At 37.4% G+C, this 125,650-nt stretch overlaps 6 protein-coding genes across 7 annotated transcripts; 2 read left to right on the top strand and 4 right to left on the bottom strand.

Annotated features, from left to right (window-relative positions):
* Positions 1-3,300: 3,300 nt before the first annotated feature.
* On the bottom strand, positions 3,301-15,064 carry LOC140170679 (vesicle transport through interaction with t-SNAREs homolog 1A-like). Of its 2 annotated transcripts, none has more exons than XM_072193924.1 (8): positions 14,964-15,064; positions 9,588-9,646; positions 8,326-8,436; positions 6,944-7,030; positions 6,329-6,413; positions 5,817-5,887; positions 4,703-4,760; positions 3,301-3,519 (listed from the first exon to the last, which is right to left on the bottom strand). In XM_072193924.1, exons 1-8 carry the CDS (start codon positions 15,058-15,060, stop codon positions 3,497-3,499), a joined length of 591 nt encoding a protein of 196 aa, XP_072050025.1. In that variant the 5' UTR covers positions 15,061-15,064; the 3' UTR covers positions 3,301-3,496. The 2 variants fall into 2 exon arrangements, with proteins under 2 accessions (XP_072050025.1, XP_072050024.1); XM_072193923.1 differs by having other exon boundaries at positions 3,304-3,519; positions 4,699-4,760.
* Positions 15,065-15,366: 302 nt separating this feature from the next.
* Positions 15,367-22,190, top strand: LOC140171896 (large ribosomal subunit protein eL34-like). Its single transcript, XM_072195238.1, has 5 exons — positions 15,367-15,415; positions 17,491-17,562; positions 19,829-19,922; positions 20,664-20,767; positions 21,944-22,190. The coding sequence occupies exons 2-5, from the start codon at positions 17,498-17,500 to the stop codon at positions 22,020-22,022; spliced, it is 342 nt and encodes a 113-aa protein (XP_072051339.1). The 5' UTR covers positions 15,367-15,415; positions 17,491-17,497; the 3' UTR covers positions 22,023-22,190.
* Positions 22,191-45,643: 23,453 nt separating this feature from the next.
* Positions 45,644-50,954, bottom strand: LOC140171897 (2'-5'-oligoadenylate synthase 1A-like). Its single transcript, XM_072195239.1, has 4 exons — positions 50,498-50,954; positions 49,061-49,361; positions 48,246-48,636; positions 45,644-48,057 (listed from the first exon to the last, which is right to left on the bottom strand). The coding sequence occupies exons 1-4, from the start codon at positions 50,789-50,791 to the stop codon at positions 47,904-47,906; spliced, it is 1,140 nt and encodes a 379-aa protein (XP_072051340.1). The 5' UTR covers positions 50,792-50,954; the 3' UTR covers positions 45,644-47,903.
* A 16,608-nt stretch (positions 50,955-67,562) lies between these two features.
* On the bottom strand, positions 67,563-78,087 carry LOC140171899 (uncharacterized). Its single transcript, XM_072195240.1, has 7 exons — positions 77,747-78,087; positions 74,871-75,351; positions 73,127-73,345; positions 72,572-72,700; positions 71,608-72,003; positions 70,788-70,910; positions 67,563-69,823 (listed from the first exon to the last, which is right to left on the bottom strand). The coding sequence occupies exons 3-7, from the start codon at positions 73,223-73,225 to the stop codon at positions 69,752-69,754; spliced, it is 819 nt and encodes a 272-aa protein (XP_072051341.1). The 5' UTR covers positions 73,226-73,345; positions 74,871-75,351; positions 77,747-78,087; the 3' UTR covers positions 67,563-69,751.
* Positions 78,088-83,300: 5,213 nt separating this feature from the next.
* On the bottom strand, positions 83,301-101,131 carry LOC140171900 (uncharacterized). Its single transcript, XM_072195241.1, has 11 exons — positions 100,958-101,131; positions 99,950-100,189; positions 97,201-97,819; positions 95,998-96,142; positions 94,984-95,217; positions 87,732-87,860; positions 86,592-86,951; positions 85,558-85,683; positions 85,276-85,377; positions 84,679-84,770; positions 83,301-83,536 (listed from the first exon to the last, which is right to left on the bottom strand). Exons 2-11 carry the CDS (start codon positions 100,083-100,085, stop codon positions 83,518-83,520), a joined length of 1,962 nt encoding a protein of 653 aa, XP_072051342.1. The 5' UTR covers positions 100,086-100,189; positions 100,958-101,131; the 3' UTR covers positions 83,301-83,517.
* Positions 101,132-104,910: 3,779 nt separating this feature from the next.
* On the top strand, positions 104,911-114,609 carry LOC140170681 (uncharacterized). The gene is made up of 4 exons (XM_072193925.1): positions 104,911-105,045; positions 107,006-107,188; positions 110,434-110,505; positions 112,436-114,609. Exons 2-4 carry the CDS (start codon positions 107,023-107,025, stop codon positions 112,567-112,569), a joined length of 372 nt encoding a protein of 123 aa, XP_072050026.1. The 5' UTR covers positions 104,911-105,045; positions 107,006-107,022; the 3' UTR covers positions 112,570-114,609.
* The last annotated feature ends 11,041 nt before the right edge of the window (positions 114,610-125,650 follow it).

A 125,650-nucleotide genomic window follows, 5' to 3' on the forward strand; every position in this document is an offset into this window, starting at 1 on the left:
ACACTTCCTTTAAAGGTCCCCTGAAGATGAAAACATTCGTTTGTAAAACTTTTCCAAATATTAAGTTTTTTCTTAATATCTCAAAAACAGTTTTGATGGAGTTGGGACTTCTTCCAATCAGGTATTCAATTATAAACAAACTCATACCATAAGTAAAGAAAATGTTCTTGAAACAAATCCAGTACTGGCATATAATGAAGCTATGACGTTTCAAGACCTACATGTCTGGTCTCTTGATCACGAATGATTCCAGAAGCACTGCTGGTATTTCTAGATGATGCAATGTTTCTAGATGTGCTTGGTATAATATGGTCATAGGCATGATGTTTCAAGAACATTTTCTTCACTGATCTACATGAACTACCCTGATGAATCTCTCCATAACACCTCATATAGAGGTTATCCACTATACTCATGTGTGACTTCTAACAAAAGGCACTGATTCCCGTAGTATTCCTCATTCAAACCAATTCAATACACGACCTTGGAGTTACCTGCATGACTTTGGCGGGCTATTTTGAAGCAAGCGTGGTTGCACATGCAGGTACTTCTTTTGAAAGTCCTAAACAAGGTATAGCAGTCGCTGATAGGATGTGCAACTTATAGAACACGGATAACCTCTATTATTCCTCGCAAATTGTGATGGATTTGCAATTTTGCAACTTACAAAGCGTCATAACTCTTTCACTTTGTAAAATGGGAGGAGGTTCACGTGGAAAAAATACACTCTACACATGCATGATCAAAAAATTCTAAGTTGTGGTCCTTCGTAAAAGGGGCGACTAATTTTTGTGATTCCTTTAAGAACTAGAAATATCTGTATATAAAATTGATCAATTTTGTTGAAAAAAAGTCTCTATATATATATTACCTGTGAACACTGATGTTTTTTACATATTATGCATTTATTATTTTTGGTATTAATTTTGTTTTCTTTCAATACATAAATTATTTTCATAATTACAATGGCATGGAATGAAACAGCAAATGCTTACATGAGTCTTGAGAAATGAAATCAAAATATGTATCCGGTAAACAGGCATGTCATTACGGGAACAACTCAAAAGATTGATGGCATTATTGGGCTATTCCAGTTGAAATCCATACACCCCCTATGAAAGACATGGCCTTAATCTCCCACACAGGGAGTGCGAATTTCAATGGGGTTACCTAAATGGGCGACTCCATTTGAAACCTACACCCTCTGTAAGGGAGTTTAACTTCATGTGTTCCATAGGGGGCGTATGGATTTCATCTGGAATGGCAGATTAACGAAACTTGTTTTGTTACGGAGGGAGGTGGATGATAATGTTGAATCTTGCATTTCTCCTATGCCTTTAAATAAAATTGATGTCATTTTGTCTCACCTCTGGTCTCCTTACAGATGGAGAGGGAGGGGGTCAGCTATGAAACTAGTTTATAGGAAGCCATTAACCTTTTGGGCTGTTCCCCAATTGGGCAATTCCAGTTGACATCCATACACCCCCTATGGAAGACATGACCTTAATCTCCCACACAGAGGGTGTAGATTGGAAATGAAATCACCCATTCAGGTAACCCCATTTGAAATTTACACCCCCTGTGTGGCAGATTAAGGTCATGTCTTTCATAGGGGGTGTATGGATTTCAACTGGAATAGCTCAAAAGGCCAGGGCAGAGATCCAGTAACTGCACTTGCTAAAAGTTTGCTTACCCAAGCACAAGCAAATGAATTACAATCCCGGTGCATGTTGTTTTTACCCTATTATGCGTAACTTGTTTACAAATTCGCACCATTTCCACCGGCGCCAGACTTGTTTTATAGCAGTTGTGATGTAGTCTCGTCCTCGTCTATTACCAACTCATTTTGATTTCAGAAACAATAATAAATACGCTGTTTGGTAAACACTTCAAGGCCGTTCTATGGGACGCACCAATCGTTTATACCAAGGTAACAATAACCATGTTGTAAACTAGACATTTCGCCATCTGCATCACACACTGTTGTATCTTAAAAGGCTGCCTTGTGTCATTTTTACCATCATTGTTGTATAGGGTGGTGCGTTTAAATGTACACTAGCTGGAAATTGCTTTGTCGCCCTCTGGCATTTGGCCTACGGATGTGTTTAGTCAAAGAAAGTTATTTTCTGCATCTTGAAGAGTTAAGCTTTCATTCCATACCAAACTCGACTAATTCTGAACGGATTTTCATAATTTTTTCGCTATCTTTGTGATTGGTGAGGAAAAAGCTCCTTCCGGCCTTAAATTTAAAGGGACAGAACGTAAACAAAGTCACATGATGGGAGGAAAGAGAGGGAAATCTGCCTCCGATGCTGGACTGGATCGTGTTGTTAAGCTTCACAGTGATGGCAATAGCTTGACAGAAGTGGCTAAGATAATGAATCGCAGCCGTAGTTTTGTCTGTAAGGCTTGGGCCAGGAGATTTCATCCAAAACCAAAGGACCGGAAGCGGAAGCGGAAAAGCGGACAATTCTCCCAAATTTGCTGGAAGGCGAGAGAGGATGGAAAAATAGATGCCAAAGAGTTATTGAAAACCAGGGAGGTGCCAGTTCCTAAGCAAATGTATAAATGTAAGCATACAAACATTTGACAATAACATTTAGAAGGTTTCCAATGGTGTAAAACACTGTTAATGCTTTGTTTACCAAAAAGTTTAATTGCTAGTGTACATTTAAACGCACCACCCTATATTTCATATTGTTATTTTAGATTTCAGCATGCTTCTCTCTTTTATAAATGGACAGGAGATTATAATATTGTGAATAACTAAAAATTAATATATCAAGTTAATTTTACAGTCATCACGATTAGATGAGAATAATTTTTTTTTAAATCACATAAGGCAGCCTTTTGAGATATGACAGTATGTGATGCAGACAACGATTATTGTTTAGAAATGAGTTTAGGTGGGTATGATTTGATTTGACTTTGACTTAATTTGTCAATGCCTTATTCCAGTTGAAATCCATACACCCCCTATTCAATACATGACTATAATCTTCCAATACTTGGGGTATGGATTTCAAATGGAATCACCCACTCAGGTAACCCCATTTGAAATTCACACTCCCTGTGTGGAAGATTCAAGTCATGTCTTCCATTGGGGATGTAAGGATTTCAACTGAAATAGCATAATAACTTACAAAGTTACAAATGCTTAAAAAGAGGAAGCCCTGCCAGAGCAGTTCTTCTGGGGTGAACCAAACCTGCCTGGTTATCAAATTAATTAGTGACAAGGAGATAACCTTGTCACTGATTAATTTGATAACCAGGCAGGTTTGGTTCACCTCAGCAGAACTGCTCTGACGGGCTTCCTCTTTAGACATGTTTATTTTCATCACATGGTTCGTTGTTACCCTGGTAACAATACACATATGTGACTGACATCCAATAGAACATGCCCCTTTATTTTACCTGCTTTAGTTCTATCTAGGCCTAGCAATGAAATACACAGTTAAAATTATAACAGTTAATATAACAAGACATATGAAGACCATCAGGACTCTGTTTTGAATGATCCTGTAATAAGAAAAAAAAGAGAGAGACCAACAAAATTGAAAAATGCAGTAAAAAACATACTTTTGCTATTTATCTGCGTACATTAAAGGAAGAATTAGAACTTTGTATTGAGGGCTTATGATCAGAACCAAGTATGCCTACTTCAGGCTAGAAAGGATGACTCCGGCAATCACAACATCATGCCTTATATGTTAGAAAAACACACTCAACACACGATATTCAAAATTCCTGCGCCGAAATTGTCTAGTGCAATTACGTCATGGTTACTTGTGCTCAATTGTTGTCAGCATTAATTCATTGTATTACTAGGACGTCATTGTGGATTAGGACGGTATTTTGAATATCGCGTGTTGAGAGACGGCTGTATTAATTCGTTTTTATGGTCAATACGCGTTTGTTTCAAAATGAAACCATGTGATTTGTGATTGATAATTAATTTTCTATCATATAAGGCATAATGTTGTGATTGCCGGAGACATCCTTTAAGTTCACAAGTTTACCAAGTATCATTTGTTTCTTTAACCTCTCAGGGTGTTTGGTGAGTCATTTTTGTGGCCTTTTATTTTCCCCCATTGTTTAGAATCATTAAATATACATTACACCATCTGGGCTACCTTTCAGTTAGGTACCACCAATAGCAAAATGACAGGAGAGGGTAAGTATCTAACCTGCTTCCAAATATTTTAACCCCCTGAGCTCTACCTGCCGATGTAACATTGCCTCTGATTGGTCAATTACATGATATCTTCACTTTAATCACCAATCAGAATGGAGCTTTGCAAATAATTCACCCCAATTTTTTGTGTGGTGAAATTATTCTAACAATGTTGCTGATTGGTCCAATTTATAATGAAAACTTCTTTTCGGCATGTGGTTCTCATGGGGTTAAAGAAAACTTGCACCAGAAAAGCAAAATATTACCCATTGTCTGTAATAAACGCTGCCCTCCAATTTTTCTGTGAAAAATTGACAAAAATGCAAACATTTCCATGCTATATCGTGTGAATAAGCTTAAAACTTGCATAAGTCATGTCAGTCTTGTAAGTGACGTTCGCTAAAGCAGAATCTACCAATATTTTGCATTGCTATAAATCTACATGAAAAAAAGCTGGATTCTCATTTTAAATATCTTTTACTTCAGAAAGGAGGATAATAGGGGAAATTATTAACAACTATTACCTACGCATCATTGCATTCAGTACCCGTGAACTCAGACCAAGATCTGCATCTGTTTCATGTAACTGAAAGAAAAAAATGACAAAATTAAAACAACTTTGAAAAGATCACAGAGAAAACAAAATTAACATTACATTATCATTTACGGTAAGTAGGATCTCTTTAGGGCAGACCATGGTATGCATAACACACTGCAGGTAAATTTGTTTCATCCTAAACCTGGCATTCTCCTATTAAAGCCATATTATAACATTTGCTGAGGAAGACGCCCTCGCTGAATTTTTAAAATTCCTTTTTTTTACACGATTAAATTGTACTTTATTAAAACAATATACCCTGCAAAAATCAAGACTCTAGGTGCTGTAGTTTTGTCAAAATCCGAGATTTTGAATAAAACGCAGGAACCAGCGCTTTATTATTACGATTGAATTATTAGTCGAATGCATACACGATGTTCATAACACACAGTACGTACACGGCGTGTGGGACGGTGATACACACAACAAAGGGTCGTACCACAACATGACCGAAGGAGTGGTACGTATTGGCATACATGTGCGCTGGTAGTAAATTCCAATTTTCTTTGCTTTGCCGTAGTTGTTGGGCTCAAAAATAAAAGGGGATATATCTGACTGTAAAAGCTAACATTTTATGGCAAAGAAATGCTAATCTATTTTGTTTGAAAATGTTATAATATGGCTTTAATTTGTCACTGAGGTATAAGTGTGCTAGTGTCATAGACCAGACAGGGAAATCCTCTTTTGCTCAAAGCACTACAGCATTCGTCTTTAACCATGAGCTTGTGGGTTTGAGTTTCGGGAAGGACTGAGTGAAGATAAAAGCTTAGTGACTACGAATGAAACAGGTTATTTCACTGAATATTTCCAATGATGTGGGCTGGGAGTCAAACTACATTCAGCTGGACAGGCTGTGACAAAAATGGTGGCACCGGTGGTCCCTGGTGATTCTAAACACCAGGTTGACCCGGTTTGGAACACTTGAGTCGATGATAGCCGTTTTTTACACTATTTTGCTCACCATGCGTTGCCAACCATAGTGTTACGCACGCACAGGCCAATTACGAGTCGGGAATCGTTTTATCAAATATCTTTTGTTCTTACCCTTGATCTTGATTTTGTTATTTTTTCTCTGTCCCTGTGAAGATTGTCCAAGATTTCTTGACCAAGTTCCTCTGTAAATAAAGTCAATAATATCTAATGTAAAATGTATACTACATATGCACTCACACGCTAAGTAGAAGATATTATTATCTGCAAATTATATTTAATGTATTGAATTGTTTTTACTCTCTAGTTATAACTCTATTTCAATTTCACAAAAAGTGCCTTCTTTTGACCTTATTAGATCAAATAGGGTCACATACATTAACCCTATGGGTTCTGCCAGCTAAATTATTAGCCTCTAATAACTTTTTTGATTGGATGCAAACATGGCTATAATCAAGTCTTCAGCCAATCAGAGATATGGTAAGAATAGACCAGTAAGGCTGAGTGGGAATATGTTTTAAATTGCCACGAGATCTAAAAGCTCTATATTGATTGGTTACTCAGATCATTATATCATGTACTTAACCAATTAGGGGCCATGTAAGAATGTAGATTTAATCACCAACCTGTTTCCACTGTCATCCTGTAGCCAGCCTCTAACCTCTTGCCCGACCTTTCCAGTCTTTCTGTGTTGTCAAGTAGCCTTGTTCTCTGCAAGAATAGTTAACAGCAATACATGCAATTGTCATAATTATTCAGGAGTTTGTTCTGGACATGCTGTAATGTTGGTAGATTCGCCAATTTCGTGCAAGGGAGTGGCTACATCATGGGAGGTATTTGTACTAGGGGTGTAAATTAACGGTTATTTGTCTCCCATGATGTAGCCCTTGATGTATATTTCATACATGTAGGAACAGTATGATGAATACTTTACAAGGGATGTTACAGCATCAAATAATCATTCATGACAGTCGAGTTTTAATACTTTGCCTGCAGGCCAGAGGGTTCAACATAAAAAGTCCAAAGTTTCGAGATAATTTATCAAAATTTCCACGGGTATCCTAAGAACCACTGAACCAATACTGTGCTTGTTTGTACTCATTTTAATGCATTTTTCATGGCGATTCCAAATATGGTCATGAAATTGTGCAATTCTGAAATTTTTGAACTTGTCGTCTGCAGTCGACACCCATGTCGGGAAAGTTAATAGACGGAGTGTTCACATTTATATACCAACCAACCTGATCTTCTGAGCCCCTGGCATCATCCATCCCTAAGAGTTCCTCTCTGGCACCATCTATATCACGAAATGCAATTTTGGCTTTCCTCTGAAAATGAAATAAACAAAAACAGTATGATGATGAAGTTGTACAGGTATAGCTAAGTATACAGTTTACTTAATATTACTATACATTTTATTGTTTTACATGTAATAGTACCGTTATATAGGGCACTAGCATCGATGGCAGCTTGGAACTGGCTTGTAACAAAGCTGCACGGTCTAGTATTAATGACACAAATATACCATGTAGAGGGATATTAAATAATACACTAATTAACTACACCTGTGTGTACAGATTTTTGTGATTACAAGCACAGTGACAATGATGTGATGACCCTTTCTCACTGTTCAAAAAATGATATGTTGAGAATATATATCATATGTGTCAGGCCAAATAAAACAATAATCATGTTTCACGTCCGCTCCCGCTTCCTATTTTTGAGGTTTCTTCAATTATATTTTTATTTTTTGAAATTCAGTCATAGAACTTTTCAAAAAAATATGTCTAGGAAGTTAAGCTACTTTCTATAGGCTTGTTAAAGCAATAATGTGTGATTTGCATAAAGAATAGATTCCTATTTAAATGTTTGTTTTCACTGATCACATTATCCTCTTTTAATTTCGAGCCAAACAAACGAGGTATAACGAAGAAAATTGCAATTTCATTCCAGCGCCTACAATGCATGTACTACGCTCGCTCGCCGATCGTAACATGTAATACTGCACGGAGCATCGCGCTCGACGTGTGTACACATAAGCTGACATAAACGGGAGATGTTAGCAAGTAGTCGATCGATGAACTATGAATAAATCCGGGTTGACCCGGTTTTAATATAAAAAGTTCAATTTTACTGTTATTAAAGCACTTCAGGCTTAGTCTTTTACGTGGTATTTTAGTACACCACTGGGCATTATAATTATGCAAAAAGTAGAAATCCGAGTAAAATTGAGGGCGTCGCTGTAAAACAAATCACACATTATGGCTTTAATATACAAGAAACACTTTTGGAAGGTTTTGTGATCAGAGAAAAATCAAGCACATGGAGCGGAAAGTACACCTTACATCAACAAGCCTTGGGATCTCCTTGTGTGTCAGCTTTATTTGTCTCAATATTTGAGAGCAAACAGGTCATACTCTCCTCTGACTAGCCTTAATATTACGACGTAGTATTTGGATTGCTGCGCTGACATTTTTATGCTGCGGCTCAACTTCTACTAATAATAATTTTATGTTGCGGCTCTATTTCTACTGCTAAATATTGTGATGTAAGCGCTTCAGAAATTTTCTGTCATATTTTTGCTTCTAAAAAGCTGTTTGAGCAGTGGTGATCCAATACCTACCAAATCTTTTTCTAGCCTGTTGAGTTCTGTTTGGTAGCTCTTTAACCTTGTTGTGTATTTCTGTCTGTCTTTGGCGGGAATGCTTCGGACCTCCAGGTCCATTTGCTCCAACTATTAAGAAAACATTTGACAGAATAAAAAATAAACATAGCACATGGAATAAGCCCAAATCGGCCAGGGCAGGGTAATCAAGGCAGAGAGAAAATCAAGGTCAACAGTTTTTAGAAGACCACTTCGGTGCACAAATGCCTTTTTTTTACCCTTTGCGCTTTCCACACATTTGTAAAAACCATGTCTTTATATTAATTGATATTCTAATGAGTGCACAGTAGCTAAACTTTCTATGCCGGGGGGGGGGGGGGGTGGCCTAGTAATTTTCTAAAAGTTGCTTTCATTTGTTTTGGTCTTTTGCTATTTATATTTCAAGTGTTTAAGCTATCAGCGGTTAGTGGCTATTGATGTCGGGAGACGGTACATCGTTTGTGTATCGATACTACCATTGAGTGTACCAACATGTCGGAAGTCTTTGAATTTTCCGACTATCGATAATTTCGACAGTCGATAACAGGCCTATATTCTATCAAACCGTAAGTAACAAGCTCTTTAGAATTTATATATGGGATGAGTGATATTTTTTTTAATCCCAAAAATGTTTCATAGCGTGGGTCGCTCGAGAGGTCTAGCTACAAATTTGCTCACAGATATCTTCGCATTTGAGACTAGAGTCCGAATCTTATCTATCGTTGAAGTGTGACAGCATATAAAGCAATAGAAGTTCGGAAGTAAACACAGGCAAATCACAACGAGTTATCCCAATCGAAGCTGTTGTTCAAATTGCACTTCAACTAAATTTTAGACTGTTTAAAAAAGCAACCTTTGCTCTAAAATATAAAATCGACTGAGCAAAATAACTTTAGTCAAAATTTAAACATCAAAAGAATATTGAACAAGCGTGATCATGTGTTGCAAAAAATGTCACCGCTGATCTACCGAAAAATGATTGCTCAAGTTCAGAGTTTTTTGGTAGATCAGCGGTGACATTTTTTGCAATGCATGTACAATGTTTATGCATGTTACTCTGAAGCAATCATTTTTCGGTGATCAGTGGTGTGACATTTTTTGCAATGCATGTAATATGCATGTTAAATATTCTGTTGATGTTTAAATTTTGATGAAAGTTATTTTGATTAGTCAACTATATTTTAGAGCAACGGTTGCCTATTTTGAAATGTATTTTTGAGTAAATTATGGGGTAACATTACCAATTCATGAGCTTCATCTATCTGTCTCTCTGCTGAACTTGTTTGGGATTGCTTCTCACCTGCGGGGAAAACAAAAACACATGTTGATTGTCTCGTTGCAAATAATTACTCAAATGGGCTGAAAAAAGGGTTTTTTTCTTTAAAATCAGAAAAGAGAGTATAAGAAAAGTAACAAGTTACAGAGCGAATGCCGAATAGGGTGCAACTACTAGTCTTATTACAAGACTGCCTTACCCCACCCCTACCCCTAAACGAGGACTGGACTCAAGTCTAGCAAGTTGCACCCTATTTGGAAATTGTACCCAAGTTAGTGAGTTACATGTATGTAGAAATGGGGCTTACACTAATTACAATTTACCTGATCAGTGCAAGCAACTCTGGAAGCAATGAAAATATTTATAATCAGGGGAATAACTATAATTAAGGGCTGGGGTATGAACGTTTGGACAGTATTTATTTTGGGACATTAGAGCACATCATACATATCGAATTGCATTCTGAATACGAAGAATGTCATTCTGATATCAAATAATTTTGGTTTTTGAAATTCGCAATTTAATACACATTTTATGGCAAATCATTAAAATTGATATTTTTGATATTTAACAGTACTCGGTAAACTTTATAAATCTGATGATTTATACTTAACGTGTATGTAGGTGGGATGAAATGCCGACGATCAATTGAAAATTTTGACCTTTCGTATTGAAGATATGGATTTTTTTCCCCAAAACACCAAAAAAAAATAGGTCTTTTGGAAAAAAATCTATATCTTCAATATGAAAGGTCAAAATTTTCAATTGACCGTCGGCTTTTCCTCCTGCTACATACACTTTAAGAATATATCATTAGATTTATATAATTTACTTCGAGGACTGTTATATATCAAAAATTTGAAAAATATCAAATTTTTATAATTTGTCATAAAATTTGTATTATATTGTGATTTTCAAAAATGAAAATTATTTGATATCAGAAAGACATGCTTCAGATTCAGAATACAATTCGATAGGTCTGAGGTGCTCTCATGTCCCACAAAATATACTATCGAAACGCAATAAACGCTCATTTTAGATCCCTTAAAGACAGAGATAAAAAGAATTGATCGCGTCTGACGTCATCTGTCAATCAAACTCGAGCACGGTTTGTTTACAAGTGTCATGATGATGACTTGCTGAACACGGATTTATAACCGGGCGCCTTATTGTTAATTTTGCACCTTTCGACATGCAAACCATCTCAAAAGTTATAGTAGGAAACTTTATAGTAGGAAACTTTCTTTGGTGAAGGTACCATGTCGACAATGCCTAGAAAAGCTGCTTTTTGCCTTGTAAAACTACGTAATTTTTCGCCATTTGCTGCTATTCCTTTTCTCCGATCAGCACCAGATAGATCGGTCTTCCTTTTACGGACTGATTAACCTGTGTAAACCAATCAAAGATCGTAATTGACAGTCACATCAGACGCGATAAATTCTTTTTATCTCTGTCTTTAATTATAGGAGTGTCCAGTTGTAGATTTATCTACATTTTTGTAGACTCACTCCCCAGTCCTATATACGCCGTACCTGTGTATATTAAGGACTGGCTCATACCATTTTGTCTATGGGAAATACGCATATTCGATGCTAGAGTGCTTTGCTATCGTTTTTCGGTCGGACAGCGGTGCAATTTTTTGCACCGTACCGGAGGTTATTTATTCAGTTAATGTTGAAATTTGGAGACTAAATTTTGCTGAGCCTGAACTTATGAAGACGTAGTTCACCACGTAAACTTGTATGGCTCAAAATTCGGACCGCTCGCCAATAAGTTTACTGACATAGTGTATTTCCAGGCGGTTGATGTTTTTTTCATACTCACATACAGTCCACAGGTGTTCCAGAGAAAGTCATTAATATATCCTGCTACTTCACAAAATAAAACGAATTCTCATTACGGAGAAATTTCAGTGAAAAATACGTGCCAATATGACTCTACGGCACTAGACCAATCGCCATTCTAACTTCCGGTTTTTGAGAGCAGTTTTGGGGCACTTTGACCTCTGACATATATCGGAAAAATTGACGTAATTATTATTAATTTTCTTAATATTGTCATAATGATGATCATTAAAAATACTAAATAATTAATTTATAGACCTTTTTCTCAGACGTCACCAATCAATCGATATTGGGGTCCAGCATTCGAGTCATCAGCACCCAAACGCGAATACCGCGCCGGCGCGAGCGGTTAACTTTGCGCCACGCTAGGCGTCCTGCGCGAATTGCCAGCTCGCAGTACGCGTTTAGTTCTTCACGGTGTAAAAAGTAAACAAAATTGTGAAACAAAACAAAGATTGAATTTTAAATAGCATCGCGGTTTTTCCGTATCTTTTGTATTTTATGGCATCAAAACTAACTAGACCAAAGGTAACTTGTATGCAGTTCCCGTAAACAATTATTTTATGGAAGCTAACGTGAAATATGACAAAAGAGAGGAGAAAATACGCAATATTTGGTGGTTTTACATCGTGGACACGTGAGAAACGCACGTGTTGTTTGTTTACATCTCAGACCCCAATATCGATTAGGTGACGTCATCAGAAAAAGGTCTATACAATACTAATATTTTTTATATTTGTTTTAATTATTGTAAAACATTTTAGATTATATTTTGTACGCATAAAAACCCAATATTTCTGAATTCAGGTCATCTACGTCCATGACGTCATTGATTGAGGTCAATTTCCATAATTCGACGAATGGACTTACATAGGATTACACAGAGAGATATTTTGCCAAAATTTGACCATTTCTATTTAGCTTGGCCCTACTTTGTCTGCGTTATATGAAAAAGGACAGCCTTAAGTAAGTAAATGTACAATGCTTTTGATGTTTTGATGTTTTGGGAGACTGGGAGGGATCAGAACAAAAAAATTATGGAGCCTATTCTTGACTGTGTAATATTCCTTCAACGAGTTTCCGTGCGGTAATAACCTTATACGATGGACAGATAGTATCAGTTTGTGAATGAGGACATCGTATAAGTTCCTTGTACTAACTAATGAAGACGTGTCAGACTTATGCCTGCCACTTCCACATACTTGTGCATAATACGGAAGGTCGATTTGTGCCCATAAATGTTTAGGCCTATGTTAAACTGTATGTTATACAAATTGTACAGCTATCATTTCTACCCTATGACGAACCGACATACCTGTAAATCAAATAGCCCACAAAAAACTGGTCATCGCTGGTATTTTTCATGAAGAAAAACAACACTTTTTACGCCGAACATGTCCAAAACACGCCAGCTGACGTACAAGCCTCCCCACGCATGTACATAAACAAGCCGTGTTCATTGTTTAATTGTCACCTGCAGCTGTTCGCAAGAAAACTTTCTGCATAAAATTACCTGGGGTCGTTATCAGGCCTGAGACACACTGGCACTAGTTTGAGGACAGTCACTATGAGTTAAATGTCGGCACATGCAGAAAATGCGTGATGGGTCGCCATTTTGTGACTCGTGCAAGCTAACACAAACAAATTATTGGACTTAATAATCTTTTCAAGTTTTAATAAAACGTGCATCTATCATGATAATATTACATTTTATTATTTTATTATTTGAATTACATTTGCTATGTCAATTTTGTGTCCATGTTAATTTTTATATGGATTTACCTGTGTTGATTTTAAACTGTTGTGAACGTGGAGCTACGCAAACTGGCAGGCGATTACCCACCATGCAATGCGAATACACGGAAACGATCCAGTTTAGGATGCATCGCAGTTCCTATTGTGTAAACCAGGCGTAAACCGCCCATCCAACCTGATCGTGTGCACAGGATTTGTGCTGGAGGCTAGTTAATGCGCACAACCAATGCGCAGAAGAAGACCTTGATACTAGGCGGAGCTTACGTTTCACAAGAATGATTGACAGCTGTGAGTAAGTGAAATTCTGTTCTGTGATTGGTACAAAAATATGGTTCTCGTATAAATGAATATATTATCCATGGCTTCAAAATTAGGAACTTTTTCTTCAACAGAGCCCTATATAGGACTCTATGGTCTCTACTCATCATACACGATCGTAGAAGATCTGGCTAGCTTATTTACGCTTGCCAATCAGGCTAGCTATTTGTACGGCGTGGCCTCTCATCCTTTATTATCTCTGGTCTTGTCACGCTGGTAGATTTGCCCATCTGTGATTACTGACCTGGATCTGACAGAAGATTGTGGAATTTACGATTTTCAGCAGCAGGATTTTATGAAACTGCCAATATTTGCAAGTATTCTGAAGGATCGGTAATAATTAAAATATTTTTCATGGTGTCGGTAGTGCAAGTTGAAGTTAGTGAATTTGTGGTTTTGTATGTTATGTGCAAGAGTGTTTTCAGGAAGCGTAAATAGGCAGGCCGTTATGCTAAACTCTCCATCTTATATGTAAGTTCGGCGACAAACTGGACACATCACACGGTAGTGTGATGTGTCCAGCCTGATATATGTCAGACTCAGACTCAGAGTGACAAGTCAGTGTGAGTGTAATTTTAGCAACATTATGATTTTTGATGCAATCGCCTGTCGTGATCGGATGTGTTTACTCCTTAACTTCCATTGCTTCACACGGTGTCATGCTTCAGCGAATCCGACTGGATATTTGGCTAGACTTCTCGAGCAAGCAAGGGCCTGCGCTAGCCCTAGAACTCTGGCCATAGTATCCGTTTTTACTTCCACTAGGGCCAGAGGCACTTACATTGAAAAATTTGTTGGAGATGCTTGAACGATCCAGTACAAAAAATCAATGCTTGATCGAACCAATACAAATGTGTGTCAGGTCACTAATTAACATGATAAAACCCACTTGAGAACACACAATCGCCAGTCATTTCTAAAGACTCATTTATACTCAATCGCTTTTGCAGAAATCTGAATCGCACGCATGATCAGTGTACTAAATCGCCGTCAGATTTGCCTGCTGAGCATGCGCATGAATCGCTGTTTTTCAAAAGCGACACGTAGGCCTATATTGACACCCTCTGTCGGTCAAGGATTCAGTCTGATGATGAGCAACCCGTGGGTATAAACACAGCTTTACACAATGACTAATTTACATAGGCACAAAAGACCGTGTTCATGTACCGTTACTCAGCCAAACATGGCAGAGTAGGTCCCGGATGACGGTACATGTTCCTATCTCCTCAACGTTATACCTTTCCAACAAGGAAAGAGATACGAAAGGCGAACGTCTAGCCTGCGCCTGGCAAAACCAAAACAAATGCCAAGTCTGCAGAATTCGGAACCTCGATTCTTGTTCGGAAAATCTGGTGGCCATGTATGGAAAAACAAGAGCACAAACAACAAATATCTTTATCTATAATTCATGAATATGTACTTACTGCCTGATAACTGAGGAATTTTGTTAATTTTGGTTGTTATTTCGGCAGAAATAGCCGCAAATTGGTGCTCGAATTCCTCCATCGCCGATCCTGCCATTTTTTTCTCCGAGCAATTCTAGAAACAGGATATCCCAAATGATGGCTAAATATTAACCAGAATCAAATTTAAACATTGATTAAAATTAAATTGTTATTTTCATACCACTTTACACCTCTATATAGTTCTTATGATTGAAAATATATGTAATAAATACCTTTATTGTGTAATATTTTAGGCCAATAATGTTTTCTTAAATCAAAATCAATTATTATTATAGTCTCGTATTAGCATCTACAAAGTGATGTAGTATCAGATTGACATTCAATGATCAGACTGGTGTGGGTGATCTTTGAATGTACATTCTGGTGCAGAGATTGTTTTCTGACCTTTTCTCCACGGGCCTGAATCACTGGTGAGTCGCGGATCCCAGTGAGGTTAAAATCTCTCCAAATCCGTCAAATTCACAATAATACATGGTTAATAAGATACATATTAGGGTAGAGTGTTGTATTCCCAACTAAAATCATGAAGATTGAATCACACATGAGTTCGTAAATGATGTAAATGATGCGATTTTGTACAGCATGTATGATGAACGAAACATTGCAATTTTATGCGTGATAAAAATTGATAAAAGCTTACAAGCTTACAAAATACCAAGAGACCACTTGCCGTGGTGTGTACATTAGCCAATTCTAAAAAAATCATTTGAGCCCTAATGTGAAGCTAAATATATAAAAGTTTTTAAGTTCATTGATCATCAATTTATTATATAATATTTTTATTTTCACTTTCTAGTATTTGCCAGCCAAGGCAATGCCAGCAGGCCTGGCCTGTTGGCCCATATATCATGTTCACATTGCATGATTGTGGGTTTAATTTATTTAAACTTGAAGGAGTATTTGTGATCTAGCATCCTCAAATACGACAAATTAATCTGCAAGAAATTTTTTGTACCGTACATAAACAATTACGACAATACTCTCGTAGGACTATGTCTATAGTATATCAATATATCTAATCAAATTCAAGTATTCATGAAGAAATAAAGACGATATAATCGGCAAAATTCCAGTACAAGATGTTTTTATGCAAACCGCACAGCAGTTCACCGCATAGCCATTGGAAATGTACAGTAGCCGCGATATAGCCTCAGTCCTCGTGTTCTAATTTTTTGCATTGCAAGTCTGCCGAAATCTGGAATTGCAAATGGGCTTATTGTGGAATGATTCAGTGGTGCGCCCTCTATTCTGTCAAATAAAAAAAAATTATATACAGGATTGCCAACGCCCAAAATTTCACAAGGGATTACAGCGCTTTGAGTCCTCTACGATCTGGAGAAAGGCGCTTTATAAATCCAAAATTTATAATTTTATTTATTATTATTTATTATGTCAAGAAAAATACAAGCTTTAATTTGAGCATCAACAAGGCCAGGGTACCGTAGGCAAGTTCACAAAATTTTCAAGTAGGATATTTCACATGGAAATTATTTTGTTTTAAAAAAAGGTGATTATTTAACTTAAAAAATGAGGGGTCAACCATGTCTGTAGGTCAAAAATTAGCGAAGTAATGGGCAAATGTCTGTTTTTAAAAAACTGCACTTTTCTGCGACCATCATTGACAAGCATGTAATGCATCATTTTTTACCATGATGATCCATTTTACACAAAGGCGATTTTATTTTATGAAATCTAACTTTCACTGCATGCTGACTTCTGTATCAAGGATAAAGTACCAGCACTTTTTAGACTACGTCGTTAAGTTTCTGGTCTCCAAATTTCAAATTTTTGTATTTCCCTATGGGGATTACACAGTTAAGCCATTGACTGTGAGCTACTGTGGTCGCAACTTTTTGGATTGAATGTCGCCCTCTGATAAGCAATGTGGACATGTCTAACAAGGGTACATGTAAAGGGGTTGTGAGTTGTGACGGAGGGGGTGCATGGCATGATGACTGACTTTCGGGGTACAAAATTTGATGAAAATAATCAAAAGTTTCCTGCAACCAGCATCTAGTGGAGGGATTTTCCACAGCCCTGGCTTTGCCTTTGGCTACACTGCACTGTACCAATCCATGAATCTCGAGAGAATTGGCTGAAAGTCAAAACATGTACTCATTCAAATTTTAATAATCGGTAATTTTAATTATAGTAAAATACCAAGGAACATTATTCTGTGGCGTGGTGGATATCATAACGCTACCAAAATGTGAAGGGTATTATGGATGCCCTGAGAAAATAGTTGTTTAGGGAAAGTCCAGGATGCAATTGCAAGAGCATGATTGAATTTCACTTTGGGATACAAATCCTGGTAAAAAATAAATCAGGAGATGTGCCATAAACTTCCAATTTAAACCAACATCACATTGGTTAGCTTCGATGGATTATAAACAATTCATTATTATGATCAATAATATTGGTCTTACAATGTGGTAGCTTTTCAAGTGTAACTTGTTCCAAACTTTTTTGTTACCCCTGTTTTCAGATCCAAGATGGTTCAGCGATTGCATTACAGGAGGCGTCACTCCTACAATACCAAGTCCAACAAAGTCAGGATGTAAGTTATAATAACTTTGGATTTAAGTGTGTCTTATTTTTACATGTTGGTTCATACAGAAAGCAGAAGTGCTAATATGATGTAGGCCTACAATTTATGTCTTGGGGCACTTGATTTGTCTTGTTGATTTTCATCATGATTCATGTTATAATTAGGGATAACCATCAAAATTTCATGTTGACCCTATTGCTACAAAATATTGTTTTCTGGGTAGCACTCATCAACAGAAGTATTTTGGTGGTTAAATGGTCAAAATCGGTCAAAAACTTTTCAATTATGAATTATCAAAGTTTCCCATTCTGACCGGTCATTGGAACGAAATAAAATGCAAGGTCCAAAAATAGCAATTGGGAGCAAAATTGGCATAAGCATATATTTACCTTTATATATTTCTTTATTTTAACATATTTGCAAACATGAAACAAGCATATTGTGAAAGTATCAAAGGGTTTCTTATGAAATGGCACTTAACTAGTCACTGGCATAACTTATTTTTTCAAACCGAGGCATTGAAATCATGCATTTAGAGGACATTTGCCAAAAATCATCCAAGATAGCCGATATGGCACAAAATCAAAATTGCACTAAGAAGGTGAACTTTTTTTTCACAACCAAGAATTTCAATGTTATTGGGTTTAATATGACCAATTAGTAGGTGTATGTAAACAAAATCTTTTGAAGTTTTGAAGGTCATTGACTCATTCACAACAATAGAGATTATCCACTTTACTCATCATGCTCATGTGTGACTTCTAACAAAAGGCGCTGGTTCCTGTAGTATTCCTCATTCAAACCAAAGATATTCAATACATTATGAGTATCTTTGTTCAAACCAATTCAATGCTTGACCTCGGAGTTACCAGCATGACTATTGCGGGCTATTTTGAAACAGTTATGGTTGCACATTCATGTGAAAGTCCTAAACAATGTATAGCCAGCAGCAAGTTGTAGATGGTATGGGCCTAAATATAACAAAACGTTTAGGGTTGAAATCAGGTGAAAAATACATCAAATGAGCACGAAACTCCACATTTATGTTCAGAAAGGTGTCTTCTTAGCATGATTCGAAAGGAGTATGGAAATTCCAAAGGGAAGCTGGTGATTTAATTTGTAACTCAAGATCTACTTGTTCAATATTTAAACCTTTTTACAGAGGGTATGACAGAGGTATTACTGGCAACTCTGCCAAATTTCAGCTCAGTAGGCCACGTTTTTCACCTGAAATTATTGACATGAATATTTTGTGCCATTCTTGAGCAGTGCTAAACTCCGCCACTGGCAATTAAGCGCACTGTGGCGATGGACCAATTTTGACTCGCACTTACAGAAAAACGAAATAAGTTACGTTGCTGTAATTTGCAAGATAGTTACAAAATATAATTGGCAGTAACTTCCCCAATTTTTACAGAAAAATATTGAAAATTAAAAGAATGAGATCAATTTAGAAATGTCTGTGCAAGCAGTGCACAGTTGAGCTCCCTTCATGTCTATGGGAGTGGTCTAATCAAGTTGATGGTTCATTGGTCATCCCTATTATAATTGTGACCATCCACCACAAAGTGGTAGTAAAGTCAGCTCCAGATCATTTTCTGTTTAATTGCAGATTTTGAAAAAATGCACTTTCAGCTTTAAAATGACACCTCAACCAGCTTTATCGGACATCTGGAAATGGTTCATCAAAGGTCAAATTCCTAATATATTTAACATAGAAATCCATTTACTGTTTTTGATTGTATCTCAAAATAAATCCATTTACTGTTTTTGATTGTATCTCAAAATGGAAAATGCCGACTTAACGACCAGTTTGTGGTGGATGGGCACAATTAGTACTTTTTAAAATGTTATGTTGTATGTGCTTACAATGTACCAGGTTCCTTAGTGCCGTACTATTACGCTGACTTTCGTATTCGGCGAGGAGGACGATTTCGACCTCCTGGTTTGTTTACAAACAGAGAGGTAGACAAAAGACCGTTCCACGTGTCCAAACACTCAAGTATCAGAAGGATGGTCCACAATAGCGTGATTCACGTAACATGAATAGGGATTAAAAAGCTGTCGCGTAGAACCATGTGCTTCTATTGTCCAATTTGCCATCAAGATTTCATATGGAAACAGTTCAGACCCAGGACAGGATCATGTCAGAAATTAATATATTGTTCTGGGTCTGATTATTCGACTACAGGTTCCTGTGTTTTTCCCCTCTCATTTCATCGTTTTAACACAGGTTGTAATTTTCTTTATTTTTTTTTTCTGGTTATTTTTGCAGTGTAAAGACCCCTGGTGGCAAGCTGGTCTATCATACCCACAAGAAGAAGCCCAAGGCATCAAGATGTGGTGATACTGGAGTCAAGCTTCAGGGTGTAAGTTTCTGAAACAAAAAAACAATTTAATAGATTGATGCCTCACAGGGTCAGAATTTCATCAAAATTCAGCAATTTAGTTCGCCCCAAAAATCAGGGATGAGATTTCCTACTTTTTGTTAATTCAAATTTCCACATTTTTGTTTATTTTTAGCCCGTTTTGGGACTTCATAGCCCAATTTGCGCACTTTTTCAGACTTTTCCTGCAAAGTCACTTCAGGCCACTGGCATCCCTCAAAAATCTTGTACATAACAAGAACATAACAGTTTGGTAAATCAAAGTTGAATCATGCAATATGTAATGTCTACACATTACACAGTAGATATTGTGAGAATCACTCAATTCATTGTATTCTATTCCAGCTTGTGGACTCCTTGTCACTTTTGCCTAGTAAACCATCTGGCATCATGCTTGGGAGTAATGTCTCTGGTTGGTCAGCGTTTACTGTCAGCTCCCCATATTTGTCATTCAGCCATTTTGCCATTTTTTATTTGACCATAGTAAAACACTGAAATTGACACATTGGTCAGACAAATCTGAGCATGTCACCAGACAATTTGTTTTCGGTGATGAAAGCGATGACCCAAGCCATCTGGAATGCGAGACGTTAAGTTCATGTTATGAATACGCCGGTAATGGCTTTAAAATTTGGCCTTGTTACAAATCCTCATTGCTTAAGACCATATTAGACATAAACCTTTGCGAAGTTTAACTTATAGGTTTGATTGTTCTCTCAACAGGTGTGGGCCGCTAGACCCAAGAAACTCATGTCAATGTCCAAGCCTAAAAAGACGGTGTCAAGAGCATATGGTGGTACACTCTGTGCAAAGGCTGTCAGACAAAGGTATAGTACCATTTACTTAATATTTCATATGGGTTTCAGGCTCAGAACTTTGGCAAGAATCCATTCTGGCAGAGATTCTCTACAACTTACTAGCATGAATATACAGAGATTCTGGCAGTTTTTTGAGCCTGTACGCTACGTAAATGGGGATATAATATAAATTGTATTTATAAATAAATTTGTATTTATAAATAAATAGCAAATTAGCTGATTCCCAGGATTTTGTTTAAAATATAAATTCCTGGACTTTTGAAGCTGTATCTGCATCCATTAGAGTGAGAATAATTACGATTCTCTCTCAGCGGTTCAGATTGTGCAATTCATCACCAGGAAATGCAAGAAGTGAAGATTAAATTTACACACCAAACTACTGACAATGTAATGTCAACTCTGCAAGCAGTTTTTTTATTGAGGAAACTCGATTTCTCCACACATGAGAGATGATGTTTGAATCCACGATTAATTGCTGCAGATTCCATATATGTTTTGTGTTTGACATCAGTTTCACGTCATGACCATGGAGATAATTTGCGCAACGTTTTGAATAACTGAATTAAATTGAAAGAATCCCTGATGAAAATTATGTTAGGTTGTACCCAACCGTCTCCGCTATGTTTGGACTTTGCGTATGGCTCGTGGAGAGTAAAATAGTATACCTCAGGATTATTTCATCATGCGCCTGGCCAGCCCTCGAATTAACCCACGGCACCCAAGGCATTTTGCCGTGGGTGCCCACCCCCACTGCCGTAATGCCCTTAAAATATGTCCTTTACCCAAGGCAGTCACTTGCCGTGCCCTCTAATGAAGTTGCCGTGGGTGCCCCAGCCCTGCCCCTTTATTTATATAATCATCTATCTATGTTTGTGTGTGTTTTCTTCCATTTTGAGAAATTGCCTTGGTGCCCTTCTCAAATTTTCAACAGTTGCCATGATGCCCTCTTGAAATATTACAAACTGCTGTGCTGCCTTGCCTTTTCAGTGAAAATCCAAGGCAATTATCAACTTGCCCTAAAAAGGTTGCCGTGCCCCTTCAGATCCTTAATTGAGGGCTGCGCCTGGCAGACTTAAAAACGTGCATGTTTGCGGTGTGTGAGTAATACTTATATGTTAACTTTGTAACTGTATTAAAAGCATATTTTCGTACTAATCATTCCTTTCTCTTCGTTTTCCTCCACAGGATTGTTCGTGCTTTTCTGATTGAAGAACAGAAGATCGTACAGAGAGTCCTCAGGGCACAACAACAGAGCAAGAAGTAGACTTTTGGCACAATCCATACAGAAATTTATACAGAGCAAAGACATTACAATAAATGACATCATGTATCCGATTCTGAAGTCAAACCAGGAACTCTAGGGACAAAGGGGGGATTGAAAAGCATCATTTATTCAAATAAATGTCAGCAATGCTTGGACTTGGAGGATAAATCATGTTTGTGATGGTTTTGTTTTGTTGTGTTTACTTTATATCTGGGCTTATTGACCAGTAACAAATATCAGTTGTTCATTATTGTTCCCAGAACAAATTCCCTAACAGGCAAATAGTTTTCAGAGGGGATGAAACAAGCACCGTTTGTATTTACAGTGAGCACAATAAATATGGTCACAGTTCATAAATCATGACCTTACAGCAAAAGTGAGGGTCGATATCAAAAAGCAAAGTGTCCATAATAACCACAAGGATGTTTTCTTTGATCATTTTGAGATATCAATGACTGCAAATAATGCAGAAATAACCAATGAAATATCATTGCCTTATGAGGAGAGTGAGAGCAATCACTCTCTATTGCTCTCCTTAAATCTGATATAGGAGTGATTTTTAGCTCTCCTTAGTTGACCATTCTCTCCTTACATTCTATTGTAAATGCTCTAAACAGCTCTCCTTAAAAGCTCCAGAAGAGCTATTTAATGCTCTCATGAAAATTCCAAAAGACAAGCCCTGAAATATGACACGAAAACATCTTTACAGATTCAAAATTGCACCAATATTGGTTTTGTGCACATTGACAGTAAACTTATTCAACATGTTCAATCATGGTGAGTGCCATGGACAATGGGACTTGGTAAATGTTGACGGAAAGTGAAAACTTGTGGTGTACAAACCAATAATGTTGCAAGTTCCGAATTGGTGCCTTCCATTGGTTTAAATGTTTTCAGTTTCATAACTTTGTTATTTCTTCATCATTTCCCGTCATTGTTATCTCAAATTAATATCCTTTATGTCATTATGGTCATCTTGATGTTCAAATTCAACCTTCACTTTGGCTATAATTAGCGGCCTTTTCAAGCATGGCTTACACAATAGTAGGTGCTGCGCTCAACTACGTGTACGCCATTCTATATCAATCCGTGATGTTATGAGTCCCGCCTGTTATGAGATGATTATAGTATAGAATTTTCTTATAATTGGCCCATTCCTGCCACATTTTGGCTCGGCTAATTCCAATCAGGCTGAAATTAGGGTAGTGGAAAACTAAAAGGGAGGATGATTGTTGTTTCACCTGAACTATGTTCAGAGGGAGCCTTAAATAATCACGATGATGTGTTGGGGTGCGTTTGTGAGTGAACATGTTATGTTGAGAACCATAAGTCACAAGTGCTTCAATAATTAATCTTATGGGCAGTGTTGCCAAAACTTTTCGGCGTCAAGGCGCGGCGCATTGACTCGCCAGGCCGCGGTAAAAGATTCTCAAGTAGCCCAATTTTTAAGCTTCCAAAAAGCGCCTAATACCAGATATTTGGGCGGATTTACCCGAATTTAGAACGCAAAACACCCAATTGGGCGGAAAAGCACTTGACTTTAATAATTTATGCATATCAAGTAAAATACCTTGTGAACAGATTATCTGGCGATTCGCATGGGGTACAGTGACGTAACTTGGTGGGGAGTAGGGCGGCCAGAGGTTTTCGACCTGATTAGATTTTTGGCGCAAAACCTGTTAAATCGCAAGGTCATTTTTGGGGTCATCTGGGTCAAATCGCCATAGATTGTTGCAGGTTCATGAAAGTTGGCGGGAACAACCACCGTAGCGAGACCAAAAATGTCAAGGTCAGTTTGGGGTCATATCGCCATAGATGTTGCAGGTTCATAAAGTTGGTGGGAACAATAACCACATGCACCGTAGCGAGACAAAAGATGTCAAGGTCAATTTGGGGTCATCCGGGGTTAAATCGTCATAGATTGTTGCAGGTTCATAAAATTTGGTGGGAACGACCACCATAGCAAGACAAAAAATGTCAAGGTCATTTTGGATAGCCATATGTGTACATCCATATCAAAAGGATGCACTTGTCGGCTGCTACATGTGTCTCATTTCACATAATAGCTAGGAATAAATACCAGACTCATTTCAAGTGCAGGTCACTACATATCATCCCCAAGTCACATGGTTTAGGAATACAAAGACCATTCCTTAACCATGTCACTTGGTGATGATTTGAAGAGACCTCCACTTGAATTGAGTCTGTTCTGTATTCCTAGCTATTACTAGTATGTGAAATTATCTATACTAGGCGGTTACCCGTGTTTGGCGGTTCTCGGCTGTCGCGATTACCTGGCTGATGATGACTGTACCCATTAAGTTTTATGCCCATAGGACAGTTTTTACTAATTTGACCTCAGATGACCCCTTGTGACCTCGAAATGACCTTCCAAAATTTGGCTCTAAATGTTGACTGTTCCCACCACGTTTCATGACCATACGACAGTTTTTAGTAATTTGACCGTGGATGACCCCAAAATGACCTGCAAACAATGTCGTTACAAAGAATACCAAGTTTCATGCCCATACGACATTTTTTACTATTTTGACCTCAGATGACCCCTGGGTGACCCCGGATGACCCCAAAATGACCGTCCAAAAATTTGACTCTAAAAGTTGACTACCCACCAAGTTTCATGCCCATACGACAATTTTTACTAATTTGACCTCAGATGACCCCTGGATGACCTCGGGTGATCTTGGCCCACTTACCGAAACAAACTTGTTCTGTCTGAGGTCCAGATGCATCCACCCACCAAGTTTGAGGAACGTGCGATCCCTAGTCTCCGAGAAAATAGGCGGAAAATAGTTGTTACTAATTTGACCTCAGATGACCCCTGGTTGACCTTGACCCACTAACCAATACAAACTTGTTCCGTCTTAGGTCAAGATGCACCTACCCACCAAGTTGCATGCCCATATGAGTTTTTACTAATTTGACCCCTAGATGACCTCTGGTGACCTTGACCCACTAACCAATACAAACTTGTTCTGTCCCGGGTCAAGACGCACCCACCCGTCAAGTTTGAGGAACGTGCGACCCCAGTCTCTGAGAAAAACAGTTTTTACTAATTTGACCCCTGGATGACCTCGGGTGACCTTGACCCACTAACCAATACAAACTTGGTCTGTGTGGGGTCAAGCTGCACCCACCCACCAAGTTTGAGGAACGTGCGACCCCTAGTCTCCGAGAAAATAGGCGGACAGACAGAGTCACAGACAGAGGCACAGACAGAGTCACAGACAGAGTCACAGACAGAGGCACAGACTACCAGTATTATTATACGCATCGTCTATCTGTCTATCTGTTTATCCGTCTGTCTATCTGTGTGTCTGTCCGCCTATTTCCTCGGAGACTAGGGGTCGCACGTTCCTCAAACTTGGTGGGTGGGTGCATGTTACCCCCTTACAGATCAAGTTTGTATTGGTTAGTGGGTCAAGGTCACCTGAGGTCATCCAGGGGTCAAATTAGTAAAAACTGTTTTTCTCAGAGAATGGGGGTCGCACGTTCCTCAAACTTGACGGGTGGGTGCGTCTTGACCCGGGACAGAACGAGTTTGTATTGGTTAGTGGGTCAAGGTCACCAGAGGTCATCTAGGGGTCAAATTAGTAAAAACTGTCATATGGGCATGCAACTTGGTGGGTAGGTGCATCTTGACCTAACTAGGGGTCGCACGTTCCTCAAACTTGGTGGGTGGGTGCATGTTACCCCCTTACAGATCAAGTTTGTATTGGTTAGTGGGTCAAGGTCTCCCGAGGTCATCCAGGGGTCAAATTAGTAAAAACTGTTTTTCACGGAGACTGGGGGTCGCACGTTCCTCAAACTTGACGGGTGGGTGCGTCTTGACCCGGGACAGAACGAGTTTGTATTGGTTAGTGGGTCAAGGTCACCAGAGGTCATCTAGGGGTCAAATTAGTAAAAACTGTCATATGGGCATGCAACTTGGTGGGTAGGTGCATCTTGACCTAAGACGGACCAAGTTTGTATTGGTTAGTGGGTCAAGGTCACCCAGGGGTCATCTGAGGTCAAATTAGTAACAACTGTTTTCCACCTATTTTCTCGGAGACTAGGGGTCGCACGTTCCTCAAACTTGGTGGGTGGGTGCATCTGGACCTCAGACAGAACAAGTTTGTTTCGGTAAGTGGGTCAAGGTAATCCAGGGGTCATATGAGGTCAAATTAGTCAAAACTGTCGTATGGGCATGAAACTTGGTGGGTACAGTCAACTTTTAGAGTCAAATTTTTGGACGGTCATTTTGGGGTCATCCGGGGTCACCCAGGGGTCATCTGAGGTCAAAATAGTAACAAATGTCGTATGGCCATGAAACTTGGTGGGTACAGTCAACTTTTAGAGTCAAATTTTTGACGGTAATTTTGGGGTCATCCAAGGTCAAATTACTAAAAACTGTCGTATGGGCATGAAACGTGGTGGGTACAGTCAACATTTAGAGCCAAATTTTGGAAGGTCATTTTGAGATCACAAGGGGTCATCTGAGGTCAAATTAGTAAAAACTGTCCTATGGGCATAAAACTTGGTGGGTAAAGTCACCATCAGCCAGGTAATCGCGACAGCCGAGAACCGCCAAATACGGGTAACCGCCTAGTAGATAATAATACGCATCGTCTATCTGTCTATCCGTCTGTGTGTCTGTCCGCCTATTTTCTCGGAGACTGGGGGTCGCGCGTTCCTCAAACTTGGTGGGTGGGTGCAGCTTGGTATGAGGACGAACGAGTTTATATTTTTTAAGGTCAAAGGTCAAGGCCGGGGTCAAGTTCAATTGAAGTCTAATTTCAAACACTTTCAATGGCAAATCTAGCCATGCCAATGTGTTGACCTTGGACTCTCAAACAAAAGTTTCCACGGTGACCTTTTCGTCAGACCTACGGTTAAGAGGTCAAAGGTCAAGAAAGGTAAACATTTCAAATTGCCCCTATAGAGCTCAAACTTGGTGGGTGGGTGGACCTTGGACAAACAAATAAAAGTTTCCATGGTGACCTTTTCGTCAGACCTACGGTTAAGAGGTCATAGGTCAAAAAAGGTAAAAATTTCAAATTGCCCCTATGAAGCTCAAACTTGCTGGGTGGGTGGACCTTGCACTAACAAATAAAAGTTTCCACAGTGACCTTTTCGTCAGACCTACGGTTAAGAGGTTATAGGTCAAGATAGGTAAAAACTTCAAATAGCCCCTATAGAGCTCAAACTTGGTGGGTGGGTGGACCTTGGACTAACAAACAAAAGTTCCACGGTGACCGTTTCTTCAGACCTACGGTTAATTAAGAGGTCATAGGTCAAAAAAGGTAAACATTTCGAATTGCCTCTATGGAGCTCAAACTTGGTGGATGGGTGGACCTTGGACTAACAAACAAAAGTTTCCACGGCGACCTTTTTGTCAGACCTACAGTTGAGAGGTCATAGGTCAAAAAACATAAAATTTCAAATTGCTCATGAAACGTGGGTGCAACTTTGGCCAAGGAAGCTCAGATTTGAGAGCGAAAGTCAGGTCAAATTGCAAAAAGCTGCAATTGAGCTCATCTGTGAGGACAGTGATCCCAGCCAAAGGACATACCCTGATTTTAAGATCTGCAAAAGCCAGTAACCATGACAGCCGAGAACCGCGAAATACGGGTACCGCCTAGTTATGTATAATACACAATCCTTTTACACTTAAATCAAATTCTATGCCATAGGACTATTTATATTTATATTGCAGCCACAAATAGGGGCCTAGTCGCCAGTAGTTCATCAATGTGCTATCTACTACTGATAGCAAGTATTTCACGTGCTATCTACGAACTACTGCTGATAGCAAGTAGTTCATCAATGCGCTAGCTATATACTGTTGATAGCAAGTAGTTCATCAATGCGTTATCTACTGCTGATAGCAAGTAGTTCATCGATGTGCTATCTACTGCAGATAGCAAGTAATTAGTTCAATGTGCTATCTACTGCTGATAGCAAGTAGTTCATCGATGTGCTATAGACGCTGATAGCAAGAGTTCATCAATGTGCTATCTATTGCTGATAGCAAGTAGTTCATCAACGTGCTATGTACTGCTGATAGCAAGTAGTAGATCAATGTGCTATCTACTGATAGCAAGTAGTTCACATGCTATCTACCGCTGATAGCATGTAGTTCATCAATGCGCAATCTGCTGATAGCAAGTAGTTCATCAATGCGCAATCTACTGCTAATAGCAAGTAGTTCATCAATGCGCAATCTACTGCTGATAGCATGCAGTTCATCAATGCACAATCTACTGCTGATAGCAAGTAGTTCATCAATGTGTAATCTACTGCTGATAGCAAGTAGTTCATCAATGCGCAATCTACTGCTGATAGCAAGTAGTTCATCAATGCGCAATCTACTGCTGATAGCAAGTAGTTCATCAATGCGCTATCTACTGCTGATAGCAAGTAGTTCATCAATGCGCAATCTACTGCTGATAGCAAGTAGTTCATCAATGCGCAATCTACCGCAGATAGCATGTAGTTCATCAGTGCGCTATCTACTGCTGATAGCAAGTAGTTCATCAATGCGCTATCTACCGCTGATATAGCATGTAGAGGGCCCTTGTGTAAAGCAGTGCTGGACCACTGATCTTGGCTACCCTCTTTAAATATGTCTGAAATAAAATAAATGTAATTCATCAATGCGCTATCTACTGCTGATAGCAAGTAGTTCATCAATGCCATATTTAATGGCACTACTACTGCTAATAGCAAGTATTTCATCAATGCCCTATCTACTGAAGATAGCAAGTACTTCATGTGTTACTGTTAGGCCAAAAAAAGAAAGAAAGATGTTTGCTTGCCCACAACCGACCGACCCTAATTTTCGAAATCAGAAAAAAGGTTTTTTTTCTATATACTGTACAAAAGAATACCGACCCTATTTTTGGAAAAACTGTTTTTCTCGGAGACTGGGGGTTGCACGTTCCTCAAACTTGACGGGTGGGTGCGTCTTGACCCGAGACAGAACAGGTTTGTATTGGTTAGTGGGTCAAGGTCACCAGAGGTCATCTAGGGGTCATTTGAGGTCAAATTAGTAAAACTGTCATATGGGCATGCAACTTGGTGGGTGGGTGCATCTTGACCTAAGACGGAAAAGTTTGTTAGTGGGTCAAGGTCACCCAGGGGTCATCCGAGGCCAAATTAGTAAAAACTGACTGGGAGATTGGGGGTCTATCTATCTACTGCTGATAGCAAGTAGTTCATCAGTGCCATATCTACTGCTAATAGCAAGTATTTCATCAATGCCCTATCTACTAATGATAGCAAGTACTTCATCAATGTGTTGCTGTTATCTGCTGCTGATATCAACTAGTTCATCAATGTGCTGACTGCTGATATCAAGTAGTTCAACAATGTGCTATCTACTGCTGATAGCGAGTAGTTCATCAATGCGCTATCTACTGCTGATACCAAGTAATTCGTCAATGTGCTATCTACTGCTGATAGCAAGTAGTTCATCAATACCTATCCAATGCTGATAGAAAGTATTTCATCAACGTGATCAATGCCCTATGCTGATAGCATGTACTACTACATGTTGAAATTCCATTCATCAAGATAGTGTGTTTCTATTGAGGCCATTATCCGGAAAAAACCCGGCTAAGAGATTAATTGTACCCAATAGAAACTGACCTTCTCCGCTATTCTCCGGATAATAGCGGCGAGAGTTTTCCGGGGAAATTATCCTACTTTTGGTAGGATAATAGCGGAGAAATTATCCGGATAACGCCAATAGAAACTGATATCGTTCCGACAGAGTGCGCATGCAGGGGAGAAAGCGGAAATTATCACGATCAGGTGTGTGTTTATCATTTAATCAGCTATGTTTTGAAGTAGGCCTACAGCGTACAATTTTAACTCGAAAAAAATAGGCATAAGATTATTTAATATATCAGAAATAACGGCTGAAAATCCTACTTTCGCATGGACAACTGAAGGAATAAAAGTGATTGCAGAGTGGTTTTGATTGCGGTGGGGGGGTGGTGGGGTATACACCGTCGTACAGTGTATAGTCACGCCCCGACCTGAGCATGAAAATTAAATATATTACGGTACATATAAAGTTAAACTTTTCGATCGTACACGAAATATGCCCTTTCGCCGGCAAGTGTGATGATCGGGCCACGGCGGCTGGTATTTTCCGGATAACATCCCCCAATAGAAATTGACCGTTAGCCGTCATTCTCCGCTATTACCCGGTGAACAATTTCACTGGAAAAATTCCGGATACTTAATAGAAACACGCTATGTGTGGAGGGTTTCTCTTCAAGGAAATTTCCATGACCGTGCATTTATTTATTTATTTATTTGGAAGGGTTAAAGCTCATCTTCCAGGTCTCCTGCCATGTTTCAAGAGATTTTAGATCAGCTTGTAGAGAGTCCATGTCCCTTTCATCTGACACTGTAGAGTACACCAGGCAGTCGTCTGCGAAGAGTCTTACTTGGTTGCTTAACTTGTCCGGGAGGTCGTTTATATAGGTTAAAAACAACAACGGCCCAACACCGTCCCCTGTGGTACTCCAGAAAGGACCTCTTTGGGTGATGAAAAGTTGCCCTCGCACGCAACTCTCTGGATCCTATTTGTTATTTAATTTCTGATCCATTGATGAAGGTTGTTTCTAATCCCATAATGATGAAGCTTATTCAGAAGGCGTTCATGAGGAACCTTATCAAAGGCTTTGGAGAAGTCTAGAACTGCCATATGCATTGAATCCCCTTGTTCCAAAGCTCTTGCAATATCATCAACAGTTAAAATTAGTTGAATTTCAGTGGAGCGCTTAGACCTGAAGCCATGTCGTGAATCAACCAAAATATTATGCTGCTCCACGTGATCCATAACATGAGAATGTATAATATGCTCCAGAATCTTGCAGCTGACGCTTGTTAACGAAACAGGTCTATAATTTTCAGGCACGGCTTTGTCCCTCTTTTTAAAGATGCCACAAATGTTTGCCTCCCTCCATTGATGGGGGAGAGTCCCTTGATCAACAGAAGCTTGGAACAAGTCTGTAAATATCGGCGCAAGTTTCTCAGCAAACATTTTGAGAAACCATGGAGGTATCTCATCAGGCCCTGCTGCTTTATTCGGAGACAGTTCCTGGAGTTGCTTTAAAACCCCCTTTTCATGAATAATTAAATCCGGAATGTCTTGAATACTGCTACTGCTCGAAGGCTTTTCGGGGTGATATGCGAGTTAAAACAGCACAGATTAAATCGTAGATGGTTCCGATGTCTCGCGACTTTCCTTGCCGTCCTCTCAAAAGTTCTGACTGAATTTAGGCAATCCTTGCCATAAATTTGTCCAATACTCGAATGTAAGTTCATACGTGCTGGTGATAAACAATTTCAAGAAGTTTAAACTGACTTTCAGCACCAAAATTCACTAACCTTGAATTTTCGATGTGTGACACACATCTTCATCAGAAGAAGTCCTAAGATGTTGTGACTTGCCCATTTGTTGACCATTGGCGACTTTTGCCAATATTTCTGTTCGCAAAATCTGCGTTCTTTAGAAACCAGCCTTCGCTACTTTTATTTACCCTAAAAGGAGGGTTGGCGCTGCTCCAAAACTTCTGGCAAATCCGCTCGGCCATTAAACAAATAGGGTTAGCCAGCAGCCCACCACCCCCTATTCCTTTCACAATACCCAGGGCAACCAGACGCAGTTTGTTGCCTCGATCGAGGGAGTTGGGCCACTCCTGGGTCAGAATGTGTGCTGTGTTGTGGTCTGAATCGAAACTGTCTACCTACTTACCAGTTGATTTCCAAGGAGACACTTCTAAAGTGGGTTCTGTACAACAGCATGTCATATCATTTCATTTCATCTTACTTATGATGCAGAGCAGAGATGGGGTGGTACACACCGACATCGCCTGGCTAATAATTATTTGATGCAGCAGAGATACTAAAATAAATACACGGGATCGATACACGTGAATTGCTATGCACGATTTTGATATCAGACGAAAATCTTCGGATACCGGGGTGGAAAATGATGAATATCTGCCGTAAATGATTTTGTTTCAAGAAACCAGATGTGGTCTCATACACTTGAAAATACGTGTTGAACAGATATGATAGTCGTTAGTTTGCGCTTTGAGGAAAAGCCATGCGTCTTGAACTCAAAATCTGACCAAAATTCTAATTTTATATTGCGTTGGTCCTGTATGGACTACAGCGCGCAGGCTATATAGATGCACTCACTGCAGTCGAGGCAGTATGACCATTGACCGCAATGTCGTATACAAGCTTACTCACACAGCGAGAAATCAATTACCCCGGCTATTGTCAGTAGCCTTAGTCAGGTCACTTGGCTACTGCGTCTCATATTAAAGGTCGGAAGAAAATTGCCATGCGTGGCTGTGGATTCAACCTACCATGACGATTTCTACCATGAAGATATAGGGGCGATGACACTGTGCAGCATGTCATATCATTTCATTTCATCTTACTGATGATGCAGAGCAGAGATGGGGTGGTACATAGATGGATTAGACTTCAAACCTCTCTTGTGAATAGGGATGACAGATGCAGTCTTCCATTGTCTTGGGAAAATTCCCTTGAAGAAGCAAAGCTCAAACAGCAGGCTGAGTGGTATTGCAAGTTCTGCATGATAATTAAATTAAATATGCGCATGTACCTGGTTGCAGATTCCTAAGAAGCTTCCTAAAATCTTTGACCTTTTGATGTAGTGTAGACTTGACGCCGATCCTTCAGCACTGGTACATCAATTTAACTCTGGTGGACTTACCAAACATGGTGTTAATTAATGCTCTGCGTGCTAGCCATATGCTTCAACATAAAAAGTCATAAGTTTTGAGATATTTTCTCAAAATATCAAGAGCTATCTAAAGAACCACTGCACCAATACTAGGCTTGTTTGTACTCATTTTAATGCATTTTTCATGCTGATTCCAAATATGGTAATGAAAAATTACAATTCTGAAATTTTGAATTTTTTTTTTAATTTGTCGTCTGCAGTCGACACCCGCGTAGAGAGAGATAATTAACATATTGGACATTGGGCCCTTTGATGGTACTGTCTGGGCCCCCGTACAGGAAAAAGTTGTTGTGATTGGTATTTTTGTGCACCCTAAGGGAGTGTTCAGAAATACTTTGGTGGGGGGGCTGGTAAAAAGGGAGGGGGCCAAAAAAGTTTTGAACCTTAAAAGAGGGGGGACCAAAAAGTTTTAAGTGGTAGGAAAGGGGGGTCAAAAAGTTTGCCGCTTTAAAACCCAAAATTTTTTAAACTTTTAACATTGGGCAAGTTTGGGTTTTCAGTGCTTTTGTTTGAAAAAAATTATGGCACTTAGTCAGTGTACACATATTAATATAACATTAAAGATGATCAGCAACATGCAACATCTGGGTTGTTCTAAGAAATACTGGCACTTTTTATCATAGAATCTCTTCAAAGAACATGATTCTGTACCAATCTGATCAAAATACAACTAATTCAAGAAAATATTGCAAATAAATTGGATTTCTTTGCACGTAAACTGCACACTTCAGTTTACTATTTCTCATAGCAAAATTATTTTGTACACAGGCCCATGGGTAGATTTACCATAGGACAGCCTGGGTGGGCACAGGCCCAGGTGCCACAGTCTTTGGGGGCCAAAACTGATACCTGTGTACATTTGCGTGACCAAATTAATCTAATATTTGACCATTTTAGCTTTTTGCATAAATTAGTTCCAATTTTAACATCATTTGACCATTCAAGCTCCAATATGGCCAATTTTTTTGCGCGCATTTGTACTATCATAATAGCCACAGATCCAAATTATGCTGATGAAAATTTCCTTGTGCTTGTATTTCATGCGCAATTGTCCCAAACATTTGCCTCCCTCAATGACATGTGACCCAGATACCACACCACTCACTCACTGGAAACAACACTTAAGTTATTAGTATAATTAATGTTTGTTATACGATAATGGGGGGGGTCAAAAAGTTTTGTCTGTCAAAAGAGGGGGGGTCAAAAAGTTTAGCGGTCCATCGAGGGGGGGGTGTCAAAAAGTTTTCGGGCGAAAAATTTGAAGAAGACCAGCCCCCCTACCAAAGTATTAATGAACACTCCCTAAATGTATAATAAACACAGCCAAAATAAAAAGTCTCCACTAGTTCCATACCCATTTAATCAGAGTCTGATGAGTTTATGGCAAAGTAATTTATATAATAATTTTCTATACACTTTCCTTCGAAGTTGTGGGATAGGCTTTTACGACGAGAATTCATAACAATTAGTGGGTTTTTAGCGGGTTCGCCGTCGGACAAGTTTAGAACTGTCAAGCTTTCGTCAGGAGTAGCTCTGACTTCATCAGGACAAAGTACCTAAGAATGAGACATGTAGACCGCTCCTTGTCTACTGATGACTCTGAAAAGAGTCGTTCACTGAAGACTGCCCCTTGTCAACAGAGAACAAGCAGATCTCGCCTATCTGCTAATATAAAGGTTTTGGTGGCTCTGAAAAGAGCCGTTCACTGAAGACTGCCCCATTGTCTACAGAGAACAAGCAGATCTCGCCTATCTGCTAATATAAAGGTTTTGGTGGCTCTGAAAAGAGCCGTTCACTGAAGACTGCCCCTTGTCTACAGAGAACTAGCAGATCTCGCCTATCTGCTAAATTAAAGGTATATACTGTAATAGAAGTATACGGCTTACCAGGAACCGTTTGGCCACTCATGGACCGATTGATTGATTGTATGCACGATGAGCGTTTATATCACTTAATTGCGGACGTGGTACAGATTAGCGGCTCTGTGATTAGTTGTTTGAAAAATAGAGAGCGCCACATACGATGTGATAAGATTAGCGGCTCTGTGATTGGTTGTTTGAAAATAGAGAGCGCCACATACGACTGATGTCTTTGTCGTCATTTCTATTGATAGTAGAAGTTTCATTAACTCTGATTTCCAAAGCTTCACGCGTCAACCTCATCCCCAACTTGTGTGAGTGAGAAACTTGTGCCAGTTTTGTTGTTTCGTCCCACAGAGGTTCATGGCCTTCTTTGCAAGCATGTTCAGCTAATGCCGAGCCTTCTTCTTTCTTTTGTCTTGTGGCTCTTCGGTGTTCAGATATTCTGACCTTTAGTGGTCGTTTGGTTTGGCCTATGAATTGCTCACCACGACTGCAAGTGCAAGGTATAGAGTACACACATGGTGCACGATCCTTGGGCAGAGGATCTTTTGGGTGGTTTAGGATGTCTCTTAATTTGGCCGACCTAGAGTAGAATGTTTTGACCCCTGATCGGTTTAGAACCGACAGATCTTGTCTGATACACCTTTGATATATGACATGAAGGTAACGCCTTTGTGTTCATCGTCCACCAATTCTTCTGATCGTTCTCCTGTCTGTTTCTTGATTGCCTTGTGAATGAGGTTTGAGGGATAGCCATTCTTGTTCAACGCTTTTTCAATGTGTTTGAGTTCGTCTTTTCGATGTTCTTCATCACACAGAGTCAGTGCTCTGTGAACCAGTGTATTGACAACACTGTTCTTGGCAGACATATGGTGACTAGAGTTAAAATGAAGATATTGATCAGTATGAGTGGGTTTTCGGTATATGGCGAAACTCAAGCTAGTGTCTGATCTCTGCACTTTGACATCAAGGAAAGGTATGCCACCCGCCTCCTCAATCTCCATTGTGAACTGGATACACTTGTGTTGATTGTTGAGATGACTTAGGAATTTGACCAGTTCGTCTTTGCCATGTCGCCAGACGACGAATGTGTCATCAACAAATCTGAACCAAGCAACGGGTTTCAAAGGATACGTATCTAGTGCTTTGGTTTCAAAGTGTTCCATGAAGATATTCGATGTTATTGGGGAGAGGGGTGAACCCATTGCCTGACCCTCTTTTTGTTCATAGAATTTCCCTTGCCATTTAAAGTACGTAGATGTGAGGCATAACTTCATAAGTTCTACGATCTCATCGCTTGTCATGCGTGTTCTGTTTTTAAGTGTATCATCATCACGCAAGATATCTCCTATAATCTTACTAGCATCATCAATTGGTACATTAGTGAATAATGATACCACATCAAAACTGACCAATAAGTCACCTGGTTCTATGGGTATTTGCCCTGCCTTTTCAACAAAATGTTGCGAGTTCTTGATGTAGGAAATGCCTTTCCCTGATAAGGGTGTCAATATATCCGCTAGGTGTTTCGCTAAATTGTAGCATGGTGAATTGATTGAGCTGACAAGAGGTCTAAGTGGCATGTTTTCTTTGTGAATCTTCGGTAGACCATATATACGTGGAGACACAGTGTGCTTAGGTGTTAAATGTGATGCCTTTTTCTTATCAACCTTGTTCTGTTCCTTCAACTCAGAGATGGCCTTACCTATCTTGCGTTCAAGAGATAGGGTGGGATCTTTCTTCCTGACGTGATAAGTATCGCCTTCAGACAATAAGTTGTTCATTTTCTCTTGGTACTTATCTTTGTCCATAACAACGGTAGACCGCCCCTTGTCTGCTGGAAGGACAATTATGGAATCATCATTCTTGAGTGAATTCAACGCTTCTCTCTCTTCTCGAGATGGTTGAGGAACTTTGGCTTTCTTGAGAACCCTGAGAACATCACTTCGCACTAGGTTGGCTTCACCTTCACATAAGTCTTTTAAGCCGTGTTTGGTCGCCGCTATTAACTCTTTGACCGGAATGCTCGTTGGAGTTGGTGAGAAATTCATGCCTTTGCTTAAGATAGAATTTTCAGATTCACTAAGTTCCCTACTACTTTCATTGCGGACTGTATTTTGAGGAAAGTCACTATTATTTCGCCAATCCCGCCTTAGGATGTTGACCGGCAGGTTTTCTTGTTTTAGACGGGCAAATTTCTGAAGATGTTCTTGCTTAACACGTGAGTATATTATCGGCTGCTATCTTGGCCACACGTGATACAGTTTTAAAATCCATTTCATTCATATTATCTTTGAGCCAATTGTACGTTTGATTTATTTCATTGGATATACGTTGCATTTGCTGGCGATTTTCATTAATCGTGGCTCTGACGAGAGATAGACCAGCTTGTAGCATAATGCATTTTGCTTTATTAGACTTGACACCCGTTGTGGGCATTAGACCTTTGGGAACAATATCATTGTCTCTGCATCTTCGTACTAAGAGCAATTGATTGTGCAGTGTAGCATTCTTGCATAGTAGTTTCTTATATTTCTTGGAATATATCTTGCCGTCCTCCCCGTAGAGGTTAAACAAATTGTGGGATAGGCTTTTACGACGGGAATTCATAACAATTAGTGGGTTTTTAGCGGGTTCGCCGTCGGACAAGTTTAGAACTGTCAAGCTTTCGTCAGGAGTAGCTCTGACTTCATCAGGACAAAGTACGTGATACAATTCCCTATGTCATTTTAAAAATTGCACGAATTTCCAAACAACGGTCCTTATGGTCACGATTATTGAACTTTTGATATCAAAGTTGGTACCAACCTTTGAAGGAAAGTGTATAGAAAATTATTATATGGATTATTTTGCCATAAACTCACCATACTCTGATTAAAAGTCTTTATACTAATATTACCAGGTCGATCAAACCTTTTGTGTCTTCTGGGCTGAATAAATCTTCTGGACTCGCAGTATATTATGAATAGCTGACTTTTGTTAGGAACTGACCGGTTACCTATTGTTCATTTATTATCAAAAAGCTGGCCTTGACACAAAGCAAGTTATTTTTTAACTATTAGGCCAAAAAAAATGTTTGGTTGTACTACAACTGGTCCAAAAAGGTAAGATCGGTCGGTCGGATTTTTTTTTCATATGGCCTTTTTGTTGCAAAAGAGGCAAAGCAAGTTAACATGGTGTTTGGGTTTTTAAACACCTATGCAGTTGTACGGCAACATGAATGTATGTCTGAATTACGGCTGTCGATTTCCGTTTAATGTGGTAAACGGTAAAAAATCGGCCGTTTAAACGTAAAAAACAACAACAAGAAAACAGCTACCAATGCATACTAAGACCCCCTTTTGAGAACTCAAAAATTCCAGCCTCCCCCCTTTGGTCATGAAAATTATGGGTAACAGTGGCGTACCGTGGCCGCTCCTACCCCGGGGGCTAAGGAAATGTAAATTTTGCCGCCCCTTGCAGCAACAGCCCGAAAAGGTTGACCCAATTTTTTTCCAGCCAGGACGGCTCTCGAAAATCTAAAAAGTGGTGGTGGGGAGGTAGGAGGTAGAACATTTTTCACCGATTATTTTCAAGTTTAATTTTACAGGTGTTACACCGCCCTAATAACCCACACAGCTTAGAGCTGTCGCCCTGTTGACAGTCAAAAAGGTATACTTTCATTAATTTTCAATAATTTTTTGCCATTTTTCCTTCATAATTATTTTTGCCGCCCCTTAAGTCCCGCACTTTTTTCTTTTGTTACTCTTTATGCCGCCCCTTTATCTTCCGCCGCCCTTCTTTTTTACCGCCCCTACTTTTACCCCGGGGCTGGCGCCCCAAAGGCCCCCCCAAAAAAAACATACGCGCATGGGTAAACCCCATAGAAAAACATATAAACTCAATTTTCCCAGGTAAATTTGTGGTCATTTTTTCAGGCCCCCCTTAGGAGGGTCAAACATTTTCAGGCCCCCTTTTTTTGCATCAGGCCCCCCTAACAAGTGTTTGTGAACGGTCCCTAATTCAATGTGTCCTGGCTGTTTAACAGAAGCAAAAGTAATCAAAAATGTACAACTTTATCCAACTTAGAAAAAAATAGCATTTTTTTTAAGTTGCAGTATTTCTCCGGATTCCAACCTTGAGTAACAATTAATTTAGGGCTTATGACTTCTTCTTTTTTTTCTTCAATTTTTGTAAATAAAAAAAATTGGGTCGGCCTCAAACATCGGGTCGGTCGGTCAAGTACAACAATAATTGTACTCGTCAAGTTCTGAATGGTCACTTTACCCTCAACATGTCGGAGTTTTCTACCATTCAAAGCCGTAAATTTGTTCTCACGAAAGAGGAAGCTGCTTATTTTGCATCAAAGACCAATGAGGATATGAGGCAATATTATGACAGATTAGAACAGAAAAGAATGCGAAGACTTGAAGAGACTCCTGCTGAACGAGACAAGTATAATGTAAGCATATGTTTAGAGTCGTTAATGATTCAAGACCCAAAACAGCTTTTACCTAAATTCACTTCAGAATGCACAACAAAACACATTGTTTGCGTAAGTTAACAAAATCTGAATCTTTAACCCCAGAACTACTGAGCCATATTTTGTAACACGGACTACGAAGGGGTGGGTGGGGTTGTTGCACCCCCTTATTTTTCGTTATAAAAGTCACATACCGTTATACTTTATTTGATACCAAAGTATAGCTATGGGTCTGCTCTATCGAGTGATTCCAAATAAGTGCAAACATTCCCCATATAATGTCGCAATGACGTCATAATGTGAGCGCAGACATGCAAATTCTGAAATGAAAAATTTGGGCAAAAAAATAAGGTGACAGCATTATTGACAAAGTTGAAGCCCCATTGAAATACATATAGCTAATCTATAAACTGTCAGTAAATTCGTGTAAAATGTTTTATTTTGTCCTTCATACATGGCTGTTAGCACATCTATGACAATGACAAAGGAAACAAAATCTGAATTTTGATGATTTTTACGATTGTCCGGATGAGCAAATCACTGAAAGGTTCTGTAATTACGTAAATAGGTATACAGAATACAAAGTTTGGAATATGGCAAAGCCAAATCCGAAAAGTAAAAATAAATATTCACTGTAAATGAGACTTTAAATTAACATTTCGAAATCTGGATTAACATGGGAGGACAAATGGTGAACGGAACAGCCATTCCACTACCGCGTATACTAAAATAGCGGGGCCGTTGGCAAGCACAATGACATCACAGCTATTGTGGTTATGAATACTACTCCCTTCAAAATCTCTTTGATAATTTTATGTTATTTTGTTATTTTATTTAAATAATATATTACTTCTAAATTTAATACTACTGTATAATTGTTTGAAACGATATTATATTTGTTCACAATACATGACTTAAACTTATAAGATTATTGTGTTTTCTTTGATAAGAATTAAGATCAATTTCTAGAGTGGTCCGGGTAGCGACCTCCCGTGTTCGATGTACAAACTATTATAGTCCAGTACCCATGTGGTTCAGTATAGGTTTAATGTGCATCCCCCAGGACTCTACCAAACCAACATTTTTAGCTTCCTTTTATGGTCCTATAACACATTCAAGATACCAAAAATAATTCCTGGCTCTCCAGCCATATTCGAGATCAACGGTCAATACAGAGGTCAAATTTCAAAGTTGTTCAAATTTGGTTACGAAGCATATCAAATTATTCCTCTCATTTCACATTTCAAGGATTCAGAAAAGTATAGTTTGAGCCGCTTGCGAATTTCTTGGATTGTAAGTACACTTTTGTAGTGGACTCTTTATCTACTTGATCACCATGCTTCAATGAACATGCAATCACCTTTTGAAGTATGAGCATAATGATACATGGGCGTATTTTTACCATTATAAGCCACGTGACTTTGGCCAAAAATAAACTTTAAGAGCACATCAAAGTTTTTGGAACGTTTTCTATTTTTTTTTCAAAATACCTTTTTTAAATAAATAATTTTTTTTCAAAAAATACCACCAATACACCTGGCATTATGATCTTTATTTTTGCTAAAGTGATGACAAAATATTTTTTTCACTCGTTTTTGTCAATATCTTGAAAAATTGTCATAATTCTATGTCTCTTCTTTATGGAAATCAAAATTTTCTGCAGGCTATATTTTTTCAAAATTTTAACATTTCGACACAAATCTGACGTACCTTACAGTTTGCTTCCCATAACTTTGCAAAAATGTAGTTAGAAAAGACATAAATTCACTCCCCTTTCTCACCTAAACATTCATGTTTAACTTAAATCATTTGCATTTCAGGGCAAAGAACATCTAAGTTCACACGTATGTCCATATACTGTTGGTTGTCGTGCGTAATAGCCTTAACTACATCAAATCATGTCCCGCATGACACTCGAATTATAGACCTAGCAGCTGGTTCTGGATACGTAGGCATTGAAGTGAGTATAGTACAATTATAATAGTTGTGAATCATTTTCTCAAACATAGGCAAAACAAGAAGAGTCTTTAAAAAGATAGTTCGCTCCCACACAGTTTTAAATCCCCCCAATATTTTGACAGAGGGCTAGTCCATACAATAACCCCTCCCCTTCAATGTTGACGTCTGTATGTGGGTTTCTGACGTATGACCAAATTAACCTCATATTTGGCCATTTTAGCCTAAAAAGTGCCAATTTTTGCCCACTTCGCGCACATGTATTCAACTTTAGCATCATATCTTACCAGTTTAGCTTCAATATGCCAAAACTTTTCGCGGGCATTTATACCATTAAATTATTCTGTCGCCAAAAGGTACTGCATAATGTTTCCAAACTCATCCGCTCAATGTCAAAAAGGAATCTACCTCACATGACGCAACGTTCCCGGAAACACCGCTAGGTGGCAGCACACGACGAAAGCTTTGATGGAACACCTTAATTACTTTCATATGGAAAAACCAGGTAATGCTCTGAGATGCCCGAGATATCTATGATGTAGCCACAATTTTGACATTGTAGCGCATGGAATGCCTTAGAATGGTTTCAAAAGGGTTGGAAACGCTGATAAATATACGAAACAGCATAGATCTGGGCCAAAAAAGTGCATTTAATCGACAGATCTAATAGACCCGTGACGTCTGCGTGACGTCACGGGTCTATACATGTACAGTTAGCCGGGTATAGCCCCCTTCATCTCTAGTTCCGAAAATATCGATGCACTTGAGCCGATAGAGGCAATGATATCTATGCAGCCAGATGGTGTCTATGACAAAATATACACGGAGATCATAAGTGAAGAAAAGCAAACATCTATTGCAAGTGGTAAGGTCAACGGGAAAGGCCATTAAGGCTACGCAATGTTTAAACAAATTTTCCTCAGATTTGATGCATGTAGCCTCATTGACTCCCTGCCCTCGGTTCCGCCGCCGTTGAGAATAAATACGGTACTACTTTTTCATGTGTGGAACCCATTTCACCGATGAGTATTAAGGCTGAAAGAAAAACAGTTATAAAAAAAACTGAATTTATACTCCGTCGCTGAGCGACGAGCGATTGGTATTTTACCAATAATAATGAAGCTCGCAACGCAACAGAAGGAGTTCTATCTGATTGGCTACCAACCACTCGCTATCGCTCATCGATGTAGTATCAATTTTATGCCGAGTTTTGCATGGCGTATAGTGGGGTATCTGCCATAGACCCGTTGATATTGATACGTTAGATTTTTGATACCTACATCTCGACCTGGGTGGAAAACTATGAATAGGTATCCCGTTATTTTTGGTTTCTGTAAAAACCTATTGTAAGGAGGCTTGCAGTTGTATATGTGTGTTGACAGAATACGGTAAGCTTCTGGCTGTGCCTTGAAATCTCAGCCTGTGCCTTGATCTCAAAAACTGACAAAAAAAATCAAATTTTCTAGAGTTGGTAACGCAATAACGTAATATGCGCAGAACCTAAAAAATGAGTCTTCTAAGCTGATGCGGCGCATGCGTAGTATTTTTTAGTTTTGCTAGATTTACTTTGCATTTGTTTTGCTTAAAAGTACGTGCTTAGAATAAATAGCGCAATTGACTTAGTTTTGATTTTATTACTGTTTACTAATATGCACTGAATGCAAGTAAAGTAGTTCTATATACATCAGGAATTTACGCTTGAAATACGAAATTAATGAACGCCTTTTAAAATGCTAGAAACAGGCAAAATGCCATTTTGTTGTTGTAACGTAATTTCCTCATTCAAAGGAGCACCGTGTATTACATGCTGACACGTCTATGGTCGGCCGGAATCGTCATAACGTGGAGCTGCTACGCGTAGCTTGCTTTTTGCTTCGCGGAGCTAAATTAACCAATGGGTTTCTCATTTTTGAATATATTCAGTTCAGTTCATGAATAGTCAGCCCATAAAATAATCTGAAAAATACGCCTGATATCTACTGCAAGCTTAATTTTCCCTAACAATAGTAACCGAAATGGTAACCTGAGCCTGATTCCTTTTATTTGAAACCAATCCTCTTGCATTCCATGCAGTACCATTTTACACCTCTCCCACTGCAATATATATGCCTTGCATTTCATAATTCTTCTTTGATTACTATGCCAATGTTACAATTGTTTAAAAGAAGTAGGCTAAATCCAAACGGTTACATTTCAAGTTATTTCATCACATAACATCAAAGCTCCCATTGGGCGCCCTTTCCTTTTTAAAGGTTTTTTTTATTATATATGTATTTTCATTTACACTAAATAGGAAGTTACGACTGTGCAATCATAGGTGGGAGCGTTTACACCGGCCATATCGAAGTTGAAGCCTTTCCCGAGATCCTACGTATCATTAAACCAGGTAGGCCATTAAATTTATGATCAGAATTATGAGCTATGAATGATGATGAATTCAAATGAAGCAGGCCAAACTTACCTGTTACCGAGTACACTCAACACCAAACACGCAAACACACTGTTTAGGCTATTATACCAAACAACTTATTTATTAATTAGTGCAGTATGGCTGTCAATCAAGTCACATTACAAAATCATGCAGGAGTTAAACTTAAAATTACTGCGAACATTTCTTTTATGTGGCGGGAGTTTTAAAAACACGAGCCCTGAACAAAATATGATGCGCGCGCATACTACCAAACATTGACGTCAGAAGTCAACTCATCTATAAACTGCACATTTGTGTGCAAGCTGAGGGCGCTATTTACATACTTTTTAATTTTAAATTAGCCAAATAATTATATAATAATAATGTTCTAATGCCAGTATACAAGTGTCTACCCCTTCTAGAGATGCAATCAAGATTTACGATAAAGAGCGCCATCATTGTTCACTTTTTCTTTAAAATGATTACAGTTTACGTGCCATCAAACAACCATGAGCTATTATTGTTACCCCGGGATTGTTATTTCCCGAACAAATAGTAATTAACAATAACTTGTATAGTATAATTGCAACATTCTCTCGTTCATACAATACAGGCGGTAGCATTTTCTTGAATATCAGTGACAAATGGTACGACTACATGAACTTCGGAGCCAATTTCGACACCATGTTACAACACCAGATGAAAAAAGGCATAATAGAAAGTGTTGTAAAACAACGATGTGTGTACCTCTACAATTATGAAGATGGCAATATGTATATCATTAAAAAAGCGGAGTAACTAATACCCATCAAGCTCGCGTGGGTATATAGACCAATTGTCAGTCTTCAATGAGTCAGTCATTTATCTATTTGTTGTTATATGACTATCATTTAAGGGGCATATCTATTGCAAAAACAAGTTTGACTCCATCCGAAGAAAATACTTATTACATTACAAGTTGACACTCGTTGCAATCTTTTTATTAGTATTTCTCCTGAAAAAATACAAATTGTGTTGGTAAAATGCTGACTCGTACGGCCCTTTTCAGTGTTCGAAGCGAAATTGATTTCCAATGCAACAGACTGATGACGACATTATATGAATAGTAGTCTCCAACGCAGCCAGTTTGGTCATGCGTAACCAAACTGGTTACGGAGGAGACTATATGTTTCCAAACACAGATAACTCTTTTGATGTCCATTGATGTATGTAAAGCGTGACCTTCAACATGAAAAATTAGGAAGGCCACAAACGATTAGTTCCCAATACATTAGATGAACACAGTTCTGTGGGCCATGAAAATTGGTTATTTGCATAATACAATATTAAATCCTTTTCTAGCACGTTTGTGTAAAAGGTATGTCATGCTTAAATTCTGATACGGTGAAATTGATCTAAAATAATTTTAAAAAATATTTTTTTATTTTTTAGTCCAAGTATTTCTCATCAAGTTGATATACATAAGAATTTTAATATCACATTTTACTAATATATAACAAAGAAGCGGCCTGATTTTATCCATATGTTTAAAAACCATTAAATTTGTAATACTTGATTCAGAGGTTTTTTCTGATAAAAACAACAGTAAGGCCTAGTTCTGTGCAGTGACAGTGTTGGCAGTCCATTCTCTCAAAGCATCCAGGGTCTATGCTCAAAGCTGGTCATGTTCATAGCATGACATCATAGTTTCTAGGTCAAATATGTCTCGTTCGAAGGAACTCGCCGCTTACAGTTGGTTTTTGTGGAATATCAATTTTAAACGTCTTATTTTCACACAAAAAAGGAGTCATTTTCATTGTCCTCATAATATTAGCTTGCCAATGATATGATGTTGTCCGAGCAATATATGTGCCCTTTAAGGGTAGACTATACATGTAGGTGAGACAAGAATGGTTTTCACTACATATATACTATAAAAAGGTTAATTGGGAGTAGTAAGATATTTAATCTAAAAGTTATAAAGTCTAGATAGTCTATTAAGATGTTTAATCTATTTAATTATAAAAGTTAAAGTCTATTCTATTATTGACTATTCATATTCATATTACATATATCATGTATATAATCAAAATAATGTTAAGGTGAATTGTGATACAAAAAATTTGTGTTATTTTGATAAAGGTTAGTCTATTCTACTCGTACTCTTGACTTTACACTACACAAGCAATATGTACTATATACTGGAAATTGTGCTTTACTTTATTTACTCATTTCGCACATTGTTTGTACAAAATACATATCATAAAATGGCTAATACCCGAATTTACATACACCGTCGTTATAGATATGTCCGATCGAACTTACACCTTAATGCCAATGGAATTACCAAATTTGCTAGAATAGCAACGTTTGGGACATGAGAGCACATCAGACATATCAAATTGCATTCTGAATACGAGCAAAATGCTTAAGCCAAGCTTATATAAGCATGCTGGCCTATATGAAGAGGAAAAAAAAGAAACAAACAGTATTGAGGAAAAAGAGCAAGGAACATGATGCAGTCATGTCTACAGTAGAATTCAATTCGACCTTTGCAGGACTTAAACCCCATTAAAAGCTATTAAACCAAGACAACACTCATTGAAAACAGCTCAACTGATTAAATCATATCTTCTCTGGTTAAATACACACAACATATGTGTCTGCTTTAAACGTACAATAGAGCAATGAGCTGGGATTATACTTTCAGTTGGGTGAACGATTATAAAGCGAGCGCTAGAGAACAATTGTGTGTGGTCTTTGTTTACGAAATGAGACAATACGTGCTTATTGTTAACCAGCGTTCTTAAAAATGAGAAACATGGTGGTTTGCAGACTTAACACGGGTTGGAAATAATTTCTTCATATTTTTTGGTGTTATCTGTCGTTTACATATCCTTCCTAAAACACCAAAGTACGAGTATTTCCAAACATCTAAATTAGCTAAAAATTTAGGACATGTTACAAAACTATATTGTCTAGAATTTTAGAAGAGTACTTTTAATATTGGCCGGTTATTTTTCACACAGCGACGTTAACTAGGCAATGTACTATTACCTATAACATTAACTAAAACACCAAAGTACGAGTATTTCCAAACATCTAAATTAGCTAAAAATTTAGGATATGTTACAAAACTATATTTTCTAGAATTTTAGAAGAGTACTTTTAATATTAGCCGGTTATTTTTCACACAGCGACGTTAACTAGGCATATCCCCATACTTTTAACGTAGGCTATTTGTAGAGGTCACGCGTCAATGGGAAAGAGCACTGTGTATTTTGTATAGGAAAACGGACAGTAACTGCAGTATGAAGGAAAGGCCACTCCCAACAAATCAATTGTACATTTTGCTCTTAAGCTCTCTTATCCCTTGGGTCGAGAATTTAGAAATAAGAAATTGTGAATTCTTATTCCGTGCCCCGATAGTGTTCCTTCTTTTTTATATGTAATTTACTCAATTCGCACATAGTTTGTACAAAATACATATCATAAAATGGCTAATACCCGAATTTACATACACCGAATTAAAGACAGAGATAAAAAGAATTTATCGCGTCTGACGTCATCTGTCAATCAAATTCGAGCACGGTTTGTTTACAAGTGTCGTGATGATGACTTGCTGAACGCGGCGGTACAACCGGGCGCCTTATTGTTAATTTTGCACCTTCAAACATGCAAACCATCTCAAAAGTTAGGTCTTGATAGTAGGAAACTTTCTTTGGAGAAGGCACCATGTCAACAATGCCTAGAAAAGCTGCTTTTTGCCTTGTAAAAGTACGTAATTTTTCGACATTTGCTGCTATTCCTTTTCTCCGATCAGCACAGCTCAGCACCAGATAGATCGGTCTTCCTTTTACGCGCTATTAACCTGTGTAAACCAATCAAAGATCGTAATTGACAGTGACATCAGACGCGATAAATTCTATTTATCCCTAACTTTAATTAAGTGAATCGGCAAGTATTGCACAATATCTGGGAATTCCATGTACTACACGATGATCATGCAATAATCATTTTGGGTTCTCATAGTCCAAAGGGGTAAAGTTTGGTACTATTTTGGGTACATATATTTGTAGTTTTAGGACGCAAGCAATAGTTTCCTTAATTTACAGGTATACCTGAATCGCTAAGCATGATAAGCATTTTCGGAGAGCTGAGTGCCCCCCCGTCCAATAAAAGAAGCCGGCTGAAATGCTTCTGGCCTAGTCTATACATTCCTTATTTCAATGTATCAAACATTTATGCCATTGTTCTTTTTTTTTAATTTCGCATTGTAACACTTTTTTTGCTACAGCTTGCATTCCTTTCTTTGTCATAATCTGAATCTTAAGTGACATTCCCTATACCTAATTTAAAATAGTCTCTAGCCGGCTAATTGTATATTAATTCAAATTTCTCGTAGTCTCGTATCAGATTACAGTTCTGTTTTCCAATGTTTTTTAAGTCGAATATTTCGTAGTAGGCTAGAATTCAAAGTCTCCTGTGCGACTCTTGCTACATCAGGCCAAGTATCGTGGAAACGGGCGCATACATTGTTGAACGGATTAGCAGGGTCCAGAATGAAAGGCCTGGAGAGAGAGCAAAATCACAAAAATATATGTTTTTTGCAATATAATGTATTAGTTAAACTAGAATTTATTTTTGTTCTTAACGTGGGCAAAAAACACTCTAGTTTTTGTATTTCTGTTTATTTTTATATTTAAGAGCAAAATTCTATCTATTTTAAGCCATTTTTCGTATTATTCTATAGGCCTACCTTCGTTTTCGTGTTTCATCCATTCCGCCCATTGCAATATCAACCATTTCTTTAGTGTAGTTCTCGCGCCAATAATGGAATACCTCGTCGTTTCCAATTGTGTTGAGGACTTGCTTGAATCCCTCTAACAGATCAACTCGGTTGGGTTTTCCCATCTTTTCTTCCCATACATACACAGTTATAAGCTCCATGGAGTATGATGTTGGCAATGGTCCCTCCAGTGCAGTCCCCACGATGTTTGCATTCCAGTATTTGACAAGCCGAATCAACTCCTTGACTGGAGCAGGTTTTTGTTTCACGAAGTCTCTTTGCAGTTTTGCTAATCCAACTGAATAAAATTCGCGATCTTCAGGGAGCCTTCGTCTGAACATTGAATCGTAAATGCCCTTTCCTGTAAGAAACGAAAATTAACTTGGAAGATTTAAACGTACGCAAAATATCAGCCATGCGTACACCGCGTTACATTATTGGACCTCTCATTTTTCAGATTTTTCAGAAGGATGTGTCTTATACAAGGGATTGTGGGTTCGGCTGGATAGATGGGGTACCGTATGTGTTTTCTTAATTCCTATAAGATAGAGTGACTCAGGCTACGCCACTGCTCCTAAATGTTCTTCATTTTGAAGATTGCTATTAAATAAAGGTAATTTTGATTATGAGGTGTGTGGCCATGTGGGGTGTGTGGTTGTATGGAAGGGTGTATGGAGTGCGGTGAGTGGGGTTTGTAGGGGTGGGTGGGGTGGTGTGTACCCGCGGTAGGCTTACAATTAACGAATTAAAAAACAATGTGAACCACTATGTGGAAGACCATTTACCTTCCTCGGCCCAGTTATCTGCTGTTGCTAGCACGTCGACTTTAATCCTCTCTCCTGAAGCAAGCCGAATATTTACATTCACGAGAAACTGATTTGTGACTGTACTTATGACTTTCATTCCGTTTTTTCCAACACTTTTTACAGCTACTTCCATCTCTCCGATAACCCAGGCTAGCTGCTCTTTATACTTGTCCATATTTTTGACATTTTTCAGAAAAGGAAGATCTGGTGGATTCAGGATAACTATGACATCAATATCGGACACGCCATGCACCATGGTTCCTTTGGAAAGAGACCCACTCTGAAATATACGTAAATTCACGACATTTGGTAACAAACGTTATCAACCACAATTACATTAATGAACCGTATTTCATATTTCGGGTTAGCAAGGGATTTGATTCAATAATTAAATGCCCCAGATAAGATGTAAGGTAGTAAGGAGCCTTTAGCAACGTTTAATCCACAAATCAAGAATTGATTTATATATCAGTAACAGATCGGCAAATCAAATTGTCGGTGAATCAAATAATCGATTAATAAATCAATAAATTAATAAACGATCGATAAATCAATAAATAATCAATCGATAGATAAATATACACAGAAATATATACATGTACGCAGAAAACAGCTCCTCTTTTGATGTTTACTGAGGTATGACGAGTGTGGCCTTCAGCACGTAAAATTGGGAAAGCTATTTAGCATAACAATGGGTTAGTTCCTATTACACTGTGGAGCATAGAAAGTGGTTATTTGCATAGTAAATAGGCTACACTATAAAAATCCCGTCGAGATGTAAATTGGGTGATGATGTCATCTCATTAAAGTTTGTCACTCGGTGTATTGCAACTTGTTGTTATGGTAATTCCAAAAAATCAAGTGAACAATAAGTTGACTCCAATCAAAATGCTACAAATTTTCGTGCGCATTTGTAGGGTGATTCGAAGAGGCGACATCATGTTGCCGTGCAACAGGCAGGGCCGGGTTTACCTTTTTGGTGGCCCTGTGCCAGGCCCAAATTTGGAGGCCCCAAATGTACCGTGAGGAAGGCATGTACACTCAAGTGGCCAAGTATTTAGATTTTACTAGGACATTTTAACGCCAAGCGCGCGATAAATTTTCAATTTAGAATATTTTAGCCCGAATTGAAGCTGAATGTTGGTATATAATAGGCCAGTATGCGCAAAGCGCGCAAAATGTTGCGATTTTTGTAGGCTATTTTGGCCCCAAACATGGTGCTTTTCGGCTTAAATGGAAGATGCACACTGCACAGGGCAATTTGGGTCCGGGCCCATCTGGCCCTATGGTAAATCCGGCCCTGTGCCCAAGGACCAGCAATGGCAGCAAAAGGGAAATCTGTGTGGCACCACGGTTGTTATTTTTCTTGACAAAGTAGTCTATAACTTTTCGTGTTATACTGTATAATTATCTTACCTTTATTACTTCCTTGACTTTCAATTGTAGATCTTCCCTCATAACCTTAGCAACCATGTCCACTGCTTGTTGACAATCTCTCTTAAAATCTGCAATTTCATCTGTGATTACTCTGGTAAACCAACCTTTAGGCCCCCTAAATTGATCTTCTTCGAGATTCAACGGTGCCATATTCTGAACGTTAATTCGAGATGCGGTGCTCGGATTCAACGGTATAAGTGAGAACGCGATCATTATGAGCCCGGAATAAAAACACATTCGGAGAATGCATCGAATTATTCTATCGTACTTCATGGTGACAATGTGACAACGACAGCAAAACACCTTATTTTTCTTCTATTTCCTCAATATGGTATGTTGCATGAATAACGTGATTCAGGCCTACCCTTTAGACTCGAACGATGTAATTCGTAATAGTCCATGGCCTTACGTTACAAAAAAAATACCTCTGCATGTTGTTACGAGCCGCAATGACTCGAGGCCAAAATCACCTTTTTCCCGATTTCACAACAAAAGTACACTGTTTGATTTAGTTAACAAAATCTAAGTCTTTAATTGAAAGTAAAATATGATTGGTACATAGCAATAATTGCACATCATGATGCAGTCATGTCTACAGTAGAATTCATCTCGACCTTTGCAGGACTTAACCCCATTAAAAGCTATTAAACCAAGATAACACTCATTGAAACAGCTCACCTGATTAAATCGGATCTTCTCTGGCTGTGCACATGTGACTGTTTTCATGTGCGATATCGCAATAAAGTTTGTATTATAGCTTCAGTTGGGTAACCGATTATAAAGGAAACGAAAGGAAACAATGGTATGTGTACTTTTGTTCACGAAATGAGACAATGGCGTGCTTTTTGTAAACCAGCATTCTTGAAAATGAGCAACATAATGATTGTTGACTTAACACGGTTTGGAAATAATTTCTTCATATTTTTGGTGTTATCTGTCATTTACATATCCTTCCTAAAACACAAAAGTACGACCCTCTCCAAACACCTAAATTAGCTAAAAATTTAGGACATGTTACAAAACTATATTGTCTAGAATTTTAGAAGAGTACTTTTAATATTGGCCGGCTATTTTTCACACAGCGACGTTAACTAGGCAATGTACTATTACCTATAACATTAACTAAAAGACCAAAGTACGAATATTTCCAAACATCTAAATTAGCTAAAAATTTAGGACATGTTAAAAACTATATTTTCTAGAACTTTAGAAGAGTACTTTTAATATTGGCCGGTTATTTTTCACACAGCGACGTTAACTAGTCATATCCCCATACTTTTAACGTAGGGCTATTTGTAGAGGTCACGCGTCAATGGGAAAGAGCACTGTGTATTGTGTATAGGAAAACGGACAGTAACTGCAGTATGTAGAATATAATAACCACATAATCACAGTTTTAACTAATCAGCGTAACCAGCAGTCTTCTTCTTGGCGATCATAGAGTTCTATTGCAATGTTCTGGACGGTTGATAGGCATATTATCCTTAATCACTTCACCTGCGAAAATCACTGTTGAGCGATTTCCACTGTACACTTGCATTTATAATCCTTTGCGTTTAAAATCCTCGCACGAAAATGGTGCTGCTTTCTCCAAACACTTAATTCCTTGTGCAGTTCTCCAAACACTTAACTCCTTGCGTCGTTCTCCAAACATTTAACTCCTTACGCAGTTCTTCAAACACTTAACTCCATGCGCAGATGACAATCTCCAAAAATGGTGTTTCTTTCACCAATCACTCTCTATCTAGAGGAAATAGGCTTCTTTCTGCACTGCTCCACTTTATTGACAGATGTGATGTTTTATAAACCAGACTCCAGCAAGTCTTTCATACACTCAAAATCTCCTTCGTTGCTGTATTAAAATAGCACATTATTGGCTCTGTAAACTGGTTCAAATGTACCTCTTTTTGAAGCACAATGATGACCAGCACGTAGAAAGTTTACAAACTCTCATGATATTCTGCAAAGAGAAAACTAAAGCTCTCCCCTTTTATACTCACAATCTATTAATAGACCATTCTGTCATTCACTTCCTGGGGTATTTCCAAAATGATGTCATCATATCCATTTTACAATCTAAGGGATTTTCCCAATGATGCAATACAGAGAATGTTCTGGAATAGTGGGGATTTTCCAAGATTATTAATAACTCTGATTGAGTTTGTTTACTGTAACCAAATGGTTTCCCCTAAACGTCTTTTGCATGTTTACTTCCAAGGTTTTTCCATTGTCTCATATTTCTCATGACATAGCTTTAAGTTGTAAACAAACAAAAATAATGAAATTGAATTACTCAGGGCACATCACAATGTTCAATAAAAAAACCCTGAAATCCAATAATATACTTGGACCATGTTGATTTTTTTTTAAAACTTCATAGCCGCCATCTTGGATTTGACCCCCTTAAACCCACCAGAAAATTTGGCAGCGGTTCATTTAATTCAGTGGTCCATGTTGATTGGATTTCGGTTCAAAAAACAAAATTAACATGAAATACACATGAAATGACACAAGGCCCTGGACTATAAGGTCATTTCCATATGTGACTCGGGAGCTCTCAGGAATTGACACGTGGAAATGCGTTTAAAGGGAACAAACCAAAAGTTCGATGAAAGTCTGATTACGTTAGCTTTACGTTTGTAAAAAAATATCTAAACAACTATTAATGAGTCTAACTTTTGGATTGGAATTTTCAAGATTTCAGCCTTACATTTCAGCAGTGGCGTAGTCAAGGGGGGGGGGGGGCACACCCCTGTGAGAAGTCTTGCCCTCTCTTGCCCACCATGTGGGATGTTGGCGGGGATGCTGACCGCTCTGATATGTAATATTTTTAGCCCTTTTTTGTACTTTTTAGCCCAAAACCATTTTCGTCAAAGTTTGCCCCATAAATGTTTGCTTGCACCCCTTTGCCCACCCTCTGAAAAAGTGCTGGCTACGCCACTGCATTCAAGAAAATGGAGCTGGAGGGGCCCGCTGGAGGGGCAACGTTCGGCCTCCTAATGAAAGCATAGTCATCGAAGTATTGATTTGTTCCCTAATTGGGTCCAATGTTCAATACCTTCAATGTTTTACAACAGGCCTACAGAAAAATGTCTCAATATTTCATTTTGAATAAACAAATATTGAGACATTTTTTGAAAGGTCAAAGGAAGTGGTTGGCAATAATCTGATAATGGTGATTTGATATGTGTACATTTTAATTATTATATTTTAAATAGGTTCCAAAATATTAATATCTTTCCCCTTTGAACGCATGCTGTTAACCCAACGCGGTTTTATTGCATGAAACTTGAAAGTCAGGGGATTTCCAGATATTGCGCAACACTACTAGTATACTAGTAGCACGCAAGTGTCATAAAAGTAGTCGGGATCGAGGCGGGAATCGAGGGTATTAGCCAGTATTAGCCAGTCATGGTGCTCGGAGCACCATTTCAGGGTAGGGGAGACCGGGGCAAAGTGGACCAAATGTTTTTTATCCAGCCCAAACAGGATTACGAAGCAAGGCAAGGCAAAACTTAAAGCCCAATGTACGATCTTTTTAAATTTTCAGATTTTTCTTTTTTTCTTCCAAAATGATAATATGCAATCATTATGTAAGTTCCCAATACATTTGGACGCGAAAAACATTGGGAATTTGCAAAGAAACAACATCATAAACCTCTATAACTCGAAACATCTCCCACTATTTGGATTAGGACAGCGAGTGCGGCCTCAGAGTTAGTCTCCTACGCGGCCAGTTTGGTTACGCTCCCTCCACATGTGGAGGGAGCGTAACCAAACTAGTTTTGTAGGAGACTACGGTTTGCGATCGTGGCCGACATAAAATCATAATTTTTTAGATTATGATTTTATGTCGGCCAACAGAAAATCATCCCGTTTTACTACAAATAGGGCGAATTTGACAGTTTGCTCATAGAACATGTGTAAGTATTACAAATATGCCGAAAAATCGGGTTTGAAAAAAATAAAGGTGAATTCTGAAAAAAGATCGTACATTAAGGCTTTAAGGTTTATAATCTTACCTTAGGACTGCAATTAACAAAATAGCATTGATGAAGTTGATCAAAAATGCAGCTTTATTAAATGGTGTGAACTTGAAAAAGGTCGTTCCGGGCCGGGGTAGAGAGAAACGTGGAGGGGCATTACAGAAATACATCCGCTTCCGTTGTGTCTTCATTGGCAACACCACTTAGGGCCTACATCTTGGAAATATTATATTGTATAGTTCTGAGTGGGGTCTGTTTCCGGTATTCCACTTTGCCCCATCCACGTTGAACTATTGTCCACTTTGCGCCGGTACACTTTGCCCCTTGTGAGATTTTTCTCGACATGTATCACTATCTTGTACGCTAATAATAGGCTATATAGGCCTATGCTATCCCTGTTCCCATGCATAGAATAGGCTTAAGCCAATAGAATACTTTGCTTAAGCCCACCTATAATTAATATGGCTATCGAAGTAATTCAGCAAAAGCACAGTTCTTTGGCAGATAATAATATTTCTATAAATCATCGGGTTAAATATATGAAAAACAGACATTTTCTGTAAAAATCACACATACCTGACTCACTCGATTGCCCCCTATCACAAACAATGCTGGATCCATGCCGTGTGGCGTGTTCTAAATACATGAGCTTGGATATTGAGGGCAGCATATAAATAAGTTAATGGGGGTGTTTCATTTTGCCCCGTGGTCCACTTTGCCCCGGCCTCCCCTAGGGGAAGGTACAATGGGGTGGAGGACAGTGATGAATACTCAGATAGGCTTTAATAATATAGGATGCTAAGGATTTATTCTGATAGTCATGGTAAACAATCTAGCTCATGTAAGTCGCCATTTTAGATAGTGATGGGCGATCATCGATATATGAATAATATCATTCGATGTCATTATTCTACATCTCCCTTCTTAAGATAAACTGCACAGTAATTTCAAATGAAATTGAATTAGCAAATCTTGCTAATTTAGTAGTGCCTGAAACTTTCACACTAAAAGTCAAATGTGACATCTCAAGATTTTTTCTTGATTGTGATATCAAATAAACTGTAAATATTCCTGTGCCGAAATAAGCTTTGCTTGCCTTTTGTCATTCTTTATGAGTTAAAGTGTCCTTTATCACTTATAGTCTTTTTCAAAGTTTCTGCTCTTTCTTTTAGAACTTTGTCCAAAGCATCTGATTCAAACTTATGAAACTTTTAACTGTAAACTTCATAGAACTCACAAACTAACATTCTTAAAGTTGTGAAACAATGTCAAACCTCGACATTTTTGTTTTGTTTTTAGAACTTTTGGAAAGAAAGGAAAACATTATTTTCCATGCCAAAATTGTCAAAATGTGGTGACCGAAATAAACTGAACTGTCGACTATTGACATTATTTTTACCTACTCTAGAGAACAGGGTAGACTACCTGGATTCTCACTGTGTGGTACATGGACCTTATTCTGAGTCCATTAGTGTTGTGATTATATACTCACACAGATCTACACTAGAATTACATTTTTATGTTTAGACTTGCTTGCAGACTGGTTGACAGGTAGAACTTCACACACGCTCACGCGAATGTTGTAATTGGTATCATGTGTGTCAATGAGTATTATGTTGCAGACATAATAATAAACAACATGCAAACCTAACAATACACAATCTGCTAACTTTAACAAAATTAGTGTAGTAATGTATCAATTAGAACTTCAATTTTGGTTTCAAATGCCAAACATTTTTACAATTAGTTTTGTTTCAAGTGCCAAAACTTTTAAATGTCTTTTTAGACAATTTGTCTTGTTTCAAGTGCCAAAACTTTTAAATATGACTTTTTTAGAAGTTCAATGAGAGTCTCTGTCTCTAAGTTTTGGTAGTAAGGCTAATGTGAAAACATCTATGTACGGTCATACACTTCTGAGTTGTACTTTGGGTTAGGCTTCACCACTCGTCCACTTCTGGTTTTCACTGGTGGGTGCTGAACAGGCTGTTCTTGTTCTTGCTGTGGTGCTGGCTGTCTATGCCCTGGCTGAAATTTGATACACTTTTGATACACCACTTTTGATACGTATGAAAAATGTATGAAATAAAAGGATTTGAATTGGAACCCTCATTTCATACACTTTTATGTATCAAAACTGTATCAAATTAACATTGCATACACATTTTATACATATCAAAAGTGTATCAAATGCCAAGATAATGTATCAAAAAAGTATCAAATGAAATGTATCCTTTCATTTCATACATGTTTGATACATGATTATATCAAAAGTGTATCAAATAAGTAACTGTATCAAATGAGGGTTCCAATTTAAACTGTATCAAATTAGCGTTAAAATTTTTATCCTTTCATTTCATACACATTTCATACATAATTTATATCAAAAGTGTATCGAATATGTTACTGTATCAAATGAGGGTTCCAATTTAACTGTATCAAATTAGCGTTAAAATTTTTATCCTTTCATTTCATACACATTTCATACATAATTTATATCAAAAGTGTATTGAATATGTTACTGTATCAAATCAGAGTTCCAATTTAAACTGTATCAAATTAGCATTCAAATTTTTATCCTTTCATTTCATACACATTTCATACATAATTTATATCAAAAGTGTATTGAATATGTTACTGTATCAAATGAGGGTTCCAATTTAAACTGTATCAAATTAGCATTGAAATTTTTATCCTTTCATTTCATACACATTTCATACATAATTTATATCAAAAGTGTATTGAATATGTTACTGTATCAAATCAGGGTTCCAATTTAAACTGTATCAAATTAACATTCAAATTTTTATCCTTTCATTTCATACACATTTCATACATAATTTATATCAAAAGTGTATTGAATATGTTACTGTATCAAATCAGGGTTCCAATTTAAACTGTATAAAATTAGCATTGAAATTGTTATCCTTTCATTTCATACACATTTTATATAAAATTTATATCAAAAGTGTATCGAATATGTTACTGTATCAAATGAGGGTTCCAATTTAAACTGTATCAAATTTGCGTTCAAATTTTTATCCTTTCATTTCATACACATTTCATACATAATTTATATCAAAAGTGTATCGAATATGTTACTGTATCAAATGAGGGTTCCAATTTAAACTGTATCAAATTAGCGTTAAATTTTTTATCCTTTCATTTCATACACATTTCATACATAATTTATATCAAAAGTGTATTGAATATGTTACTGTATCAAATCAGAGTTCCAATTTAAACTGTATCAAATTAGCGTTCAAATTTTTATCCTTTCATTTCATACACATTTCATACATAATTTATCAATGTATGTAACTGTATCAAATCAGAGTTCCAATTTAAACTGTATCAAATTAGCATTGCAATTTTTATCCTTTCATTTCATACACATTTCATACATAATTTATATCAAAAGTGTATTGAATATGTTACTGTATCAAATCAGGGTTCCAATTTAAACTGTATAAAATTAGCATTGAAATTTTTATCCTTTCATTTCATACACATTTCATACATAATTTATATCAAAAGTGTATCGAATATGTTACTGTATCAAATGAGGGTTCCAATTTAAACTGTATCAAATTTGCGTTCAAATTTTTATCCTTTCATTTCATACACATTTCATACATAATTTATATCAAAAGTGTATCGAATATGTTACTGTATCAAATTAGCGTTCAAATTTTTATCCTTTCATTTCATACACATTTCATACATAATTTATCAATGTATGTTACTGTATCAAATCAGGGTTCCAATTTAAACTGTATCAAATTAGCATTGAAATTTTTATCCTTTCATTTCATACACATTTCATACATAATTTATATCAAAAGTGTATCGAATATGTTACTGTATCAAATGAGGGTTCCAATTTAAACTGTATCAAATTTGCGTTCAAATTTTTATCCTTTCATTTCATACACATTTCATACATAATTTATATCAAAAGTGTATTGAATATGTTACTGTATCAAATCAGGGTTCCAATTTAAACTGTATCAAATTAACATTCAAATTTTTATCCTTTCATTTCATACACATTTCATACATCATTTATATCAAAAGTGTATCAAATAAGTAACTGTATCAAATCAGGGTTCCAATTTAAACTGTATCGAATTAGCATTCAAATTTTTATCCTTTCATTTCATACACATTTCATACATCATTTATATCAAAAGTGTATCAAATATGTTACTGTATCAAATCAGGGTTCCAATTTAAACTGTATCAAATTAGCGTTCAAATTTTTATCCTTTCATTTCATACACATTTCATACATACTTTATATCAAAAGTGTATCAAATATATTACTATATCAAATCAGGGATCCAATTTAAACTGTATCAAATTAGCGTTGAAATTTGTATCCTTTCATTTCATACACATTTCATACATAATTATATCAAAAGTGTATGAAATATGTAACTGTATCAAATCAGGGTTCCAATTTAAACTGTATCAAATTAGCATTGAAATTTTTATCCTTTCATTCCATACACATTTCATACATAATTATATCAAAAGTGTATGAAATATGTAACTGTATGAAATCAGGGTTCCAATTTAAACTGTATCAAATTAGCGTTGAAATTTTTATCCTTTCATTTCATACACATTTCATACATAATTTATATCAAAAGTGTATCGAATATGTTACTGTATCAAATCAGGGTTCCAATTTAAACTGTATCAAATTAGCATTAAAATTTGTATCCTTTCATTTCATACACATTTTATACATAATTATATCAAAAGTGTATCAAATATGTCACTATCAAATCAGCGTTCCAATTCTAATGCTGGCCAGCAGGACCGCCCTATTTTTGATACATGCCATTTGATACACTTTTGATATAGTTTTTGATACACTTTTGATAGTTTTTGATACACTTTTGATAGTTTTTGATACACTTTTGATAGTTTTTTTGATACACTTTTGATACACTTTTGATACACTTTTGATAGTTTTTATACACTTTTAATACAGTTTTTATACACTTTTGATACAGTTTTTATACACTTTTGATACAGTTTTTGATACAGTTTTTCAAATTTCAAAATTGGTCCAATCAAGCTCAAATTCAACAAGAATTATCCTTACATGATCTAAACATATTTGCAAACATTAATGACCCCAAAGCTCAAAGGGAAGGGATCAAAGGTCAAATTTTGAAATTAGTCTAATCAAGCTCAAATTCAACACTGCCCCCTACTACCAATGCTGACCTCTAGCACTTTCCCCCATCACGGAGCAGCTCAATGCACTTTCCCCTATCAACGTTCAAAATTACAACGCAATAGGACAAATGTGTGAGAAAGTATTGCAAAAAAGAAGCAAAACCCAACCAAAATGGAACATACATACATCAGAGGGCCTGCTTGGAAAGAAGTGCTTGTCACTGAAGTTGTTACCCTCAATAAAGAGACAAAAAGGCTACCAATAACAAAAAGATTCAGCAGGGTTTTTTTACTATACAGGCATGTGCTATATTCATGCTTAATACGTATACATAGAGGTCCTATATATAATATATAGTAAGCTTACCTTATCAGAACAAAGTCAACAAAATATCCTCTTTAATCATAGTCCCTGATTACAACGACATTGTAACCTAATGTGCAGTCTACAAGCATGTTTGTATCTTCATCATGATAAATAAAACACCATAATTTGCTCTAAAATACAGTACATTTCCAAGTGCAAATCCTGGTGTTAACTGCATGCATGCCACATGGGCAAATTTGAAAATGAGTCATTATCTAGACATGTGATCAGTTATTGATACAGTTTTGATACACTACAAAAGGTCAGTTTATGAAAGCCCAATTTGATACACTTTTGATATACCTCTAGCCACCAAAAATTAACTAAGTTCAATTTGATACACTTTACATACACTAAAAAATAATCAAAGTCCAATTTGATACACTTTTGATATACATCTAGCACCAAAAATGAACTAAGTTCATTTTGATACACTTTACATACACTAAAAAACTGCAAAGTCCAATTTGATACACTTTTGATACACCACAAGCATAGCCAAAAATTAACTAAGTTCAAATTCGATACACTTTTGATACATTTTTGATACAGTTAGGTGGTATTTGATACAGTTTTGATACCCTATATTTTCAGTTGATACATTTTTAATACACCCTTTGTATATCAAAACTGTATCAAATTGCCGTTTGATACAGTTTTAATACACTTCGATACACTTTTGATACACTTCTTGCTGTATAGAATTTCTGCTAGGGTGATGACCAGGTTGAACTGTTGCTGGTTGCACTGCACTGTTGACTGGTTGTTCTAGTTGTAACTCTGGAAGTGTGTCATTTCTTGGCTCTTGACGTACATATTCTGGTACTGGTAGGAGATGTTTTCTATTTCTCCTAAGTTCATGTCCTTCACTTGAAATTATGTAGGATCTTGGTTGAGGACCAACTTGCTTGACAACACCAGCGCGATCAAATCCTTTCTTTGTCTGGAGTCTCACAGGCTGATTTACAAGTAGAGGTTTCAGCACTTTTACATGCTTGTCATAAGATGCTTTCTGCTGATTTCTCTTCTTGTCAAGTTGGTTTCTTACTGTCTTTGGTTGGATAACAGCAGGTTGTAGCAGTTTGCTGTTAGTGTACATGGGTGTTCTAATGGATCTAGACATAAGTCTTTGAGCTGGAGATCCAAGAACTGAGTCTCTGGGTATGTTTCTGACATTTAACAAGTTCATGTAGATGTCGGAACCTTCTCTCTTGGTTTTCTCTAACAGTAGCTTGGCTTGTTTCACTGCGTTTTCAGACAAACCGTTTGACTGGGGGTATTCGGGACTGCTTGTAATGTGAGTAAAGTTCCATTCTTTGGCGAACGCTTTGAACTGGTGTCCCGAAAACTGACCACCATTGTCGCTGATGACGATTTGGGGGGTACCATGCGTTGCGAAGTGACGCTTCAGCTTTGTTATCACTGTTGTCGCTGTCAAATTTGCGAGGCTGTTTATTTCATACCATCCCGAATAGGAATCTACTACCACAAGATAGTGCAAACTATTCCATTCGAAAATGTCTGTACCGACAATTGTCCATGGCAGATCTGGAATGTCATGAAGCACTAAAGGCTCCTTCTGCTGGTGGCTCTTTAGCGCATTGCAGATTGAACACTCGGTTACATGTCTGTCTAAATCACTGTTCATTCCGGGCCAGTACACTATATCGCGGGCTCTGCGCTTTGTAGCTTCAGCGCCTTGGTGTCCACGATGTAAGATCTTAGCATACTCTGTGCGGAGTGATTGTGGAATTACTGCTTTCTGTCCTTTCATGACTATACCGTTATCTACTACCATCTCTTCGCGGAATGGGAAGTAGCTGCGTATCTCTGGTGCACATGCTGAATGTGTCTTGGGCCATCCACGATGCACTGTGTCTATCAGTTTCTGCATCGCTGGATCTTTCGCTGTTTCTTTGATTAGCTCTTCTTTTCTATTGTCCGACACTCTGGAGTTAGAAATCGTCATGACTTCATATTCAAAGTTAATGTCATCCTTTCTAGTAGAGGGCGCTCTTGAAAGTGTGTCAGCTAAATAGAGTTCAGCTCCTTTCTTGTAGTACAATTCGAAATCATACCTCTGTAGTAGCAGCATCATCTTCTGTAAGCGTGATGGTGCTTTAGATATTGGTTTTTTCAAAATTGTCACTAGGGGCTTGTGATCCGTTTCTATGCGGATGTGCTTGCCATATATGTACTGGTGGAACTTGCGACACGCGAAGGTTATACTTAGCAACTCCTTCTCAATTTGCGCGTAATGTTGCTCTGTCTCCGTCATAGTACATGACGCAAAGGCTATAGGTCTACCATCTTGCATACATGCACATCCAAGTCCAAACTGGCTAGCATCGCAGGTGAGTGTCAATGGCTTGTTGACATCATAAAATGCGAGTACTGGAGGACTACTTATCAAACGCTTTAAAAGCTCATCAAAAGCTCGTTGATGTTCATTTTGCCAGCTGAATTGGACACCTTTGTGTAGCAACTGTCTTAGTGGTGCTGATACTTCGCTGAAGTTTTCTATGAACTTTGACACATAGTTTACCATGCCGAGAAATCGTTGCAGGTCTGCTGGTCCTTCAGGTATCGGAATTTCATTAATCGCGGATACCTTCGCTGGATCGGGCTTGATCCCTTTATCTGTTATGAGGTGACCAACATAACCGACTTCTGACTGCCTAAATTTACATTTGTCCTTGTTCAACTTCAAACCGACTTCTCTTGCTCTCTTCAACACTCTCTCTAAATTTGCATCATGCTCTTCTAGGTCCTTTCCGGCAACTAACAAATCATCTACAATGATTGAACATGGGTATCCTTCAAACAATGTTTCTATTGATCGTTGAAAGACTTCCGACCCACTGTTAATTCCGTATGGCATTCTGAGATACTTGTATCTCCCTAGCGGAGAGTTAAAGCAAGTGAGTTTGGATGACTCTTCATCCAGAGGGACCTGCCAAAAGGAAGTTTTGGCATCTAGCACTGTGAACACTGTAGCATCCGCTAAATTCATAGTTATCTCTTCGACCGTTTTCATTGGATGATGTGGTCGCCTGAGTGCTCGATTAAGATCTTGCGGGTCTATACAGAGTCTTATGTCCTCACCATTCTTCTTCTTTGTTGCTACTAATGACGAAACCCACTCTGTGGCTTCCTCGACAGGCTCTATTACACCTAATGCTGTCATTCGTTTCAACTCTTGAATCACTTTCTCCTCCATTGGCTTTGGTACTTTTCTGGGGGGTCGTATCACAGGAGGCACTGCTGGGTCAAGGGTCATCTTGTACTTGATTGGTAGTGCGCCCAACTTATCATCAAATAAGTCTGCGTATTCAGTAATTTCTACCGGAGTGTCAATGATGTGAACCGTGTTCATGTTCAATGTGATTAAACCCATATTCAATGAATCTCTGCAACCCAGTAGTGGTACGACTGAAGATCTTGATGCGGCTACGATCTTGAATTCTGTGTTGTATTTCTTTCCATCACTGATACACTCAAGTCTAGCAACACCAATAGTTGGTATGATGGTACCTCCATACGCTAATAAACCTGGTTTGTATTGCGTGTTGAGGTGTTGGTCACAACCGATTTGCTGCAGAAGAGACATTGGCATAACACTGCACTTGGCTCCTGAATCAACTTTGATGTTGACACTGTGACCATTCACTTGCAAATTGGTGTAAATAGAATCTTGATCAAATAGCTGAGGGCAATTTATACTTCCTATCATGTCTATCACATAGTCTGTATAATCTATGTCCTCCTCCTGCACATCTATTTCATGTACGCTTCGCTGACCGTGTTGTGCAGGTCTTGCTTGCTGTCTTCTGCGACTGCGACACATATGCTTGAAGTGATTCGGCTTCTTGCAGAAATGACAGGTTTGCCCCATTGCTTTGCACTGTCCGTTCGGATGACTGGCTCCACAATTCTTGCATTCTCTTAATGGCTTGCTTGTACTAGGAGGGGTAGGACTGGGATTTGAATTCACCTTAGGCTTAAATTTCCTGTAATTTGCGGACTGTGGTTTTTTCTTGTTGATATAGTGTACGGCGCTTGTTGAATCCGAATCGGCTGCTGCGGCTGTAAGTGTCTTGGAATGCGCATCAGTCATTTCAGAAATCTGGCCCAACTGTACTGCTTTCACCAGTGTAAGATCACGTTCTTTCAACATCGATCTTCTCAGTCTATCATTATTTATACCACACACGATCCTGTCTCTAATAAGCTCGTCTGGGGTGAGTTTATCAAACTCACATGTTTGAGCTAATGTCCTGAGTTCTGCCGCGAAGCTTTGAAAGCTTTCACCAGGTTTTTGAAACCTTGAGTTAAACTTATGTCTTTCCATTATTACGTTTTTCTGTGGGGAACACAACTCTCTGAACTTTGTTTTCAGTATTTCTGGGCCTTCTTTCGACTCAGCAGGGGTTACAATGTTACCTTCATCGTTTGTAACAGCTGCTTTATACGTGAAACTCCTACTTTTTTCTATTGCGTCTTTGCCAGCAATATTAAGTAATATGTAAGCTTGTTCCTTTTGGGACTTCGCTCCATGTTTGCGGCCATGACGAATATATCAAAATCCTGTTCAAATATTCGCCAATTTTCTGCCACGTTCCCTTCGAAGCTTAGGGGGTCTGGCTTGCGAAATTCTGCCATGTTTTTGGATTACACGCGTGTAGAACGTCTGATATCGGTACGGTAAGTAAGCTTAAAATGCTGTGGTGCGTACGCTGACTTTATCACTACGTTACTCACTGGTTACTGCGTGTATTTACGGTATCTACTTGCCACCGGTTTCCAAAACATATCCTCTACAACTGACACCATGATGAATACTCAGATAGGCTTTAATAATATAGGATGCTAAGGATTTATTCTGATAGTCATGGTAAACAATCTAGCTCATGTAAGTCGCCATTTTAGATAGTGATGGGCGATCATCGATATATGAATAATATCATTCGATGTCATTATTCTACAGACAGCACCAAAAGGGGAAGTGTGCGAGGTCCCAGGTTCGATTCCCGGCAGTGGAAAACTTGCTGGGAAATTTTACTTGGGAAAAAAATCTGAATTTAATTGGCAACATCTGTTAAATAAATTCAGACCGTTGCTCTGGAAACCAGACATCCTGGAGAAAACCTGCGAGAGCGAGCATGGATCGGGATAAATAACAAGTGCACACGCAGTCCTTAGGCACGGCTGGGGTTGGAGCCCCGGAGTTTGAACCCGAGACCTCAGTGCAGGGCGAGGGAACAATTACTGCGCCAACTCGCTCTCAGTCTCACATGTGATTTGCAACAATGAATCAATGAGTAGGCCAAAAAACTTACTGACACATTTGGTTTTTTTTACATAAAATATTATCATGCATTAATTTATTTATCGAAACGAACGTATTTTTACCAGTCTCTCCGTAATAGGACTAGGCCTATGTTATTTTATAATTATAATATTATATTAAGCTATATTATATTTATATAATAATATTTCATTTACAAAGCATAATGAAAGGATATAATTGTCAATTGAAGAGGTCGTTTCCAAAAGGCGCTAAATCCAATTGTGTCACATTTTCTGGACTGGTATATTCTAACATTTTTAAGTATAAATGACATTAAGGTGGTATTGGAGGCATTCTGGAAGTGCTCCATTTATGTTTTAAACATATTAATTGAGTAGGGCAGAGAACACTGATCCATATGCCTTTTGTTTGAAGCTAATCGGACATACGGTTTTCATAATACATACATTTTAATTGTCTTTGTATTGTATTGTTTTTATCAATAATCAATACAGTTAATGAGCTAATATGACTCATAACATTTTTATTTAATAGAATATTGGCTTCAAACTTGGTCAAAGTGTTCCTAATGACTTCCAGATAATTTATGCATAATTAATGAACTAGCCGCCCTAATTTACATAGTTAATTATCATTTACGCAAATTAGCTCATTAAGTATGCAAATATGCAAATTAGGGGGCGGCTTCACTATATAATACATTAGAACATATTAGAAACACTTTGACCAAGTTCCAGGGCAAAAGTATGCAAAATAAAAGTACCATGAACATTTTATGCATTGATTTTTAGCAAAATATTGGCAAAAATTACATATTAATGAGCCTTTACAGTCCTTTTAGCTCATTAACTATATTGATTATTGATAAAAACAATAAGATACAAAGAAAATATAATTTGATGTATTATGGAAACCGTATGTCCGATTTGCTTAAAACAAAAGGCATATTGATCAGTGTACTTTACCCTACTATATTAATCTGTTTAAAACATGCTCAAAGCATTTCCCAATTTCTAGAAAATCCATCCTTAACAATTTTGTAACACTAGCTTATTTTCTAATTATTTTCAACATCATTTTGTCCCCTAAAAATTCTCCAATACATTGCAAATTTTGAAAATCGCTGCCGTTGGATTTAGCTCATTTTGGAACAAAAATAAATCTTTTATGTGTAGTATTTTCTTCTTAGCACGTGGGAGGTTAAAGAAATTATTCTTATTATAACCAAAAAATTGTTATAACTATTCCAGTGATCCAATGTTATTAGATTAGCAAGGTTACCATGGTTACTGCTACTCTTAGGAATATCGTCAAATGAATTTTACACAAAGCAGCCTTTGGAGTTAGCGCCTTTTGGAACCAAACTCTTATATACTGGTACTTATTACTTCGAAAATTATCATCACCAGGGCTCTCGCATACACTCTATAAAGAACCTTAAAGATTTAAATAGGCGTATGGACTTTCTAATTTATTAATTCAAGGACTCATCGCAAAACTATAAGAAACGTGGAAGCAGTCAACCGTTTTTGGTTCTACAAAATCATGTTCTTGCATGGCCAAAGAATTTTTTTTAATATTCTACAAAGAACCTTTGAAGGCTTTTTCCTTTTTGCTAAAGAACCTTTTTTGGTTATCCACGGGGGTTCCTTGTAGAACAAAAAAAAAAAAGAAGCTTAGAACCTTAAGCTTGAAAAACTTGTAAGGAACCCTTGATAAAGAACCCTTCAATAGAACAGAAAGAAAGTTTCTTTCGCCAAGAAAATGATTTTAGAACCACAAATGGTTGCCATGAACTTTGCGACAAGTCCCAGGAAGTTCCTAGGCCTATTTTAATCTTTAATGTTCTTTATATAACTTTTTAAGGTTCTTTATATAACCTTAGGGTGCTATATACGGAAACAAAAATGCTTTAAATTGCACTTTTTAGCGTGTATAGGCCTGCTGCAATTAACTTGCCCAGGCGTATTTGGGTTTCCCCACGGGGAAGCTCGATCTGCTATCGGAAATTCTATCAAAATTGTAATGTCCATCGTCTTTATGGCAAAAACAATGGAAAACTTTACCCCAGTTGCCAATACATTTCTTTCCCCCAGTAAAACGCCCAAATTACGAAAATTTCTACATTTTGCGGCAATTTTGCGCAAAACTAGTTGACCCCCCGATATTCACTTTGCCCCCCCCCTCCCCTCGGTGCTCTGCCACTGCCCGCCGCTGATTCCGTGAGCATTGCATTGCACGTGCATATATTTTGTAAAATATGTTTGCTGAGTGCGGAATTGAAATGCCTTTATAAAAAATGTAAAAAACAATAGCAAGAATCGTTTACAACTTGACAAAGAAGCCCACAAAAGCTTATATAAAATTCAACAGCCAGGTCTGCAATTAAAATGTATAACATACAGCAGATAGCATTTACTGTTATTTCAATGACGTATATTGTCAATTTTCACTTTCGTTAAATATGACCTATACATCAGAATTTACTGTATTTATTTAACGTTTTCAAAAGGTGTACGATAAATAAAATGTAGTCTCAAATTCAAAAGGAGGTACGACGTGAAACATGCATCCTTCATGGTGGGAAATCAAGCACCGAGCCTGCTAACTGACGAGATGCGTGTGCGTCAACCCTGGGGGAATGTGGAGTGAGGACAGTATCTCCATCTCCCTACTTTTTAGTCAAATGAGCAACTATTTTGGGAGTTCTTTTCAGCCACTTTCTTTGCAATTTAGGCCATCTGTCCCCCACCCTTACACACACCCAACCCCACACACTTTTCAAAAAAACGGATTGACACACCGCTGATCGGAATCAATCAAGTTTCCACTTTGATAGTCTTTTGATTTGGAGTATGTTCCAACTGACCCCGCCGTTGCTCTGTGCATGTGACGTCACCATGAGCTAAAATAAAAATGATTTTAACCAAAATGTGCAAACCCACATTACGCTATCTCTATCAGACTCCTTAATCAAATCCAGCATAACACCTGTTACCAACTGTCAACATTTGACAACCATTTGCCTCCAGCGACTGAAGAGCACTTCCTGGAAAGCTGGACTGTACAATGTCATATGATGGAACTGATTGCCTATCATGACACCTGGCACCAACTGTCAACATTTGACAATCAATTGCCTTAGGCAAAGGGCGCTTCCTGGAAAGCTGGACTGAACAATCTGATGGAGCTGATTTCTCACTAGGTCATATTATATTTTAGCAATGATAGAGAAATAATTCCTTTGGAAAGTATAGCGGTAAAGAAGAATGTTTAAACTTTAGAGAGACTTGTAAATAGCGTTATGCAACTGAATCAAAGTAGAAGGCGGTTCGATTTTTATAAGTACATAAAGTCTTCGTAGTTTGATATAAAGGTCCTATATTGCACTGTATTGATAAGTGGTATTGCCATGATTATATATACATTAACAAAACAGACAATCTTTAGTTTATAAAGTGCAACGACAACATTCACATTGGTGTTGATGATACAAACATCTCCATTTTGATGGAGGAAAGTTGGAATGATGTTAGTGTGAAACTGCTGTTATAAACTGCTCAAATAAAGAAAGTCCGCAGTCATGTAACCCGTCCTACACCAAAACCTGATCTTGTTATGAAAATTTGATTGATACGGTTGTGTGCAGAATCTTGTTAGCTCTAATTTGATACCAAATTTGATACCAAACACTCAAAAGTGACGAAGACTGATACCAGTTTATGGCATTTGGTGCATTTTCAAAAGTTGCAAATCAAAACGATAACGCGGTCAAAATTGCTTAGCGTGGCAATGTGGTCAAGCTTGCTTGCCCACGATGAACCCATGTCGACTATCCCAAGTGCGCGCTTTATTCAATTGTTAATTTAAAACGCATGGATTGCTACAGTGCTTTACTGATGAATACTAGGGCACGATGCGATCGATATGGCCTAGCGGTCACGGTTGTTTCGAGCTATGTCAATGGTCGCGCTGTGCCATTCACCACTACAGCTCCGCGTGGTCCATTTTTAATTTGCAACTTTTGAAAATGCACCAAATTTCATATACTGGTCTCAATCTCTCTGAATTTAGAGTTTGTGGTGGCAAATTTGGTATCAAGTTGGAGCTAACAAGATTCTGCACACGACTTTATCAATTAAATGTTCATAACACGATCAGATTTTGGTGTAGGACGGGTTATATGACTGCGGACTTTCTTTATTTGAGCAGTTTAGTTGTTTCTTCTTTTCTGAGCTTTGATGACCCGATCCGATAATAATGCTTCTGAAGTAATTATTGCAATAGCAGTCTTATAGGACGTCACTGGAGTTCCGAGTTGTTCATCGAGCGATGTTCACGTGTTTTTCGTATCAGAGATGTTTCACGTGTTTTTCGTATCAGAGATGTTTCACGTGTACGATACAGTGCGGCTTACTGGCTACACAATGCCCACATAGAGTAGGGTTTCTCTAAAGAAAACAAAACATATAAAATATAAATTCCCCAAATTCGACGGTCAGCGGTTCCATTCCCCATACACCTACCCCCATACACAAAACACACCCCCGTGTACATACATATGTTTGAATGATATATTTCCCCCTTTATATTGTATCGCTTGATCTCAGACAACCTTGCTGTCAGCGTACGTTTTCCAAATCTTGGATCGCTCAAAATGTAAATATTCAGTTCAAACATAATTATAGTAATCATGAAAATACACCAACGCACGTGTTTCACAGACACACCCCTGCACATACCCAGCAGACACGCCCGTTATTGTTTGGACTCCCACAATTTTGCTGTCAGCGTACGTTTTCCCGATCTCGGATCGCTCAGAATGTGAATATTCAGTTCAAATATACACCAACCACACATCTAATATACCTCACAGGCACACACCCCTGCACATATCCAGCACACACGCCCGTTATTGTTTGGACTCCCACACAATCTTGATGTCAGCGTACGTTTTCCAGATCTCGGATCGCTCATTAAATAATTTAGTTCAGATATTATACATCTCTTCTTATCAACTGACACTTCTCACAATATTATTTTCTGCTAAACCGGTAGATAAAGCTAAGGCGATGGAAAAAAACCCTGTTCTACGGGCGCACGGACCTGTCAAGTAGGGTTGGTCGGTCGGGCGATTTTGAGGCTAAAATTGCTCAAAATTTCACCAAAATCTGAGAAATTAAAAAAAAAGATTGCAAACATATTTTCTAAAAATGTTCAGCCAAAATTAATAAATTTTGACCCTAATTTTACGTGCTTTTAGCCAAATTTTAAATTTCTCCAAAACGCAAATTCTGGGTCAGTCGGTCACGTAGAACAAGTTTTTTTTTTTTCGTCGACTAAAGTAAATTGAATACTGTAGCCATCATAAAGAGTAAATCCAGATGAACAATTTAAAATATTTAATTTACTTACATGTTTACTTTGACCCAGCTTTTGTCGTGTCCTGTCCAATTTATCCTTCACATACTCTAACTGCCCAACTGCCCTCTCTCTGTCGCTTCTTTCTTTTCTGAAATCACTTTCATATGCTTCTGTCTATCAAATTTAAAAATAATAATAACAGTGTGAAAAATTAAGCCAAAAAGCAACAAGCCCATAGGACAGGCAGCAGGCTGTTTCTATACAAAAGTAATCTGGTCGGCCTAAACGTAACCTGTCCATATATTTTATGTGTAACTGGTTTTGAAGTATCGGTGCTCTTATGCCCCTGTCATACTTGCATGCCATTTGCCGCTGCGGCAAGCGGTACGACGTATCAGCCAATCATAAGCCTTGTTTATGTCCGTTTCATGAATGCATCATGCCGATCAGCGTCAAGCGGCATGAAAGTATGAAACCAGCATATCTAGAGCGTCTAGTTAGCAGTGAACAAAATTTCCAAGGTGGCCAAAATATGATAAATCGTTCAACTGACCCGTTACCAAATTACTTTACTAGGACGTTTGGGTTGGGGGGGGGGGCGAGCGCGCGAAAATGTGCAATTTTAGTACTGAAATGGACCAAAATGAGGATAATTGTGGTCTACAAAGGCCACACAGATGATAAACATCACAAATTTGGTTCTTTTTGCTTGGTATTTTGGCGGTCGGTGCACCACTATACCGTAGTTATAGTGGCAACATTTCAGGATGCCCGTCTAATGGATTGGTTAGGAGTATAGCCCGTCCGTAGACAAAGTAGCCCGTCTCAGACGTGCGAACGGGCTCTATTTTACACACAACAGAATACTCACTTGTTCTTTCAGGAATACAATATGTTCTTTAAGCTCCTCCTTTGTTAAGCTAACCCCTTCGTTTCCTTCTTGTTTCTGCTGTATATGATCTCGTCTTTCTGTTGCCTTCGTTTCTTTTGCCTTTCTTTCAACTTCAACTCTGTCTTCTTTCCTCACAGTTCTGTCTTCTTTCTTTACCGCCCTGTCTTCTTTCTTTCTATCAGAAGTATTTCTCTGTTGATTTGACGGTTTTACTTTTTGTCCCGTGTTGTCCTTGTCTCTACTTTGCTTTGCAGGACTTTTTTGTTGTCCCTGGGATGAAGCACCTGTTTTGTGTTGTAGACGTTTTACTGCGTCTGATTTGGAAGAATGCTGGTGTTGTTGTTGATGCTGTTGGTTTGCACTGGTTTCCAAAATCTGCATGTAGTAAAGTTCCGGGAGTAGAAGTATTTATTAATTAATGATATAATTATTTTTGAATGTTGTTAACATTGTCCACATATAATTATAATTGGAAATCCATTTATCATTTTTATAATTATGGAAAATTGTTTGTACGAGTTCAAATATTAAGAATTCACGTTGTTATATTTGTTCAGTATAGGGGTTGTGACGCCCAGGGCTAAGGATACATAGTGGCGCCTCTCCCCAATTCTTGAAACAAGTGCGCGCGGAGCGAGCGAAAATTTGCACAAATAGGGCATATCATGATATCACTCATTAATTTTGGTTATAATGAAGTTGAATATCGGTGAAAATTTTGACTTTCCTAGCTAGGATGGGGCGCAGAATCGATGCTGAATTGGACAATTCGGCGCCCCTAAGGGTGGCGCCCAGGGCACGTGCCCCCTCTTCCCCCGGTCGCCACGCCACTTTATTTGTTAGCATAATATAAAATGTTGCAGTAATTTAATAAACATGAGGAATATATACTGACATTTTGCGAGCGGCGTAAAGATAAAATTACATCGCATCATTCTCTCACCTTATTTAGACGTTTTATTTCATGTTCATGATCTTTTCTTTGTTGCAGTAGACCACGGGCAAACTTATGCGAACGCTCAGTCTTCTTACTATTTTCAGCCAGATCCTTTTGAAGTTTATTGATGATGTCCTGAAAATATGATTTATGTTTGAAAAAAAGTTTAGCTACAAAATGTATCGTGGTGATCTATATAAATATTGGTGCATGCATCTTATCAGGGAAGTGCAAACCATCTTATTAATTTCACTCACTCACCCATCCACCCGAAACATCACCCACCCTCCCACTCACCCCACCCCCTCCTCACCGCATCTTTTACTCACTCCCTCGAACTCATTTACCCGCACGCACTCACTCCCTCCATCGAATTCAGTTTTTGGACTCCGATGATGATTTTCCAGATCTCTCAAGTCTCCTGTAGTGTTTGATTGCGAATACCAACGCTGGAAAAATACCCGAGACCTTGTGCATACATTCGTCTGGCCTAAAGGATTATTGGGAATGAGTAACTATAAATTAATCTGAGCAAGCACCATTAATAACAGTCTTACGTACCTCTAACTTTATGATGCGAGCTTTCGTTAATAACAACATTTCATCTTTATCCTTTAATGCCTGTTCTTTCTCAACATTTGCAGTTTGTAATTGATTCATAATGTCCCCTTCGGCGCCCCGTAGTTTGCCAATAAGAACATCTTTCTCAAGCAGGAGCGATTCAAAATATGACTTCTTCCGAGACCAAAATTGGTCCCATGAGTTATTAACTTTAAGTATCTGTCAAGAAAAAATATTATGAACATCGTGGATACTGATATTGGACTCTGTCTTTGTTGACATTTGCTTAAAAAGTTGCCTTTTTCAGAGTCTTGATTAGCAGCGACTTAGCTTGCGACACCATCACGGCGTCTTCATTCAGCGTAGTGATGTAGCGAATGGCAACACAGAGCTACACAGTGATCCCATTCCCCAAGACATCAAACACAAAATCTACCCAACAACCGAGGAAGTTCCTTAGGAACACGGCACTCCCAAAATCCATAAACCGGAAGCTCCACTTCGACCGATAGTGTCCAGCATTGTTAGCCTGACCTACAATGCAGCTAAAGTCTTTGCTATAATATTCTCTTAGTCGGAAATACTGAACACCGCATTCACAGTGGTTACAGTGCTAGTGGTGTGTTCGTGGACAAATGGAAGTGGAAGTGAAGTGCCACCGGGACAAAAGCTGATATCTTATAATGTCTCTGCACTGTTCATGAGCATCCCCGTACCGGACGCGATTGGAGCAGTCAAGGATAAGTTGGAGAAAGACCCCTCTTAAAATCAACCATATCCTGGATCTCCTCACTTTTTGCCTCAATGCTACTTACTTCGTCTACAAAGGACAAGCAAACGCATGGTGCGGCGATAGGTTCCCCAGTCACCCATTGTGGCTAATCTGTATGGCGAGTTTCGAGGCCAAGGCCCTTGCTATAGCCCCTCGCCCACGTCGAAATGGTTTCGCTATGTCGACGATACGTTCGTCCTCATCCACGAGTATGGCATTGATGGTTTTACAGCGCACAACAATGGTCGCGACGAGAACATTACGTTCACCAACGAACCTGAACAAGAGGGTTACAACTTCCTTTCTTAGACACTTGTATCCACGTTAAAGATGACGGTTAGCACCAAAGGGTGGTCATGCGACCGGAGGATCACTATGCTGAATACGCCGTGATGGCATCGCAAGCTTCGTCGCTGCTAATCAAGACTCTGAAAAAGGTAACTTTTTAAGCAAATTATTCGTAATCGTAATACACAAGTGGTATAGAATAGTCATTCATCATCATTATTAGCATAAAAAGCAAGAAAACGGTAAGAATACGCGTTTTATTGTCGTCCTTATTATCATCGACATCATCATCATTGCCATCGCCACCACCCTCCTCCTGATCATCATATTCATCGTCATCCTCCTCCTCCTGTCATCACATTTATCACCATCGTCATCCTCCTTATCAATATATTCATCACCACCAGGATTTATTTGGGGAGGTTGATTTTGAAAAACTGGACTGGGCGGATTTTGAAAAAGTGGATTTTTTCCCTCAAAATTTTGACCTTTTTTGACCAAAAAGGCATGAAAAAACCTCGCAAATGGGACTTTTTGGCCTTTAGCGATGGGGGGTTGGTATCCGCTCTCCTCGCTCCCAATGGTTACGGGCCTGCACCACCACCGTCGTCATCCTCCTATCCTCCATCATCATCACCATCAACATCGTCATCGTCATCGTCATCACCATAGTCATCTACTTACTTCATCTTGTTGACATCTTAGTGTAGCATTTTCTCTTCTGATCTTCACATTCTCATCCTTCCAGTCAATGTCATTTGTCCCAACTCCAATTGATACACAAAGTCTCTCGTAATCCTCTTCCTCATTTTCAGCGCATTCGTCAGTTTTATCATTGATAACTTTATGGTCTTTGTTACCATGGTTACCCACAAGATTTTGCTCATCAGAAGTTTCTTCGTTAGTATCCAAGTTTTCACATGTGTATTGTTCACTATACCTATGAGCCAATATAACCCCATCTTCTTCATGCTGTAACCATGGTAACCTCCTCCTCAGGCACCTTTGCTGGAACCAGATGTTACAACTTGGGCATCCGTGTCAGAAACATCATCAGTTTTATCTAAATTATTTTCATTACTATCTGATAATCGTTGGACAGTAGTGATGTTTTTATTGGTCAAAAGTCGTTTACTGTCTTTTTTTGTTGAATGCAAAGCCCGATCTATAAAATAGATTAGACAAAAAGACACTTAAACTAACGCAATAAAAATAAAACTTTAAGTTAAACAACGGAAGTTTTAATGGTAACCTGATTGACAGTCTCATCCCCCACTTTACCTCAACAAAATGCAGATTTTGGTAAGCTCATATTTTTCTCATTAACATTAGTATTTAAATCAGTATTTCCGGAGAAATCTTGCCGAAAAATTGTCGAATTAATCTCGACTGTGTATACCACGTATGCGAATTCAACAGTTTTTTGATGATATCTTCGGAAATACGCCGATTTGGAACTCCTAATTTCAATATGTTAATGAGAAAAATGGGATCTCTCACAATTTTGATTTATTACATGATCATGCTGATTTAAAAACACTGTAGACAACCAGTATCACACTGTATTTTAAATATCAGTGCTTAATTCTACATGTTCTATAAGGAATTACTCACATTTACAAGGAACATTAAATATTTACGTGTTCTTCTTGCATGAATATTTGAAAGTGACGACATTTTATGTTCGATTTTCCGAAATATATAATCGTCTGGTCACTTTCCTTTTAATTGACCATGAAACAACAACGATATTTCCGCGATTGCATGTTCATGTTCAACATCACGCATGTTTTTCCTAATGTAATATTCAGAGAAAACCTTTTGCGTCATCAGTGGTAGTAGCGCGGATGCGACAGTCATCTTCACTGATGACGGAGGTTTCTCCGAACATCACAATGGAAACAAAATGAATGTTGTTGAACATTTTTAAAATTATTTTCTTTATAACAATATTTCCAAACAAAAAAATTACCACAGAGATATTGTTCAAAAGGCGATTTTAGGATATTTACAGCAAACGTAAAATGAATAGAAATTTATATTATTCAACATTCCTCACAAGCCAATACGGCTGAATTGTATGATTTTATACATAATATACACTAAATTAGAATCACATAATTTCCTATTCAAATGCAATTGCACAAATCGACAATAGGCATAAGCACCAATCCGACTTGAAATTGCCGAAAGGTGGGGGACACGTCCCCCTGTCCCCCGGGATTGACACCCATGACAATAGGAATTTAAAATAACAAGAAATACCATAATAAGTGAACACAATATCTTTTTTGAATTTTTTCCTTATCAAAATTCTTATTTTCTTCTTGAACTTGAAGTTTCTTCCTTCATGAAATTCTTTCTTACCTTTTTCAATTCTTTCAAATTTTTTGTTGAAATTCTTTCTGATGTTGAATTTCAAAAACGTAAGAGAGTATAATCGTATTCGTAGTATAGGTGAGAATTTGTTTTCAGAAAGAACGAAAGATTTTTCACAAAGAAATAATTTCAACAAAGAACTTGAAAGAATTTTAGACAGTATAAAAAACTTGAGAATTTTATGATGAGAAGAATTGCAATAAAGACAGAATTAAATTCAGAAAAAGTTTTTTCACGAAGGAAAGAATTTCAAGAAAGGCAGAATTTCAAAAAGAAAATAAGAATTTCATCAAAGAATTTTAACAAAAGAAAGAATATCAACAAAGAATTTCAGAAAGTAAAAAATGATTTTATGAAAGAAGGAATTTCAAGAAAGAGAAAATTCCAGAAAGAAAGGAAGAATTTTAAGAAGAGAGAATTTCAGAAAGAATTTCAACAGAAAGAATTTCAGACAGAAAGGAAGAATTTAACATCAGAAAGAATGTTAACAAAGAATTTGAAAGAATTGAAAAAGGTAAGAAAGTTTCTTACAAAGAAATTTAACAAAGAATTTTAACAAAAGAAAGAATTTCAACAAAGAACTTTAAAGAATTTTAAAAAGTAAAAAATGATTTTATGAAAGAAAGAATTTCAAGAAAGGGAAAATTTCAGAAAGAAAGGAAGAATTTTAAGCAGAGAAAATTTCAAGAAAGAATTTCAGAAAATAAGGAAGAATTTCATGCAGAAAAAATTCAAGAAAAAAAAAATTCAAAGAAAACAAGAATTTTGAGAAATCACGAAATCAAGCAAATCAAGAAAGCGCAACAAAGAACGTTTCGAGAAAAATGAATTATAGGAAAGAAGTTAATAGAAAATATGAATTTCAAAAAGAAATGACAATTCAAGAAAGTATTTCGAGAAGGAAGGGGGAAATAAAGAAAACGCGAAGAAAAGAAAGAATGGAAGACCGAATGAAAAATACAGAAAGAAATAACTCCAGAAGAACTTTAAGAAATAAGTAGGCCTAATTAAAGAAATCAAGATCTTAGGCTAAAGAAAGAAAGAAAGAAAGATGGAAGGAATAAAAGCAAAGGATTAAAGAAAGAAAGAATCAAACAAAGAAATAAACAAAGAAAGAAAAGTTAAGAAATAGAAAACTATTTAACATCTCTTTTTAGAATAATATTGATAAAATCACTTACCTAAAACAGGCACAGCTATCATACATTTTTTAAGCTTTTTCATTTCTGTTCTCAGCTGATTTATCTCCTCTTCCTGACCAATCAGTTTCTTCATCAACCATTTCTTGTCTGTCGCATCTTCTTTTGTTGTCCCCATCGTGTCCTCCTCAGATGTCTGATGTTGTTCTCTCATCTTATTGGTAGAACAAGTATCCTTTGGCGGATAGCAGATCTTAGTAGACTTACTAGTCTGGTATCGAGTCATGATGTGACAGCAAGATGTTTCAACAAAAATTATGTTGCCATAGACATAATATCGGGGAATTAAAGGTATTTCGTCAACATCGGCACTGAGATTGATGCAAGTCGTGTCTTTTACTGCATAGTAATGCATGTAATGCATGCACAGCTGCGCAGTACATGTGTTGCATGAGCAAAGCGCGGGGAAAACCCGCATATTGCGAAATATACGTAGTAATGCTACGGAAAAGGTTTCGTCACCCGTATTCAATACTATGCATGCATGTGATATGCCGGGTATATTTATAATATTATTATATTAATAACCTTTGGATGAACTTATGATATATAACTATTTTCATATTAATATTATTAATAATCATCGTGTATCTTTTTGTAAATTTAAGATTCTTTATAAAAGAAAATGCAAGTTGTGTTGTAATCTGGCCGCATAAAACATGTTTAAGGTATAAGCCCTATTAGGCCGTATAAAATTAATGTTTTGGTTCTCGTCCAGAGGATTTTCATGAATTGATGAGGGAGGAGGTGTTTTTTTTTTTTTTTTTTTTCAATGTAAAATTAGCATTGTCAGTAGTTTTCGGTCTTCTCCAACAGTGCTCGAGGAAACGATGAGGCCCTTTTTTTTTTTTTTCAAAGGTGAGATTCTGAGGGATAATCCTCCTAGAGTACCACAAAAAGACTTGGAAGTGATGCTTGTTCTCTAATAAACTTATTTATATGTATGAAGATTTCATAAATCATTCCAAAGTCTAAAAAAAAAAATCTAAAAAAAAAAAAATCCGACAAATCCCAGAAATTGAGGAGGGAGGGGACGAGAACCAAAATATTAATTTTACACGGCCTTACGATTTTAATCAAATTTTTAATTTTGTTATTCTTTTATATACTGAAATAATATTAGTAATAAATGTTAGGAAATTATGTTTCTGTCCATTTTAAGCCAAAAGAACAACGTAAAGTGGAAGAAATTCCATGCACTGGCTATTTTGGCCGTTTTATGTGGAGTTCTATGGGGACACTAGTATTATGTCTCAGTGAATATGAATGTAATTATGACCATGTCAAAATTGAACTATTGACCTGACAAACACAATGAATTCAGCTTATTCTATAATTATTTAGGTGTAAGTTGGGACATGTGTAAACATTACGAATAGCCTATGCTAAAAAAAATCAGGTTTGAAAAAAAAAATAACGGTAATTTCATATTATTAAGCTCGTATTATTATATGACTTTAAAATGTTTTAATGCGATACATGCCTGTGTAAATTGTTTGTTTCTAACACTATACGGTTTTGAGTATAGTGACTTATTAATTATCATTTACCAATAATTTAGGTAAAATTCATAATTTGAAGGTAAATTTCATGCATTTCAAAACCCCCTCCCGCACCCACCCTGATCCAGAGTTTCGCGTTAGTTTCGCGTGGAATCGCGCCTCGGACGAGGACTCATAGTATAAGGGATCAGAGTAATCTGGTAAGGGATGACCCTCCCAAATATTAGGCTACAAATCTTCCCGGGCGGGCATATAGGGCCTAAAGTTATTATTTAGGCCTTTCATTGTTTGTTGTTGCTTTTATTGTTATCGTTTAAATTAGTAGGGATATAATATAATATTATTAATATATAAATATACGCCACTCGAATTGAAGTTGTTTTATATAAATCAGTGCGGCCCGGACATTATTTAAGTAGTCCCTGGGAAAAAAGTTTCCAGGGTCTCTCTCAACTGAACCGGACGACCTTTAATCTGGGCCCGGGGTAGAACTATTAAAAAACAGCAAGAAACAAAGAAACAAAGAATATTATAGTTAAGTTGACCCATCTTCACTATGTTTTATACCCCCGGCCCTCCAAAAATTTATAAATACTTTGGTGGGGGGTGGATTGGTGGAAAAGTTGGAACCTCGAACATCAAAAATTAAAAAAATTGACCCCTCCTAAAAAAGGTGGATTTTTTAATCCCCTTTTTATGGTCTAAAATTTTTGGATCTCCCCCCCCCCCTTCATGTCCTAAAAAAGAAACCAAAAATATACGTCATTAACTCATTAGCTAAAAATTACCATAGGTAAAATCCATTGTGTAAAATATTTCACCCAACATTGTGTAAATTTACCTTTATTTTCAGAAATTTACACATGTTGGTTAAACTACAATCAACATTGGGCAAAACTTTACCCAACAATATTTATGTGGTGCCCAGCAGTGAGAAAACTTTTTACCCAAGTTGGGTAAAAAGCACCATTTTTACCAACAGTTGGGCAACAAAAAACCATAGCCTATAGGTTGTATAAAGGTTTTTAGTCAATGTTGGTTAAAGTTTTACCAAAATTAAGCAAATTTCTGAAAATAATGGTAAATTTAACCAATGTATGGTAAAATGTTTTACACAACGGATGTTTTACCCAATGTTCTCACAGTGTTATCACATGATTACTCAAACTTAAGGAATGGGATATTAACGTTTAGCGACGTTTTCACGTATTTTTTGTGGGAGCTGAGAGTACACCAGACCTATCGAATTGCATTCTGAATACGAGGAATGTCCTTCTGATATCAAATAATTTTGATTTTTTTTTAAATTCGCGATATAATACAAATTTTATGACAAGTTATTAAAATTTGATATTTTTTAAATTTTTGATATTTAACAGTCCTCGAAGTAAACTTTATAAATATAATGATATGTACTGAAAGTGTATGTAGCTGGGATGAAAAGCCGACGATCAATTGAAAATTTTAACCTTTCATATTATTGATATACATTTTTTCCCAAAAAGACCTAAATTTTTTTGGCGTTTTTGGGAAAAATTCCATATCTTCAATACGAGAGGTCAAAATTTTCAATTGATCGTCGGCTTTTCTTCCCAGCTGCATACACTTTCAGTACATATCATTAGATTTATAAAGTTTACTTCGAGGACTGTTAAATATCAAAAATATCATTTTTAATCATTTGCCATAAAATGCGTATTAGGCCTACATTGTATATCGCAAATTTCAAAAAATCAAAATTATTTGATATCAGATGGACATTCTCCGTATTCAGAATGCAATTCGATATGCCTGATGTGCTCTCATGTCCCACAAAAAATACTGTTTAAACGTCCATACCCCATCCCTTAACAAAATAGTCACCATCAAAATTATGCTAACGACACAAGACAGTGGGAAATAAAGAAACGTGCATAATAACATAATCAAATCAACTTTTGATTTATATTTTATTGTGTGACTAAAATATTTTTTTCTTGTTTTTTTAGACTATTTACATGATATTTTAAGACAACTTATATATTATGTTCAGAGAAAAAACTTCCGTTTGATATAAATTATACACTATAATTACACATTGACTTGCATAAGGGCTTTAACAGAACAAGGGTGAAATTTATATGAATTTGATATTAAATGGACAATTATTTTGTAAACTAAGTATAACTTAGAGAGGAAGCCCCGCCAGAGCAGTTCTTCTGGGGTGAACCAAACCTGCCTGGTTATCATATTAATCAGTGACAAGGTTATCTCTGAATTTGACAGTTCCTATTTGATGTTGTAATGTTAATGCATCAATTAGCACCTGTCAAATTCAGAGATAACCTTGTCACTGATTAATTTGATAACCAGGCAAGTTTGGTTCACCCCAGAATAACTGCTCTGGCGGGACTTCCTCTATGGTGGAAAAGAGAGAAGGAAGCAGATCGGTCAAATTCCTTTATCATGATTATAATAGTCGTTTAAAAAAATCCGTGTAAGGCCATGCGGGGCACGAAATAGCCACAAACCTTTACACTTTTTTTCACGTGCAATACGTTTCCAAAATTAGCCTCGAATATCCTCGATTGATTAAATTTCCTATGGAGGCCCGTTTTTCTGTTTAAAACGTGAGATTCTGAGGGAAAAAAACCACCCACCCGTAGAAGACTTGCTATCGATCCTTGTTTTCTAGTAAACTTATAAAGTTGCCTAAAGTCTTTATTTTTTTGAAATTAGTCAAGCAAAAATTTATGTGTGTATACCGGTACCGGTAATAATGTTGCTTACACTGCACCATTCGTCCTTTTGACCATATAATATTTTATTTTGTGCACTTTGGGCATTTAGTTACCTTGAGTTTTTATTAGATGTCGACCTCCAACTAGTCATCAATTCATAGTCATCGTATTCGCGACTATTTGTTACCGACTAGTCGACTAAAAACTGAAGTCGTACAACCCTAATTGATTACGACGACTTGTGACCAATATTTATCTACAAAAATTAATTAAAAGAAGAACGGCGATTATACGCGGGTGTCGCTGCAAACGTCAAGTTTCCTTTTTTTTTAATTAAAAATTTCGGGGAAAAATGCATTTAAATGAGTATAAACAAGCCTAGTATTGGTTCAAAGGCTCAAACGATAGCTCGGGGGGGCACTCCAACTTTGGAGGTGACGCGTATGTAGGGCTGTTAAGACCCCCTTTTTCAGCATCGCTGTCACCCAAAGACCCCATATTTTTTTACGAACACATGTTCTGTCACCCAAAGACCCCTTATTTTTTCATTTGATCTGTCACCCAAAGACCCTTACAAGTTCTATTTTAACAGCAACTTTCATTTATCACTGATTTTGTCACTTATTTTGAAAAAACAAAGACATTTGAAGCCATTTAGAACTAGAAATTCGATTTTCGAGGTTTCTGTGGCGCTGTTTCGGCTCTCATCCAAAGATTGCATTTAAAAAAAGGTCATGTTCTCACATGCTCTCACCCAATGACCCCATATTTTTTTACATTTTGCTCTCACCGAATGCGAAAGTGCCAGCCCTACACCTATATCCATTTCAAATTGAAGTGCCCCCCGGGAGATAGCTCTCGATAACATTTCAAAACGTGGACTTTTTATGTTGAAGGCTATGGATAGCATGCAGAGCATAAAACATAATATTTATAAGGACCCTAATTTTAGTTATATAGGCCCTATACATATTGATATAGACCTACGCACATTACAAATCGTCGAACTAATTCAGTACGGTACTAACTAATTATATACCATATACATTCTTTACCAAGAAATCGCCTATACCAAAGTGGCTTCTTGATTATATCGCATTTTACATTCATACTGCTGCTGCCCGCTATTTCTGGAGTTACCATGTTATCTTCATATCTCATCAATACATGGCAGTCCGTCGTCGTTAATGAGGTCGATCGGCTTGATCTACACATGATTATCCCGTGCACAATCGTACATTTCAGCCATAGACAAGTTCGAATGATATTTCGATCGTATGAATTAAATCTCGTGTTTCATTTGCTTTTTATTAAAAATCTCATTTTTTTTCACGAACAAAATTATAAAGCACCTATAATTAAGGCCTTGATTTTTGCAGAGTATGTATAGCTGTCCTCTTCATTGTCTTTGATATGGCAGAGAAGATGGTTTCTTCTCATCTTCTCTGGATATGGTTACCACAATTGGTGTCGTTTTGATACTGACTTGAATCCATCTCAGAATCCATCACATTATAAATGACTGCAGTGCTTATAATGCTTTCTGGTATCTGTTCAAAATGAAGAAATATTTGGAAAAATGATGAGAACTTTACACCCCATGCAGTATCAGATTTATTTTTATCTGTATACCTCTGTAGTTTGACAAAATGTCAACAAACTCGTACGTCCATAATGAATATTTAAAAGGCAACTGGACATCCGGGATTGGATCCTGTTATCTATCTTTCCCGGCCGGGAAAGATAGATAACAGGATCCAATCCCGGATGTCCAGTTGCCTTTTAAATATTCATGTACAACGGCGCGCCCGGGTGCAACGGTAGCAATTAAGTTCATAGTGCAGTTAAATACTGCACAGCAAACATGATTCGACCTTTGCAGTACTTAAACCTGGTTAACAGGAAACTACTCCAGCAAAATCAATCGATAAAGTCTAGTTCATCCTCCACATTGAATGGTGGACTGCACTTATGCCCAAATATGGCACTTGCCAATCGATAATCACCCACTTGAAATCCTCTGACTCGCTGCACTGACCAAAGTTATGGACAGATATGGGAGCTGTTTTTGCTGTTATCTGTCATTTACAAATCAGGGAGGTACGAACATTTGCAGATGCCCCACCTACTCAGTTTTTAGCCTACATGTAAGGTATACATTATTCGTGATTGACAGTAAGTACAAAAAATATCCGTCAAGTGGTTTAGTTTTAATGCCCTTCGGAAGAGAGCGGTCTACAAGTGAGTGATAGTCACTAAAAGTTGCATTCGATTTACACAGGGAATTTTGCGGGCCATGCCGTGCCCTTCCTTACTAAAACACCAAAGTGCGAATATTTCCAAATACCTAAATTAGCTAAAAATTTAGGACATGTTACAAAACTATATTTTCTAGGATTTCAGAGAGTAAAAAAAATATTGGCCGGTTATGTTTCACACAGTGACGTTAACTAGGAAATGCCACATACCTCTAACATACACTGTTTGTAGAGGTCACACGTCAATGGTGAGAGCACTGTGTATTATGTATAGGAAAATGAATAGTAACTGCAGTATGTCAGGTCATTTACTTGTCATTTCATCCCAAAACTTTTTATTGTTCTTTATCTGTTCACTTGTTTTTGTTTGTTTTGTTTTTGGTTTTTGTTGTTATTAAAAAAAAAATTTGATGTTTTTAACGGATTCAGCTTACCTGGGACAAAGACACGGTGTTTCTTCGGCATCTGGAGGCTCTTGCCAATAATAATCATGTGGCACTGCACCGTGTGCAATCAAATGAGGCCTCTGTAAAATGAATGGAAAAGGGTATGAAGCACAATATTCTTATAGCTTTTTAAGGCTCAGTGTGAGATAGGGGAGACGGAGAGGAGTGAGGAGGGAGAGAGGAGGGGAGAGCAAGAGCCAGGGTAGAGGAGGGAAAAGAGGACGAAGGAAGAGAGCTAGGGAGAGGAGAGAAAAAGAGAAGAAAAATGGCGAGAGAAGAGGGAGCGGAGCCTAGGGAGGACGAGAGGGAGAGCGAGAAGGGAGGTTGGGAGATTAAGGGGGAGGATAGTGATCCTTACATACGGTGTTTAACAGAACCTTGCCCTTCAAGTTGGACTTTTAATAGCATCATCAGAACCGGCCTTTGCGTACAGACCCGTACTGTTGCAGTTCGTTATTCCTTTATTTGTTCTTAATTTCCTTCCCTCTTTATACAAAGTCATTCTGCAAAGGACATGGAGGGCAATCTGAATTCAAATAAAAAGTATTCTGTGTATAAATTATTTCCTTTGTAAAGTATATATACCTCGTGAGGAACTTGATAATATCCAGGCGGGTACACCGCAGTATGTGCAGGAACCATCACGTGAAGTTGCCCTTTCGTAGCTGCTGGTGCTTGTTGTTTCACCTGCCACAGAAATGAAAACACAAGACCTACTTTTGAGCATTGGGCTATTCCATTCAATTACTACCACCTCCGTTATTTACGTCACTGCTTCTTATATAAGTATTAAAATATTTGTTTTTTTTATGCAAATCGTGTCATTTTATACATTTTATAATGTGATTTGTGAAACAGATGACTCACATAATAGTTCCTTTGTTTCAACTTGTGTTTTGTCTTTTCAAGTTTCTCTTTCATTTTTTCCAATTCTCCCACAACATCCTCTCTGTCGCGTCTTTCCTTCCTGAAGTCACTTTCGTAGGCGTGTTTCTATTTTAGTAGCAGAATGAGAAAGATCATGCTATTACAGTACAATAAAAAGTTCGTTATTACATTATTATAATATCATTACACTAACTAAAATAATTCACCATGGTATTAAGAGTATAATATCATGATATGTGGCATATCCCCGGGGGCATATCTAAAAATATCTTTGCTATTAGCCTGTTACACAAAGCCGTTAGTGATTTTAAATTTTTAATAGTGCAGTATGCCAAACACACGGCATTGTCGGTAACAAGTGTCGTTCTCATTCACACCCTGAACCATTGGTAGCGTTAAGAAGCACATATCCTAGACATACCACATTTTTAAACCATCGCAGCCCCTGTCAGCTCCCCATGTTTCGCGTGCAAGTTAGCTTTTTTTCCAACATGGTTTCCACGAGATTTCTAACGACATCGGGATTCGAATTTGTACTATAGTTAGACGAGAGCGTTTTATACTACCAATCATGAGCTATTCTGTGCCCGTTGACCAGGCCCGTACGCAGGATTTCTTGGGGGTGCTGATTTTGAAAAAGTGGACTTTTTTCCCAAGGGGGGAGGCGATTTTGTGAAAAGTGGACTTTCTTTCCAAAATTTGGACATTTTTTAACGAAAAACCCGTAAAATTTTTTGAGACTTTTTGTACACTTTGGCCACCCCCTCCCGGCCTCCCCCCTGTGTACGGGCCCACCGTTGACCATTAACTTGACTGAATACTTGACTGTTTTCAGGGCCCCCGAAAACAGTCAAGTATTCAGTCAAGTTAATGGTCAACAATTCGGAATTGTTCGGTGTGGCACTGGCAAGGGCTGCATTCATTTATACTCAATCGCCGCTATCTTTCATTTTTTGACGATATTTATCCACGAAATTTAAAAAAGAAAACAAGTCAGCGTAAAACCTACGCACCTGTTCTTTCAATAGCAAAATACGCTCTTTGAGTTCCTCCACACTTAAATCGTCATCGTCATTCACAACTTCCTGCTGCTCAGTCCCTTGCTGATGCTGCTGTTGCTGAAACTCAACTTCATCTTGCTGTTGCTGATACTCCAAACCCGACCTAAGCATTTGGGTCTGCTCCACTTGTGTCATATCAACTGGTGTCATCATATTTTGTGAGTTCTGTTCATTTCGGACCTTCCTGTCCGTTTCTCTGCCCGTCTCATGCAGAATATCATCGTAGGTATGGCGATGATCAGTGGAGAATGATCCAAGCCACCCAGAAGATAAATGTAACGACTTCTGTTGTTCAACTTTAGTCGCCAACGTCTGTAATATAATTGTAATAATATTATTTAACTCTCTTCACGCGGGTGTCGACTGCAGACGACATGTTTAATTTTTTTTTATTATAAAATTCAAAAATTTCAGAAATTTAAATGTTCATGATATTTGGAATCGTACAAACAAGCCTAGTATTGGCTCAGTAGTTCTTAAGATAGCTCTTGATATTTTGAGTAAATATTTCAAAACTTCAACTTTTTCCGTTGAAGCGCATGGCTAGCATGCACGGAGAGCATTAATTTCTGTCATCCCCCTGGGGTAAGTCCACCACCTAAGTTATAAACGTCGCTGGTATAGGCCTATACCTGCATTGTTATTATAGGCCTACACTGAGATTCATTTATCACCATTGTTTAAATAATTATTGATGCCTTGTTTTCACGACCAGTGATCATGATGTTTATGACGGATAAGTACCTCGCACAAATACATTTTCCGCTTCTAATTCTGCACCTTATAGAGGTGCCTTCCTGCTCCCTAAATACGTCAGGGAGGTGTGCTCTTTACCAGTCTTCAATCTTGATTGATGCCTTGTTTTCACGACCATTGATCATGTTCATGTTCCTCGCACAAGTACATTTTACACTTCTAATTTGGTCCTCCCTAAATAGGGCCTACATCAGGGAGGCATTATTTTCACCAGTCTTCAACTCGGCTATACATCCACATGTGGATCCTACTGAGTACAGAAGTAGAAGTCAAGATATCAAAGTCATTCTTAACATTTTCAGTGTGGGTTTGCAAAGGACATGAAGGATGCCTTACCCCGTTCAGTCGTTTAACTTCCAGCGACAGCTCCTTGTTTTGCTGCAGTAAACTTCGGGCAAACTTTTGCGCCTGTTGTGATTTGTTCCGTTCCTTCGTGATCTCTGTGTGTTGCTTTTCCACAATAGCCTAGAAAAAGACAGAATGTAAATTTTCCTATTATAAAACGAGAAAGCTACATATTTTTTTAAATAGCGATATAGTGATATGATAGTATAAGTGCATAATATTTTTTTTAAACTATATGGTTAATGGTGAGACTATATATTAATATCCGGTTAAGGGATCGGTCGCCCACCTTTTGCACGTATTTTTGTGGGACCTAATGAGATCACACCAGACACACCAAATTGCATTCTGGCATGCGCGTATTTGGGGGGGCTTTGGGGCGCCAGCCCCTCGGGGTCAAAGTAGGGGTGGCAAAAACGAAGGGGCGGCGGAAGAAGAAGGGGCGGCAAAAACAGGGGCGGCAAAAACGTAGTGGGCGGCAAAACGAATTAGCAAAGAAAAAAGGGCGCAAAAAATTGAAAAAGCATAAAAATATTTGAAAAAAGGTTGCTAAGTTTTAGGGCGGTAGCACATAAAATCCTTTTTTTTTTTTTTTTTTTTTTTTTGCTCTTCACTTTTTCAAACGACCGTGAAAAAAATTAGGTCAACCTTTTCGGGCTGTTAAGGAAGGGGCGGCAAAATTGTTTCTTCTTCAGCCCCCGGGGTTGGGGCGGCCACGGTACGCCACTGTTCTGAATACGAGGAATGTCCTGATGATATCAAATAATTTCGAGTTTGTGAAATTCGCGATATAGGCTAGGCCTAAGTGGCAAATGTGTGTCTGTTGTGCTCTATTGGTCCCACCAAATACTCTGCAACGGTGGGTAGGCTCTACCCGAGCCCTTAAGTTGCCAAATTTGGTGGATATCACTGGAACACTGGAATAATTATCAGTGTGACCGACGAAAGGAATAAATTATACAAGGAGTACCTTGTTTCGTTAATATAAATAGAAGGCTCTAAAACTGTTCAGTGAATCACACTAACATGATGAACACAGCGGAGGCCCGGGGGGGGGGGGTTCTTCCTGGTTGAAGGTATACGGGGATGTGCCACGGTTTGGGGGTACCTTTTCAGCGATTTTGGTATATCGATGGGTGGGTTTTCAGTGGATACCATGCCATTAAAGCGCCCAATTATGGCAAATTTGGGTGCTTTTTGGGTGCTTTTTCTTGAAAAGTGGTATACTGATGGGTAGCAAAAACAGCAAAAAGTAGGTATAGAGAAAGTCAGCATCCGAAAGTCTGCGTGGCACACCCCCGTACAAAATTTTTTGAAGAACCCCCCCCCGGGAGCGGAGGGAGATGGGAGAAAAGACAAAGCTATAAAAACTTCAATATCTTTTCTCAATTCTATCAGTGCCTCAGGTGGTTTTCCGATACATCTTTATTTCTTCACTTAATTTGATGAACTATTGGCATCAGAAAGCTCATATAATAATAGTTCCTCATCCCCAAAGGTGGTGGTGTAGCCTATATTACCACCAAAACAATAACTGTTCTGCAACTTTGATCATACACATTTACTTCTAATTTCCAAACCACGAAGCAATAAATTTAAGGTTAGCAACTATTTTAAACTGTTGTGATATTTGGTAATTCACAGCATCTTGTGAATGGTATAGCTTTGGTAAAAATTGCATTGATCATTATAGTGAGTGTGTAGAAGAATTCTAATATCACAGATATACTCTTGTAGGTCCTGTGAGGCTGTGATTCTTGAGTTATGTTGTAAAGAGGGCTGAAACAACACTTTTGTAAAACGTACATAATTCATTCACAACAATAAATCAAGCAAGTTTTCAAAGTATATGATTTGTAGAATGAACTTTTGTAAAACATTAAAATGTTATTTTTCAATAATATATTGATTTAGACGATGAAACAATATTGCATCTATAATACCCTAATAATTTGACGAACTTTTGGCATCAGAAAGCTCATAGTTCCTCATCCCCAAAAGGCGGCGTGAAGACAGATTATTAACATGATTAATAAAAATTCCTTTAAAAAAGGAATGGGGCGCCCAATGTGAGCTGGACGGGATGATGATCAAATACGAGAGAAATGCTTCATGGAATGAAGCTTTCGTGTCAACAAATAAGTAAGCTTCCCCCCCTAGTCATCTATACACTCATTCTTGTCACACGACGAATTTCGACAAAGTCATGTAAACGTAATTTCGTTTTTCACCCGACCTCCGTCCACAAACAATCCTGAAATGTTGAAAACCTGGGGTCAGCGCACTCATGCCGGTTTATCCTAAGGTATACTTTGTGTCTTTTGTAGCCAACCCTGTGGCTAAGAGAGGCTATGAAATACTTAAAACTAATACAAAAAAATCATACCCTCCTTTCATATCAAACAATTCCAAGATATTGACAGGCCTGTTAAATCAAGGGTAAGATCGATCGTTATTCTTCATGAGACGGGCACAGCCCATTTTTATGTTATTAATTCTGCTAAAAATAGTAATTAATAAATAACAAAATTACGTCATAATTATGACTTTAAATCGGCCATAGAACTCTATTTTAAACGGACAAAATAGCCATTGGGGTTTCTTTCACTTTACCTTGCTAGGAACCCTTCCCAGCAGTTAGGCATATTACAATAAATATTATTTCATTCAGCATTATGGGTAAACACTAACAAAATGATGTAGGCCTAAATCGTACAATACCGTAGAAACCCGTCTATAAGGAATAGAAGCGACTGTGATGATAGCATATTTCACGCTAGCGCCCTCCACAATATTATATCATTATGGAATTTGAGCAAATCATTTACCGACACAAGCAGGTATACAATGTATTATTTTATCTTTATTTCGCATCTCACGAGCATAGCTCACTTGGCAAGGCATAAGACTTTGGTTCTTTAGATCGGAAGATGGTGAGTTCGAGCCTCATCACGGTCACACAAACTTTTATAAACAAAATATTGTTCAAACTTTTCATTTATAGGGTAAATTGGGGTAAATGGAACGGTGGGGTAAATGGAACGCTGAGATTACAATTCCCTCAATCAAGAAACAAATTGGGCAACATCATACCGACTGTTCCATTTACCCCAACGCCATACGTTCTGCTTTCGTTTCATACCCCAAGCGTGGGTTTACTCGTTGTTTGAGTGGAAGAAAATCTCAAATGTTGTCACTGACCTTGAAGTGGTGCTACGGTTCAGTGAACATTACTAATTTAAGGGTATTGATTCCTAAATATTTGAATGTTGTGCTGAGAGTTGTCTTACAATATTGGCAATATGTTTGTTTTCTACAATAACATAAATGCTTTAAACAATAAAATAGCAGATTTTAATGATGAAATTATGCAAATTAATATGTTAATTAGCTAATTAACTAGTCGCGCGTTCCATTTACCCCACAACAGATCCACTTGGGGTAAATGGAACACGGTTGACTGACTTCAAATATATATAACATGTTAATATTTTTTTACTAATTGGATTAATTATTATGAAATTATATTCTACAAATAACTAATTCATGGTAGATTAGGCCTCCTATTGATTTTTTAAAATTCTGAAAACCATTTTTTTCTTTTATGTACTGAGAGAAAGTGTTTTTTACGTGGTATTTTACCATGTTTATAAAAAACATGAAAACAAAATTATTTTTGTTAATCTTTTGTTTAGTCACAAAATATATGTTAAATAAAATATTCTGATGTCTTTTCAATGTAAATATAGCTATGAATGTAGGCTCCTTGCAAGTAATGCCCCTTGTTCCAATTACCCAACCTACTGTTCCATTTACCCCAATTTGTTGGGGTAACTGGAACACCATGACCATGCTTGTATTTGGACCGATACAAGAAACAAAGCCATAAAATGGGAGTTTATCTGTTAAAACAAGTTGTAAAAACATATTATCTACTTATTGAAACAAACAAAAATCATATATGGATACCCTCCTGACCACAGAAAGTGATTTATTGCTTAAGCGTTCCATTTACCCCAATTTACCCTATTTTCTTGCATTTTCTAAAGACTCCTTTCGTGATCATTTTTTTTTCATATTTAGTTTAATTTATTCTATTGTTTTTCTTTTATTGTTTCTTTTCTTTGTCTTTTTTTTCTTGTTTAATTTTATTTTTTCTTTATTTTTCTTTGATTCATATAATATTGGCAGGATAAGGAGAGGAGGGAACTAAAGACCCATTCAGTGATTTGCTCATCCGGACGATCGTAAAAATCATCAAAATTCACCTTTGTCATTGTCATAGATGTGGTAACATAGCCTGCTAGTGGTTCAGCAGAAAACCGTGTGACACATAATATACATTTGGCTACATTTTATTATACGATAAATACGAATTTATTAAACATGGTAACAAATATTCTCTAGCAGATCGGTTATACGATGGAACTAGGCATAGGCCTATTATAAATTCGGGATATTAAATATCTTCCTGACGAGACAGATCTGCGCATGTGGTCAAAGACGATTCCTTACTAGCCACAGACCGTCCGCTGGAATTAGTTGAATCGCTATGGCTGTTGGTCGGACCTCTCATCTCTCCACATCGATTGTGACCTATCCCCGACATTGCCCTTATGAACTCACATCCTCCTGTTTTATTCCAATACGCTGGCGAAGTTACGTAATAATCGGATTAACTACCATAGCAACAGGTGAAAACAATTTTTGAATATACCGCGTTATACACTGATACGTTCAGGCGGTACCTCTTCATTGAACCATATCATGCTGCACCTGTAAGATCTTTGAAAAGACCAGTATTGTATTCAATCTATGATTGCAGACATACACAGTACAGGTGATGAGTGTAACCTGCTTGTAGCGCTTCACCTATTGCTATGGTAATTAATCCGATTAATTACGCAACTTCACCAGCGTATAATGGCCGAATAAATTCTGACCATCACTTGGCTTGTTGGATTCGTCTATACTACAAATCGCTGTCGAAGTGACGTAATAATCGCAATAACTACCATCAAGCAGATTGCACTAATCACCCGCGTATGTCACCAAACATAGATTGAATACCACTCTTTTCATAAATACTAATCTTACATGGCGAGTGATTAGCATTTCTTTGACAACTATGGTTTAATGCATAGGTGCCACGTGAACGATGAAGTGCAGGGCTATATATTCGAAATTGTATTCATCAATTGCTATGGTAGTTAATCCGATTAATTACGTCACATCGACAGCGAATAGCCTATAGTATGGGTTCAAGTGGAACAAAAATAGTGTATGTCCATTGCTAGCTATGGTAATTAATCATGTTAGTGTTTACATCACTACTTCGGTGAAGACAAGAGAAGTGTGCCTTCTCTACCAACGCCTGTGATATAACAGGTGCAAGCGAAACAAAATTGAATGGCCAGAATAGTTTCCTTTGTCAGATGAATTGATTGAAGTTTTTGAAGACACTCTATTCTTGATGGGACAATAGATTCAAATATGGAATAATTATTATTCCTCATCTATTTTTTTTATTGAAAAAATTGCAATTGTGGCAACAGAACAATATTTATTTTGATTTCATTTCAAGTAGAAACAAAATCGTGCTTAAGCCAAAAACGCACCCTACCTCAAGAATTGGGATGGCACAAAGGTGCAACATAGGTTTTTATTGCAAAGACGAGGACAGACAAGTAGTTACAACACATCTGTCTAACCGTGGGTTTCGCTATTATTTAGAATAAATGCTTTTACTAGTTTCTATAAAACCACAAAATTACTAAAAAAACTATAAAAAAACTAAAAAAAAAAAAAAAAAAACCGCACCTAAAATTAAAAGTAGAAAGGTAGATTTGAAGAAAGATAAAAAGAACATGTCAAAAGTTAAAATTAAACGAGAATGAAAAACGGAACCGGTGCCCGGACCATGCTCTCTTCAGCATGTCTTCAGTTCCAAAGTCTGACGCTCTATCAATTGAGCTATACGATCCTGATAATCAGTCGTTATTATGTCAATACAATTGATTGGTGTTACAACATACTTAGATGGAATGCATTGCCACCCAGTGCCAGTATATATTTGCTCAAACTCCAAATACAACAAGCAACCAATTTTATTGAGGGCGTTTCTTGGGTATATCCTTGTAGACGGGGTTTTACGGTATTGCTTTAAACTGCCCAACAACGGTGAACCACGAGTTAAAAGTCGCCTAATTGGGCTACCATATCGCGGGGTTGGCAACTTGGGTTGCAAATACACTTCTGACCTTCAACACAATCATGTCTTTCGAATTTATTCCTTTCTCTGCTGAGCAGAATTGAAATTCGTTAATTAATGTTTTTATCAGAGATAGTCACCACAAAGATACTGAGCTGTGTTCTAATATTTGGTCACAATCAGTTAGCAGTGAAGCGCATAAACTAATTAGTGATTTCATGATTGGTCAGTGGTTGTTTTGTTTGGTTGAAGGATTAGGTGTGCAAAGGTCACTATGGACCACAATGGCCTCATTCCAGTGGCATATTATCAATAACCTCAATTAAACAATCATAGTGCAAAATTTGACCTTAAGTTGCAGAGTATGAGTTTTTGTACTCACATTTTCAAAGGTTATTCAATGAATGCACAAAATGTATTTGGGTTAAAGAACTGTGCCCTGATAGATGAGCATGTTGTAGATTCTTCACACTGTAAACAACTAGTTCATGTGCAAACATGTTCAAAACATACATAATTAGAATGGTCAAATATCACCGTCTATCGGGTTCTAAGAGGCGGTAAACTGCAGTTTAAACCATACCTGACCATACAAAGGTCACGATGTATTTGGTGTTTTTATAAGTCCATTAATTTTATATTTTAAACAAAGAATATACGCACAACATTTTATCCCGTGCACATCAGAAAACAATAATAAAATAAAATCCAAGCATATTGTGGTTTTATTTCTAAGCTGGGCATACTTTTAAGCAAAACAGTTGCGAAGTAAATCTAGCAAGACTGAAATTAGAAGCTTTTTGCAAAGTCAAGCCAAATAATGGGGGACGCCGCCGTAGCGGGCGCCCCAATAATGGGGGACGCCGCCGTAGCGGGCGCCCCAAAAAGACTAGTTTGCGTATGACGTCCTGTCAACTAAACCAAAAACGCCGTATTGTGTAGGTCAGCAACCAATCACACCGCACCTCTGCCCTGACGTCAGACACAAACTAGTCTTTTTTAATTCGGTCTCCAAAATTATTATAACATTACCTCCAGATTGTTGACATGTTGTTTTGTCAAGAGTGACACTTCTTCAGATTCACCAGAATTCCTCTCAGAAATACGCGCTTCGTCAACTTTACATGAAGACGTCTCGCAGGCTTGGTGTTCACTTTTGAACTTCTGAAGATCGGCAATAATGGCATCTTTTTCTGTCACTTCCTTTTTATTGGTCGTTTTCTTCCTATTCCAGAACTTTTCCCATTCGTTGTTTACCTTTGCAATCTGTATACAGAAATTATGATTATAGGCAAAAATATAATGGTGACGACTTTAAATGACGTCCTCGCTAATAATTTATGACAAACCCACAAGACGTTTTGCATTCAACTTTACAAAAATATCTAAGTCTATCCTCAGTTTGTTATCGTGGAAAATCATGAAAATTGAGCTATAGCCTGAAATTCACCTGAAAAGAAATTCTCCTGGACAGTGGACACTGAGGTCATACCCGTACGAAACTCGAATTGCTGATCATGTCTGTGTCGGTTTATGAAAAGTTAGTTGAGAGATTGCGATTTCCAAACGTAGCATCGAAGGATGGACTCTACTATGTCTATTCAAAATCCTGTCACAGGAGAGTGGTTTTGAATAGATTCCACGTACGTTCGATAGGCCTATACACGTGTACATTTGGAAATCGCAATCTCTCTAATATAAAGTAATTATGTACTTCCAATAAGATGTAATTGAGTCCCAGACCCCCCCCCCCCACCCTTCTTCTTCACCTTCAACTTCCCCCTCTTTATTGTTCGCCTTGTTCGTTTAATGGTTTTACATATGGGTTATGGAACGTTTTGGATGCACGTGACAATCTCTCAACATGCTCAAAGTATACCGAAGCCGTAAGCGTGTCGAATATATCGCGACGTTATCATCAAACGATGAAACAAATCAAAACCTTAGTGCTATAAGTTAATTTAAACTATAGTTATTTATCATTTGATTAAAGGTATCAATATTTTAATGAAAAATATACAATGAAATATGGAGAAGTCTACATACCTTTTGAACTTCTAATTTTAGAGCGACGTTTTCTTCGCGAAGTTGAGCATTGCGTTCTTTCAACTCGTGTTCATTGGCTGGTCTGTCGTCGTCTTCACACGATTTCTCATGACTATTGACATTTTCTATCAGCATATTTACATCTCTGCAAAAGTTAATTTCAATAAAATATATGATGAATTATCAGTACAACCAAATACTAAAAATGGGTAGGTGCTTGACTGTGGGTGTTTTATTAATATTTGTCCGCGAGTACAGCGACAAAAAGCGTGAAATCGTGGACAAACATGAACTGACGAAATTCCGTTAAAAAGCAAGTTCAGAAAAGGCAGAAAGATAGTCAATCACGTCGTGCGAAGTCATGCGGGCCAATCTATAAGATCCAATGGCAGCACATGAAAATGTTTTCCAAGGGCGTGGGGGCAAAGTGACTTTCAGAGGTTCAAAAAGCATGACATTGCCGCAAATTGCCGCGAAAATGGGACATTTCAACTTTTTTGTTTTTAGGGAAGGGGAAGGAGGCAGGGGATCCCCTCCCACCATGGTGGCGACACTGCTAAGACCTGAAGATTGCAGATGTTCAAGAATATTTAGCATCTTCAGTCATTAACTTTATAAAGTTCACTTTTTGTCATATATCTAAGGAGTGACAACATATTTTGGAGGAACATGTTTTGCAGAATTGCGGGACAGAATATTTGGCTAAAATGTTTGTTTGTCAAAACATATTTTGCAATAACATTTGACAACATTTTATAAAATCTAGTGTTTTTTCATACAAAACGTTTTAAAACGAACTTTTCACCATAATATAACCCGACATTTAAATGTTATTAAATCGTTTTAACCCAAACCCATAATATAACCCGACATTTAAATGTTATTAAATCGTTTTAACCCAAACCAAAACACGTTTCAAAATCATGTGTTTTTTTTTTTAATTATCTGGGGTGTTTTCATCATTAGGGACCGTTCAATATTTACGCCAGGGGGCGAGTGGGAGTTTTGACAAAACAATCGAGTCCGCTCAAAATTTTCGGATTCCATCTTGTGTTGCTCTTTTTCTCCATTTAAAACTTAACATTCCCCCATGATTCAAGTAAAAACATTCAGATCCCCCTCCCTCAAGACCACCAAATAATTCAGTTTCCCTCCCCCAGTAAAACTCCCACTCCCCTGGCTTAATATTGACCTATCCCTTACCTGTTAGCTTTACTCTCTGCGTGTTTAGGAGAATCAACTCCTGCTGGTGTAATATGTACATCTACGACAATTTCACTACTCGTCAATTTCATGTTTTCTTTTTTGTTCTTTGTACTGTTACTTTGTTCGTATTCAGTGACCTCCTCAGCAACCATATTGTCCTCTTCCTCTCTACTCTTGTCACCATGGTTACTGGAGGAGAATTCCATCTTTCTCTCATCTTCAGATTCCTCTCCACTGCGAGAATCTTCCATCTTTCTCTCATCCTGTTCTATTTCAGTTTCCTTCGCATTACCGTGTTTTTGATCTGGTTTCAGCTCGTTCCTTGTACTTGCTTCCTTGTTCAAAATTTCTCTACTTTCTGTTACATCATCACCGCTTGAATCGTCAATATTGTCGCCAAATTCGATGAAGTCATCAATGTCATCGATAGTTGATGTTGATTGGATCATTATGTCCGATTTGTCTCCTGCATGTTTGATGAATGTTGTCTCAGTGATGGGTGATGATGTTGATCCCTCCATGATGTCTTGAGTGCCTGGAAAGATGTTTTCAAGTGAGATTTGCGCGAGGTCTTGAAGGCGTTTATTTTCTTCTTTTGTCTCTTTTAAAGCCCGACCTGTACACGAGAAAAGACAAAATTAATAAAAATATCAATATCATATCAATTGATTATTTTCTGAAACGTTACTGACAAATGCAGATTCCACAAAACCATCAACCTGATTCCACGTTTATACGTACATCAAAGATCATAGATTCTGCTTAGAGGGTGGAATCAAAGGCTAAATGCTTTATTTGGAAAACATCATTTTGGCTTTTTATAGGCAAGGCCGTGGCACCAGGGATGCAATTGGAGTGATGATGATGCAACGAGAGAAACCTATAGAACATGACAACTGAAGTATGGGTTGGCTCTTTGTAGACTTTGAGAAAGCGTTTGACCATGTTGACAATCTTTGACAGGGTGAGCTGGGTAAAGCTGTGCGATATTCTGAAGAGGATTGGAGTTGACTGCATGGAGACGCAGAAGATTGATAGGCCAACTATACGACAAGTCACAGAGCCGGGTCACAGAGGCGAGATGGCAGGAGTTGCAAACCCACTTGTAATTGGGAGAGGAGTGGGTCAAGTCACGGGTGCTCTCCTTAATAGAGATGATGATGATATACGAGGCATTGGAAAGAAAAAATGTACCTGTTGGCAGGGAGTTATTGAAGAATGTGAGATTTGCAGATGACCAAGCATAGTGAAAGAAATAGTCTTGTCGTAACAACATAATAACCAATTAAAGAGCAAATGTTTTATTGGAAGCCCCGTGCAGTTGATCCCCCAGGCTAGACTCAGAATTTGAGAAAGCTTTTGACCATGTTGATAGGGTGAGCTGGGTGAAGTTATCAGACATTCTTAGGAGTTGACTGGAGACGCAGAAGACTGTTAAACCTAATAAACGACAAGTGACAGAGGCGAGATGGCAGGAGTTGCAGACCCAAGTAAGTGTAATTGGGAGAGGAGTGCGTGATGATGATAATAATTATAGAGGCATTAAATTGAAGGATGCGCGATTTTTTTGCAGATGACCAAGTATAGCGAAAGAAAGAGCCTTGTTGTAACAACATAAAAACCAATTTTATTAAAGACCAAATATTTTATTGGAAACCCCTAGTTTTAGCTTTAGGCAAAGCCGTGGCATCAGGGAAGCAATTGGATTGATGAGGATGCTAAGCGAGAGAAACCTAAAACACGACAACTGAAGTATGGGTAGACTCAGAATTTGAGAAAGCTTTTGACCAGGTTGACAGGGTGAGCTGGGTGGAGCTATTAGACTAATTCTGAAGAGGATTGGAGTTGTTAACTGGAGACGCAGAAGATTAATAAGCTAACTACACGACGACAGAAAGGCTAGATGGCAGAAGGTGTTTCAAACCAAGTGTAGTTGAGAGAGAAGTACGTCAAGGATGTATACTGTCACCCCGGTCACCGGGACTGTCACCGATGCTTGCTCTTCTCAATAAAATGGAGATGATGATGTAGAGGCATTGGAAAGAAAGGCTGTACCAGATTCCTGGGAGTTATTGGAGGATATGCGATTTACATGACCAAGCATAGTGAAAGGAATAAGGAAGTTATGAAGATATCAAAAAAGGAGGGCCAGATCTGAAACAATGAACATAAAATAGAGCAGTTTAAACAGTTCAAATGCCTGTGTATAGTCTGCTTACATGCGATGGGAGGAGTCGAACGTAGAGATACAGAGACAAGCGCAAGGATTGGCATGGCAAAGGTGGTATTCTATGAGAAGAAAGGTGACATTCACTTACACTGACTGAAAGAATGTCTTGCTATATAAGGACATAAAAAAGAAAGTTGTAAAGTCAGTCAGTGTCTTGTATGGAACTGCTCAGATATGGCCACTGAAGAAAGAGCATGAGAGGAGACTGTAGAAGCTTTTTGAAATGTAAATGTGGAGAAGAGTGGAAAGGTGAGTTGGAAAGAGATAACAAAATTAGGAAGAGTTATTATTATTATAATGTGGGGATAGGATTTCATAAGTAGGCATCAGAAAGAAGAAATGGACTGTTCACATAGGACATTCGGACTTCATAAGAGAATGAACTGGAAGAGAGGGAAGCAGAAAGAAGAAAAACGAGGTTTCTTTAGAACTGTATAGGACATTATGGTCTTTTGTGCTCTGCATGGACATTGAGAGAAGAGCTGAAGACAGATGATAAATAACAATCAAACTTACCTAAAACATTCACGCCACGAGCACATTTACGTAATTTCTTGACTTCTTTATTAAGACGTTCTATTTCTTTTTCCTGTGTCTCAACCTTCATGGATAACGTGTCCACATGCGAGTTAGAATTTCCAGTAGAAGCCATAGATCCTGTTAATGTGGTTTGACTGCCAATAATTTCAATAGGAATGAGTCATATTCGCCCACAATTTTTCATATTTTGATGATGCCGGTACTGATGAGGCCAATCTGAAAAGAAACAAAATTCAAAGCGTAGTAAGATAGGGCAAGATTTTTGGGTGTATTTTGATCAATTGGTCAGACACCATTTTGGCCCATGATTGGGGTGAATTTTGGTGGGAAACGGACAGCATAGAAGATGCACCGAGCAATTTTGGGGAGCTAGTTTTACCTTCTGTTTTATTTTTTCTTCTTCTTTTCTTTTGCTTTCCTCCCCCCTTTTCATGTTTTTCTTTTCCTTTGCCTTTCCGATTTTAGGCTTTTTCATTTTGTTGTCAGGGGAATTTTCCTCTTCCATTTTTTATCAGGGCGGGGGATCTTAACCCGCCTTAATTGTTCAGAAATTTAAACAACGCACTGCACTTTTATTAAAGACGTCAGACACGGCACAACATTTTTTCAAAAGGATTAAAGCTGAAGTAGAAAACAAATGTGTCTTGCTGATTTTAGTATCAAAGGTTCACTGGCCCTGCGGGGCTTACCCCGGGGCTTACACGATCATATAGGATTGAAGCTTACGGTCCTTTCACGAGTGATTTTCACGAGTATTATGCCTGGACCCACCTTATAGGCCTATTCATAATATTCATTTCATATAACTAATATTCGTAATAATTTGCTTGAAATGAACCATAGGCTTATAGTCTGTTTTAGCTCGCATTTAAAAGCAATTTTATCCTGTTTAGGCCTATACATTATTAGGCCTTTGCTCCCTCACCCATGTACCCTATGTAGGCCTAAATCAAAATGACATGATGCCGTTACAATACTACTTACCAAATTGCCACAATTTTTATACAAAATTAAATCAATATTTCCGCCACTGACTAGTCCATGTTAAAATATGGCACCGAAACATTTATGTATTTTCTGGTTCAATTCTCATAACGGCCATAAAGCACAATATACCTGAAAACGTCTATTGTTCGATTGCGCAGTGCGGTGGCTTTATCTACATCCGGGTTACTCATGGGGAATTCCCACTCCTGTAGTATGGAATAGGGGTCAGTCATTTGTGCACGTTAATATCACGGGGTTAGTATCAATATTAGTCGGTGTGCATGTACATGTACGATAGACAAAAATTAAACATGAAAAATGTGACAATATGAATACTAAAAAGTACTGTTTAATACTTTTATTTGACTGAAATGATAATATTAAATAAGAATAATATAAACAATAATATAATAATACTGAATAGGAAGCCTAAATATTAATTCTATTAGTATAGGCCTAGTACTACTATATACTAATAATAGATAAATAATTAAATAAATAAATAAATAAATAAATAAATAAATAAATAAATAAATAAATAAATAAATAAATAAATAAATAAATAAATAAATAAATAAATAAATAAATAGATAAATAGATAAATAGATAAATAAATCAATCAATCAATCAATAAATAAATAAATAAATAGGTAAATAAATAAATAAATAAATAAATAAATAAATAAATAAATAGGTAAATAAATAAATAAATAGGTAAATAAATAAATAAAATAAATAAATAAAATAAATAAATAAATAAATAAATAAATAAATAAATAAATAAATAAATAAATAAATAAATAAATAAATAAATAAATAAATAAATAATACGATGGTAGAACTTGTTGAACGAAAGTTGTAACTCGAGGAGTTCCGACTTCCGACTGATTTTGCTTGATAGGTTACACCAAACATGCCAAAAGCCCCATTATCTTTAAAAAAAAAAATATATGATAATAAGGAGTGTTCAGAAATACTTTGGTGGGGGGCTGGTAAAAGGGAGGGGGCCAAAAAGTTTTGGACCTTAAAAAAGGGGGACCAAAAAGTTTTAGGTGGTAGGAAAGGGGGGGCCAAAAAAGTTTTCCTCTTCAAAACCCAAAATTTTCGCGCGCTTCGCGCGCATTAACACCCTCTATATCACTTTTAATACGGGCAAGTTGGGGTTTTCAGTGGTTTTTGAAAAAATGATGGCACTTAGTGTACACATATCTATTAATTAATATAACATTAAAGATGATCAGCAACATCTGGGTTGGTCTAAGAAATACTGGCACTTTTTATCATAGAATGTTATATCTCTTCAAAGTAGGCTACCGTACCAATCTGATCAAAATACAACTAAATCAAGAAAATATTGCAAATAAATTGGATTTCTTTGCACGTAAACTGCACACTTCAGTTTACTATTTCTCATTGCAAAATTATTTTGTACACATAGGCCCATGGGTAGATTTACCATAGGGCAGAGTGGGCACAGGCCCAGGTACCACGGTCTTTGGGGGCCAAAACTGATACCTGTGTACATTTGTGTGACCAAATTAATCTCATATTTGACCATTTTTAGCTTTTTACATAAATTAGTTCAAATTTTAACAATATTTGACCATTCAAGCTTCAATATGGCCAAATTTTTGGCGCAGTTCGCGCGCATTTGTAGGCCTATACTATCATAATAGCCACGGATCAAAATTATGCTGATGTGCCTATGAACCTCCAAATAAATCATCTATTTCATTTATCCCTGTAAAATCAGATAAACACCCTGATTTGGGACAAATCTAAAAGTATAAAATGAAAATGTCCTTGTGCTTGTATTTCATGTGCAATTGTCCCATGCACCGGGAATATTTCAAACATTTGCCTCCCTCAATGACATGTGACCCAGATACCATACCACTGGAAACAAGACTATTAAGTATGTTTGTTATACGATAATGGGGGGGGGGTCAAAAAGTTTTGTCTGTCAAAGAGGGGGGTCAAAAAGTTTAGCAGTCCATCGAGGAGGGGTCAAAAAGTTTTCGAGCGAAAAATTTGAGGAAGACCAGCCCCCCCCACCAAAGTATTTCTGAACACTCCCTAAAGAACAGGCAGAGTATTCAGCTATATTAGTTTCAGATATCTTAAACAATGTATCTAGCTAATTAATCCAGCCAATGGGCTATTCCAGTTGAAATCCATACTACCCCTGTGAAGATTTTGGAAATATCTTCCACAGCGGGAGTATGTTTTTCAAATATAATTGGTTAGAGTTAATTTGAAACCCATACTCCCTCTATATTATGGCTTTACCTATATCTTCCACAACTGGAGTGAGTATTTCAAATGGAACTTACCCAATAACTGTCTCTTCTATTCAAAACTTATACTCCCTCTGTGGAAGACTTTAGCTAAATCTTCCACAGGGGTAGTGTGGATATTAAATGGAATAGCCCAATTAAATGTACGATGAATAAATACATCAGTTGTAAATCATTTTAATTAGTAGCAATCGTTCAATTGATTAGACTATGATATTAAAAAAATCTATAAATGCGTATAAAAAATCCCCATTGCACAATATTTTCATATGTCATTGCGCAATCCCAAATGATCTTGAACTTCTTTATGTTTTATACAGGGTGGTTAAAAAAGAAAAAGAAGAAAGAAAAACACAATTTTAACGATTTTATTTTTTACCGTTTACCATGTGATGAAAAATCTGAGAAAAGTCGCTAAGCGCTATATAATATAGAATAAGCTAATTCAGTAATTATACTCATTTGAACAAAAAATATCAAGACTAAATTTGTCCATGAATAATATCGGACTTTATTTGGCTGCGGAGCAGGCGACCATAAAGCTTCTAAAATAATATAATGACCAGTGTATAACGTTGTCTATAAACGCCGGGCATAACACATTTCCAATTTCTGGACAAGCAGGGATGCTTTGTTGTTCATGTCTCTTTTTGGGATGCAGGCCCGTAACCAGGATTTTTTTTTGGGGGGGGGGGGCTGATTTAAAAAAAGTGGCCCTTTTTTCAAAATTTGGACCTTTTTGGACTGGGGCGGATTTTGCTTGATAGGACCTTTTGGGTCAAAAAAGGGGACTTTTTGGGTATTTTGGGATGGGTCTGATGGGATGGGTTTAGTGGTGGTGCCATTTGGACGAGGCGTGGGTAAAATATGCTACCCCAGTCCCCTAATCAGAGATCTTACCGCAGTTCCCCCAGTAACCCGCCCTCTCCCGAAAAAAATCGAAAATTTACCATTTTCTCGGCATTTTTGCGGAAATTTCTTGATTTTTACCCACTGAAATTCTCTTCGCCCCCATACCTCCCCCCAAATAGAAATTTCTGATGCCTATGGGATATCATCTTCTCATCTTTCTGAAGTTGGTGTTGAATGTTCTATTCTATACAATATTGTTTGGCAGTAATGTCTTTTGCTAATAGTATCTCCAAAGTAATTTTGCGTTTTTAATCGAAATTTAGATTAGACTTCTGCACTTGCCCATTGTGCATACTCTAACTATTACATTTCTGATTTGTATTCATTTGTGCACATTTGATAGATTTTCACATCTGATCTTTTCAGTCACCGTACTCCCTCTGTTTGTTAGCTTCCCAAGTGCTCGGGCTTTTGCGAAAATGGTAGATTCTAAAATCAGAATTGTTCAGTATTGAAGTGAGCCATTATTATGCCATATGTTGCATTCAATATAAGCCTACGTAAACTTTACTACTTTTACGGAGCCTCATAGGCCTACATGTACACGGTTTATTCCATTTGTAAATTTACCTTGAAATATCATGTTTTCAAATACTTTTTCTGTTCAATCACATAAAAACACACCCAAAAGGCGTGCACATGGATTAGTCCATTCCCTGATTAGTTTATAGCTGGACCTATTCTCGTTAATTTTTGATAAATAGGCCTAACATCCACAGACCCAACTCAGACATACGAGAACAGGACAGAGTGATCTCACCTCCTATAGCTCCAACTCTCCTCTCAGTATTTTTTTGATCAGCACATTTTTGTCTTACGGGAACTGAACTCGAACCAAGGCTTTGAAGAATCATCTGAGAAGTGTACCAGTACTAGGTAAGTTTTTATTTATTCATTTCTGAAGTTTATGTGGCTAATGAGATCATAGACTCTGCTATGATGTACAGTATTAAAGTGAATATACTCGGCAAAATGCGAATTTGCGATGGAAGGTGAAAAAGAAGTTTATTTGACATAACAGAAATATCACAAATCTTTCTAATCAGGAAAACATTCAGTTTTAGGTTTACTTAAAAAGAGGGTTTGTTTTTTACCATCTAAACAGCATAGGAGTCAACGAATCACTTGCAGCCCGATTTGAAAACCTTGAAAATTGAAATTTCCTTCTCACTCATTACCATTTCTTACGTAACTAATTCAAAAATTAACTACCGCTATTTCAAAACGTATTTTAATGTTGAAATTAACTTACAAGATCAATATAATTATTACTATCAAAATTAGAAAGAAGAAGAAAAATAATTATAATGAAAAATAGTAGTAAGTAGACCTAAGTATAATAACAAATCACCAAAATTTAAATCACACGATGTTTTAAAAAATCAAATAAAAAATCACGAATTAAATCAACTTTTTCATTTTTTTTGATAAATGTAAATTAATTTCTTCCTTGAATTAACTGTCCTAATGTTTCTATAACTTTTGGATCTATGATGCCATTTTATCTATTACTAAAAATGCATCTTCAAAGTAGCCTACATAATTCAAAGGGCCCCATGATTTTACCAATTTTTGTTCGCACAAAAAGTTTTGGAAACTGCACTGCAACATTTAGGTTGTACTCAAACTAACATCGGCATGGGTAGAATTTAGCTCAAAACGCACAGACTGGATTGGACCAAGTGAGAAACAAGTATATAACTTACTTCAGAACATACAGGGAGGTATAAGGATAATTTACTGGGTGGGCAATTTAATTTATTCTTGCCCTCAAATTGGGGAAAATAATTTACTGGGTGGGCAGCGATAATAATGGCATCCAGACGTAGGGATTTCAGTTTCTGAAATGTAGACCTGTTTTTGCGTAGAATTTGGCTTTGGTGTAAAAGTGCCCGGACTTTACCCCCTATCTGTGCCGATATTAGCATATTCATGTAGTAACTTTCAAGATTTGAAAATAGGCTACTAATTATCATTCACTATTACTCAAAGGTAGCAAAAAAGGAAGGTATAGTACAATTAGATGGGAAGGGTAATGTTTTCTTGGTATTATAGTGAAATAATATGTTTTGAATTTTACTGTGGAACTTCTTGTCACAGACACACATGTAAAATCAGCCGTTTTTTGGCGATTTTAGCCATTAAGCCCCTCGCATAGGCCTAACTAACTCTGAAAGCCCCTCTGAGCCCCCCGCAGGAAAAAAAGATCCTGGACACGCCGGTGATAGGCCTACACCTTATAGAACTTGTGATCGAAGAAGAGTAAAATGTGGTTCGAGTTCGAGTGGGGAGTTCGAGTTACATTTTAGTGTCCCAGTTAGAATTTAGCGTTGCATTTTAGAGTTTATAGTTGCTTTTTAGAGTTATAATCCACGGTTCTTTACTTGCCATGGTTTTTGTTATTGTTGTTGTTTTTGTCAAGCATTCGCCTATCTAGGCTAAAATATTTGAAATCTAGGCCTATGAGATATACTGACGAAACTTCGGCCAGGCATTAAAGTGACCCGGTGAAGGGGTTCGTCGTATATAGATATAGCTGGCCGGGTCATTTTTTACAGGACAGGCAAGTAGCCAACAATTAGGCTTACTGCCATGGGTCATATGCGGCGGCCTAGCGGAATTAGATCAGTTTGATTGGCCCTGCGGGGAATTGAACCCAGGACCTCTTGCACCAAAGGCAAATACCTTAACCAGTGTACCACGTGATTTCTTTTGTGAAATATAGGCAATCAAAAGATCAAATACTTTAAGTTTATTATTGATATGCGGTAGGGGCCTACCTATGCAGTTTGCAAAATTCAGTGATCAAATTCCTTTTATTCTGTTTCAATTTCAGAGTCACCCTCACTCAATATGAGTTTCTTTACTGTATCTGCACTACTGATGGCCTTCGTCGCAGTTTTTTCGGAGGCCACAACTGAAGAACCAGAAATGACACCGCGGCCGCCTGCAACATCTCCTACGGGCCCACCCCCAGCTGTTGCGCCATATGGATATGCTATCCAATCTTGTGCACCAGGTAAGGTGGTGGCGTCCTTGTCAAGTTGATTGTTTAGTTGGAAGAAGGGCCTAGCGTGTACCTTCAGAAATCAACTTCTAAGCAACGTTTCTAGATCAGAAAACATTCCTCTGGTCATAATGATTCAAAAAAAGTATAGTTTGACCTATCTGCATGATTTGCGATATAGGCCTACACTGCAAAAAGCGTGTTTAGGAATTAAACATTTTTCTAAGTACTGCAATGAAGTAGTGCATTTCTTAAACATCGTAGATTTTTGTATTGATGAAGTGCATTCCTGTCATCTTCTGTAGATCTGTGTATTGATAAAATAGAATATTAATTACATCTAATATAGATCTTTATATTGATGAAGTGGTGCATTAATTACATCTACTGTAGATCTGTGTATTGATAATGTGATGCATTGCTATCTACTGTAAATCTGTATTTAAAAAGTATGGCCATAAGCGGTAAGTAGTGCATTATGTACATCTACTGAAGATCTGTGTATTGATGAAGTAGTGCACTGCTTACATCTACTGTAGATCTGTATATTGATGATGCAGTAGTACATTGCTTGTCTACTGTAGATCTGTGTTTGATGAAGTAGTGCATTGCTTACATCTACTGTAGATCAGTGTATTGATGATGCAGTAGTACCGTGCTTGTCTACTGTAGATCTGTGTTTGATGAAGTAGTGCATTGCTTACATCTACTGTAGATCAGTGTATTGATGATGCAGTAGTACATTGCTTGTCTACTGTAGATCTGTGTTTGATGAAGTAGTGCATATACAGTAGATATGTATTGATGAAGTAGTGCTTTGTTTATATCTACAGTAGATAAGTGTATAGATCTGTTTACCAATGACATCGTGCATTCCTTAGGGGCGCAACATTACATTTCCAGGGGGGGCATGGGAGTTCAATTTTTGCAACAAAAAAAACTTCGCCCACTAGTGAGACGAAAAAAAAAATTCGCCCACTAGTGAGACGAAAAAAAATTTGCCTCACTGATGAGTAAAAAAACGAAAAAAAAAATTATACCTGACCCAAACTCCCATGCATGAGAATCTAATGGTGCGTCTCTTACAGCTATTGTAGATCAGCGTATTGATGAAGTATATTAATTAGGCCTACATCTACTGTAAATCTGAATATTGATGAAATAGTGTATTGTGCACATCTAAAGTAGATCTGTGTATTGATGAAATAGTGCATTGTTTACTTCTACTGTAAATATATGTATTGACGAAGTGGTGCATTAATCTACTGTGTCTTTGGTGGAGTACTGATTTGCTTATATCTTTTGTTGATGTATATATGTTTTGATGAAGTAGTGCATTTGTACAGCTACTGCAGATCTTTGTGTTGATGAAGTAGTCCATTGACCATAGGCATATCTTGGGCCGGGGGATGGGGATCGGAATGACCAACGAATTCCCCAATATTTTGAAAGGGGGTGATGGGGTGGTCTTTACATCCCCTCCCCCAATGTTCATACCCATATGTGGGTTTCTGACCAAATTAATCTCAAATTTGGCCATTTTAGCGAATTTATTCCACTTTTGCACCATATTTCACCATTTCAGCTTTAATATGGCAACATTTTTTACGCGCAGTAGAACCATAACCTTAGTCTGTTACCAGAATTTGGGGGGAGGGCACCGGGCCTGATTTGGGGGGGGGGGCAGGTCTGATTGGGGGCACAGCCGTTTTTCGGCCATTTTCCTATGGGATTTAAAAAAAAATCAGATCGATTGGGGGCATGGCATGTGCCCCCGTGCCCCTATGACAAAGTCTATGGAAAAGACATGGAGTGACCCATAAAGCAGCTCAGCACTTTTTTACCACTTTGGCATCTTTAACGCGCACCTTCCGTAAACACGATGTGGGGTTATGATTGGCTGATTGATTTGCGTCATGATGAAAAGTTTTGAAATGTAGACCTCATGCTGTGTAGCAGCATCTTACACGTGACTCATCCTTTATACGCGAAAAACAGTTTTGCTTCTTTTTTTGGGGGGGTTCTTTACCTTCACTTGTTGAATTCATATAAGAAAGTTTATTGTTAGGATTGCTAAATATTGTTGCCAGTTTCATGAACAGCAGATGTACTTTGTGTGGGTTAAAACTGAGTGGGTGAGATGCGTATTATTACCAAGAAGCTCGTTGTGTCATTTCTTTTGTATTGTATAATGTTCAATTGTATGTTTTATGTATATGGGAATAAGAATAAAAGAAACGATCTAAAATTGTATTGTCAGAATTGTTACCAGCTGATGCACACTTGTGGGTTTAAATTTAGTCGGAGTGTTTTGAAACAAAGAACTAAATATTTTAATTGTTTGACATTCTAATACATTCATTGTATATGAAATAGGAGTATAATTTGGAGTTGAATGATCTTTTAATCTAGGAAACCAGACCATGTGTTAGAAACCGGGGGTAGAAAGAGCCCAGATGTTATGAAAATGTTACAGAGAGCTACATCGCACCATTCTTTGGAGTTTTAAATACATTAATTATGAGATACAAGCAGAATGTAAATTTGAATGGCCTTTTGTTTTAGGAAAGTAGGTCGTGTGATTGAAAGAAGTGTTATGAGCTTGATGATGAGTTAACACACCCACAGCTGATCTTGTACATGATGGCAATTTTAATGGTGTCTTTTATTCTACGATTGAACGCAGCAATATGAAAGTTTATGATAAATGGTTATAACTTTTTATGTACCATTACAGGTATGCAAAAGTATACATTGCTGGAAAGCATAAAAACACAGATTACAATGACCTAAACTTGAAATCACAACCAGGGTGTGCGATGTGCGAGAAAATATACAGTGTGTACCAATTATTTTTTAATGAACATGTTGTATATTTTTAAATTACCTATTTCTTTTCAGAAGCATTTTCACAATATGAGAAACTATTAAAGAAAGTAGCAGCAATGTAGGCCTATAGGCCTATATTTTAATTTGGTACCAAATTAGCAAGGAAGAACCAGCATAGTGCTATGGGGGGAGGGGCAATTCCCCAGTTCCCCATTTTTTTTGTCAATTTTGCCCCACCCCACCCCTGAAATTCACTTTGTGAAATGTGTGCAGGATCTACACCTATGGGGAGTTGATGATGTTTCACAGTGTCAGTGTTGTTGTTGGTGTTGCAACTGATATTGCTTGGTATAGTGATGGTATTGCCAATTATTTGTTTCACCAGGAAAGTTGTTATAATTAATTGAATTTTTGTTCCCCCACATCAGGCATGCCTGGCATTCCCGGTCTTCCAGGCCAACCCGGACCTCGTGGAGACAGAGGAGAAGCTGGTTTCCATGGTAAGTCATGTTTTGCTCAAATATAAAATGCAAACTCCCAGGTGCAAACTTGAGCAGAAAATGAGGTCTGTACTTTCTTTTGAAAAATAATTACTGGTGCCACTTATGCCCTTGCTACATGTGCCCTTATTCTCAGTTTAAACCAAAATGACATTACAGGTTAATAATATTCACATATTTTGATTATCTTGTACTAACTTCTTAATTTCCCACATAACTAGATGTCAAAAAAAAGACCAGGCTCTTCCAGGCAAAATACATTCTGTGAGAATTTCAGATGAATGAACAGTGTGCCAGTTTAGATGTGCACATAATTGTGTCCGCTGCATCCTGGGATGTACTTGTCCAGTAACCTCCCTGTGGGTGCCTTGTTATGGCTGAGCGTACATAACCAGGGCGTAGCCAGCTTTTTTGGTCAGAGGGGGCAAACTAAAATTTTGAGGGTACAGATGAAAAAAATGCAGTTGCATCATTCAATACATATACCGGTTTTGTTTTTAGAGAGACTGTACATGTCTTCGAGCTTTCATAAAGGCTTAATTGGGAAGATGTGCGCAGCGTGTAAAAATTGTGCATTTTACACTATTTTGGCCCATGATCGGGGTGAAATTTGGTAGAAAATGGGCTCCTTGCCCCTTTTCATTTCCTTTGCCCTAGAGATTCTGCCCCTGGCTACGCTACTGTACAAAAGCTATGTTCATTTATTATTTCCATGTACAAAACTAGGAACATTTTCAGCAGACCTAATTTTGAGACAAAGGTCTTTCAACAGATACATGCAAAGTTTTGTCATTTTTGGCTATAATACCCATATAACTTATCAAAACACAATTATAACCAGTATTAATAATCGTACTCATCATTGCTCTAATTGTCAGAATTGGAGTGGTACCAATATTTGCAGTACATCTGTACCCCCTTCCAAGAAAAATAACACATTAGGGGGAAATGACACCAAGCCTTTGGATCTCCTTTATAGAACCCATACCATTTCTCTTGCGTATTGGCTTCATTTATCTTAATGTTTGTCATTTAAACATTCTGAATCTATTTCTTTCAGAGGTATAAATACTACAAATGATGGGACTTATAAAAGTTCAATCTTTATGCACTAGTTCTTTTTTGTGATGCTGAGATCTTTTAATTTCTATGTCAATTCTGTCACCTTATACTTTGTGCATAAGACATTATCTAACGGTTCTCAAACCTTTTTCCAAGATACAGAAATTCACAAAGAATGAAAAAAAAAAAAAAAAAAAAAAGTGATGCAACAATCGGATTAACTATCATAGCAATACGCTGGCGAAGTTACGTAATTAATCGGATTAATTACCATAGCAATAGGTGAAAACAATTTTGAACATACCGCGCTGCACTACAAGCAGGTTACACTCATCACCTGTCTATGTCTGCAGTCATAGATTGAATACAATACTGGTCTTTTCAAAGATACTAATCTTACAGGTGCAAGTGATCAACATGATATGGTTCAATGCAGAGGTACCGCGTGAACGTATCAGTGCAGCGCGGTATATTCAAAATTGTTTTCACCTATTGCTATGGTAGTTAATCCGATTATTACGTAACTTCGCCAGCATATAGGTGAAAATAATTTGTGAATATACCGCGCTGCACTGGTACATTCACGTGATACCTGTGCATTGAACCATAGATGTCAAAGAGCAGGGATAAAGACCAGGATCTTAATTCTATAGAATATTGAATATCATGCTGATCACTCGCACCTGTAAGATAAGTATCTTTGAAAAGACCGGTATTGAGTGCAACCTGCTTGTACTGCAGCGCAATATATTAAAAATTGTTTTCGCCTATTGCTATGGTAGTTAATCAGATTTATTACATCACTTCCCCAGCGTATAGGATAATGTTCTAACAAACAACTTCAACATTATTATGTTTCTCAATACAGGAACAAAGGGTGACCAAGGTTTAACTGGTCCACCAGGTTCCCCAGGTGTTCAGGGAGAGATGGGAGAGTCCTGTAAGTGTACTCCTTCACTCGTGTCAGCCTTCGTAGTTGGAAGAAGGATCATCTGCAGGTAACATCTGATTATGAAACAATTGTGTTTCAAACAGTGTTCCTCAACTTGGGCGATGATTTGAATCCTAACACTGGAATCTTTACCTGCCGCGTTCCAGGGTTGTATTATTTTTCGTTCAGTATCATGGCCTATCCACATGCAAGCTATGGGTTAAATGTACGTTTAGTGGTAAACTGGGATGAGAAGGCAGCAATTTACATGACTGCTTATAGTAAACACACCACCCTATCCAAGAATGTAATTCTCTATTTGGGAGAAGGTGATGAGGTAATGGTAGTGGCTTTTGCCAACAGTTACATCTTGGGAATGGAGCAAGCCAATCAATTCCTTGGTTACCTTATTGCCCCTTCCGAATAGGTAGACTATTGCACTCCACGCCCGTGCAATAGTCAATTTTCCATTGCACTAACGCGAAGCTACCATGGCATGTGCATATAGCGACCACGGTGACCACCTTGACTCGCCAATTATAGGTGTGGGTTTCGCTTCGAAAGTAAATATAGCTTATTATATTTTTAAATTTATTTTGTTTTCCTGGTGATTTATAAAATTAAGTGGAAGAAAAGGAATATATATGAGTTAGGCCAAATTAAAAAAAGGTTTGTCTTAAAGCTCCCAAGTGCATTAGTTTTTTCACCCGAATTAGTAAAAAAAAATTTGTCTTAAATTGTTCCACCAGGAAAAACATTTTAACCAAAGAATAGTTTGCAATATCTCATGTGTTTCGTTCACTTTCAGTTTAGGGTAACAAAAGTCAAAGCCCCGTGTTAAACTATTTTGTGATGTAAAACACCCGAGATACAAGTATTATTATCAATCAGGGTCTTAGCTAGCCACCCGTCTGGCCGTCATTTCAGACGGCCAGTTTGCTCCTGTGACGGGCAAAATTAATGCCTTTGACCCGGTCCCCGCACTCCGTGTATCTGCGGGTATTCATGCTTGTCGGTGAACTTAAAAAACACCCCCTTTTGCATGTCATTTCGCGAAGTTTTTAGGAGAAAAACACTCCTTTTTTTTAGCGATTTCGCGAATTATTTGCCCTTCGACAATACCCCTATTTTCGCTAAAACGCGAACGATATTTCTAATATATACCCTTTTCTGGCAGAAACGCATAGACTGCTCGATGAAAATACCTTATTTTTCAATTTCGCGAACACGTGGTTTGAAAAACACCCCTATTTTGTGTGTTTCGCGAATCGCGTTTCTTCATCTGAAAACACCCCATATTTTGCGAAATTTTCGACAAGCATGAATACCCGCGGATGCACGGAGTGCGGGGACCGGAGCCTTTGACAGATGCCATATTATGAATTGTATGTTTTGAGAAGCTAATTGACCTTTTTAGTAGACCCAATTTGTAGAACAAGGCCAAATCAGCACATTATTTGAACTCTTTGAACCCCCAATGGGCTATAGAGGTCTGGCAAATGTTTTAAAGGTCAAATTAGGACAGGCAATTTTATTCAAATGACGGGCAACCCACGATTTCTAGCTAAGACCCTGTTATCAATTGATGGGTTTACTGACTCTACACTATGCAGTTAGCAAGAGATTTGTAATACTTCATTTGGTTACCTATTTCTGTTACTTCTAGGGTCCACAACTTTTAAGTTCCCCCTAAATACTTCTTTTAATAAATCGAAAAATATTTGACGAAATGCAAACTTGTAAAAAGATATGTGTAGCCTTATTTGTTTTACACATATGGACCAAATTATAGCGTCATACGTCATTTTGTTCAGTCACAATGGTTCATTATGTAAAAATAGAGACCGTTTTAAACAGCGTTAAAAGTTGCATCTGAGTCCATATAGGCATAGGAGTCAGCTCTCAAACAATACAGTAGGTCAGGTCTATTCATGTGTTTGTTAAAGAAAACCTGACTGCTATGGACTCAGATGCAACTTTTAAAACGGCCTCTTTTCTTACACAATTAACCATTGTGAATGAAACCAATGACGTGTGACGCTATAAATTGGTCCACAGGGGTAAAACAAATAAGGCTAAACATATTTGTTTACATTTTACATTTCGTAAAATATTTTGCGACTTATTTTAAATAGTATTAGAGGGGAACTTATAAGTTTCGGACCCTACATTACCTTTTTTTTTGTTGAGGTCCAATGATCTTACCCTTTTACAATGTAATTATGGAATCTACTATAACAAGGTATGATAATTGATGTAATTGAAACAATAATATATATTTGTGTAGTTTTCATATGTGGGGATTAAATAGTTGCTATAGAACTGCAGATCTTTTGTCACATTTTACAGTGTGAAATTGATGTTTTGAGAAGTTAAAGATTTTAACCCCATCGTCCAAGCTGCATTTTGCCTAAGTAGAAGGAAGGAAGGAAGGAAGAAAATGAAGAGAAAAGTTTTTCTCCATCCCGGTTTTGAAACACTGACCCCTAGGGTGCCAACCACACCAGGGGTAGCAAGCCACATGTGTGACTGTTGCCTGGCTAATGGTTTTGTTATTGACAATAATAATAATAATAATAATAATAATTTTTGGAATTTTGGTTTCTAGGCCACCTATAGGAAAGAAACTTGTTTTTTAAGCTATACAAGCTGTGAGTAAAAAAGAAACATCAACACCACACAAGTTTTCAAAATGCAAATATTATATTTTGTAGTTCCTTGACATCATTTCTAAACACCATATTCCTTCCATTAACCGCCCAGGGCGCTAAACAAAGACATTTTAGTGGGCGTTTAATTTTACATTGTTGAATAGTCACCCATCACCATCTGATAGCATATAGTTAGTGCACCCTCACAAACATGGTGTTGAACATAATGTCCAAGTATAGTCACTCGACAGGTAAACTTAATGGAAGTATTTTGGCAAGACTGGATGGGCGGTTAATAATTTCACATTTTGCTTATTGTAAAGATGGCAAGTAGAATCTTGGTCAAAAATCAATTTACCTCCACACGGAATAAAGCAATTCCTATCATGGTAACTGGATCGCTGACCAAGATTTTGCATTGTTAAAGTTTCTGGGTGGACGCTTATAGCAGCATGGGTGGTTAATGGAACGAATACGGTACATGTATTCAAATAATTGTGAAGCAGTTCTGTTAAAATAAGCATTTACCATATTCGATCTAATTAGTGCTCTCCCCTAATTTAGCGCCCCCTGTGCACTTTTCTAGTTTGCGTTGGTTTAAGCGCCCTCTTCCAGTGCACTTTAACTAAAATAGCATTGAATAGGGTAAATTCTTTTGGCATAATCGAATAAAAAAAACAAGAGCACCAATGGTGCTGTAGCTCATTTTCCCTAATTAAATATGCAAATTAGTTAATTAATATGCTTAACATTTGAGTATTTTTTGTTTATATCAATTACTTTGTACCAAGTTTTAAATTTCTATGATCTTCACACAAAAACCGATTACACCTGTCTCACCTTAATATAAAGCAGGGCCAAATTTTTACGAGCTGCATAGTCAATAAGATAACAATAATGTTAATTGGACCACTAAGTACTTATCTTGGAGACAAACAACTGGGTGAGAAGAAAAACAAGAAACAATTATATTGAGGGTTTAGGACCATACACTGCAAACCCAAAGTGCCTATATTTCAGCAGATCCTCTAAAATTGGTTTGGCAGTAACAATTAGTGTGTTGCTATTGGGACCATTTACCAGTAAAAAGACGGTAAAGGGATTAATTCTGCTCAATATAAACTGACCTTCCCCGCTATTTACTGGTAAACAGAGGCGAGTTTTTACCGGTAAAGTTTTCCTTCTTGAGGAAGGAAAATAGCGGGGACGCTTACCGGTAAACGTCAATAGAAACTCACTCCGTTCCAATTGAATGCGCATACAGGGAAGTTGAGTCGCGAAATTGACCTCTGCATCATCAATGAGCTAGCTTGTTTATGTATTATACCATGATTATACCATTCCGTTCGCAAAAATTCTTAGGCCTAATCACATACAAATATTTGACTCACTTGCTATAGGCTTAAATAAAGTAAATGGAAGAAATATTCATAATGCATTATCCCTGCATTATACATATTATGCTAAATATTTAAGTGAGTTATGATTTATGAGTAAATTTATGAGAAATAAAACAACAACAACAACATCAGCGGATGAATCCAGCTGTGCATGCGAAATAAATAGAAATCAACTCGGATCCGCGGCGGTGTGTGCTTCAGAAAATTAGAAAGATTTCATGAATTTAATATTATGTTGTTGATGTTAAATTACTATTCGCTAAAAAGAATATTAACTGAAATTAAACTGTGAAAGATTAAATTCTAAGACCTATTTTTTTGCGCGCAACAATACTGAGTACTCACGTCGATATCACTGAGGGGGATTTCCTAATGGCGTAATTTGATGTACGAGAACGAATGAAAACGCTAATAAAAAAACATTATTCTTCAGTCTTCTTTTCTCGTGTTTGCTACCTCATTTTTAGCCAAACAATTAAGAAAATACTACAATATTAAAATCCACAATGCTTTGCGATTGACCCGGGGATTGACCCCAGTGCACGACCTTTCACCGGCAAACTTTTCAGGTGTGTCAATTGACGCTGTTCATCGAGTGTTTACCGGTAAACAACATGCAATGGAAACTGACCGTTATCCGCCTTTCGCTGCTATTTGACGGCGAACAGTTTTACCGGTAAAATGCAGGGGACTCAATAGAAACATGCTAAATGAGGGATTAATTACTAAATATAGGCACAAATTTAGACCACTATTTGGGGAGTATACAATCCAGAGGATCAGACCTCAAATGAAGTCTGATAAATAGACTCAAAATTAGACACTATAAGTAGGGATAACCATCAAAATTTCATGTTGCCCCTATTGCTACAAAAGATTGTTTTCTGGATAGAACTCATCAATAGAAGTATTTAGGTGGTTAAATGGTCAAAATCGGTCAAAAACTTTTCGAATTATGAATTTTCAAAGTTTCCCATTCTGACCGGTCATTGGAACGAAATAAAATGACAAGGTCCAAAAATATCAATTGGGAGCACAATTGGCATAAGCATATATTTACCTTTATATATATCTTTATTTTAACATATATTTATGCAAACATGAAACAAGCATATTGTGAAAGTATCAAAGGGGTTTCTTATGAAATGGCACTTTACTAGTAAATACTAGTCAATGGCATAAATTATTTTTTCAAACCGAGGCATTGAAATCATACATTTAGCGAACATTTGCCAAAAATCATCCAAGATGGCCGATATGGCACAAAATCAAAATTGCACCTAAGTCCAGACAAACTTTTTTTTTTTTTTTTTTTTTTTCACAACCAAAAATTTCGATGTTATTGGGTTTAATATGACCAATTAGTAGGTGTATGCAAATTAAATCTTAAGTGTCATTGAAGGTCATTGACTCATTCACAACAATAGAGGTAACTCCACTTCACTCATCATGCTCATGTGTGACTTCTAACAAAAGGTGCTGGTTCCCCGTAGTATTCCTCATTCAAAACAATTCAATACATGACCTCGGAGTTTACTCATGACTTTCGCGGGCTATTTTGAAACAGTTATGGTGGCACATTCAGGTACTTCTTTTGAAAGTTCTAAACAAGGTATAGCCAGCAGCAAGTTTTAGATGGTATGGGCTTAAATATAAGAAAACGTTTAGGGTTGAAATCAGGTAAAAAATACATCAAATGAGCACGAAACTTCACATTTATGTTCAGAAAGGTGTCTTCTTAGCATGATTCGAAAGGAGTATGGAAATTCCAAAGGAAAGCTGGTGATTTAATTTGTAACTTCGAGATCTACTTGTTCAATATTTTAACCTTTTTACAGAGGGTATGATAGAGGTATTACTGGCAACTCTGCCAAATTTCAGCTCAGTAGGCCACGTTTTTCACCTGAAATCATTGACATGAATATTTTGTGCCATTCTTGAGCAGTGCTGAACTCAGCCACTGGCAATTAATTGCACTGTGGGGATGGACCAATTTTGACTCGCACTTACAGGAAAATGAAATAAGTTATGTTACTGTAATTTGCAGGATAGTTACAAAATATAATTGGCATTAACTTCCCTAATTTTTACAGAAAAATATTGAAAAATAAAAGAATGAGATCAATTTAGAAATGTCTGTGCAAGCAGTGCACAGTTGAGCTCCCTGCATGTCTATGGGAGTGTTCTAATCAAGTTGATGGTTCATTGGTCATCTCTACTATAAGTCCAAAACAGCATAGGGTGCATTTTACACATGGGTGGTTCTGGAATAAGAAGCAAACAAGGGTAACATTATGGGCTCTTATAAATCATTGCAAAGGAGTAATTTCCAGTTCAGTGAATTGCTTGCAAACAATAAGCATGGATTTCAATGGTGATGTTATTAATAGTATTATTTGAGCAGTAATTTTACATATAGTTGTACAACAATCAACATTGAATAATAGTTAGTGATCTTCAGAAAAAGTGTATATCAAACCAATTGGGAGGGAGCTAGCAGACCATGAATGTGTCTATAATAATTGTTTCCATAAGTAATTTTGTCCAGTATCAGTTTAACAAAGGCTAATACTCTAGATTCATATCTAATCTCAATACTAGAAGTTTTGCTGAATTTAGACGTTCTGGGTTTGCAGTGATAGCTGCTCCATAGACATTTGGGTAATTTCTGCATTCTATATTGTACACATTTTACACCTGGCAGCTATTGCAGATAGGGTTTTCTTGCCCTAAACCCTAAGGCTGCGTTCACATAGAAGTATACTATTCGGGTATACGGTGCACGTTTTGCAGGTACACGCGTATATAGTTAAATCGAGCAAGGCAATTTCATAGTACCGGCTCACATAAGGCTACGATCGCATAGAAGTATACTATTCGGGTATACAATGTACGTTTTGCAGGTGCACGCGTATAGATTAAATCGAGCAAGGTAATTTCATAGTACCGGGTCACATAAGAGCTATTCGAAAAGGCCGTATACCTGCGTATAGTATAGTATAGTATAGTGGGAATCATGGCGTGTTCGATTTTAGTGCAGCGTATACCGTCCAAATTTTAAAAACCTAAACCATATGTGGGCAAATTCATTTTTTAATAGATGCACTATCTAATTCTGCACATTATGACACCTCATTGAATGCAATGTGAACTCAAGAAGTAAAGTTACAAGCATTTGATAAGGCGAAGAAAATGGGTAAACTGACATACTCGTATTAAGCTATCTGAAATCGCTCATTCGATCAGGCTGAGTTCACATAGTATACTCCTATATGAACTCAGCCTGAACGAATGAGCGTATTTCGTATAGCGAATACCGTATACCGTATACTTCTATGTGAACTCAGCCTAATGTGTACTTTATCTCTTATATACAAAATTGTAAAAACACATCTAGGTAGGGTTTATGCAATAGCTGTCAAGTGCTTTATTTTTAAGATTATGTATAGGGTAGCTATTGCAGATACGACCTTCTCGATATAATTACTTTCACAACATATTTGCCTGATCTAATTAAGTGTATTTAATTAGCTCTCAGTTTATTTGCTCGTATTTTATGACTGCTAAGCCTTTATAGTTGTTTACTGGTCCCCCAAAAACCTCCCAATTGGAAAAATTACACATTATTAGCACATAGCAGCACCATTGAGTTATTAGTTAGCCTTGGTGCAATATCTATGGACTTGCAAAATGTATGGCAAGCAACACTGAAAAGCAAACATTGAAGCCGCACTGAAGCAATTAAAATTCAACATCTCTTTTACAAAATCGCCACATCAAGGAGTTAGAACAGTGTTTGTAATATGATCAGCACCACAAACAGTCTGTAAAGGAGACTATTCTATGAAATCTGGTAAAAATTTTCATAAGAAAATGCTCCAAAAATCACACTTTCCGTCCGAATTTTCCTAGCTAATTAAGTAACAATCATGAACGATCATGCAAAGATTGCTCCCTCAAATTAGCAGCTCCATTGCTCAAACGATGTAGCAAGAGAAAGTAAAAAACATAGACAAATTTAGACTACGGCTATAGTTCATTTGCTGGCGCAAATGAGCTAAAAAACAACAACTAAATGTAGATATTTATATAGCGCTTTATGCCGTAAACAGCCTCAAAGCGCTTTACATTTATTCCGCCGTTATTAGAATATGTCGGAACCCACATTTGCAGCCTACAATTGGCGCAGGGTTCATCAGTACAACGACTGTGACTACCCCTAACAGCTTCCCATTACACCTGGGTGGGGTGAGGCAAGCGAGGCAAAGCGCCTTGCCCAAGGGTGCAACACGGTGGTGGGGCGGGGACTCGAACCAATGCACGGTTCACTAGTTCTAAAATGGGGGTTAAGTCACATTGAGTGCATTTTGCTATAAATAGCAAAGAAGGTTATTATGTCCATGTAGTTTCAATGCAAGGAGGTGAATATGTCTATGCAATTTCATTGCTCTACCACTTTATTTCACTATGAAACTTGCACAAAGGGTGTAGATAACCCCCTTGTAGTAGAAACTGTCAAACTAACTTCATTTTCATAATTTTGTGACTTTAACCCCTTCCAAAACTAGCATTGTCAATTGTGACATTTTTTTGTCCTTCCTGTATTATTGCTATTTTTGGGAATTATATGAAAATATTTCAGTTCCTCCCGATTATTAAAAAGCCACTCCCCCGGGCTCCTCCAGCCCTTCAGACAACTTACTTCAGGGTCCGGGCACTAGTTTAGGTCCGATACGGTAGGAATTGTTTGCCCTAAAATGACACTTAATAATACTGATTTAAAGACCCATTCAGTGATCTCAGCAAAAGTGTAAAAAAGTTAAAATTGTTTATAAATTGCTTAAAAGTGAAGGATAAGTCATTCAAATTGTCATTTGGTATTTTTGAAATGAAAAATTTGGCAAAAAACAAAGAAAACAGAAGTATTAACAAAGTTGAAGCCCCATTCGAATACATGTAGCTAATTTAGATACTGTCATATCTAAATTACAGATTCATGTAAATTCTTTATTTTTGTCTTAAATGCACGGCTTTCGGCTGAACCACTAGCAGGCTATGTTTACATACTTATGACAATGCCAAAAGTACCAAAATCTGAATTTTGATGATTTTTACAATCGTCGAGATGAGCAAATCACTGAATGGGCCTTTAAATAAACAATCCAACATTCAAATCAGAAAAAAAAAGATAATTTCATTATTATGAAACACCACATCTTTTTATTATTATTATTTCATTATTATGATACTTAGTATCATTGTGCAATGTGACATGTTCAAAATGCATCAAATTCATCTTGAATTGAACACAATATTAATCACCAATATATTACCGTATTCGTCCGAGTATAGTCCCACGTTCGAGTATAATCCCACCCCCATTTTTCAAAAAATTTCAGAAATTGTAAAAAAAAAAAAAAAAAAAAACATAATTTTTTAAAGTTTATTTTTTTTAGAGAACACAACCGCATTAAGAAGATAATATTATTATTTGTAGGATCATTCATGGTTGACCTAAAAAAAAAAAAAAAAAAAAAATTCAAGATATTTTGTATTTTTAATATGAAAATTGATAATTTGTATTCATGTCATGTATACTCTATTAATGATTTCAAAATGCATTGAATTTGAATGCATTTTGAAATCATTAATAGAGTATGACATGAATACAAATTATCAATTTTCATATTAACAAGAGCGATAACCGCACCATAGCTGAACCATGTGGCTTCGGCAGTATATTGTGGTAGGCCTATACCACTGTCATCATTGCATTTAAATTTCAGCTCAATTGAAGCATTTGGAAAACTTGACATTTGACCCCTTTATTGCCCGTTAATGACCTTAAATGAATTTTAAAATATTTTAAACATGTTTAGAATGTCATAAGGATCATTGCGTTTAAATTTCAGCTCAATCGGAGCATTTGGGAAAAAACTTGACCTTTGACCCCTTTATGACCCCTTAATGACCTTAAATGAATCTTAAAATGTTTTTAAAATGTTTCAAATGTCATAAGGATCATTGCATATAAATTTCAGCTCGATTGGAGCATTTTGAAAAACTTGACCTTTGACCCCTTTATGACCCCTTAATGACCTTAAATGAATTTTAAAATATTTTTTAAATGTTTACAATGTCATAAGGATCATTGCATTTAAATTTCAGCTCAATTGGAGCATTTTGAAAACCTTGACCTTTGACCCCTTTATGACCCCTTATGAACTGAAATAAATGTTTAAATGTTTTAAACATGCTTAGAATGTCATAAGGATCATTGCATTTAAATTTGAGCTCAATCGGAGCATTTTCGGTTAAAATGACCTTTTTTGACCCCTGTGACCCCAGGATGACCTCTGACGTTTGGAAATATTTTTATTAGATTCTTTATGTTTTCCTCTTTCATATGACACCACTCATGGGGTCATACCTTCGTGGCATTTACAGATATGTCCATTTCAGACCAAATGGTTAGTCAGTTAGTAAGCTAGTAAGTAAGTAAGCTAGTAAGTAAGTTAGCTAGTAAGCTAGTAAGTAAGTAAGCTAGTAACATTCACTCATATAGGCTGATACCATTTCATGGTTCAGCAAAAATACAAAATATCTTGAAATTTTTTTTTTTTTTTTTTTTTTTTTTTTAGGTCAACCATGAATGATCCTAGCATCTAGGTCTAGGTCCAGGGACACTCCAAAACCGAAAAAAAACACCTTTTTTTTTGTTTTGAAATTCGAGTATAATCCCACCCCCAATTGTGAAAAATGTTCACATAAAAAACGGGTGGGACTATACTCGGACCAATACGGTTATTAGGTCAAGGCACTGCATGTCCTTGGAATGAATTACATAAATATACATTATATAATTATATTTATCCATATATTAATTAATTACATAAAAAAAGTTAAGCGAAGGCAGAGAGGTAAAAAGCAAGTGAAATTCTTTTCATCTAGGTGGGCAGCTCCATTGTTGTTGCCCACGCAGTTGAAAAGATCTCCAGTGCTATTTACCTGCCTGAGTGAAGGAGGGCAAGTTAATTTCTATATACATTCTCCTCCACTTAGTCTCAGTGCATAGGAACATAGGTAACATCTTTTGGTATACCGTAAAAACTTGATATATGTGCTTACTATCGAGCGCTTTTGAAAACATGAAATTGTACCAAAGTCTGGCGCTTTACCAAATGAGCTAATGGGGTTAAGACACACATTTGCAGGTTTACTTGTTTGTATATATTATAACTATGTGTATCGATGATTTGCTCAAAACCCTTTACACTTTTGTGGACGGGGCTCTTAATGTTTGCATGTTTAAAAGTGCTCGATAGTAAGCACATATGCTAACTATCAAGTTTTTACAGTATCTGATTAGCACAACTTCCCAACAAGGTCTATAATAAATTGCTGTAAATCTTTGACAAGAGAGTACTTTACTCTGTACGTCACATATTCACTGTGATAAACACGCTGGTCTTTGATTGACTGCTGATGCGACCGGCTGTTATCAAGTCATGAACTACGCATCGTATGCGTTGTTAGTTCCGCCTTGTCAACATCACAACAGTTTACAGCAATTTAATTAACAAATATTTGTTATATTGGCATAACGGACTGATAAAATAGGCTAGGCAGCTTGGTAGATTTTAAAAATTGTACACATTCCAAAAAACACCAAAATGGAAAATTTGGTGCTTTTTCTGCCCCTAAATATTTATTTTTCACACAAATATTTGTGTAGGTCAGGTTATGCCAATATAACACACAAATACAAATACTGTGGGACAACTGCTGAATTTTGTTAACAGCACACATAGAGAGAGGCAGGTTGTGTTCAGACGGACATAATCATTAATGAGGGCGTATTTCCATGTAGTGCACAAGGCAAAGTGCTTTGCTAACTTTGTGGCTGTTGCACATATTTGTGAAATCCTCCATGTAACCTCAAATGCATGTAGGTAATGCCATCTGTGATTTGACATGATGGGGGATTCAAAAATTGCCTCTCATGAATATGCATGAAAATCACTCCATACAAACCACAGGGACCATACTATATATTTCTGCCTGATCTGCTTTTTAAAGTTGTAAACATTAAAATATATTTTCTCCTCTCCTTTTTACCATGGACAAAATTGGACGACTATTTGATTGCATGTATCTCTTGTTTACCAGTGTTTCCTTCATTTATTGTCAGTAACTTGGATAATTCTTGGCCAAGTTCGAACATACCTGTTGCATCCAAGTAGCACAATTACAAGCGTATATGCAGTGTAAGGCATGGGCATGCAATTATGCAAATTTCTGGACTGTGTTATATGTATGTGTGTGTGTTTATTGTGGAACTACAAGCGTGCCGATCAAGTATTCCAACTTAGCCAAGAATTACCTTTAGAACATACCTAGATGTATTGTACCCACATTTTATCACACATTTTAAGAAATGATTGCAGCATTGTTTCATATAAAACATGTTTCAGATTTCATAATACAATAATTCAGTGCAACAGAAATGTATCTACAAGAGAAACCGGACATGGCTTTAGAATAAGGATCATCAAACCAAACATTTAGGATTAGGGCTAGGATTTAGGGTGATATTCCTTATTTTGTACCAGAACATGACATAGGCAGTGATGGGCGGCATGGGGGGGGGGGGGTGATTTAAAAAATCTTGCACACAGGGAGTGTAGATTTCAAATGATTCAGGTAACCCCATTTGAAATACACACTCCCTGTGTGAAAGATTAAGGTCATGTCTTCGATAGGGGGTGTATGGATTTCAACTGGAATAGCCCATTTGCCCAAAACATACAACAAAACTCAGCCCCATTATAAGATATGTTCCCACAAAATGAGAGGAAAGTTGCACTTTTGAGTTATGTTCCAGATGTCGACTGCTCAGTGCCAGAAGTGGTTAAGTGCAATAGCTGCCCTGTGAACATTTAGCAATTTACACACAGTATATTGTACTCATCTACACATGGCAGCTTTTGCACTTAAACCACTTCTGGCACTGAGCAGTCCATGTGTAATATCTGGATCATAAGCTTCAAAATGAAATGATATATACCGGTAATTAACTTGCTAAGGTTGCTCCATCCTTT

This window comes from Amphiura filiformis, chromosome 15 (assembly GCF_039555335.1).
Source record: "Amphiura filiformis chromosome 15, Afil_fr2py, whole genome shotgun sequence".
Classification (NCBI taxonomy): domain Eukaryota; kingdom Metazoa; phylum Echinodermata; class Ophiuroidea; order Amphilepidida; family Amphiuridae; genus Amphiura; species Amphiura filiformis.

Excerpts from the sequence above, each read along its gene's own strand:
- LOC140170679 (XM_072193923.1), bottom strand. The coding sequence starts at position 15,060 with ATGGCAGGATCGGCGATGGAGGAATTCGAGCACCAATTTGCGGCTATT. Across the intron at positions 9,647-14,963 it reads AATTCCTCAGTTATCAGGCA|GTGAGAAGCAATCCCAAACA; the intron begins GTAAGTACATAT and ends TTTTCCCCGCAG. Across the intron at positions 3,520-4,698 it reads CTGAATGCAATGATGCGTAG|GATCATTCAAAACAGAGTCC; the intron begins GTAATAGTTGTT and ends TTCTTATTACAG.
- LOC140171896 (XM_072195238.1), top strand. The coding sequence starts at position 17,498 with ATGGTTCAGCGATTGCATTACAGGAGGCGTCACTCCTACAATACCAAG. Across the intron at positions 19,923-20,663 it reads CTGGAGTCAAGCTTCAGGGT|GTGTGGGCCGCTAGACCCAA; the intron begins GTAAGTTTCTGA and ends TTCTCTCAACAG. Across the intron at positions 20,768-21,943 it reads GCAAAGGCTGTCAGACAAAG|GATTGTTCGTGCTTTTCTGA; the intron begins GTATAGTACCAT and ends TTTCCTCCACAG.
- LOC140171897 (XM_072195239.1), bottom strand. The coding sequence starts at position 50,791 with ATGAAGTACGATAGAATAATTCGATGCATTCTCCGAATGTGTTTTTAT. Across the intron at positions 48,637-49,060 it reads AGATAACTGGGCCGAGGAAG|GAAAGGGCATTTACGATTCA; the intron begins GTAAATGGTCTT and ends CGTTTCTTACAG. Across the intron at positions 48,058-48,245 it reads GATGAAACACGAAAACGAAG|GCCTTTCATTCTGGACCCTG; the intron begins GTAGGCCTATAG and ends CTCTCTCTCCAG.
- LOC140171899 (XM_072195240.1), bottom strand. The coding sequence starts at position 73,225 with ATGAATCAATTACAAACTGCAAATGTTGAGAAAGAACAGGCATTAAAG. Across the intron at positions 72,701-73,126 it reads CTCGCATCATAAAGTTAGAG|GACATCATCAATAAACTTCA; the intron begins GTACGTAAGACT and ends TCATATTTTCAG. Across the intron at positions 72,004-72,571 it reads AAATAAAACGTCTAAATAAG|ATTTTGGAAACCAGTGCAAA; the intron begins GTGAGAGAATGA and ends TACTACATGCAG.
- LOC140171900 (XM_072195241.1), bottom strand. The coding sequence starts at position 100,085 with ATGGCTTCTACTGGAAATTCTAACTCGCATGTGGACACGTTATCCATG. Across the intron at positions 96,143-97,200 it reads GCAGAGAGTAAAGCTAACAG|AGATGTAAATATGCTGATAG; the intron begins GTAAGGGATAGG and ends TAACTTTTGCAG. Across the intron at positions 85,684-86,591 it reads TTTTGCTATTGAAAGAACAG|AAACACGCCTACGAAAGTGA; the intron begins GTGCGTAGGTTT and ends CTACTAAAATAG.
- LOC140170681 (XM_072193925.1), top strand. The coding sequence starts at position 107,023 with ATGAGTTTCTTTACTGTATCTGCACTACTGATGGCCTTCGTCGCAGTT. Across the intron at positions 107,189-110,433 it reads TATCCAATCTTGTGCACCAG|GCATGCCTGGCATTCCCGGT; the intron begins GTAAGGTGGTGG and ends CCCCCACATCAG. Across the intron at positions 110,506-112,435 it reads AGGAGAAGCTGGTTTCCATG|GAACAAAGGGTGACCAAGGT; the intron begins GTAAGTCATGTT and ends TTCTCAATACAG.